The sequence below is a fragment of the Chiroxiphia lanceolata genome, chromosome 6, assembly GCF_009829145.1.
Source record: "Chiroxiphia lanceolata isolate bChiLan1 chromosome 6, bChiLan1.pri, whole genome shotgun sequence".
Taxonomy (NCBI): Eukaryota; Metazoa; Chordata; class Aves; order Passeriformes; family Pipridae; genus Chiroxiphia; species Chiroxiphia lanceolata.
This window is the reverse complement of record NC_045642.1, coordinates 49,726,149-49,870,327: the sequence shown is the minus strand read 5'-3', so window position 1 is coordinate 49,870,327 and position 144,179 is coordinate 49,726,149. Positions and strand designations below refer to the sequence as shown.

Sequence of the window (144,179 nt, the reverse complement as noted above, 5' to 3'; positions counted from 1 at the left end):
GGAGAATTTCATCCCCTGGGATGCCTTTCTAAGGTTTCTGCTGCAGCTAAGGACTTCTGCCACCCACTGCTTTTACCCACTGCCTATCTGCTTAAACACATGCACAGATGCACACACTGTTGTTCTTAATACTTGGTTATTGTGTTCAGACCCACCAGCTAAATCAATCTTCCTTCTGACCATAACTGCCAACTCCCTTCTTAGGTCTAACTCAGAAGTATCCATACTAAAGCCCTAATCTCTTCAGGAAGAAAAAGAAAACCTGCTTAGCAATAACTGCACTTTTCTGGAAGAATGTTGCATGTAAACGTTCACTTTCCACTCTCAGTTTCTTTCATCTTTATAACACCTGAATTTGGGATCCCTATCTGAGAAGAACTGAGAGCATATGGCATACTTGGCTGTATATAAACTCATGATACATACAGGACACTGCCAAGACAAAAGTCTCAAGAAATTCTAGGATTGTTGCATGGGGACACTACTGGTAGCTGCTTCTTTTACTGTTGCTAACTGATCATCTGTAAGTAGCTTCCCACTTTGTGTAACTCTACATAACACTTCTACAGCAATAATAATTACCTGCATTTGGACCCAGAGTCCTTCACTCCATGATCACCTTTTCCTAAAGACATTTCTATTCGCAATGTGCAATGGTGTGCTGACTAGTCAAAACACGGGAGATCTGGATAGCTGATCTGCAAATATTAAAGAACAGAGAGAAAATAAGAAAGAACAGAGGGAGCCCTCATTGGCGTCACAACATGCTGGAACAAACACATGGAAATTCCTGACAGAGTTCAAGGTGAAAAAGTTGACTTTGTAGTATCCTTAATTCTTGTAAATAGTAGTAGGATGTCACGGTTAACAATTATTTCTTATATCTTGAGCTTCTGGTAGGGAATGGAATCTGGATGAACAAACGACACCTAGAGGGGGAAGAGCGTTTTGTAACAGACAACCTTGTGACCCCAAGCTAGTGCAGTGTGACCATCCTGGGAAGACTGGAAGTGAGTTCAAGAATTAGGAAACTCATCAAGGAAACAAATTCTTCTCTTAGACAGAACCAGAAAATTAGATCCTCCCAACAAATTCGAGTGCAGGTTTCCAGAAGGCTTTCTGGGGAAATCCTGAGGACCAGGGACCTAAGAAGCTACAGAGGGATGTGAAGGGATTGTTGATTTCCTTATTCCAAATGCTTGTTATTAATCATTTCAGTTAACAACACTTCAGAGGCAATGAAGAACATCTCTGCCCATTGCCATTCTGAACATCAACTCAGTTCTTTTGATTCTGAAACCCTTTTGGTCCACTGCCCTCGTTTTAAGAGGAGGGTGGAAAAAAAAGGAAAAAGGAAAAAAATAAAAAAGAAAAGGACATGTTGTGCTCAGCCTTTCCCTGCAATGCCTGTGCTACTAAAATTGGATTTGTACATTTCCTTTCAGTGGAAAAGATCCACCAGTCACTGCTCATCACTTTCCCTCATCTTCCTCCCTGCTGCTGCGTGGGCTGACAGGCAGAGCAGCAGAGGGAATAGGGGTGTGTAGCAGCCACTGCCGGTGTCTATCCACTGACATGCTCTAAACATGCTATTGTCTGCAACTACATCTTTGCCCCTCCTGGTTTGCTTTATGCACAGGAAAAAATACAATGGCTGAATAGCATTATCAATAGACATCCACTCTGCTCTCTGTACTGATCATGGTAAGTGCCTGGCCACTTTTCATTTTCTTTGGCTATTGAGTTGCCAGGTAAGAAGTCACAAGGGGTCCAATAATGTTCCTACTACCAGGGCAAGGCAGCACTGCACGAACTACAATTTCACTGGTCCTTCCCTTTCTCTTTGCTCACAACCCACCAACTGCAGCTGGTCCTTACCAGGGACGAGTTGGAAGCTGTAACAAAGTGTTATGTTGCATGTCTAAGGGCAAAAGAGGATATAAATGATGTGCTTTAGACACCAGCAGATTCCACACTACAGTTCATCATCTTATGGACTATCTCTGGTTTCCTGTTGGTTTTCTTCCACTTCTATTTTACTGGAAATTTTCCTTCTTGATCCTAACCAGAAACACAGCCTTCTTCCTGACCTGTTTTTTTCCAAATGTGAATTCAATTTATTGAGAAAATAACTGCACATTTCACATTGCTGGATCACCCTCCTCTGCTTAAAATACCTGAGTCCAAAAGACACAGGACCTCCTCTGACTGATTAAGGTGACTGATTTCCACCTCAGACCTGGGACCAGCTGCTCTCTCACAACCATCAGTATTGTTCCTCTTAAACACACCTGAACAAAGAAGAAAAAAACCTCCAAAACCTAAACAGATTTTGTAAGAGCAACACTATTATTAATATTTCATAGCAATTGATTACTAGAATTTTCCATGCATCAGTTGTGTCATCTATTCCTTGTAATTTTGTGGCATTCAGGAGTTTCAGTTACCAGAAGTAGGACTCAGCTGCTGCTGAAGTGAGTGTGTGTGGGATGGGAGCATTTCCCCTTGGAGGCAGGTTGGTGCCTGTACATAGTCCTCCACATCCTTCCCAAATTCCCACTGATCTCACCCCCGGATCTGCTCCTGAGTGAATGAAGCACCATGCTAGAGCAGATCTAACAACCAGTTTCAATTTTGCCCTTTGGATGAGAAACATTGTCAGAAAACCACAGTTCCTTTTCTAAGTAAATGAGCTGAAAGTTTCTCCAAGCGATCAGCATGTTTTGTTTGACCCCAGCTGAAAAGCAGTGCACTACTGAGCTAGAGGAAGTACTGTAAGAGTCAAACAACATTTTAAAGAAGCTTTTAAAATACTGTTCCAGTTCAGAAACTGTCAAAATTAAATGCTTTAGTTTTTCATCTAAAAAGTATTTGGGGAGAAACTATTCAGCAGATTCAGCAAAAGCGTCAGAAGTTGCTCTGGGCAACCTGACACAACATGCTTGAATGAAGATGAGTTTTGACAGGAATATTTCATCCTGTCAAAGGCTGTGCCCTCTTTGCCATGCAGCTGACCTTCCCCTAAGCAGAAAGTCCCTCGGTATTTGTGACAAAAGAAACACAGGCAATATCTACATAATTGGCTGTTCCTCGGGAATGATTATCTGTCCCTCATCTGGTTAATGTTTTTGATACAGTGTGCATTTATAACACTGTTCAATAGCTGAAGAAATATGAAGAACAGGACAGACTCAAAGAAATCTGTTTCTCTGACCTTCTCCATGTACATTGGAAATAATTGACTAGAGCAGGAATATGTAGCTCCAACAAATGGCCAGATTTAGAAACAGCTACTGAACAGCTTCCATAAACTGAAACCTTGGGAGGTCCAAAAGACCAAGTTGTTCCTTTTAGCTTGTCATCTCCTATCCCCTCCATGGCCACCGTCTCCCAAAATCTGGGTGAATTTCTGAAGGTAGGAAGCTTAAAGTCAAAATAAGACCACACAAGTCCTCTTGTTATAAGCAAAACAAGACTAACAATGAAACTTGGCATTAAAATGCGTTTTTAGTGAATAAGAGGTATTTCAGGCCATTCATCTTCACCCAAAGACATAAGGTAACTCTTATCTGCTAATATCAGTACACTATTTGGCCAGATTGTGTTGGATATGTCTGTATATGCCCAGGTTACTCATGGTGATGGTCAAGAAAAGTTGTGTCTGTTTGCTACATGTCCATGATCACCATCATGTAAATAGTAGCAAACAAAGTATAATCAATGTCAGCTAAAAACTGAGCTAAATCAATGCCGAATTTGCACAACTGTCTGTTTACATATTAGGAAATACAGAAGTTGGTGTGGCCCTGACAAATGTGTCTCAAGACCACCTATGCAGATATGTTTAAATCTGCTTTTGGGAAGGCACCTTATTTTTACATTGAAAAAAAATGCTGGATGTTGCTTGTCTCAAGTATATGAATATCTCTGGTTGAAAGTGAGACTGAGGCCACAGAGTTGAGTTTTTTCCATCTATACAACTTAGAGTCAAAAATTAGGAGTTGTGCTGGGAAGCCAAAAGTCATGGGTTGCACAGGCAGTTGAGAACATGGCAGAGGAATATACAGATGGCAGGAAGAGCTGAATAGAAATGTAAGAAGCATTTTCCCCCAAGCCTACAGGAAGGTAACCAACCAACAGCAAAAATCTTTAATAAAGGGATGTGAAATCCTTCTTACCCACAACAGGACCAGAACAAATACAGGAAAGCCCTAGTATCTGTACAACAGGGAGAAAAAGGCATCAAGAGCAGCTCTTCAGAAAAGAACTTAGGGGTACTGGTAGATTAAAAGCTGGACATGCCCTGGCAATGTGCACTTGCAGAAAGCAAATTGTATCCTGGGCTGCAGCAAAAGCAGCAAGGCCAGTGGGTTAAGGAAGGGGACTCTGCCCCTCTACTCTGCACTGATGAGACCCCCCCCTGGAGTGCTGCATCCACCTCTGGAATCCTCAGCACAGGAAAGACATGGACCTGTTGGAGTAAGTTCAGAGGAGATGAAGATCATCAGAGGGGTGGAGCAACTCTCCTGTGAAGACAGGCTTAGGGAATTGAGGTTAGTTCAGCCTGGAGGAGAGAAGGCTCCAGGGAGACCTTATTGAAGCCTTTCCATACTTGAAGGGGGCTTATAAGAAAGATGGGAACAAACTTTTGGTATGTTGCAATAGGACAAGGGGTAATGGTTTTAAAGAAAAGAGGGTAAATTTAGACTAGATATGAGGAAGAAATTCTTTACAATGAGGGTGGTGAAACACTAGAACAGGTTGCCCAGAAAGCTGGTAGATGTCCCATCTCTGGAAATATTCATGTGTCTGAATGGGGCTCTGAACAACCTGATCTTTTGCAGGAGGATTGGACTAGATGTCTCTTAAAGGTCCATTCCAAACTGAAATATGCTGTGATACTATGGAAGCAACATCATGTTAGTAGCAAACCCACTCCCTGTCTTGGCCTCCCTGACTCACAGCAAATTGTGAGCCCAAAAACTCTAGTGTCTGTGAGGCTATTTGGCATCACAGGATCCTACACTGCTACCATCCCTTCTGTTCAGTAGCTTGGGTATGGTTGATCGTCACAAAGACACAGACCAGCCTGACAATGCACATTTTGTGAGTCAAATCACAATATTTTCTGAAATATTTTCTTCTTCGCAATCAGTACTTCCACTGTTTTTGCAGTCTTAGTGTTGGGTAAGAGATTTTCCAGGATGAGCTGAACACAAAAAGGCTTTTTCTTTAATTTACCAGAGAACTGAGGAAAAGGAGATAAGAAAAAGCTCATGTCATCTCATTAAGATGCTAAATTGTTCATAAAATTAAATATGGGAAATGTCAAGTTCACAGATAAGTGACTGCAGCTACTACAGAGGTGAAAGATGTTTATGAAACAGATGCTTTCTGTAGTCACCTTTGACATTCCACCAAAACTGACCAGCAGATCAGTAACTACAAAAAGCAGAAAGCATTTGAGAAAATCACTTACGAAGCCAAAGGTTTTGATCCCATAGGCAAAGTGATAATTCTTGTCAACAACATTTTACTCATTGCAGGAAGCGCAATACAAGAATAGTATGTGCAGTCCTGCCACATCTCACTCAGCGATGTCATCCATCTCTCCCAGTCACCTCTGTGATGCCAGAGAGGTCCTAGGGGCACAGTGTGATGCTACCCCCACTCAGCAGCAAGTGCCATGAGCAAGGGCTGCAGCCCTGGAACACCTGGGAGGAAAGAACCATCTTCAGTGAGCTTGTTACTCTTAACCCAGCACTTAGGTAAAGCCATAAGAGTGCTGAGAGCTCTCTAAACCACAAAGTGTGGTGTGAAATACACTCCAGAGGCATCAGCCTGTGGCTTTTTGGAGAGATGCATCATGCAGTGTTTAGCTGCAACATAGTGCATACTGATAAGTGTTTATGAACATTTGAGTGCAGTCACTCTGTCTCTGAGACCTGTGGATCTAGGGTGCATTTGTAAGAAAGCATACAGAAATTCTGATGTCTTGGCCAATTTTGTTCTGTCATTTGCGGCAAGAATAGTGATAAAGGTACTTCTAAAAGATATTAATTTGCAAGCATACAAGTGTAATTATGGTGGGTATGGGGTTCTGAACTCTATTGATGCTAAAAATACCAGTAATCCACCTAAAAGATTTGTAAAAGACTAAAAGAGTGTCATATTTCTGATGCTACCCGTAGTCTCGATTCAAAAAATTTTTCATTTGCCTAAATAGGCTTGAAGCAGGAAAATTCTTCCCAATGAAGAGTATCTGGAGTTCCAGTGGCTGATCATCTATTTAAAAACAATTTAGTGCAAAAAGTGTTGTAAGTAACTTGCAAAGACATAATTATACTGTTTTAAAATTTTTGAGGTTTTTGATTGAATATTTATTAAAGAGAGCAAGGTCGTTTCACTGTCAGATACTTTCACAACCAGACCCAGCAGAGGATTACTAGCTATGTTGCATACATGTGATAGAATTAAAATTATATTGTTATATGTTGTAGGTATATTTGTATACAGTATTTAACATCTGCTACAAATAACTACAGAGCAGATGGGTGATTATGTAGTCTGTGTAAAATGATACCGGTTTAAACATGTCACAAGTACAAAGAAGTGAAACTTAACTTGTGCCAAAATCTTCACTCAGTTACCCTAATAATGTGTACGAGTCCCAGATATTGCACCGAGTCAGTCTCCTGAGCAATACAAACAGTAACTTTTAGTGGTCGTGAATAAAGACTTTGTTGATGTGGATGCAAAGTATTCTATAATATTTAAAACAGTAAAGTCACTTAAATGCTTTAATCTTTATTAGAGGTTTCTTTTCCTGAACAGTGGCAAATGCTTGTGTAGCCCAAGATTGTCCAGTTGACATGAGTGAATGGACCTGTTCAGGAAAATGAATGGGAACAAAGTATTCATCAAAACAGCCCATGCTTATTGGGAATTACTCAGAAGTGAAACTGTGCTGTTCCAAGCAGGTGAGCAATGCCTGGACATACCTCTGTATACACCTTCAGGAAGGGTCTGCCTACCCATGAGACATTTCATCAGCTCAGACCCAAGCAATTCCTTCTTGTTTTGATGAAAAGTACGTTAATGCATCATTCCTAGCTAAGAACCTTCACATGCTCCAGGGACAAGAGCAACCTCTCTGTGTCTGGATGTGTCACCACTGGCTCTCACCCCAGCTCTCAGCTCAACTCAACAAGACAATTCCTGCTCTGCTATGCCTACACAATCCACAGCACTGTCTCATGGGTTGCTTGAATTAGACCAAAGACAGAGAGCTGTCTGTCAGAATGAGATTTATTTTATTTTCCTTTTTTTTAATTAAGGATGAGAGTGAACCACTATGCTTATGTTATCCATCTGTGGGGATACTGATGTGTGTGACAGGCCTGGCAATGTGCTTGGGCCTTCCTATGGTGCATGATGTTTTCACTATCTTTACACAGCACAGATGGGAGATATTTTCCAGTGCCAAGAGTGCAAGAACAGTCCTGTTTGCTCAGTGTAAAGCGTCAATGATTTTTTTTATTCAGGGGACAATGTTCTTAAAAATATTGTGTTGGACTGGACAGTTGGACTGGATTTACATTTACAGCTTCCCCCAGCTCCCCCCCCCCCCCCCCAGTTGCAGGTACCCCTTAGCTCCTCTGAGCATCCCAGATCCCTCTCAGGTCCAACAAAGGGTCAGAGAAGACTGTGTTTCGAAGTGAAAAATAAGCCAACATTAAAAAAGCGCAACAAACTAACCAATCAAACAAACAAAAAAAATTTTTTCAGAGCATTGGAAAAGGATAAAAAAAATTTTCTTGAAACAAAAGAGAGAGAGAGAAGAAGAGTTAGGCAATTATAAGCTGCTCAGCCCAACTCCAGTTCTTGGGAAAACACTGGAAATATTAGGAAAGCATCTAAAGATGATAAATAGCAAGAAAAAAAGAAAGATGACAAAATGAAAATGGTTTTGTCAAAAACAAACCACATCAGACCAACCTAATCCCCTCCAATGGCAGAGTGACAAGGCTTGTCATTAGGAAATAGTTGAGCTAAAGTACAGCTTAGCTAAGCAATAGCAAGATTATATTTAGGGTCAGTAAGACATTATTATCTTACATGACATATTCTTACATAAGGTACAGAAATGCACTACAATATTAGTGCAAGATTGGAAACAATTTTCAAAGGTTTTAGTGATCCAGCCTCAAGGAAAAATTGGGCTTTCTCAGGGGTGTGCTCTGGGTGTAGGCTGATTCAACATTTTCATTATCACTGGTATAAAACACCAGGTATGACAGTGGGGGGAGGCAGAGTGGAGCCCAGGGGCAGGATACAGCAGCTGGGTACAGGATTATGGAGGATCCAGTTTTTTCTCTGGAAATGTAATGTCAAATCAGTGTCAGCAGGGCAGGACCCCAGCAGTCCCAAAAGCACAGCACAACCACCTTCATCCTGGCATTTTCTAACAGTAGAAGTTTGCAGTTAATATGTCCTGCTGAGGTGCCTGGCATGTGACAGCCCATCCAAAAGTCCCAGACTTTATCACCTGCAGTATCCCACACTACCAGCTTCTGAGGTGTGCATAATAATTGCTACAGATGGTGGATGGACAGACAATGAAATTCTATGGAAGACAAGACAATGCAAATGCTGGAGCAATCAGCCTAACATACAGGAGATGGTAGACTTATGGTGTTTAAAATCAAGCTAAATAATGAGCTAGTTTTCAGTCTGCTGGGTCTTTCTGTAAGTGGCCAGTCTTCAATTTCCTAGCTATTTCAGAGAGATCTAAAGGCATCTGGGCAAAGGTGATGTGCTTTTTAAGGAGGTATTTGAAAGAAGAAAATGTTTCCACAGGGCATGTGCAGAAGTTGGTACCCCCTTGAGCAGCTTCCAAGGTTCAAATCTTTTATGGACCATATTTCTCACAGCTCAGGGCAAGAGGCGTGCAGACATTTTAAACCTGCAGCAGCCTAGGGCTTTTCTTCAGTGAAAAAAACCAACTATTATCAAAAAAAGATCTAACATTGAGAATGTTCAGATGACACAATTTTAGAGCATAGAAACAACAGGTTCAGTGAATCTTCCTCTTCCCCACAGTTCTCCAGAGGGAACAACTACAAACAAACACAGAGAGGAAGGCAATTTGACCACATAAAAGGTAAAGAACTATCAACATGTGTTCTCAGACCCAATCACATATATTGTTTATTCATGGCTCAAGAAAGAAGAGCATAAGTCTACTCAGATAATAATAAATGTATATGTGCAAAATCAAACATGCATTTGAACATTTTCCCAACTCTCTTCTTCTGTGCTAAAGGATTTTGTCACCAGAGACAGCTCTCCCAATGGCTATCAAAAGCTTCCTCTTTGGAGATGCTTCTTGCACACTAAGGAAGCAAATGGATTTAAAACAGAACCTCTTGAACATCCCACTAAGGACACATCCTAAAACTTACCATCTTAATGGACATATGTGAAGGAAAATGGCAGTATCAAATGTTTCTTGGGTAGCAGCTTATTTCTAATTTTTAAATAGCCCACTTAAGTTTGGCTGTCCCAAAGTTCACCAGTTTCCTTCTCTCCACCACATAGGCTATTAGAAAGTGTATCATTAACTGGCCTGAATTACAGGCATGTCTAGAGAAATCAAGGCAGCTATGTGGATCCTGCTGAGATCCAGTCAGTGCTGGAAACTTTTGAAGTCTCTGAGGAGAAAAGCAGAGTCCTGTGCAGTGTTGCAAGTCTGAGCATAGGCAGTATCACAGAGGAGTGTGTGCCACATGCCATGGCTGTGGCACGCTGGGAGCGTGGCAGATGGTCCACCAGATTTGTATGTCCCCCGTGTGCATAACTGTGTGCTGTGCTCTGGCAGAGCCTGTGTCTGGGCAGCCAGGATGGAGGCTGTCTGCTTGCCCTGTGCTGGCGTGCTGGGGCATACCAGGGGACAAGGGAGATGACACCTTCCTGAGGGGCTGAGTGCTCCAGGGAAAAGCCTCTGTACTCATGTGGTGAGAAGCAGAGGGGAGTCTCTTTGCAGGGTGAAATGCAAACCTGCAGTGCAAGTGGAGACAGGGACTCCTGAGAGCATGGTTTCACAGTAATTTTTATTATAAAAGGAGAATAATTTACTTTGGAATGCACCCCAATCCCACCACCTGGTCACAGCAGCACCAACCTGGAATCTAGCTCAGGTTGGTAAGGGCCATGTCCAGCCAGGTTTTGGAGGTCTACAAGGATGGCAATTTCACAGACTCACATGGTGATGTGCCCTTGTATTTCACCTCTCTGTGAATATCACTTTCCTTATATCTCTTTTATGTTTATCATGCTGCAGCTTTCATCCTCTGCCTTACTCACTACCATTGCACACCTCTGGCTCCATCTTCTCTCTAACATAGCCCATTATGTAGGTGAGAACAGCAAGTACAGCCTCTCCCTTTGCCTTCTTTTCTCCAGGCTGAAAAAAACCTGCTCCTCCAGCCTCTCCCCATTTGTCCTGGGCTTCAGCTCCCAGAGGCCATCAACCATCTTGAAGAGACAGCAAGGATGTAGAAGGATGAGATATGTCTGGCAGCAGCGTCCTGCACTTTGGTCAGGTTAAAACAATTGTGAAACCACAGCCTGAGAAAAGAAAGAAGCAGACTCCAAGCCAAATTCTGGAAGTGGTAGAAAGTAACAGTCTCCTCAGGACCCAGAGAGTCTATACTGTATTGCAAGAAGAGGTTGATGCTAGACTGGAAAAAAGGGAAGGGACTCACTGTCTCAAAGGACCATACTGTGTGTGTGTTCCCTAATTGGAGGTGTAATTAACATCTGAGCAAGACACTCCCCCTTGGAGTGAGCCCAGACCTACTGTGGAGGCTGGCAGGGGGCGAGCACGAAAAACAAAGAAGCAACTTAAAAGTGAAGGTCTGCTGTATGGTCACTTGGAAGGACTGGAGCAGCCCCTTGACACAGTTGTACCTGATCTGTATTGGCACTTGTTCCAGCAGGTCACTGCTGAATTGTTCCATCTAACCTTTTCTTTCGAAGCATGGTGAGAAACAGAGCTCCACAAATTAAACATGGCCTGGCAGTGCAGAGAAAGATACAGCTTTCATCAGCTCCATGCTGACATTTATATTCAGCACTATTGTAAGAGGGACTCTGTGCTCTCTGTACTCCAGAGGGCATTATCAGAACAGACACAATTCACTGTTTTAAAAAGGCTTTTAGAAAAATTAGCTAAATATTTTAAAAATACAAAAATGTTTCTGTACTAGAAAAGCAAGTATACAGTTCTTCTAATTTAAATAATTAATTCTTTTTGGACTACGGCTAGCCTGTTTCCAAGGGAATTCATGCTGGATGACTCTTGTTAATGTTGCCAATTTACTAAAAAATTAAATAGTATTATTAAGATCTTTTAATAATAATAATATTTTAAAAACTACAAAGTAACTTGGGGTTCAAAGTAATAAAACATCTACTGTTTCAGACCAAGAGGACCAAAGGGAAGGATTCCTGTCTTTCAGAATATCAGAGCACTGCCTACATAAGCCCACTGCCTGCACAAAAAGAGAGCTGTGAGTTCATATGCAACATATTCTAATTTCAAATATTGAAACAGTGTCTCAGCAAATTTCAAGATGGCTTACATGATTGAATGAAACTGCTGTATATATGAGGAAAAAGAAATCAGTTTTCACATTGCATATAACACTGGAGATTGATACAGATTAGATTTTGGTTTTACTTCATTTTCCCTCTTGCACTCCCACGAAAACACCAGCAGGTGAAGGGCACTTTCAATTGCAAGATCAAATTGCTCTTAAATGAAGTCATGTTAAGTCGATTGTTTTTTCTTCACTTTTCTCAGTAACTTTATTCATAGCTGCACTTTTTTTCTTTAATTGTGTTCTCATTTGTCTCTTGGTGCAAGTATTATTCATCTTCAGTCTGAATATGTTCTAGGTAAGTCTGTGTAACCCCAGAGGCTGTTTTCATTTGTTAGTTTACAGAGAAACAGGCTGCATGTGCCCAGCTGCTGGTGTTTCAGCCTGTAAACAATTCAAACACGTTTCATAGCAGTCTGGACCAAAACTCGTATTGAACTGCTCTGCTCACCTTTATGCAGGTGAAAGAGGAGAAACAGAGGAGAAGCCAGGAAGGAAAGGATTGGCAGCAGCTTCAACAGCCCAATATGCACAGAACCTTCTATGTTGAACCTACTAGTAGTTTTGCATGTGCAGTCATAATGCCTACCTTTATTCCTAACCCATAGGAAAATCCTACCAAAACATTTATCCCATTATTATAAAGCTTTTCTTTCTGAAAGACTCTTCCTTGAAAGTGTAGTACAAGAAAAGACATTTTCACTACACTGAGGTGCTGGAGCATGTCCAGAGAAGGGAAACAAAACTGGTGAAGGGTCTGGAGCACAAATCTTATGAGGAGCAGCTGAAGGAGCTGGGGGTGTTTAGCCTGGAGAAAATGAGATTCAGAGGGGACGTTATCACTCTACAACTACGTGAAAGAAGATTGTAACAAGGTGAGGCTTCTTCTCCCAAGTAACAAGTGGTAGGAAAAGAGGAAACAGCCTCAAGTTGCTGAGGTAACCAGGAGAGGTTTAGTTTGGGTATTAGGAAAAATTTCCTCATTGAAAGGATTATCGAGCACTGGAACAGGCTGCAGTTATCTAACAGACATGTAGATCTGGCACTTAAGGACATGGTTTAGTGGTGGACTAGGCAGTGCTGGGTTAATGGTTGGACTTAGAGATCTTAGATGTATTTTCCAACCTAAATGATTCTATGATCCTACTAAGTATAGCACCTTTTCTCCTTGAATTGCCTATCTCTCAAGGGAACGCTCCTCCTTGGTGGAAGGCATTCACCAGGGCACTGACCTGTGAGTTTTTCCAGTCCATACCCACATTAGCACAACCCCTGTGGTTGCCCCTCCGTGGGTGCTGCAGGAGCACCCTTACAGGGGGATCATGTAAAACACAGGTGGTCTGACCACATGGGTCCAGCTCTGTGTGAAAGCATGCTCTGGTGCACTGGCCTGCCACTTCCTTGCCTGTCCTTTGGCAGTGTCTGTGCCTTGTGCCAGCTCACACTTGTGGAGCACAACACAGCAGTTTGTCCTTCAACCAATTGCTACATGAGGTAAAGAGTGACCCCAGTCTGGCTGAGGTGGGCTGGGTACCATGGGCTCCTGAATGCCCATCTCTGCCTTCATGCTGCCATCCCTGCAGTAACCCCTAGCCACTACAAACATCAGTTTGTATTTTAATATAACTATTAGAGATGTCCCCAGAAATTGGCCCTTATTAATGGCAGTGTAGATAATTAAGAAATAGTGTATCATTTTAAACAAATATGCCAAAGAAAAGCAATTAAAAGTCTGGTGTAGAGGAAGTAAAATATTTCTGAGCAAAATACTAACTTGAGATCTGGCTGCAACATTCATCCAGCTTTCTTTTCCTTAGGCTCCTGTCTAGTATTATATATATGTTTAATTTTACTCACTTCAGTACTTCTACTATATGAACTCATGCAGTTTACAGAAGTTAATGATGCATGTGAAGTATTTGGTAGAGTGAGTAGTATCTGGATTCCCAGCAGGAGGATGTGTAGAAATGCAGGACGACTCTCATGACTGTTCAAAGCAAAGGCAGGGTTTGGCCATGCATATACAGCAAAAATCAGGTGCCTGCCCCCAAAAATTGTCTTCACTGTTTACTCTGCACCATTCCTAAAGTAGTAACACTTGTCTGCCCTGGTTAATGTTTTCTAGAGAACGCTTTGCTTTCATAATGCTATTTAACAGTATAAATAAGAGAGGGAGCTGTGGGATAGTCCTGGTGAAGACAGCAGAATCCTTTGAAGCTGCTGTAAGTAGTGATTTTTTGCTTCCTATAGAGACTTCAGAAGTGTCTCCTCTTGTTGCAGGCAGTTGATTTTAAATCTTTTCATCTTAAATTGAAATCTGTCCTAGATAAAGAGGCTTTTATTGGGTCAACTGGATATAAAGGACATAGGCATCACAACTGAGGCAATGAGTTGCCTACACTTTGTCAGGTGGCTGACAGAAGGAGTAAAAATCTAAAAACCAGAGCAGGGTATCTAGTTGCCTTGCAGGACAGCAAGGTGATCTCTGGACTCAAGAAATCCTAAAAGTGGGACTTTCCCTGATGTACCCCCTGCTAGAAGAAATAGGCTCTGCTACAATAAAAGCCTGAGGATGGGTGATTAGAGCTTTTTTTTTTTTTTAATGTATTAGTGATTCTTTTTAAGTAATTCTGCTGATTTTTGTATTGAAGGTCTACAAGAAATACCTTGCTTAGGGAGTGGTATATCTATTATCTGCTTCCCTTTCAGACGAGACATTATTGCACTAATCATCAGATTACAGGACTGTTGAGAGGGAAGGAGAGAAAACGGTGAATTTCACGTGCTCAGGGGAGTGAAGATCACAGTGAGGTCAACACGCTCAATGAACCAGAGAATGGGCTGTGGTCAGGTGTACACTGGAAAGTAGAAACTGGGAACATGGTCTGATCTGTTCTTGCAGAGAGAAGAAAATCTCTGCTGTCTCACCTGACTTCCCTAACCACTGCACTCATTCTTTTTTATCTACTTTTTCATCCTCTGGCCTCAGTAATGCTTCATCTCTGAGTGTGTGCAGTAACTCAGGTTCAACAGTAAATACACATGGTGGCCTGGTAGAACAGTGAGAGCTCATGTTCACCTGTTTCCAGGTAAAAGGAGGCCTAGAAGTGGGTGATGCCACTCTCTGGATGAGCTCCACAATGCTAAACTGGCTTACAGAAGATAGAAGAAACAGAAAACAGCTCTGTGAATAGTCACATACATTTCTAGAGGATAATGTAAACTTGGCTTCCAAGTTTCTGCTGTGAAAGGAATTACTTTTAATTCCTTTAAATAAATACAGTGGTTAGCTTCTGTGAAGAATCCAATGCCCTTGGCTTGTGTTTTCAACCTTTTAGGGGCCTCAGGCATAGAGGCATCAAAACTCTGAATGACAAGAGAAGTAAATGTCTAGATGATCAGTCTGGAAAAGGCCCTGATCACGTCCAGGTGCATATAATGAAGTATGCAGAGAGCTTTCTGGCCAGCCAGGAAAACAGATGAGTTTGTTGTGCTGTTTGAGTAGCTAGTCCTACAGCAGGATCCTGAGGTCATGTTCTCACACACAAATATGGCTAGTCAAGTCTTTCTTTTGTGGTTTTTTTTTTGTATGCTTGGGTGATTTTTTTTATATGTTTCTGAGTAGCTGATATTAGTTCAGCAGACCCCACTGATGGTGGTAGTGGTGGTGCTGTGTCTTGATATGCCTGGTGCTCCCATAGTGCAGCTTTCAGGAAACAAATTTCTCAGATTTCCTCATTCAGAAACAATTAGGAGGGTAGCAGCACCATCTGGCGAGCAAACAGCTTTTCTATTTCATGCCTGCATATGTCTTTGAGTAATGCAAGTTTTCATGTTGACTGAAATGAGATTATCAGGAGTATGGGAGAAGTATGGGATGAATATTCATCTACTGGAATATTACGTGGGACTCTAAAGGCAGAAAGTTGCCTTCAAAATTGTCTCTCCAAATCATAGAGATAAAATCAGCCCCCAAACGGATAAATTAGCTATATCCACAAAGAAGCAAGTTCTGTCAGTCAGAAAACTCAGTCCAGCTCACTTCCAGGTTTTCTGGTGGAATTATTCTAGGGTAGCTTCAGCTAATCCCAGTGTTCTCCATTTTCTTGCTGAGTTGCATGGTAGGGAAGATCCTGTGAGAGGGAAGAGGTAATATACTCAGCAAGTGTTATCACCAAGTCTACTACAGATAAATTGCTGAAAACACTGTCCTCCTAGCGTTGGCATGCGCTTGTGTCATAATCTGGTTCGATTGAAAGCTCTTTTTTAAGCAAGATATTCTTGAATACCACAAATGTATTGTTATTTTAACACACACAAAGAGAAGAGGCAGAGGTAAATGTGTTTTTTCCAGGTTATTCAACAAGTCAGTGTAGATTTGGATTTCGAATTGAAGTGCTTTTCACTTCTACTGCCATGTTGATGGACTAACTGTTTTTTCTGGAGATTATATGAGTGAAGGTCTTAAAATAGGGAGCTTTCTGCAAACTTAGCTCCTTCAGGAAATTTCTTAAGAGCTTTATAGCTCGTGTTCTCAGTTCTTTGCATTTTAATAAATCATTAGCAAGTATGCTTCGTAGGAAAATCCCTCAATCATTAAGGCCACGTGAGAATCTGCAGCTTCTGTTTTATGCTGAAAGGGTCTCTGTTGTCAGTTTGTCACTGGTTGATCACTTGTTAACCTAGAAGCCACAATAATATCATATTAAATACTAAGTATCGAGTATGAAGTATTGAGTATGAAGTTACAATCCCCAATGATATTATGAAGGCTTAGATGATGGAAATTTTATTATAAAAGTACCTTTATGTTTCAAAGAAGGGACTAATGGAGTGGGCCATTTGTATCTTCAAGGCTTAAACAACAAAAAAAGACCTCTACAAACTGCAGCTGCCAAGTCTCTTGTAATCTTATGCTTTTAAAACCAAACATTATCAAGATTTTTGTGAGGGCTGACTCATGATTCTTGACTGTTTGTGATTGGCCAGTACTGAGTAACAGATGGATGATTCAGATTCAGATTGTATTTAATTATCTGTGAATTCAGAGCTGTAATAAAAGGAAATTAATTCCATGAAAGTACATAAACTAACCACAAAATGTGAACATGTCATAACTACATAGAGAAAAAATATCAGGATAGGGAAAATACCCTTCAGAAAATGGTAACCAATTTTTTAGAGAACCCTTACAGCAAACCCATGCTATATCCACTAGCCACAGTTTTGAGGTCAAGTCAGTTAAATACCCTGTCTACTCTGCATTCCAAATAAACAGAAATTGGCATTTTTAGGTGTACATAGAAAAGCCCATCTATCTGCTATATTTTGTAATAAATATTGAATGTGATGAGATAGGGAACAGGTAGAAACTTATGTTTAAAATAAAATGTTTCAATTTTTGGTATTCATGTTATTCTTCATAAATTATGACTGCAGCTGAGTAAATAGTTCATAGTAAATAATTTAACCAGAGACAAGTTCTGAACCAGCCTGCTGGATATGTGGAAATAGATTAAGCTTGGCTCTGATGCTTTTGTCTGGGAGCTGATTTCTTTTCAAAGTCTGACTAATATATTGGCTCACTGATAGCGGTTTTAAATATTCAGAACTGGACCTCTTATGCTGAGTTACAAGTAACTGGATATATTGAGAAGTATCATTTCAATGTCAAAGTCAGGGGAGACCAAACTATAATTTAAAACTACCTTGTACAGTAATTGAAAATGAAGTTACCAAGAACCCTTATAGTTCTTACACTTGTCAGTAGCACTGTAGGTGTTATTGCAAATAGGCCTGTTTTTTAGAATTACTTATAACAAACATGTAAATGTTTGAATATTTGATTATAGCTTGAAAATGTTTTGTTATTCTTATAAGTCTAACTGTAAGTGGATATTCAACTACAAATATAATTTTCTCCCTCTGATGTTATAGATAAAGCTAGACTGTAAGCATAGCACTTTCTGACAACAGAAAGTCTCTCAAGTTGAATCATGCCAGAGATGAAAGGTGCTATTGCTGTAATATATCTCTCCTTGCACAATTTTAGCAAATATGGCTCATTATCTCCCCAAATCCTTTGCAACGTTTTCACCATTTCTTTGCCCTACATTCCTACTCTGAAATGAGGTCTGTTGGGACAATCATATTCCTATTTCCAAAGTTCCTTTGTAAGAGCTTATACAGTGCAGGGTATCAGCTCTGCAATGAAATGTAGCTATGACAGCCAAGTGTAACACATTGATAAACATATTACCCTTCTACCAGTAGAGCATCTGATAAAAATAAGGCCTTGTTCTTTGTTAATGATATTGACTGCTTCTGGTGAGCTGAAAATGAACCCACTCAAATGATTTTGTTGGTCTATGAAAAGACAGCACTTTGTTTCAGGTTCTTATTTAAAGCATTACATTATTTCTATTCTGGAAAAAAACCCAAACACCTGTTCCTTAGAGAGGTAGGGGTTTATATTTGGTTGCTACTGAAGAACAGCAACTACTAATTTGTCCTTTCTTGAAATAGGGTGCATTATCAATCCGACCAAAATTTTATTTAAAGATATCCTTCCTGCCTGTTTGCTCAAATGCTGTTTGTATGTAGCTACTAATTGCTACTCACTTGCATGAATTTCCTCTTTCTCCTTTTACTCATAGAACATCCAGACTTCTTCTGTGATGAGCTTTCCAGAAATTATTTAGACCATTAGTGTCAAAAGCACAGTGGTACTGCAGTCTTCTAGTGATTATCCATGGTGTGTTTTCTGGTGGGATATGCTCCATTCTTCAGCCTGCTGAGGGTGCTGTGTATTCAACTGATCCATGCTGAATTTTGCCTTTGCAGGTATTTAGGGTGAGGGTGGCAGAAAGAGTTGGCAGAGACTTGCCCAGAGGCCTGGGAAAATAATAAAAAAAAAAATCTGGCAAGAATTGGAGAACATGGAAACTGAGGACAAAAGAAAGAGATACAATTTTTTATTCAGTGGTAATGACAGAATAACTATTTCTACCTAATTAATTTACTTACCTTAGAAATATCTTCTCCTTTTTTTTCATAGGATTTTAATACAAGAAGATGAAGAACTCATTCTACCTAAGTTTACTACTGGCTGGGTTTCATGCTGTTGCCTATAGTCAGCTCCCACCCAGTCACCACAATGGACATGATCCAAACGATCCTGAACACCACATGCATCATGGAGGTGAAGCAATTGCTTGCCTCAAACTTGTGCCAAATAATGCTGACTTTGCATTCCAGTTTTTTAAAGAGGTTACACTGGAGGCACCTAATAAGAACATTTTCTTCTCTCCTGTAAGCATCTCCAGTGCCTTTGCAATGCTGGCCCTAGGGGCTAAATCAGCCACTCAGACCCAGATCCTGGAAGGACTTGCCTTTAACCTTACAGAGATTCAGGAGAAAGAGATACATGAAGGCTTCCACAACCTAATTCATATGCTGAGCCATCCTGAGGGTGGGGTCCAGCTCAACATGGGGAATGCCATCTTTGTAACAGAGAAGCTGAAACCTCTAAAAAAGTTTTTAGATGATGCCAAAGCTCTGTATCAGCTGGAGGCTTTTACCACTGACTTTAACAATCCCTCGGAAGCTGAAAAGCAGATCAATGATTATATAGAGAGGAAGACACACGGCAAAATTACTAATTTGGTCAAGGACATGGATCCACAGACTGTAATGCTTCTGGCTAGCTTTGTTTTCTTTAAAGGTAAGCACTCCAGGGTTCGCATTCACATGATTCATTCTTACCAACAGCCCTAATGTCAGCTGCCTCATTTCAAAGCTGGTCTGGGGAGAATTTCAAATGATCTTTGCTGGGCCAGAAGATCCCCTCATGGCATAGTGGAGGCGGTGGAGAGGTGGCAGGATCCTGCTTGGCATGGGGAGGGAGCTGTGGGCCACACAGGCTTGGTTGTCTTTGTGACAGCTCCAGGACCTCTGCTCCGAGCCACAGCTGCCCGTGTGTTCAGCTTGAGCGCGTGTTCCTGGGTTTAACCCTAACTCCTATTGCCCTATTTCTTCTAATTTTCAGTAAAGGCACTGAGAGTCATACATGACCTGATCTTTTTAATACCTCTTTTTAAAAGTATGCATGATTCAATGGCCTAATTTACTACCTACTCCTTTTTTTCCCCTGTCAGAGTCCTTTATATATACACTAATATTTATATATGGAAAAAGCTGGTAATGAATAGGGAAGAACATTTTAAGGAATAAAGTGGAAACACTGTGCATTTCTAATGTGGGTTAGATGATGTGCTCTTAAGCCTGATATAACACATCTACAAATTGAGGCTTATTGTTAAAGTCGATAGAAATTAAATGCATGCAGTATATGAGTACATAGATTATGTTTACAGAAAGACCACTTAGATCACCTGAACAGAAAAGCAGTGGTAGACACAAAGAAAATGCCTAATTATTTCATTACTGGCACCTGAAACATAAAGTGAAACTGGAATCCAATGCACTCTTTTGACCAGGTAAAAAGATTCTTGCCTTACTGTGATATACATTTTAAAGTGTTATGTTTGAAACTTCTGCATTTAACACATGGAGGAATAGGTGAATATTATTATGAGCTATATAAAATTTAATCTATGATGGGATAGAACATGGGATATTCAGTTAAATTCTCCTTCTTTGTATCAGGCAACTGGGAAAAGCCTTTTAAACCAGAGCATACCGAAGAAAGGGAGTTCTTTGTGGATGCTGAAACTACTGTGAAAGTCCCTATGATGTACCAAACGGGCAGATTTGACTTCTATTTTGATGAGGAGCTGTCATGCACTGTGGTACGGCTGCATTATAATGGGAGTGCTACTGCATTTCTGGTTCTGCCAGCAAAAGGGAAAATGAAGCAGTTAGAGCAAACTCTGGACAAGGAAACCATCCAGAAATGGTCAGATCATCTCTTCCAGAGGTAATCTCCTGCCAGTCAGCTGCAGTGGCACCTATATTTATAGTATTTTACTCTTTTGGGAATGCAAAGACTATGAACTTGGTGATTCTGGGAAGCGAGTGGGTTATTTTTGGCTTGTGTGCCCTACCTGTAAAAATCTTGCAGCTGGTTTGTATTTAACTATTCTTTTGTTGATGCTTGAGTGATTTGCTGCTCTCTTAACCAGACTATCCTGATGGGCTTCCAGGAGTTCCGAATAGCAAGCCTAGATTGGTGTTTCTAAAATACTCCATCAAGTCAGTGGAATGGTGGCAATTTTAAGGCAAATCTTCTATACCAAGATTTCAACTAATGTGTTTTACCTCTCATATATCACTGATACACCATGATTCAGACCCATGTCTAAACCTCAAATGAACCATAACTTTTACAGTTCATACTATTGCATCCATACATAATACATCCTACACAAACATCTTCCTTACAGAAACCCTTGCATCACTCAGCAGCTGTTAGAACGGGCAAGTGATTAATTGTGAATGTCCCGATTTTCTGGCATTTTGTTTTGAAACTATAAAAATCTAATGAGGTTCAGTTAGCTTCAACCATTGACACTAACATCAGCTAACATGTTTTACAACCTTGTTTGTCTGGGAGAGAAGAGATCTTAGCAACAGCAGATGAGTAATATCAGGTTAATACATGCTTAATTTACCAAGCTCTGCCCTGATTCACAACTAATAAGGCTGTGCAGTTCACACCCATGTATCTCAGTGCATCATCATAGAAATACCAGCACAGTTAGTAAAAACATAATGGGTAGCAAATTGGATATAAGCTAATAATGTGATACCTCAAATATCAAAAATAAAAATGTGTCATTCTCAGCTGCAATACCAGGATAATCCTTCTCTAAATTAATTTGTGGTGCACGTTCATTCGAGATAAACACAGGAATAAGTTCTGCATGGGAGAAACTGTGAAAACCAAACGGCAATTTCCGTTCTACTGTTGAGGCCAGTGCTAGAGGTCCCATCCTCTTCTAATGCACTGGGCAGTATCACACAAAGGCTACAGCAGTGCAGTTTGGATCCTGTCTATTTTGCTATTCAACACAAGCTGCCTCTGGGCAAGACAGCAAAAGACTTGAACTACCTAAAGGGTAATCACTGCTGCAGGTGACTTGGATGCTCTGAGCATCCCTGAACAGTCCGTGAAAAGAAATCCAGCAGAAAGCATACTAAGCAGGAGCTGTCTACAAACAGCTCACAGTCAAAGACAAACTTGATCATGGCCAGTCCACAGGAGGACATGACCATGTCCAATTAGAGGACATGGCATCCAAAAATGCAGACAGCAGGGCCAAGACCTTTCCTGAGCCATGCTGAATGCCACAGTTATGCCAAAAATACTTCTTTGCTTTGAAGTGCTGGGGTTTGCCACACTTCTCCCCAAGCAGACTTTGTCAGGACTTAACTTCAGCTCTCCGCCTTCTTGGGCGACATGAGCTATCACCTCAGCCCTCATCTTCTCTGCCTGTAAAGCAGGGGCCTTGTTACTGTCCTACTTAGCAGAGTGCTCTCCGATTTCCTAAAGCAAAATACCAGATAAATACTATTATGATTACTATTATTATTATGATTAAGAATGATAGTGCTTCTATCAGCATGAAAAGCAACAGCAATTGAATTAGTGCCCACTGTACATTCAGGGTCCAAATCCCTGGGGTTTGACACTCATGGGAATTGCACAGCTTTCTCACCATCATTTATATTGGTGAAAAATCCTTCTCACCACCCACTATGTTTCTCTTCTACCTAACAGCTTTATGGATCTCTACTTCCCCAAATTTTCTATTTCTGGGAGCTATGAAATAAGTAACACCCTTAGGAAGATGGGAATTGTGGATGTGTTCACCAACCAGGCAGATCTCTCTGGCATCACTGGCACCCCAGAGCTGAAGGTTTCCAAAGTAAGTCTGTGGCTGTTGGCCCTCTCCCTTTCTTTCACAAACACGGAGGAAACCCCCTCAGTGACAGCATCCTGAAACACCAGCTAAATACAGCTCCCAGCTTCCCAACTTGCCTGCAACAGGGCTCACTTAGGCCTCAGCCCACAAGCTTACAAGAGGAGTTTGGTCCCTGGTGACACTGGAGGTCAGATTAGATTGCTGCATGTCTGTTTTTTCGAAGACTGGTATTGGCCAAGATTTTTTGGACAGTAACTAAAACTTGAGAGGAATATCAACCCCTGGCTCCTTGACGGGAACCACTAATGCTTCCAGGCACACCACAGCCTGTCCTCCCCACCTTGGAGACTCAGTTTTGGAGGTGCAGACAAACACTAACAGGTGGAGCCTCCATCCTTCATCCAATCTTTTGGACTTTTTTTTTTAGGGGATTTATGTTGCTCCATCCTGGTCCTCATTAAAGCAGCCATGACTACAACAATACAGCTCTTCTGCCTCTACTCACTCCTCAGTAGATGTCTCAAAGTAGGGCTGCTTTAAAAGGAGGCTGATTCATCCTTCAGGTGGCTGTTGACTGCCCAGAATGACTGTATTTTCTTTTTTCCTAGGTTGTTCATGAGGCTTCTCTGGATGTTGATGAGAGAGGTACTGAGGCAGCAGCAGCAACTGCTGCTGAAATAATGACAGTGTCTCTTCCTCCTACCATTGAATTCAACCATCCCTTCCTCATGCTGATTTTTGACAGAGATACAAACAGTACACTCTTCATAGGAAAAATAGTTAACCCAACTATCACTAGCTGAAGTGAAATATGACTTTTGTTTGCTATTACCAATTAAAGATGTGAAAATGCATGACATGATTCATTTCCATTTGTACCAGAGTGTATATTGTTCTTTTTCAGCAACAGTTTTCATTTTTATGCCATCGTCAAAAACTATTGGTACTGACCATGACAATTGCTGAAGAAGAAGGAAGGAAAATGTTTTAAATTCAGCTAGTAAATAATGCCTTTTTTACTTCACTGAAGGTCAAGGAAAGACCCAAGATTTGCCAGCATTCAGAGAGAAACATACATATTTCAATGGAAGACTCCTGCTTAGTATGTGATTGTCAGCCAGAATAGCAGACAAAATTATAAACATTTTTGCAAATAAAGCAGAAGTGGCTGTAATTTACCACATGTAAGCAAACAAGAGATGGGAATAGTTGGATCAATATTACAGGATCACAGGAAAAGGAAGCTTCTAATGGAGACAGCACTGGGAATGTGAAAAGCTGCTTTCACCAAAAATTCTGCTTTCTGCCCCAGAACTATTTTATCATTCTTAGTATTAATCTAGTAACAAATCTTCCTGAGTTTCTTGAAGCTCAAAGCAGAACAGGAGGATCAAATTCTGCTCTTGAACCTAAAGATTTTCAACCATGTATTGCCAATTTGACAGACTTAGATGGAGTAGCTTGCTTTTCATACATGTATCCATCAGTGGTGAGAAGGAGGATGTAGATGAATGGGAAAGTGAGGTATTTGGATGGCAATTACCCAAGCTGAGTTTTGTGGAAAACCTATAATGGGGCTCTAAAAAATGGTAGATGTTTCAAATACTGTCCTTTTACAGCCAAAAAAGTAGGTAGGGAGCACTCAATAAGCACATCACCTGACTCATGGAGCGGTGACAGGCACCTAGGTAGATCACAGGGCAGCTTGAAGGCTGGCTGGTAACCATTTTCAATGGGCCTACCTTGGCAGCAGGTACCAGAAAGAGTACAATTGCCCCTTCTTTACCTAAAGTTGTGGAGTTTGGAAAGAGATGAAATGGTGTCCTGGCATTGGGAATGGCACTGGGAGCAGTCAAATGGCTTGGGAAGCTAACATAGCCAAAGCAAGGACTTGTGTGCCCTCTGTGAAATTAAGAGCAAGTGTGATTTTATTAGTCTGCTGCAAAGCACTGTCTCCCCTATTGCAATCAAAAGGAAAGCCCCCTTTCTGCTCTTGTTCCTCGTAAATACCCCCTGTTAACTCTCATACACAGTGCTTGATGGTGTTTTTTGGCTAAACAGACAGTACATTTCTGGTGCCTTCTGGAACTCTCCTCCATTTGTTTGGGTGGCTTTGTGGCCCAATGCCCAAAAGCGGCAAATAACAAGGCACCCTACCTGTGGAGGATTCTTGTCTCCCTGACATATAACTGCAGGGTACAGCCTCAATGGGATCAGTCTCAGCTGTTATCACAGCTACTGTTAACTGCTGTTAAGGAATGGGCATTCAGCAAAGCAACAGTGAAACCTTCAGGGAGGAGAGAGCTCAGAGGTGAGATCTTCAACTATGTATTGAATTCCCTAGAGTTGAAAAACTGACATAATTGATTTTAGTAGAGCGATTCTCAGTTTACATCAAGAGATGATGAAGGAACAGAGGCTGCAAATGCACCTGTACAAGACTAAATATTGCTCTCTCCCTTGTAAACCACTTTGCAGTGGATGAAGACATAAACACAGAAATACAGCATAGTAGGAGGAAAGTTGTCCCCATGTGGTTCTGGGAGAGATGTGAAGACAAAGAGAATCTCTCACATCAGCTAAATCAGCTTTTGCAGGCTGTTAATCCATAACTCTGGAAGGGGATTCCTTCCTTTCCTACCCTTAGTACCTGTGCTCTCACAGACATGTGCCCCCTTCAGAAGCAGGATGCAGGAATTCTGTTTTCCTCACATATTCCAGGAAAAAGAGCCCACAGGGTAGTAGGAGGGACATACAGGAGCAGACAGGCTGCTGCAAAGAACCAGCACTCCACAGATTGTGCTTCTGCTCTCACTGCATCTCCTGTATGATTTGTGTTTGTGAAATGTGTTGGGGAGGATACAGGGACAGTGAGTGGTGTGGTATTATGTGCGCCAGCCATGGGAGAACAGAGTGGTGGTGATGAGGGGAGTCTACCATTCCCACAGGGGATTTCCTGTCAATGTCAAGATCAGTGTCCAGGAGCCGTCTGCCAGACTTGTTTCATCAGGCAATAGCTCCTGGTGTACTGACATCATGCTGTGATTTTCCACTGTAGGATTTGCCAGAGACAGTGTTAAGAAGAGGCAGGCGCCACACTTAGCACAAAAGAGCAGCAGACAGCTTGCTCCCTGCCTACATCCATGCTGTGCTGTGCTGTTTGTTATGTGGCCCATTCTCATCTCTCCCCCCCATCCACCAAGTCCTACTCTCCTAATCCTGCTCTTGTTGCTGCAAGTAACAAAAGAGGTTTTCCCTATTACACTCACTCTTCTCGTTTCCTCTCTGCACCAGCTCTTTTTCACAGCCTCCCACTCTCCCTCCCGCAGACTAACATTTTATGCCTCCCACCTGATGGCACCATTTGTTCACGCAGGAGGTGAACGCTGCCGGCTCAGCTGTGGCGCCTTCTCCACCGGCAAGTCCTCCTCTTTTTCCCTAAAAATGGGAGGCGTGAGGCAATGGGGCTCCCTGCCTTCAACAAACCACCTTGAGCAGAGCCAGAAAGGCTGGGCAGAAAGACAGGGCTTCAGGTCACTGTGCTATTGCTATTTGGTGCGATGGGCAATTGGGGATACAAATAAGCCAGAGATGCATCTTGGGAGCAATTAACTACCAGGTTCATTAGCCATTGACACAGCTGACACAACTACAGAGTGTGAGGATGGAACTTACAGCTGTGCTGGTAGTGATCCCAGGTTTGGGTAACCTGTTTGTCTCCTGGCCAGATGCCAAGCTCTGTTTCACTGATTGCACTAGGGCCATTAATGCCATTGGCTGTAGCCCAGCAGCCTCCAAGTCCTCCAAGTACCACATCCCAAGACTGCAACAGCCTCCTGGGCTCACACACTGTTTGTGGAAGGAGGCATTTTGGGGTTTTGTTCTTTTCTCACCATTATCCAAGGCTGTACCTGGAGGAGGAGAACCGAAAGTCTCCCCATTTCCCACCCCGCATCCCTTAGCCCCCCTACAAAGATGAGTCAGTGAAGAAACTCACACTTCAGGCAGGTGTGATCTGATAGCTCTTGCTTAGCAGGAAGAAAGACATGGGTCAGTGTAATCTCTAACTTTGCAAATGCAGCAGTCTTGTTGTTGCTTATAGCACAGTGACCTGCTTTGCGTCAAACTAACAGCACAGGCCTTGGGTCTCTGCACTTTTCAGGCTTTGCTTGAACCTGTCCTCACCTGCCTGGAGTTTTGTTTTAGCTTCTTTGTCTGTAACAGTAATTATCCAGCAATCAGGTGCTATTATCTAATTTGCTTAAATTTTTCCATACCTTCATATGATTGTATGGTATAACATTTACATATCAATACACATACAGATGTATCTGTTAACCAGGAGATATTAAGAACACGTAATTGTTCTTCATTGAATGGTGTATGGCCATAGAATGAAAAGTGAAGGAGTACAGACATGGTGGGATGATAGCAGGGGACTGAAGAATACAGGCGCAGGATGACACCGAACGCCTTAGAGCTATAACATCTCACCAGTGCTCGGTTACTGGTCATCAAAGGATTGCAGACTTGGGAGCTGAGTGAAACCAGTTTAGGGCATAACTAGGAGAATGGAGATCGAGAACACAGTGTATATGTAAAACACAGCACAGGTAGTAAGTTCAGGTGCACTGTGAACCTGTGAACAAATGAAGGAAAAGCAATGGGAAGAGCATGCGAGCAAATGTGTAACAATGATCCCAAACAGACCCCAGAGCACAGAGATTGCATCCACCACCCTTGCACTCCTCCCAGTAAGGATGCAGTATGTGGCCATCAACCTGAGGAAGGAGTGGGGCAGAGAAAGGGTGAGCCTAAAACAAGGGAACGGGGAAGGTACTAAAGAGTTTGTTTGTATAAATTTTAGCTATGCATAATCTGAACAGTAAGTCTTAGTATTGTGATCAGGCTATTGATTCTTGGGTAAAACTGTTAAGGTTTTAAATACATTACTGAAAAATTCTCATCTTTGCATACAAGGCATGTTTTTCCATCATAACAAGATTTTCAGTGTATGGTGGGTATCCAAGCCACCTACTTGGATGCAAAATAATTGTTATTATCAGTGAGTCCCCTATACACCTTGATAGAGCCAAAGGACCAAACAGCCCTATGTTTTTCTTGCTTCCTATACGCAATATGAAAATACCTCATAGAGTGCAAGATAACACAGCACTCTGGCTACAGGAGGATGTTCCCAGAGGTTACTGAGAAGGAAAGGGGGGCAGAAACTCATGAAATATATGAGACTCACATGTAGCCACATGCTGGGTCCAGAAAGGAAATGGTAAAGCTTCCCTGGATGTCAGCTTTTGAGGTATTTGGAGCAGAAATATATCATGGGTATACTCTAAAAGCAGGTTTTTAGCACAAGATCAGCTTGACAGGGTGATACCAGAGGTCCCTTCTCCCAGTGCCTGGTTGATGGGGGCACAGGAAGAACTGATGTTTTGGAAAGAAAACAACCCCCTCAAAACACCCTTTTGTAGTCAATCAGTGAGCTCTGCCAGCTACCAAGTGGCTAAAACCTTGTGGACCAATGTGGGAGAAAAGGCAAAAATTGGTGCAATGGAAGAAGAGGAATTAGAGGCAAGGAGACAGCCCTAAGTGGCAGTCAGATCCCCATCCTCCCCCAAAGACCTCGATGCCCTCCTGTCAAGCCTGCTGGTGTGTGTTGTACCACAGGACATTCAGCTCTTCCTCACAGCTGGGCAGCAAGACCATGAGGAAGGCTGGCACAGGGCCAGCCACATCCAGGAGAGGCAAGATCTGGAGACTTTGAGTGCAAAGGGGCACCCTCAGGCAGGAGGGACCCTCAGACCCAGGGACCATCCACGTGCCTACTCTGGGGCTAACAGGCTCCCTTCTGCTCTGTTGCCACAGACAGAATTCCACACCACTTTGTTAGTCCAGAAACTGAAGAAGGCAGTACAATGGGCATTATGACTCCTTTTTCTGTGCCTCCTTATCTTATCTGATATACTGATACTCTGTTATTCAGTCACTAGATGTTTAGCAACTTGATCAAAAGCACTTTTTTACACCCCCCCCCCATAGCTATAAGAAATAAGATTTCATCATTATTTATTCTGTCTTATCTTCAATAGCTGAGACAGTCAGCTACTGATTAGTGGAAGGCACCAGCATGCCTTTACTCACTGACAAAGGAGAGCAGCTCACTGAGAGGAGATAAAATCACAGCTAAAAACATTTGTAGGTTGCTTTCTTCATGGTTACATGGAAAGTCTATTTTAAAACAAATCTTCCCAGCTGTAAATGACTGTTTGTCCTGTGACAGTTGCTGTGGCAAAACCACTGTGTGCTCATTCACGTGTGTCAGAGCACCCAGCCTCTGACCAGAACTGCCACTGAAACATTCGGTGGTGTTGGTGCTGGGACACTGACAACAGCCAGCATTTTTAAGGACAACTTGTTGCAGGCCAGGTGTGAATGTCATGTGTGGGTTATTCGTTGCAGGAGACCAGCATGAGAATCTGGTTGTATACGTGATCACTCTCCAGCCAATCTAAGTATAATCTGAAGCATTTGTATTACAGCTTGATCTAGTTCTATCCGTTATTTTATATCCCTGGGTTTGCTGTGGTTTTTTTACACAGAGAAGCTTTTTGCCTGTTAAATGGTGCAGCTGAGAGATTATCAGACTACCTGATATGTTGAAATAGCTGGCTTCAAAGCACGGGAAATAACTGTTTAACTAATGTAACATGTCTCGCCACAGGTAAAAGTCTAGTGTGACTTAATACTTGTATAGCATCCAAAACTTTAACGAAAGCTTTAACAATACACACCTAAGGGATTTATTTCTCAATATTCTCAAAATATATCCTGAGTTCCTCATATAGTAGTGGGAAAATGACACATTTTTGGATATGCTTTACAGTGGAAATGAGCTCAGCATGCTGGGCAGCAGGAGTGATGCCATCCCATGTAGCCCACTGGCACCAGTCAGGGAAAACTGGCTGACTGAGCAGTCTTCCCAAACAGGCAGTTCTTGTATGCATTTTTCTTTGTCAAGGTGGCATCCTTTGGTCGCAGAAGAAAAACTTTCAAATGATTCCAGACTTTAGTAAAATATAAAAGCAAGGTTCAAGAATGAAAGATTGTGTCTAAGCTGTGGCTGCAGAAAAGCTCAGCCTCCATGGTTAGCACAGGAGGTCAGCCCACTCTGCTTCTGCCAATGGCCACCAGGACTGGCAGTGCTGGGGCCGAGCCTGGCCACATGTGAGGCCACTTGGGCTGAGAAAATAGGGATATTCCTCCAGTGAGGGCTGAATATAACGAGAGTTCAGCTGGAAGGAGCCACGGGGTTGCAGCTCTCAGCCTCACTGCCAAATGGTGAGCCACTGACCGTGATGCAAAAGTTCCATTGTCATCCACTTGGTGTCCCTGAGTGTGCTGTCCTTCTCCGGGTAGCACAGATGGGGACTGCAGGGAAAAGAAGAGACTTCCATGAAGCTGAAAGTCTGAAGTCGGGAGTATAAGTGGGTTTGCTGCCATATTTGTAGGCACGATCTCCCCTGCAAAAAATATACCAACTTCCAAATGTCCCCTTTAACCTGATATGAGCAAAACACACAATTTTTAGAATATGACAACTGATATAACCACAGACACTTGAAGACAGCCAGTGCATTTTCTTTCAGCTCCGCTCTGCCTACCATGTATATAATTTTGTAACCAATAGAGGTTACATTGACCCACACAGCATCTATGTTCACGGCTCTTGAAGTGCTTCAAGAGGAGGTGATTCTCACAGCCCATGCACAAAACCATACATCAAGGTAGCACGAAATCTTGACATTTTTGAGATTACTGGGAGACTGTGATAACAGGACTTAATAATATGCATTTCTCCTTAGCTCAAATGCATCACTGTTGAGACTGCAAAAGGAACACTGGATTTTAAGACTCTGCTCCCTCCTGTCTGTTTCCCCACACCATTGGGCAGTGCGGGTGCTGCTTGACATGCCAGCAGGGCTCCCTAAGTGGGCTGTATTCCACCAAGGCATGCTGTCTTCTCAGATTCCTTCCCGAAATCTGCTCTCAGGGTGACTGCAATTTGCCAGCATTCCTGAGCAAACCTTGGCTAATGTGCAAAGGTGCACAGCCCAGGTCCTTCCAGCTCTGCATCGGTTCACTTAATGTCCTGGCACTTAGCTATGCTCAGATTCATTGTATTTCTGTCCTACAGATGCATTCACACACAGATACACTTGCACACACTGACTCATCTTTGTCATATGGTTTGGGGACACAGAAGTGTTAACCCCTGCTAGTATAATTAAACCAAATTACTCTAAAGGAGATTGTGGACAAAACACTTTCAATGAACAGAAGAGATTCTATGAGAAAATGCTTTGCTAGCTTATACCTTTGTTTTCCACTCTCTCAGGGCAAATTTAAGATAACGCTCATGTTTGCATTGCAGTGAGCATGCTGACTTTGCATACTTCTTCCACCCTCACTCCCTATTGCTTGATGTTAAACTAGGAGATAAAACTCTGGGCAAAGACTCCATTACACAGCTCATTTTTCTTTTCAGCCAAACTGAAAAATAGATGAGGCATTTGCATTTCATGCATGCTTATGATCAAACTTCCAGCCTGGCTTCAGCTTCTGTTTTTGCAACCTCATCTGTTAGAGCTCGTTTGCTTGCAGGCTTTCAGTATCATGCTGTGGACTCTCCTCAACACTTGCATCTATCATATCTACTTGAACTAGACATACTGTAACCAACATAAACTGCAGCATGTGCATAATTAATTACTAAAACGGTCCTTGCCTGAGCAAGGACAGTTAAACCTCAGCCTGCTCAGTGAAGTAACACAGTTATGTCATTATACAACTGCTATACAGAGACTGTTTGTGCCACTTCCCCTGAGCAGCATGAGCTGTTATGGGCACAGCTGTGCTGATTCAATTGCTCCTACAGGGAATCTCTCACTGGCTCAGCTCTCAGTGAGAACTCAAAACCTATCACACTGTGGCATGTCTGGGTATGCCTAGAGTAAGAGCAGCTCTGTAAGTCAGCTAAGTATGGGAGTCACACAGCCACAGAAGGGCAAAAGACCTATTCTTGTCATGCTAGTTAGCATGACTCACAGTGGAAGCTGTGAGTTTTGCAAGGCTTCACATGTTGAATTTTGGTCAAAAAGGCAGAAACAGCTTTATCAATTCCAAAAATTATATTCAATGATGTGCTGAATAATTCCACCTTCCATTACACTATATGCAGAAAAAAACAAGGTTCTGCTATGATCTAAAGGATTGGTTTAAAAGAATATAGTTCTAGATTGAAAGTTTTCTGTACAGAAACTTTTGTTCTTGCATAAGAAATCCTTTTTTGTCACCTGTTGAAGAGTTTAAGAGTTAGAGCTCAACCAAGAAGTCACTCATACTGGAATGAAAGTCCACACAAGGATTTAAGGTAGTAACACTTTCCCATCGCTGTTCCACTGCATCATTTCTTCATGCAAACATCCTTATATAAGTTAAATTTTACTGATATAACAGTAAAACACATCAACACTGAAAAGACTGCTCGTTTTCCTCTCTTCATTGTTACAATGGTCTGTATCTTACAGGTTTCTTTCTTCAGATGAAAAACATCAGTTCTCTGTTTTTCATATTCTCTTTAGCATGCTTGATCTTCTGTAGCCCATTGTGTTATACATCACTGGGAAGAGCACTTTGATTTGGTACACAATAGCAGTAGGCTGAGCATCTGAGCACATTGCCACACCTGATCCACATTATGCATATACAAGTCTAAGAAGGAGTTGAAACCTGATACCTGGAGCATGTTAAAAGCAATGGTGTTTGCCAGTCCAACCTATATGGAGTACAGGCAAGGTGGATTATCAGTGGGTCTGACCCTCCACAAGTATCAAAATAGGTCCAATGACTGTGTTCTTCCTATAGAATGGTAACATCTTTGAGTCCGAAGTTAGATCTTCCAATGCATATTACGGATACGTTGTGCCTAAGCTATAACTATGATCAAGCTGAAGATATGGGTTTGAGTGGCAAGTGTATGAACCATGATGTTAAAGGCTAAAATCTTTTTTCAAGCAGTTTCTTGATACAGAGTCCTCAATTTTGTGCTATTACTGCACTGTGTGTTCACAAGAGCACTTGTTTGCCTGTTGGTCAGACAGAGCAAAGTCTTGCTAAATATAGCTACTAGCTCAATAAAATGTAGTTGAAATATCATATTCACCCTACGCTTATTTTCTACTAAACAGAAATGTTGGCTGACAAGAAGTCTGACCACAGGAACTGGCTGTCCTTTAGGAGGACTGTGACTGGAACTTGAAGACACCACTGCTCACTGAAGAAGAATGGGTAGTGGCTTTTAATTTCAACCTCCTGTCAATGCAAATGCTTCCATGCTCATTACAATGCCAAAAAGAAAAATGAATACCTCCATCAAAAGCAAATTACATGATGCAGAAATCTCACATTCATTCTATAATCACATGCTGGCCAAGGTTACTATCATTTACTATAGAGTGACTTCAGTAGGATCCAAAAATTGTTTCATTATACAGGGAGCAAAATAGGTGCTTTCAATCAAAAATGACTGAGAAGGAACAAATGAAGATGGTAGATCAGGCCTTCTGGGAGGTAAGAAGGATGTCTTGGATGTGTTCAGTCACTTATTCTGATCTGGCCAGAGCCCCAGGAAGTGTCTGAAGTAAGACTGCTCCCACAGTGGAGACACCACTCTCCTTAAAGTAATATATAACACAGTGTATTATAGGCTTTTAAATACTTCAGTTTGGCACAAAATCCTGACTGTAGGAGGCTGGGAATCTTTCCAAGAAAAGGCACAGAGAAAAGTACTGATACTGTGCTTATGGCTGTAGCACAGAAAAGCAAGACTAACCTACAGCTGAATCTCCACAGGGACTCTCATGGTGAAGGTGCTTTGAGCTGACCCATGGTACCTATCCTCTGGGAACACAGCTTTCCACTCTGAGTGTTCCAGGGTCCAAAGAGACTGCATTTCCCACATGGGAAAATGCTGTTGCCAGCCAAGGAAGAGATCTCAAATGGCCAATTACATTTCATGGATTGATGGAATCTTGGGCCAGGTTTTGAGTGCCTCCAAGGTTACTTTTTCTGAGCTCTGTTCAGTAAAGTCTCAGCTTTCTGCAGCCTTGACTGCCATCCTTCTCTTCTCTTCTTCCAGCTGTCCTACCACCCTATAGGAATGGATACTTATATAAAAACTGCTTGTCATGAACATACCTCACTACTCTTTGTTATCCAGAAGTTAATATTAAGGTTTCATTTACCTTCCACACATTGATGGGCCTAACTTAGAAGCGAAAAGATAAATATTGCTCTTTTTTTGTATATATGAATAGTTATCTGGCCTACAGATTCAGTGAAACCTGGGTTCCATAGCTTCTCTGGTGTGCATTACATGATGTCTAGCAAAGACAAGCTCATCACCACATCCCACAGTGCAGGCTGTAAAAGTATCTGTCCTGGATCAGATCATTCAGCTTCATGAATTTGGCATGCTTCAGACATTTATCATTTTGTCCCAGCAGATGCAAAAGCAGAATACTTTCAAAATATATAAAATGGAATTGAGAGAAGGTGAGAGAGAGAATGAGACAGAGAAAATATAACCCTAATTTTTCTCAAAAAATTCAAGCTGAAAATTCACTGACTCCAAGTTGCAAAGTTGGATGGCACTTTAACCAGAAAAATCAGGAACTGAGAAAAGCAACCAAATCCTGTAGTTGTCTAAAGGAAATCTTTCAAAAGAGCTATAAACTTAGCACCTGGTTTCCATCAAGAGTGAAAGAGGTTCATGCATTTGCTCTATTTCCCAAATAATTTTTATAATATAAATTATATTCTCACTAGCAATGTAAGTGCATCCTTAAGAAGTCTCATTTCAAAGATGTGTAAGGTTGCTAAGTGGTATTAGCACCTAAATCAAGGAAATGAAAAATTCACACCTCACATCTGGCACTGCTCACATATTAAATGCAATATTCTTATGAAACATAAAGAAAGCCATATTTGAGTCCCTACACAGCTCACAGACAGGGGGTGCTGTCCACTTAACTGGTGCTGTCCACTTAACTGTTTCACTGTCTAAGTAATTTTCCTTATGGGAAAGAACCAATGGAAATATTGGCTACAAATTTTCAACTTATAGTGGGTTTTTGGTATAATGTCTTTTTCTTGAAAATTAATATTATATGTACAATCGAGTTACAGACACAAGTATGTCAATGTCTCTGGCCTTACATTTGAGACTGATTGTTATGGATGCCATTTATTATCCTTTGAACTCAAATTCACAAGGACTGTGTTGTTGCCATATAACAGCTTCATATGTTATTTGAAGACAACATGAATGTGATCTTAAAGATTTGTTTATCTGCACTTGCTTCTCCACTTTATTTTTGCTCCTTTCAGGTAAACACAGATATTGTCTTTGAAAACCTCAAGAAGGGCATGGTAACAAGAAATGGGTAGAAACACACAGACACTGACTTACCTCATAGAAGAAAAAGTAGTGTAAAGTGCTGAAGCAGTTTAAACAAAGACATCAAGTCCTATATGAAAACTAATGCCTGCTTCAATACTCCATGTAAGCGCAGCCAGTAGATAACACACTTTCTTGAGGAAAAAAAGTGGCTTTTGAATACCCACCACATGCAGCCTCGCACAGGAAGAACACGCTCAGTGCCAGACCTGTATGGATACCTCTGTTCAAATGGCAGAACCCCAAAGAAACACAAGTACCCAACCCCACAATGCAGAGCTCTTGGGCAGCCTCTCTGTGGGCAATGTGGGTAGCACTAACTTGCACCCATTTGGTACTTAGTAACCCTCAGCACATTTCCTAAGTGCCCAAAGGCACTTTTTGCTTGTCTGTTACAGAGGCCAAAGTGCAGACATTCCTTCATTACATCAGGTAATTGCTTCAGGCCAGACAGCCAAAGACTGCAAGTCTCAGGAATACAACTTGATTATCACAGCAGTAAGGAGACGAATGTACAGTGCATGTAAACATAGAATTTGGATAAGAAATTGTGGGAAAATAGATCATATTTCAAGTTCAGGTCATCAGAAGTCACTGACTGTAAAATTTTCCACCATTTTGAAGGTGTAATAATAAGGGGGTTTCCCCCTTAGATATACTAACCTCTTAGACACTTTGTAACTCCTGCCTTTCAAGTTGAATTTTTTCCAGGAATTTAAAATAAAAATGCACTTGCCTTTTACATCTACTGGAGAAACTCTGACGTGACTTCCCAAGAAAACAGAAATATCTTCCAGTGCCATTTTTTTAAGTTTGTGTCTCCTGCCTGCTTAAGTCCTGTCTCATGACACAAACTTAGTAAGGCACAGAGAAGGACAGCCGTCCAAACATGCAAAATTATCCTTCTTCCCATCTGAGAACTAAAGGTTCTGATGACACCTGCTGGCTCCATGAGGACTCAGCAAACACCAGCCGGTCCCTGCTGCACCACTTCAGTTCTTCTGTGTAAAATGCAGGATAAATAAATTATTGCAAATGAAAATTTTCCATTACTGTAAGTCAGAAAGTCACAGGGAAACAAGGCTGGGACATTTAAAAGGTCATTTATTTCCCCTGGAATAAAGCAGGGGTCCATGTTACTTTCATCAAACCTCATGGAGGATTGTTTCACCTCTTACTGAAAATTGCTAGTAGTTCTCTGGGCAAACTGTTACCCTGTTTCATCATTTTTGCACTTCCTATAAAAGATTCCATAGTAAGATGTCTTATTAAAAGACAATTATAGTTTTATTTGACAGTTAAACAGTGCCTGACTATGAAGTTGAAAATAAAATGGAGATACTTCAGCCTTGTGTTATGAAATACTACAGCTTTACTGCTTTGTCCATCTTGTACAGTAATGCACCCATCCCACCTCAGGTAAGATAAAGGAATATGTACCTTCCAAAGATGCTATAGGAATCCTGTCACATGAATGGTGGCATAGGTCTAGTTCTCTACAGAAGGGCCAAGCTTATAAACAGAGTAGGCCTGGAGCCACAAGGCATTTCAATTATATTGTGTGTTATTTGAGTGGGAGAAGCAGCAACCTTGATGAATCAGCTTGTTGACAAACTAAGTATGTTCAGGAGACCGTAAAAAGAGCTGTTTTATAACTGTTGGACCATGTTAGTTTATGTGTTATGAGTAATTTCACAGTGAGACTTCAGAACAAATACAGATCCCTGAAAATCATCCCTGTCTATCTCCTGAACTACTTGTGGTATACTGGTATTTTGTTTAGTCTAAAAAACATGGAAGATGTTAGATCACATTCAGCCAAAATATTTTCCTAAATTGACACTTTTTACCTTTGCTTCTCTCATCAGACTCCAGCTTGGACAGTGTTTCTGACTGATTTCAACTAGCTCCATCAAGACAGGTGTAAATATCCCGTGTCTGCCCTTGAGAAAGCAAATGGGTAGCCACTAGCTGGGGACAGAAATTTGCAGGGCCTTGAGTGAAACGTATCTGTTTGGTTACTACCTTGTTTGAGCAAGGCAAGAAACTCAGTTCCAAAAAATCTCTTACCAGGAACCTGGTACAGACACAATTAATTAAACCACCTGTCTCCTTCCTGGAACCTGCTCTCAGTAGTGCAATCATGCCCAACATATCTCATAGCCCACTTTGAATCTCAGCTGTGGCCGAGTTACAGACTGCTAAAATGGGTCATGGCATGTGGAAGAGAGGTATTACTTAAGCAAGCACTATTGCTGTTCCAAGGAGATTGTAACTGGGATGAAATCATGGTTAGCACAGGGAATCTAAGCCACAAAAACCCAAATATTAGGATGACTAGTTGCTTCATGGTCAGGGAAGGTTTCCTAAAATAGATTGAGGAAAGTAAGTAAAAGGAAAAGCAGCCACTGAAGCAGAGATGTTGCCAGCCCCACAGGAAAAACTACAAAAGGATGAAAGACTTATAACAGAAACCCTCTGAATATTTGGAACAAGCAGCTCAATCTGCCTCTGCAATATCTACTCCCAGGTACTCAAGAGTCACAGGGCTTTGTCAAACAGATTGGTGAGAACCCGGACTACATAATTACTGCCAAATTTTTCAGAGTTGCATATGCATCCACAAACAGTTGTTTATTAGAGAACAGACGGTCTTTAGCTCAACTGCTGACCTATCAGTTGCCTATTGCCCAGCCTCAGCACTGTGCTGGCACAAGCTCCCAGCAGAGACACAACTGGGCAGCAGTACACACATATTGGCCTTGATTGTTCTGATCTCAGAGGTGGTTTTGTCCTGAACTGTGGAAAAGTGCAATTTTGCCAGAGGGACACACTGGCAATCCTCTCCCAGCAACTCACTCTGCGAATATGTATAGTTTGGCAGAGTGTTACCCATATGCTGTGTGGCGTTTCACTGCTCAGAAAACTCTGTAGAAATCAAAGGGCAACTGACAATATAAATAGTAGCTGGTGGGAGGAATACGTTACTCCTGATAGTGTATGGAGAAAAACTAGCATGGGCTTTGTGAGTAACTAGAAAGGAAAATTCCCTCAGTTCTCTGTACACAGCCAATGTGTCTTTCCTCCAGGTAAAAGAGGACTGATATGGGTTTTGTGGTCCAGAAAAGATCTAACTGAGGGATTCACAGACTTTAAGATTTCTTCAAACCCTTCTTTTCAGTACCATCTATAAACAAGACTTAATCTTTTGAATATTAAACATCAATATTGCGCATCTTAACTCATTCCAGCAGTGACCACACACGTCAGAGTCCTGGTGCAAGGAGGAAGAGGCTTGGTCGCTATTGTCATTGCAAATAACTGCTAATTTTGCTGAGCACAAAAACTGGCTTCTGTGCACATAAGGTTTTCCTCGTATTTTCTTCTTGGGCCACAATCACAGTACCACCACTGTGTCTCATCTGCACATGAGACACAGATTCAGAGGCACATCACAGTAATGCAGCTTTGGTCAACCATATCAGATGCAAATTTCTTCCATGCAATGAGAAGACATTGGAATTTCAAATCCAACTGAACTAAACACAAATAAATATAGGCTAGGAGGTAGGGAAAAAAAAGTCCAGTCACCTGGACAGAGAACCAAAGTTCTGAAGTCACTGGGGCATTGACAGTGGAGCTTCTTATGCTTAGGGAATAGACTGCCTGATGTTAGAGCAGGGCCTTTGCTTAGTAACCCCATCTTATGTTCCCATGTTCTTTAATACAATGCCTACACTGGGGCCCTATTATGACCAGGATTGTTTCTAAAAGGAAGAATACTTTAAACCAATTTAAACTAAGGAAGAACACAAGCAGCTAGAGCCTGTGACCCCTCTTTCAAACTTCTTAAGAGCATAAAACCCACAACTGCCCTCCAGTAGTGTGAGGATACAAACCTGGTTAGACCATGGAGGGCCTGCATTCAGGTCTTAAGCCCTTCCTAATCAAATTTTGCACTTCAAAAGCAAAAACTGTTTTCCCCTTTATAGAAGCAATACTCATCAGCAACAAACAAAAGCCTTTTTGCATTGAGTCCTGGATGCCAAAGTCCATGATGGACTTTCTAAAATGTCCAATACTTCCACTTACACTGCATGTAGTATTTTTTTTTAGTTCAGCCAAAAATTAGAGAATAGACCCCTTATCTCACATTTTAGGGCCAAATTCTTTTTCTTTTACAATCCAAATCAAAATGAAGTGTTCTGTTTCATTTGGGAATATTTTCAAAAGTAATTTAGGAGCATGAGGGGAAGATAAGGAGTTCCATGTATATGTTCTATTTGGAATTAGGCCACTGATCAAAACAGTGAAGACTTTAGATCATGCTCATGTATAAGGGCAGATGACCTTCTGGAAGAATTATGGTGAAGATATCAGAGTTTGTTTCGCGTAAGAAAGCTTTCCTGCCTAGGAGAGGCATCTTTCCCCAGAGAGAGTTTCAGATGTTTTCTCCTCCTGCATTCCAGCGAAACGCTCCCTGGCATGAGAAAAAGATAAGTCCACAGACATGTCGAAGGCTTCCCACAGAGGGGGGCACAGAAATTATAAGAGCTCTGAGAAGAACAGGGGGTGTGTCTTTCTCATGCCCACTGTTTGGAACACTGTTAGGATAATCTTCTTTTAAGTCTAGTGTTCTTGACTTTGGAAATAAATTTACCTACAATCCTTCCACTGCCTGGAATTTCAGGGATAACTGTGTGTTACCTTACTTCACACCATGCTACAGAAACTGCTGAATAAACTGCTGAATAAACTGCCCTAAAGAATGTGTCTAACCCAAATAATAATGTTGAACAGCCAAAATCAGCCTGTCAAACCTGTCCAAGCAAGACCAACTGAAAATTCAAAAAGTTTATCCATACCTCCCATAGCTCTGTATAACTTTTGCGGGAATACCAGCTTCCTCCACTTTGTATTTTATAAGAGAAACATCCCTCAGTGCTTATCAGCTGGTTAATGCTGGCATACTGATATGTCACCAAATAGCTGGCATGCTCTTGAAAGAGGGAGTGGAGCCCTGGCCTCTCCTCCAAAAGCACGGCCAAATGGAAGGGCAAGGGAGCTGGTAACACCCCTACAAATGTTCTGTACCTTCTCCCTCCCTCCCAATCTCCCTCCCTTGTGCTTCCCCTGCCTCAGTGAATTGTGACATAGCCTTTTATGTAAGGAGGTATTTAAAGCAGGATTGGATACTGCTTCCACCACTGAGTAGCTCAGAGCCTGCCTGTAACATAATTCTCATGGACAACTGGATCTGTGGGGCCACATCCTGACAGGGTGACGAAGGGCTAGATGCAAAGAGTTTCTTGTTTTCTTGTTTCTTGTGAAAGATAGAATATATTTACTGGAATATAACCCTCCCTCATTATGCCATTTATGGGAAACAAAATTCAGTGTTTATAAAGCAGTTAATTTATAACAGACAAAACCAGATTATCACTCTTTGGAAGGGCAAATATTTGTTCAAAATCTTCTACATGGGACAGACAACTTCTTCTCATTTTTAAACACAGCTGATTGAGAAAAGTAACAGAGGAGCTACCTAATAGGTAAGACAAGATTTATATGAAGCATTTAGATTGTAAAGGGAACGATTATTATATTTTTCATACATATCTATATATATGCAATTTTACATATTTACCAGTGAGCCTCTAGATGTGCAGTGCAGTTTTAAATGCTCTAATGTCTTCAGAAGAAAAAGGCATTTGCACAAGTAACTTCTTTAATACTGATACTACTAGAAATAAGTATTTCTTAAAATGGAAATAATGTTCACTTTGTTCTAACACAGTTTATTAATGAACTGTCTATGCATAAAGTGAGTTACCTAAAATTAGTAATAAGCTTTACTTGGGTCTAAAAATATGAGTCTATAATCTTCAAAAATTCCACCTTATTGTTCCCAGAACTGTTTTTTCCTAGTTCTAGAGGACATGCTTTATTTCTAACTGTTAGTAGAGGTGAATGATACAGCTGCTGTAATGTTAACTTTAAATTTTTGCAGTCTCAGATTTGCAGGGAATATTTAGTGCAACTGCAAAGTTCTTATTCCTGTGATGTTCATTACATCCAAATAAGTAGCATTTGTTTATGTTACTATTTGTGTATGCTGTTATCAATCTTTTGAGTGTTGAATGGTCTGGGATGTGCCTGTAAAGAAGAGCTTCCACATTTGCCCTATCCTTTCAGTCTGAAACCTATTTGTGTTGGGATGGCAGAGCCCTCTGAAGGCAGCTCATCACTTTCCCCATTCAGTCCCTTTACATCTCATGGGGGAGCTGGTGGCCCACTTGAACCAAGTACTGTCCCTACCTCTCAGAGAGAGATGCAACAGTGACATCTGCCAAACACAAATCTGCCAGATGTTGCACCAGAATTGCACTATGCCTAGAAAAGATGAGGAAGTGCTGGCACTCTGCAATGCCTAATGAGCAGTTAGGCCTGATGCTCTTTTAGAGGGATGGACTGCGGCAGAAAACCCTTTCTCTGTGACTGAATGTGATCAAAAGCAATATTGTCCAATCCCTGCTTCTGTGCTAGAGCTGACTCGGCAGTGTCCAAAGATCCTTCTTTGAAGTAGGGATGACTCCCAGAGGAAAGAACCTCCTTCTTTGCTGCCAGGGCAGGCACAGCATTGCAGCAGGAACAAGACCTCTGTGTCTGTGTTACTTCCCACAGAAATGGGTCACTACATAAGCAGCAGAAATGCCCAGCAGTTACTGCAATAGCTCTGAACTGCACTGCTTGCAGTCCATCAGTGGACAGTGAGTATCCCAACTGTCCAGAAATCACATGCACCATTTGAACAGCAAGGCAGGAGCTGAAGTCAAGTCATTCTCTTCTCTATTCCAATCCTGCAAAATCCAGACACTGAGAACCTCATTGAAAATAAACCAGGAGTTAACGGGAAAGAAAAATAAAGAAAAAATATTCACTAAATATTCACTGCATATTTTACTCTGTTCTCTGTCTGCCATGTTATGCCTCAAGAGGAGGCATAACATTCAGGATTTCACTGCCTCCCCATTAAGTCATGACAGCCCATCTGTGTTGCACCAAGTACAGAACGTGACCTATTATCTCAAAAGAAAATAGCACACCACCTGACTGCCAAAAGTACCCTGTGACTTGGCACCTGAATATCTCAGTACTCACATCAACATACCTTTTCAGGACTAACTCCCACAGCCTAAATTAGCCAACTGTGAAATTCAGCTGAATTCTGAATAAATTGAATAAAAGCAGTTTTCCCATATGCCAAATCACAAATTATACAATGACCGTAATTTGCTGTACAGATCCTTAACTTAAAAGGAGTAGTTTACAGTGCCATGTGATTCTAGACTATTGAATCACTTACTACTTTAAAGATGGACTATATAATCCATCTTTTCATCTCACTTATCTCTCTGCATGCCCCTGCTATACAAAAGGAATCTGTGCAGGCTTGGTAATCTTGGACATCCTGCTTAATTTACAATCAGAAAATGCATCTCCAAAGACTGCAGCCATTCAAAATTTTTCCACAAGGTGCAATTCCACACTGCTGTATGGGAAAGAATTCATATATTGCTTTAATGGAAAGATGGATGATAATCATATTTGCATTTCATGCTTGGAAAGTGCATTTCATGTGCAAATTTACACCATTAATGTCTGATGCTAAAGTTTTCCTGAGGTCTCCTCTAACATGTGTCCAGTTTTCTCCGAATGTTTCGTTGGTCAGATGAGAGACCCTGTAGTAACTTTTCTCAGAAATCAAAACTGGTGTAAAACACTGTATTTTTAAGCATAGAACAACTGCTTCATCCTTCTGCTATTTGACATTGAAACATGCTATTTTCAAGGAGGAAACAGCACCAATGGACCTATTTCAGCATTTGCTGGACAGAGAAGTAGAAAAGAGCAGGGAATCCTATGGCATGTGATCAGGAGAACAATCTGAATGGAGTGATAAATAAACTAAAGTAGGAGGAAAAGTGAAATGAAATTATGAAGGCCAAGCATATTGTTTCCACCACATGCTGCCTAGAATTCTTGTGCTTACAGATGACATCAATTTCCCAGGACGAAAGCTGCAACACAGCTTTTCAGTTTTCATCTTTCATTTTCCATTTTTCATCTTTGAGCTGTATATTGTGCTTGAAATCTGGGTTTCATTTTGTAAAGAAAATACAAGTGAGCAATGGAAAATCAGTGAACTACTCCTGACATGAATCACCAATACCAGAAGATCATGATATCTTTTCTGGATTAATTTAATTATGTTTGAAACTCCACTCTTTCACTGATCCAAATTTGACTTATCAGACAGGAACGAGATCTTAGATTTAGAATATATACCCTGAACAGGCAGAAAGACCATTTCATTACATCTATGACCTTTTGCCTTGTGAAGAGAAGAACAAACTAGAAAGTCATTGTGTTGCCTTTCTTTTATTCTAGAGAAAAAAAAGAGCTCATTACTGGATGTCAACATGAAAAACGGAATTTACCTACTCCTCTTAAGTGAAATATGTGTTGAATTCATCAAGGCTGGCATCAAACCTAACATTTCAAAGGAGGAAAAAGACAATAATTTCTTCGAAAGAAGTAAAAATGTCAGTATTTCCGAAGAGTGGTATCCTCACAAAAATATCTCTAAGCCATCTGAAGACCAAGGTCTTGAAGACTTCTCTCTTTACAACCTCACTGAAAAGACTGCAAATTTTGGATTTAACCTCTACAGAAAAATTGCAATGACACACGATAACAATGTGATCATCTCTCCCCTTTCTGTATCAGCTCTCATGACTGTTTATATGCTGGCAGCCAAAGGGGAAACATACAGACAAATAGTAAAAGGTCTAAACCTCCATGCTTTGAAGGACAGCATGGATCGCCAACATTTACCGGCTTTGTTTAAACAACTGACGGATAAACTCACAATGAATCAAGAACTTCTCCTCATGCAAGGTACTCTTTCTTTTATCCAAAAGGACTTCAGACTCAAGGAGTCTTTCCTGAATTTATCTAAGCAGTACTTTGATATGGAATTCCTGAGAGTGGACTTTGAAAACTTTACTCAGGCAAAACTTCTCATAAATCAAAACATTTACAAGAGGACCAAAGGAAAAATCCCAGATCTGTTTGAAGAGCTTGACCGCCATAATAAATTGCTACTTGTGGACTACATTGTCTTTAAAGGTAATAGCTGGTTTTATATTGGAAAATTATTATTTACTAGAAGAATCAAAACTCTAACTTCAGCTACATTAAGAGGAGCTTAAATTAATTCAGATGTCCTGTTTCTCTGTGTCTCTATCTAGATATACTTCCTTTCTTTAGGCTTATTTAATAGGAAATGATTTTTTTATGATAGGGAACCACAATTCTTCTATGCTTTCTTCCATACAAAAGTCTCAAAGTGAAAAAAAACCCTTACCTCAGTACATCCCCAAATGATCTCTATGACTCAAAAGCATGTTTAATTTTCATTCATCCACCAAAATGAAAAAGCCTTGATCACAATACTCTTGAATGCTGGATATTGGGCATAAAATTATGGACTAATTTTACATAGTACACAAAAATTGAAACAAAAATAATTTTTCTATTTCCATCAAGAATCCCTTTCCCCAGAGGAACCCAGCTACCCCATTATATTACCTACGAGGGGAGGGAAAGAAATAGCTGTGATGGGCACAACCATTCTGTGGAGAGGTCAGTGCATCACTGAATCCCCATCCAAAGGACTGTATAATTAAATTACATACAGGATATTGAACAGCTGGTAGAGAATTTCAGAGAAGGTTACATGTCAACAAAGGTCAGATGCTCACCAGGCATTTAATAAACAAAGAGAGTATCAATTCTGAACCTGAGTGGAAACTAACCAACCTTAGAAAAATATTTCCCTTCTTTCTGTGCAAATGAAGAAGTTTGTGGATTACTTCCTTTTCCTTCTTCTGATGTAAAAAAATTCTATTAATAATTTAATGTACTGAAATTGTCATCCACTTTTCCCAGATACGACTGACAGCCACTTCAACTAGATACAGAAAATATCCTATAGTTTTTTTAAGCTTTTCTGAACATTTTTCTCAACAAATCTAAATGCAAATAATGATTTAATTTCTTCCTTTCCTCAGGCAAGTGGGTCTATCCATTTAATTCCAAATTCACAGAAATGGAGACTTTCCACATAAATAAATACAGAAGTGTAAAGGTACCCATGATGTTCAAGTCAGATAAAATTAATTCAACTTTTGATGAGAACTTAAAATGCACTGTGATAAAGATACCTTACAGAGGGAATGCCCACATGCTGATTGTTATCCCAGAAAAAGAGGGAGACTACATTTCACTTGAAGACCATTTGTCTACAGAGGTTGTGGAATCCTGGCTTGGAAACATGAAAATCAGGTACTGCTTTGACACCCATGGGCCCTAATGTCTTTGATGCCTATTGCAGCAAAGCAACAAAGCTCAACAAAGGTTAGCTGGTCTTCCTAAGCCTTTTCACATGTTAGCATCTCTGTAGCATTAGGTATCTACAGAGCAGAGGTTCTTTAATGGCCTGTCCACGGCCCAAGTGTCACATGAAAGTTTCTACTCTGGGGGGACAAATCTTTGACTCATCTCAGAAGCGTCTGTCTTTCTGAGGGCATAGTCAATGTAGTCTTTCCATATTCTTCCTTGGGTATTCTCTCTCCTTAAATATAGCACTGACAGGCAAAGTCCACAATAAATCTAAACATGCAGCACATTTATTCTTACCAGGGGAAATTCAGAGTGACTGATAAATTTGAATATGAAAATGTAAACCCAAATTATTCCTGTGGAATGTAATTCTTGAAGCAACAATTATTTTCACTAGCCAACAAATAAGTATGTCATCCTGGTACCAGGGCACTTTTAAGTGCCACTGGAGGTATTTTATATAGAGAAGGAAATGATTTCTTGGATCACTGGCAGTTAACAGGTCAGAGACGATTTTCTGCCAACCTAAATGCCAGCAGAGACTCTTCAGTGTCTGTCCCTTCTTTCTCTGTATAAAGCTTAATTCCTGAGTAGTGTGCATTTCAGCAGCCAAGTGTTCTACTGCATAGTCCAAGTTTGCACTGATTTTTTTTTTAACAGAACACTGGATATTTCAGTTCCAAAGTTCAAACTCCAGCAAAAATACAAGATGAAAAAACTGCTTCATGCTCTTGGAATTAAAAATCTCTTTACACGTACAGCAGATCTTAGTCATCTCACAGATCAAGAATATGCAGCAGTTTCACAGGTAAGCCTTCCAAAATTCTTGCTATTTGGATTGTAGTAGTAGATAAATGGCCCAGCCAAGAGACTGTCATACACATTTATAGGGACACTAATACCAAAGCACCTCATCTGCAATCTACACACCTTATTCAGTATGGATCTCACTTCAAGTATGAGGTGTATAGAAGTAAGGGACAGTTATATCTCACACATGCTCAACACCTCCCAAAGCTAATCCATCACAGGAGAAGAGCTCTGCCTCAAGAGGAATATGGTTGACAGAGAAGGAGCACAACTGCACAAAAACTGTGAACAAGAAAGACATTGTAAATTACAGTCAAATGGTAAAAGCCAGAGCACAGAAGGAAACCCAGAGGGAACTCATCATACACAGTCCAGAAACAGGTATAATTCTCAAAAAATAAAGAACTTTAGAAAGTTCAAATAATAAAATCTCAAAAAGGTAACAGTGAGAAAGAGAAATCAAAGCAGTCCTGCCTATTCTTCTGCATACCATGGAAAATTAAAACCAGAATCTCACAGCAAAGTACTGGCACAACACAGTTGTACTCCAACCAAATGGATGTTCCACTTCATATGCTGGAACTTTAAAAGATCTTTAAACAGGCAAATGCAAGAACAGTGAATGGCCAAAAAGACAGGAACAGAGCCCCAAGGAAAAAAAGGAGGAGGAGCTACTTAGTACCACAACTTAAGGGAGAGCAAAGATGAATTTCAATAGATTGTTAGAAAACAGAGGCAGAATGAGAAGCAGAAGAAATGGAAGACAGATGACTTGACAACCACATCAATATCAAGAAAGATCAGGTCTGTGTGACAAGAGATGCCTTATGAAAAAGAAACAGCTAGTCTATAGAAAAGACAACTTGCTGATGACAGAAAATTAAAAGGCATGATCAAAGAAAGGAGATAAAAGACATACTACACAGAGAAACCTATACCTTCAGAATGGAGTGTGTGGAACAAGATGAAATGCAATTAATGCTAAATACAAATTACATTAGACTAGAAGTAACAAAATTTCTGAAACAAGATGAATTTATAAACAGTTGAGGAAAACAAGACCCAAATGATACTAATCTGACACAGGATTTGAAAACATAGCTTTATAAACTTATGTAAGGTGAAGACTCTGGCTCCATCTTCTTTGCATCCTTCCTTGAGGTATTTGTATCCTATGAGAAAGAAGTATCCAGGTGCTGCTCTTACAAGTCTCCCTACACCAAATCCTTACAGAAGCCTTTGGGATTGGCCAGTTAATAGGGTGGTATAATAAACACCTCTATATAAGTTTGAAAAACTATAATGCCCGACCTACAGGTTTTCAAAATTGTGCTGGCTTAACAAAGCAACCTTTCTGGGAAAATGTAACATCCTAAGAATAAATACTTAATGGATGAAAATTGCAGTGATTTTCAGTTTGTTATAAACTATTTCACTGTTGGGAAATACAATGGCAATCTGCAGCACTTTTCCACCCTTCCTCATGATCATATAACTTTCGTACCGATTCTCAGCAGTTAACTCTATTGTGTTATGAAAAAATCACACTTTAAGAGTAGCTGCTAACTGGTATTAGAAGCAATATGTGCATCAGCTGCAAAGTGCCAAAGGAGCATCCTGTCCCTGTGAATCATGAAAGCCAAATTCATTATTTAAGAATGTTTAGCAGAGAGCTCAACACTGGTGAAGTCCTTTATCTGTCTCATATAAGTAATTCCTCGAATTAGGAGTATGGGAGTTGGAAATCCACTAGCTGGCCAGGCAGTTCACCAAACATAGAGGAAGCACTCAAAAGTATATGCAGGCTGAAAGAACAAAAGGGAAAAGGATCAGATTCTGCCAGGCTGCGATTTCAGTGGGAAGGTCCTCAAACCAAGTCAGGACTGTATCTCATTGCTCCACATATTTAATCTGCGCTACCAAACGAACAAATTAGAAATATACAGGGAAAAAAAGCCAAGGTTGATCCATTTCCCTAAGCTCTCACAAAATCAGCTGTGGATGACATACCCAGCCAGTGTTTGTGACTGCTGAAAACACTTCCTATTTTTGAGAAACTCTCCCTTGCACAGTTAGGTGTCAAAGAGGAGCACTATACAAATGCAATGGTTGCTTCATGCTACCAGCTGCAAGAACAAAAACCCCAATCTCTTAAGTGATGTCTATGCTCAGAAGCGTGGAAAAGCACAATGACTCCTGAACTCACATCCACAATGTGAGTATTATGGGCATGGTGGCTGCACTAATATCTTTGCTGCTGAAGTAGACAGCGCATGAGTCTACCAGTCTAGCAGAGTTAGATTGCGCTGACCCACTCACATTTTTAATCCTTAACAGAAGCCTACTTCAACTGAATGCCTCACTTGGAAAAATATTCTTCATGTTAATATTTATTTCTGTCACATATTTTATTTCTACCTTGTACTTCAGGTTGTCCAAAAGGCAGTAATTGAAGTGGATGAAGAAGGAACTGAGGCCGCAGCAGCCAGTGGGTCAGAAATAATTGCGTTCACGGTGCCTCCTGTCATCAAAGTGGACCGACCATTCCTTTTTATGATTTTTGAAGAAACTTTTAAAACATTACTGTTCATTGGCAGGGTGGTTGATCCAACAAAAATGTGAATAAAGGTAACAGTGTCTATTCTTTGGTACGTAAGAGGCATTAATTTATCTTATTAATTTCTATTAGAATAAAAAGACACTGAAATATGAAATGCGAAAACCTGTTTTGTCTCTCCAGCTAGCAGCAGGTCATCCTAGTAATTATTAATGCAAAGTAACAAGCTAAATTCACTAAGGCTCAAAGTGGCAAAAATGTGACTTCTAAAATCTGTCTGAAATTTAAAAAAAAAAACAACAAAAAAACCCCACAGAACTGAACTGAAAAAATAGTATTTTAGTGATGTCTGAATAAAAACCCCAGATTCATATGCCAAAATATTCCCAAACGCTGCAGTTTCCTCAATGTTATCCTCTGTTGCAGAGACTTAAGAGCCTAGTGACTTCAATGTTAGCATACTTTTGCCACTTACAAAACAAGAAGCGGTATCAAGCCCTAAAACAGAATTTATAGCCTCTCTCTAGAGATCTTTATAACTGAAGAAATTGCACTGAGTCTATCATGAAGTCTACTACATTGTCTGTGAGTGTGACCTCTTAAAGTGTTTATGCAGAGTATCAAATCACCTCATTCTCTCAGAGTACATGATGTGCCTGCTTTGAAAATATTCCCAGTATTAAAAACAAAACAATTCAGAAAAATAACAGGTATTCTGAATGTGGAAAATCTGGCATGTACTATTTCATAACACCAAGCTGGGCCTCTCCTAAAACCAGAATTTCTGCCTTTAATATCTAGATACCAGGGTGAGCTATGTAACAGGACTTTATGACTGAACTATGACCGACTTGGGATGACTCTAGGATGAATAGATTTATTCCAATTTTATGGAGGTATGTTTTTTTCCTACCAGAGTCCAAAATATGTTGCTAAAATGTTACAGAAAAATATTTCCATGATCTAAACACAATTCCCTTTATTCAAGTACAGCAGTGATTTCAACAGAACTGCAAAATCTTAACATTCAGTAAATTTTAATTAGCAGAGTCCTATATATAAAGTATGGAACAACACAAAAATGTACTTCTAGCTTCATATAACTAACAGATCTAAGCCTTATTCTGCTTGCTCATATAACCTTCACAAAATAGGTGCCAAAAAGGGAGCAGAAGAGTGTTCAAAATCATTTGGCACGGAGCTTCAAAGACGTCTATTAGTAAACACGCACAGACAGATGCATCCATGAGAGAAGATACAAAACATAAATTAGAGGATAAAGATGGCAAATCTCAAAAAATCACCTCAGTTACCATTAGATGTCTGGGGTAAGACATTCACAAAAGGACTTAGGAGGCAGGCTCTGGCATCTGACTGGACTACAAAGGTACATCTAACCTAACTCCACAAGGCAGTATGAATGTACCCAGAAGGAGAATCACTCCTTCCTGCTGCTGGTGGATATGAGAACCAACCAGTTACACTGTACAGTTGACCTTCAGCTGTTATTCTGGATCTACAGGTGATCAGCAGGTAAAAACAATGCTTTGAAGGGTTCAAAAGCATTGGTGCCGTTTAACAGAACTAACCTAGAAGGACTGCTTGGATGAAGGTCTATATTGTGAAGGACTGATGAAAGTATGCACAAGACACCAAAGGTATTCCACAAGGAAGATGCCTAGTCCAAAAAACGTCTAAATAGAGCATTTAAATAGCAAGAATTTATTACATAATAGGGTCATTGAGTGGAGCATGTGTTATCAGTATTAAATAAATTAATCAGTTAAAAATTACAAACAAATGACAGCCAATATGAAACAAAAAGACAGACTGTATACAGAACTCATTACATGCTTTTAAGGGGAAAAAGAGCTTAGATTCATTTCTGAACTTACTGGTTGGTTTGCATTGCTCTAGTAAAGGCATTGAAAGGGCAAACACAGTTTTGTGTCCTGTTCTGCAACTGGCTACTGCTGGTCTCAGTTTGGTCCCTAGCAAAAGTCAGACTATGAACAGATTGAGTAGTCTCCTGTGGCCCACGGGTGAGCAGCTGTAGCTGGCACAATGAGTTAGGTGTCCATGGGGAGCTGGGAGTATCTGTTTTCATCACTGAGACAAAAGCAGAACCCAGGAGAAGCTGGTACAGGTCATCTGTGTATCTATATCCATACTGAACACTAAACATCATAATACTTGAAGAAGCTTTTAAAGAAATCTGTCATTTACAAGATCCTACACCAGGCTGCAGAACAAACTGAAAATTTGAGTGTTTCCACAGAACCTAAACAATGTCTGTGACTTAAGTCAGAATACAGGTAAATCCAACCATGGCGCAAGAAGCTTAAGAATTCAGAGACTGAAATACTGCCAAATCCAAAGGCACATTTTCTACTTCACACAAGACAGCATACATCCAGCATTATTACCATTTTAAATAAATACCCTCTATGGGTAAATGCTTTTATTTATTTTAATTATAAAAGATGCCCTGAGAACTTTTTTTCAAGAACATGCATGTACAGCATTGTCCTAGGTTTTATTTTGAGTAAATCATCATTCATGTTTTTACATTATAAAAAGTGACCACACGCGCATATGCATACACAGATCAGATCATCTTTATCATACACCAATGAATTTTAAAAACCACATATTTCTGACATCAGTATAGTAATGCTGCTTCCATTCTGGAATAGAGAAGCTGACAATAGCTTCATAGGCTCTCTCTCAAGTATTGGCATAAATAGCACTTTTAAAATAGGATTGCATGTTTTTCCACAGAGAAATTTTGATAGAAACATTAGCATTAGTACAAACAAATGCAGATGACATCACTGAACCATGACAGCTTGCAATTACAGCTGATTAAAAACTGGATTCATTACTATAAATTATTCAAGTGAAAATACAATCTGAAATACTAAAAATCAAAACAAGTATTTATACAACAAAACTTATGAAATAAAACTTTTTTTTTTTACATCATCTGGAGACATTTGCTTTTAGATTGCTTTGAAACTTATACAGAATTTTTATGAACTGAGTATTCGGAAAAGCATTAATTCCAAATTCACAGTACAATGCTTCTAAGGTTTATGGTTTTTTTCGTAGACTGATCAATGGTTCTGGACTTTGGTCTTAAATCAGATTCTTTAAAATGTGGGATTATTTTTTCATATTCATAACAATTCTTTCTATTACTTGCATAAAACATGGGTGCTAAGAGTTGCTAAAATTGTAGATAAGCCAATTAAATAATGGGTATGTGCATTCTAAATCTAAGAATTTGAACTACAAAGGCATAATAGAAGAAAACAAAACCTTCTCTTTAGCTACAGCAGTAAAGAGTACATAGCTGAAGTTATATTCCATATCATTTCACAATTCTGCAACCATTACATTGTTTATCAGAACATATTTTACAGCTTGGAATTTTATTTAAAAGATTTATTTAGGAGTTTTAACATCGCAGGATGTATTTTATTCATTCCAGGCATTAGAAAGTCCCATCAGAATGTTGCTTCCACCAGTTTCTGGTTCCCTTTTTTTTCTGTCAGATGATCTAGGAGTTTGATTTTCTGTTTTTTCTTCATACAAAAGAAGAAACATACATCATTTGTTGTTGCTATATTATTAAATAACATAACAAACTTATTGTGTGCAACATTTTAACATAATTATTAGCTACTGTGCTTTAAAAATTACTAGTTGCTCTACTGCACCCACTAAAAAAGCCAAATGGACACATTCTGAGGGCATTCTTCACAACAAGGGTGAAGTTCTCCATTAAGTTGTCTACAGAAGGTCCTGCAGAGATCTGTCAGAGTGAGATGGCTAAGCTATTACAAGCAGTCTGCTCATGGCTACAAAAAGTGCCAGAGGTCTCCAGCCCAACCCACGATAAAATCTGAGGAAAGTGAAGATGGGGATGAGCAAGAAACTTAGAGCTCATTACTGTGTGATTTCTAGGTCATCTGTTGACCACAATGTCATATGGGTAGTTTCTGGATTTTTCATGCCTTAATTTTTTAATCTTTAAATGTACTGTTTTTCAGCTTCACAGAGTCATGGCTATGTCAATTAAAAACTGTTTGTATTGGTCAGAAATATTTCAAACAACGGGGCTTAATTTTTAGAACTCTGTGGAAATATTAATTTGCATCAATATTTTACAGTATCATTTACATATAACACAATATATTGTTCTGTTTCGCCCTTTTAAAACTGCTGAATATTTAAAAACTGCATATATTGTATGATAATACATCAGTGTCAGGATATCTACCAGTTTCATCATAAAATGTGATGCAAAACATATGCCATTCCCACTGGACCTCAGAACTCCTAGCATCTTAAACATCAGCACGAAAACATGATTAGAAGGTGTAAGTAACCAGCTCAAAGTGTTGGAGATCAGTGGCAGAACTATTTTATTTTGTGCTCAACTTCCTAAGCAATTATATGACTGGATGAAAGACAGTATACAACATACTTACACATATAATTGCTATAATATGGTCATGCACCAAATTGGATGTCTAAAGGTTCAGCTGTGGACATCTTATAAAACACTGATGTCCGTTTATTATTAAAAAATTAATTTCTATGCAACAATAAACTACTCCCACTTTTTAGAGGATGGAAAACCTGTACCACTCATTCTTGAAGAAAGTTTAACTGAAAGGGAAATAAGATCAGGCAATATCTGTATGTCTATAGGCAAGATGCAAGATTCTTAAGTGCTGTCTATAAGGTGGATATTTTTATTGATTAATCTATAAAGTTTCTAAATAGTTTTAAAAAACTGGGTATTGAAATCAGTCATGTTACAGCAATGTAAACTCAAGCAAAACAGATTATATCTATCCTAAGTTGAAAACATTCAAAAGAATATAATAAAGCTACACAGCACAATGATACAAGATTGGACTACTTGACAGAACGCAGTGTTCATGAACCACGTCAATGTCTGCACTAGGATGATTCATGATCTAACTGGCAACTCTTCAAGCTAAAGTCTTTAGAAAAGCACGTCTGCTCTGCAAAGTGATTGAAATAAGATCACTTGTGGGACAAAATACTCCACCAGTGCTCCTTGTGATTTTTTCCTATTCCATAAGGTACTTAAAGCAGATATTGATCTCTTTTGGGATTCCACCATTAAGTTACACAGGTGCATCTGTAGCATAATTCTTGCATTTTCTATTGCTTTAGGATTACCTAAGGTCTAGCAAATTACAACAATGCTAAAGGTCACTTTCTTGTCTTGTGAGCACTGGAACATGATTTACTGACTTTTTTTTCTTGCATCTACATTATTTTCACATATGTGAAATGAAACAAACCACATGTTTGAATCCATGAGTATGGTAAGTGAAGAACTCAGTTCTCCATCAAAGTCACTTTGAGTTTTGAAAAATTCCTGGAGCATCATCATATATGAAATCAGAAATTCTTCATCCCTGCAAACTGCACTGTATTGTCAAAAGTGAACATTTGCCAAGATTCAGTAGAGCAATTTTATAGAAAATATTATGCTTAAGCAATTAGACAATATGTTGTCCAAACATATATCACTTTGAACAAAGAATCATTCATTATATCTGTTTATATTTTAATTATTAAACAACATGTTACAGCCCACATAACACACCTAATTACTTAGAAAAAGCAACATATTAGAAGTTATCTTATTCAAGTTGCAGAGCCAGCAAACTGAAAGCTAGGACTTGCCAGAATTAAAATGAGATGGTCAGTGCAAAGTTTAACCAGCACATATGTAAATTTACATGACAATATAGTCTAACTATATACTCAATTATTGTTTTCTCACAAGTTTTCTGCCTTAGTGAGTCCACTGAAGGTGACACTCATTTATGAGCACCTATTCCATTGCACTTCTCATTCTACAATTTTCAAATTCTCCTCTCAGAATCATTTCTGTCAACTGCTTATATATTTGGATATCAATTTTTTCCATCCTTCAACTTAGAAAATAATGTTTCCTTGAAATCGGCATGTTTGGGTTTATTTATTTTAATATGTGTATATTTGGCACCAGGACTGACTTTCTGAATAAAAGAAAGATAAAAGGTACACTCAAACATATCTGTGATTAATGAGGTTATGCAAATGAATGCATTTACAGCCCAACATTCCTTCATCTGTATCTCTTAATTCCTCCATATAGAGCTGCTCCACTTTCTTATGAAAATAATTAAGTATTGGGCCAGATTACAAAAGAGAAAATTAATCTACAGCACAGCAGACATTATATCAACTTGAGAAATGTGTCTGCCCTCAAGAACACAGAACATAAAAACTCTTACTCAGAACTAAATGTATGCCATCCTAAGCCTCCTCTTCTTTCTCCAAAAATGTTTTTCTTCCCCTAGTATATCCTATTGGCTTCTGACACCATGCAGTTTAGGGACTTCCTGAACCAGAGAAAGCATCCAGATCATTGCGTTTGATGAGATACAAACTTTTAAATACTCTGCTGTTAAGGTATTCATGTGGAAATGGTAGGTTGAGACTTGAAGCTGGGTGAGTCTCTTACATTTCACTCTCCTGCCAGAAGACAAAGGTGCAAACTGCTCTGTGTGAGCCTTTTTCTGTCCCTTTGTATTCAAGCAAAAGGTATCAGTTTTATTTTAAGTGACAGACATAAAAACCTTAGAAATATGGAAAAGTTTTATGTTATGTAAAAAAATGCCTAACTAACCTTTGCATCTAACTGCTTTGTGAATATTAATCCATTTATTTTCCCCAAATCCTTGTGAGACATGAGTAATTGAAATTCCTACGATGATTGCTAAAAAAAAAGATCACATTTGAACTTATTTTCTCATTTTAAAGCAAGGGAACAGAGGTATATAGTGAAAGAAAATGGGGTTTTGAGCACACCTAATTTTTGAAACTACGTAGCACTCTATGACATTTTACATTCTCAAGATACATGTCCCATTTACTTTATAGATATCTGAAAATGTCAGCATGTCTACTAATCTAACAGTTAAGTCTGAAACGATGCACTTTGAAATAAGTGACCACCTAATGATCACCTATAAAAAGTCTGAAGTACTGCAGGTATTATTAAGGAGAAGGCATTAGACACTGGCACAGACAGAGACAGAGTGCACTGTGATTTGGCACCTTAAGGACAAATTACTGTGAAACCACTTAACACAAACAGTCCATCTTCATTCACTACTTACCTTCCAACCTTTTCTACCAAGAAAATGCAATTTTAAAAACAATAGGTCACTACACAAGCTTGACTTCATTCCAGAAAAAAATTATCTTGTACAGTGAAGATGGTAAAACTCCAGCAGAAAAATTCAAGTATACAAGTAGATAAATGAATGCTGTTCAGAGAATTTCTTTTCATGTTTGTTCAACTTTTGAATGCTTTATTTTATAATTTATGAATTCTAATAACTTAAAATTGTGAGGAAAGTTGGGGGGACGTTTTTTGGTTTGTTTTTTAAAGGAATCTGAAAATACTGAAATGGAAAAATATATTCATACTGATACTTAACTCACCAGAAAAGACCATTCAAGAGATAACACTATTTTTTCCTCTTTATATCTGGCAAATCAGTGTAAGGTGTTTCCTCTTTCCTACCTTGGCTACTTCTACACAGATCTACTTTTCTAAACAGCCTTGCTTTCTTGCTACATCTGGCTCATTTCCCTTCTCCATTCTGCCTTGGCTATAAATGAAAACCTCTGCTAGCAAAGAAAAGTCTCAGTTTGAGCACCCAAAATTACAGCTAGTCCAATGGCAGTAATTCAGACCTAAAAGTTATAGTGTAAAAGAAATCTGCAGGGAATTTCCTGCCAGTAAGATAATGGAGATTTGAGTATGTGTCACAGTGATTTTCTAAGACTTACAGTTTTATCATAGGAGCAAACAAATACATTCTTGATTTTGTTCTTGCAAAATGTTGAACAGTTTAGGCTGATGTTTAAAGAGAACCAGCCTAAGGCAGATGCTTAGCACTGAATTTTTGATTTATCTAAATGGCTAAGGCAAGGCAAAGAAGGCATTAATAACAAGTAACAGTACCAGTTCATTGTAAGTCTCAAGATTCATCATTAAATTGTTACATAATGATACATAAACTATATAAGCACATAAAAAGAAGGACCATGAAAAATTAAGTAGTCTAAAAATACTTATATTCTATTTCTCCATTTACAGGCAGCTAAATCACTGTGACTGTAATTATTATATATCAAAGGCACTAACCTTCACTTTGTCCCATTCTACCCTCCCCATAATCTAGCAGCTGAATGCAAACATGTGCAAGAGAAAACAATGTGAAAGACTAATTAGAAGGTAACGCCATCTTAGAAACACTTATAATTGCGTACATCACATTTCTACACTGCTATTTTAGTGTTTCAAAATCTGTGTGCAGCAGTATCATAAATACAGGCTGAATTTTACATGGCTCCTTTGAATTCCCTTTGAAAATGTTCCCCATAAGTTTGGTTTAACCTCTCGTCAACCACTTACATGCTCATCCTTCGGGACTGACTCTCCTTATTTCCATTGTTCTTTTGGTCAGCTGAGTTAAATAAGTTGCGAGAAGAAGAACTAGAAAGGAAGGCAGCATTCCCACTACTGCCAGTAGAATGAGTCCGGAATGAATCATCTGAAATAAAGAGCTGCAGCTTAGATAAAGAATTTTGGCTGAAAAAAATACACACAGAGTAAACAGAATGAGCTGTTTTTCCGGTGGCAATAGTGGCATATTTCCTCTGGCACTAATCCAAAATTTTAAGGGAATGGTTTCAACTTAACATTTCTTCAAGTACTTTTATGATAAAAACAATAAATAATGAGAATACACATTTTTAAAGAAAATATTAATACATTTAATGTATGAAAATAGCAGGATTTATTTGGGCAATCTTTAGCTGTTTAAAATGTAGCTATTTAATATAATTTAATTGCCCAGTGGCCATCAGTAGTGAACGGAAAGAAAGGTTCCTCTAGGAAGTCATTCATTTCAGTCTTATCTTTAATCATCCAAACTCTTCAACATCTAGTGGAAAGAACTGCAAACAGCAATTTCTCTTTCTTAATTCAGTAAAAGTTATACATAATACTCCTTTTCCTTATGTAAAAAAGGTGGGAGAAAACTGCAAATACAACCTTTTTATGGTATCCAAAATTCCAACTGGGTCATGACAAACTCATTTTATTTTTACTACTTTTAAATGCAACTTTAAGCAAATTTTTAAGAAAAAAAAGAAGAGCCTGAAAAACAGACTAACTACACTAGCACTTAAATGTTCAAGTGTATTGGATATCTATACACTGCTGTCTTTAGTAGAATGACATCTTACAACATGACTGTTTAATGGGGCCGACATATTCAACATCCACACAAAAAACTAAAGTAAAATATAACATAATAACCTACTTACCACTAAAGGATAACATACAACTCTTTCCCATTCCTGATACTGAAGATGTATATCCTGTAGCAGAACTTTTACTTAAAAAGCAAACAAAACAAAACCAAATTGCTTATTTCAGAAAGTGCTCCTCTCGCTTGTATCATACTGCTGTTTAATAATCTTGGAGGTTATTACTGAGTTTGTATGGAAAAATTACATGAGAAAGTTATGCTGAAATCTCTTCAATAATGTACAAAATTAGGTTTAGCAGTTCATATCAAAAATTATTTTTAATACATGAGAGAAGGTGACATATACTAACTTAAAAGGAATTCACAAAACTTTTTAGGCTTCAGCATGCCTTAGATGGTATTTCTTCCCTCAGTCAATCAATTAAAGAGAAAGGTGAAAATTTAGATCACAATTCAGTGAGCACATCATTACTTGCATAGATTCATGTGCATATAATTTCATAACAGCTCTCTATTAGTACACAGTTGCCTATGAGGTAAGCAATGAAGATAATAAAGATACTTAGGACACTTGTCTATGTTGCTGTATTTTGGATGAAGTGCTTGAGTACTGAAAGACTGGCTTCGAACCAACTTGGATTTTTTTTCTTCTTTGCCTAAAATTATAAAGAGCAAACATTTTTTAATATCAGTATCATTGCATTTCCTCAATAATTAAGAACACTTTTAAATATAGTTTTCTGTCAACCCATGGTAGCTGAAGAAATGGATTTAAATACTTTAATAATGAAAAAAACCAAACCTTGGGTCACTATTTATATACTAAAGAATGAAAAAAGAACCTAAAAACCACAGAAAACACATTCACTTCTAGGAGTGGAATGTTTTCCTTTGTATAGCAAATGAAACTTTGGTCCACAGTTGTCAACAGCAGCTTTGGGTTTAATCTGCTGATATGAGATCAAAGCATTCTAGGAGAGTTTTTAAAACAGTTCTTACCTAGTGATGTACCAGAAGAGCTTCCAGGAACAGAGAGATTGATACTTTTTGCCAACACTGATGATGCTTTACTGTCTCTACCTATGAAAAAAAAAGTCCGGTATAATTGCTTCTCTCTTAAAACTTAGATTTACATAAAAGAGAGGACATAACATATCACAGTCCTGGGGCAAACAGTAATAAATATCTAACCCAGGGTTACTGACACTTATGAAATACCACAGAGGAGTACTTACATTACATGTCAAAATGAAAAATAACAGAGAATTTAAATTGTAATGTATTTTACTAATAAAGCAAAAATAATATATATATTATTATATCATTATATTATATTATTATATTATTATATTATTATATTATTATATTATTATATTATTATATATAATATATAATGATGCTAGTTTTCATAAATAACTTTAGAAATATATAGAAGCAAATTTTATTGCCACTTTCCTAAACTCTATTTACGGTGTAAAGCGTCTCTTTTCTGTTCCTTTCTCTACTACCTTCATAGAACAGTAAGGCATGCACAAACAATATATACACAAATAAATAAACTTACGCTTCTTTTCAAACATTTTATCATTAATATTTGTAGACCTTCCTTCAGTTTGCTGCTTCTCTTTTTCTAATTGTTCCTAAAAAAATGAATAATTTTCTTAAATATTACTCAGGAAAAAGTAAATAAATTGTGTTTCAACGAGGGATTGCTTCCAAATCACCCAGATAACGGTTCATTTTTACTCTCTCCTACTAGTAATACAATCCCTAGTGAATATCCAGAGAACCAATTAAACAATACAGAAAGAAATCAGGCTACATAGCTCATAAAAATCACACTCTGAAAAATGCTCAGAGTTGAAGTTCAAATCTATAACTTATTATTAAAATAATACCTGGCCTTTGGGGTTTTTTATATTTAAAAAGATACAGAAATTTTCAGCTGGCAATGTAAAAATTTTCTGTTACACAAATACTCTGAAAACAGAACTGGCAATATTTTTAATTAAATGAAATACAATTCAATGAAAATGTTTTTCTCAAACGCAAAACAAAATCAGCTCTGTAAAATTGTTCACGGTCATGGAATTTATTTGCCTTTCTGTAACATTAGGTAGCCTTAAAGTATCTTCTATTTGGTGAACAGATATCACTCCAACTTCAAAAAATTATATAATACTAGTTTATTTTCTGTACCATCTTCATGAATAAAAACTGTTAAGTGAACCATATTTGTTCTACTCTATTTTTTTTCATGCCACTCTAATTACTACCCAAGTTAAAAAAAAAGGAAGAGGTAATTAATTACAGTCAAGGTTTCTGGAATATAGTTTCTACAAAGTCTACTAAAATTAAGGAAACTTATTAACATATTCAGTGTTAAAGCTTTAGCAGTCAGATATATTTAAGTGGGCTGAATGGCTCTTCATCTGTTCGGGACTGCAACATGTCCCAATTTCCTGTGTACACCTCAGGTTCCCCAAAGCATGCCTGTCACAAACAATGCCTGAAGCCTTTGTGATACAGAAGGTTTTCCCCTATCAATGGACTATATCACAGGAATTCTAAAGTGTAGCTGTAGAAACAGTGTAAAAATCAATGTTATCATACAATACACAGTAACACAGAGCACACCAGAGGCTATTTTCCACTGCCCCAAATGCCTTCACTATAAAAGCATTCATTGTATCCACTTGAAGACTGTTAAAGCTAAGTTCAAGACTTTGAATGTGTGTATGCAGGTCCTGAGAACAAAGTTGAACTGCTTGCTCGTGATAATGGGAGGTGGCAGGAAGGACATAAATCAGGTGTATTTACTCATACTGAGTAAATCAGCTGCCCAAGAGAAGACCTGTAGGACCTACTGAAACCAAAGTGGACCACAAATGTAGGAAACAATTAAATTGTCTGGACAGTCTTGAATCTGTTCTGGTTCTCTACAGAGAAGTTCATTTATTACAAGTCAAAGGAACCGTGTTAAGGAAATTCAGGATCTTCTAAATCCTATCAGCTTCTTAGCTTCTCCCACCTCGGGCTGGACAGGAGGCAGCAGAACAGAGGACACAGAGGACTGCAGTAATCTAATCTTGGCTCTGTGAAAATGCAGTACGTGATGAAGATGTAAGCTATGTGGTGACGTGCCTACTGCAGCTTTTGCTTTTCTTCTTTTTCTGGCTAACAACAAAGCCTGTAACAGACAGAGCCTCCTTCAGCCTCCTTGGGACAAAAGAAGTTATGACAATAATTTCCTTGCCTAGGGAAGCTGTATGTGAATTCTGAGGTGTTCCAGTAATCAGTTTATTATGTTATGTGTGGTATTTTTCAGGAAACTCTAGTTTGCCTTTCTAATTGATACAGAAGAATTTAGCCAGTAAAGAAAAGGATGTTAGAAAAGGATGTTATTTGTTACTTCGAAGGACTTAACCTTATTGTAAAGTGTAAAATGAAACCACACACAGATTATGAAAGTAACAGGTCTCTCCTTAATATCTATTTCCCCTACCTTAAAATTATTGTTGCATTAATATTTCGCTACAATCTGTTAAAACAATGACAGTGTACTGATAAAATATGCCATTTCCAAAAGGAGATGCTCTTGTCTCTCTTTTTCTTGATCCAATAAATCATATTCGTAAAATCTTTTCTGAAACTTCAAAATAAAATCAATAAAAATAAAAAATCACTACATGAAAATGGAAATTTAAAGTAGTCAGTAAGTATTAAAGTTAGTAAATACTTACAGCATCTACAGAGATCTCCATTCTGTCCAATTCTAACACTGTCTATAAAGAAAATTAAAACATTATTTATTATTACTCAAGAGCATGCCATGCTTTTAAGGAAAAAACTGTCTTTTCTTCTTAAATACTTGAAGCCTATGCTTTTATTTTTGTGCTACAATGCAGTTAAAAACTCTCAGAGCCCTGCTGAGACTCAAAATGAATAAAATCATAGAATATCTATATGGAACTCAAAATACACTCAAGCACTGAAACAAGAATGGTTAGAGCACAAGCTTAGGAACCTCGACTGAAAAAGAACAACTCAGGAATCTGTGAGTAACTCAAAAGGCACCATGCAGGTGTTCATCCAACCTCTGTTGCAGATTGGCCCTGTAAGGAAGCCACCTACTTTAGCTATTTCACTCCATGGTTTCTAAATTTGAATGTATGGGCATTCCTTAAAGATGCACTTTTTTTGAATATTCACATTACAAAGACATTTGTAACGTTTCAAAATTCTGCAGTGCTTTATCTGTATATTGTATAATACAGATTAACAAGATATCACTATCTCAAAGACCCGATCAGTTTTACTAGGATCAACATTTAATCCTGTCTCTAGTCATCTGCTATTTTTTCATAAATGGTCATTGAGCCAAAATCCTGAATCTCAGTTACTAGAAAATAACTGCAATATAAGTAACCAAGGAAACATCAATGCTACTAAATTTCACAGAAGGCACTATACTACATCTTCTTTTTAATTGTTCAAAATTTCATCATAGACAGTAAAATTTTTTAATCTCCTGTTCTTACGTTAAGAAAATCAACAAAGAGCATAACTTTAGTCATCCTAACTTTTAATGATTACTCTAAAGACAAAACGCTGCTGAAAAAGAAAAATGCTTACTCGTTTCACAATGGTCAAGACATCTTTGTCTTTCTCTTGACACAAAAGTTTCCTTATACATAATTCCAACTGCTGAAGTAAATGTTTATCAGTGGGAATCTTCAGAGTAGATTTAACTTTTGGCAACAAATAGCATAGCTTCATTCTACCAAAAAAAAAAAAAAAGGCAAATATTCTTTTTAATGCTGATGTTTAATAAACATTATCGATTTCTCAATGTATTGCATGCTAACACTTGACACAAAATAATTAAGGCAATAGCTCTTATTTTTCAGAAGTGATTGTTGCTTATGTGATGTTTCCAGACATACTGTAACATTTTCAAAAACTTCGCCATAGACCAGGACTACAGTCCTCTATCTTGAAGTCCATAAACATGTCTTTGGTTTGGTTTTTTTTTTAATCTGGAAAAATAAGCAGACCTCTGGATTTCCTAAATGTTCTACACACCTAACTTAATCCCAAACCCTAAGGCTTTTGATAAGTCCCCAAACACTCAGACTGACCTGCTTCTGTGGTTTTCTAACACAATTCCCATATTCCCTACACCTTTAATGCTGATCATCCTGAAGGCTCTTTACTTTTTTACTCAAGTCCCATTATTTAAACAACTCATAAAACCTCTAACAATATTTCTTAATATATTATTTAAAACTTTTTTTCCTGTACACTGCTACATATTCTTCATACCTCACATTTGCCACTGGATCGTGTGTAAGTTCAAGCACAGGTAGAAAGAAGTATTTACAGAAGAATGATTTTGAAAACAGTTCCATAATGAATTCACAAGTATCTAAAAAACGAAGTCTGTTCCAGTAACTTTTTCCTTGGCCCAGTTCTGAAAAATAAAAATCCACAGATATTATCTATCAAGTTTTCAATGTCAGATAGAAAACATTTCACAGGTTGACCTTTGACTCGAAGATAACAAACATGCACATCAAAAGGCATAACTTCTCAGCCTATCTCAACTCTTTCTTTTAGTGAAAAACTAACATTCTGAATTCGATGACCATTTCTGTCAGTGAGCACTTGAAAAAGCAAAAATAGCAACTGAACTAGCTACTGTGTTGAACAAAGACCTGTATGCCTTTCAAACCATGTCACAGATATATCAAAAATACTACTAGCATTAAGGAATGCTAACGGTAACTGTTAAAACTTCTAACCTATCTTTAAAATACATAGCATACACCAAAAAGTCAACTTAAGGTGACTAATTGATTAATACATTAATTTCTGAGATTTATTCAGCACTTCTTATGCTGAAGCCTCTAGACAATTTTATTTCTACAGAGGAATTCTTTGTATATTACTGCACCTACAGCTTAGCAATTTTGGGTACAAGAAGTAGGGTTGGAGGGATCTTAGCATATTATCAATTTCCTACACTGCCTCTTTCCCAATCCCTTTACATTAGCTTCAGATATAGTCCTCACATATGCACAGTACATTTTGCCTGGTGATAGTATGAGCAATTGAATGTCTTCCAAGTGTAATCCCTCCAATGATGGAAGGAAATTACACTGAAAAAATATAGCTCTAAATAGACTTGCAGTCAAAACTAACTTGCATCTCCAAGTAATCAAGGAAAAATTATCTTACGTTCAATCAGTTTCTGAATAACCTCATGTCTCTGTTCTTGTTTGCGATTGTAACGCAAATAAATGCAGAGAGTTCGAGCAGCTGCTTTTTGGACTGGCAGGACATTCTTGAAAGAAATAAAGGGAACAAAATTACACATATCTGAAAGAATATGACTAAAAACATATAAAAATTCTAGAAGTAAAAAAAAAGCTAAAAAGTAGCCTAACTTTATAGATTTTTAAATAATTCTCATAATGTCAGGGGAATAAGGAAGTTTGGCCAATTCACTTCTTTATTCCTTCTGCCCAAGTTGTATATTCAACTATTTCATAAGCAACTTAAAGTATTCCATGTTTACATGGCACCTTCTGTATTGCAGGTGTCAGAAAATAAAACAATAGTTTTATTCCTGAATTAACTCAGTAAAATTTCAGACTAGTAGCTCTAAATGACCATTTATTTTAGGAATACAGTGTTCTTTCATAAAGAACAAACTCAATGTAAAGAAATTTATGGAATCAGGATAAAGAAGGCATATCTCAGAGGAAAAAGTCTGCATTTAACTAGAAACAAACTGATAATGAGCACAACGAAAGGAAAAAAGGCTTGGGTAGGAGGCAAACCATGACAAACTGTCAATCCAAATTTTGCTCCTCAGATGGCAGGAAGTTTTCAGAGCAAATTCAGACTTTATTAAAAAAAAACACAGCTTGATAAACCATACACAACGAAAAACAGTACTTTAAGATCAACATAAAGTACTACACATAGCAAATATCCGGTGGTCGTTGCTCTAACTAGCATAAACAAAAAACAATGAGAACGTGACAGGTGGGCTCACATTTGTCAAAATGATTGTCAACATTCTGTGAAGAAAACGGTAATAAATCTGATCACTTGATATGATATGAGGGAGACATGCATATTTTTGTAGTAACTTCTCATGAGTTCTCCATTTTAAAGAAGTCGCTGCTCTCTGTTCTGCTGTTGTTAATGCAGGAATCAAGTCAGGAATGGAGAGTAACTAGAAACAGAAATACAAACATTAATTTTACATTGTCTAGCTTTGTGTCGTGTTACTATGCTTAAAAAGCACATCACAACAACATAAGAAGGGAAGAGATTTTAAGGGGTCAATTAATTCTTCTGCTCAGACAGGATCAACTGTGACCATTTCCAGTAGATACTAGTCTAACTTGTTCTTAAAAAAAAGTAATGAAATTTAATGAAGGTTTAAGCAGCAAATTCCACTTTACTAGTCCAAAAGCTATTGCAGTACTTAACACATTTTCATCTCCAATCCCTTCTCCTGACAAAGTAAAACTAAACACTGTTCTCTTTGAAATACCCTTTTACAGATATGAAGACCCCTACACCAATTATCCTCAGTCTTCTCTTTCTCAAACCAAATTAAACCCATTTTTCTTCTATCCTCTTAATCTTTGAAGTTATTGTTTCACTTCCCTAGTTAATTTTAATAGGAATTATACACCTTTTCTCAGTAGGAGGCAAATAATTTATAGTAGCAAAGCTAATTTCTCTTTAGCACTAAGAAAAATGCAATAGACTGCCACACTTGACATTGCATTTGCTATATGTTAGATACATCTACAGCTGTAAACATCTGACAAATTCAAATCTTAAACTACACTCCCAACTTCTGTTCATACAGAACAAGAAAATAAATTTATTCAGTTCTTGTACTGTTGCAATATCTGAATTTATCCATATGTTTAGGAAGTATGCTCAAAACAGTATCTTGAAGCAAGAAATTATCTTTTCCATCTAACAGGTGAGGAGCCACGGAATAAACCATCATCCAGAGCCACATGCGATTAAATTAGCAAATTTGGGAGCTGAATACAGATCTCTTAAATCCTAATTCAATGCCTTTGCTCCACGAAATAGATTTGCTTCTAGCAGAAGCTGTGTCTGAAAATGGTAACCATGGGCAGTTGACACATCAATATAAAAAGGATTTGAAATTCAGTATTAGCTATCACTCCTTTAGCATGAAACCAAGTTTTGTTTTCACTTAACTGTGGTTAATTAGAAAAAAGAGCATGGATAAATTCTTCATTTTTATATTGAGTCTAATCTTTCAAAACCCTCTTTTTATTGTACAGTTTATAAAGTCACCAATCAAAAAAAAAAAAAAACACCAACAGAAACTTCTTATTTCTCCAAAGCAGAAACTAATCATGAAAGTCTTTTAATACCAAATGTGTCCAAACTTTGCTACTACCTTCATATAGAAAGGAAATTTTAAAAAAACACCATGAGAATACCCACCTTGCTTTCTGATCCATTGTTTTCTCCTCTGTTAGCCATTAGTTCAAGGATTTCAGGAAGGTGACCTACTAGGGCATCTAACACCTATTTAAAGAAAGGCTGCATGAAAGAGGTCTGTAAATTAACCCGAATCCATTTTTAATTCTCACCACCATATCCCTGCTGACATCTCTTATGTTATTGCTCTCTCATGTTGAGGAAAAAAAAAAAAGAGAAGCACTGGAGTTGCGTTGATGAGGACTGAGATTTAAAACCGGTATTTTAATATAGTAAATAATATAAGTACTACAGGTCTCAGTTTTGGTTTATGTGATCAGATAATGTTTTCTAAACTATCCACAGCATACAGTATTTTAAAATGAAGATTAATCCTTGACAAAGATCTATATTTCAGCAGCAAAGAGCCTCAACAAACAAAACCATGCTTTTTTATGTTTGTCAGCTGTATCTTAAAAGCCATTTTTCCTGTGTTAAGAAAAAATGCAGTTGATAGAAAAAATAGAATACATAGCTTGCATTAATAGACTAACCCTCCTTTCAAATGTTGTGAGACTTGGAACTCGACTAGAAAAGTATGTAACTAAACATTCTTTGCAACAATTCATAATGGATATAAGATAAAGTTCAAAATATTTGTTATTATTCATATAATAAACATTCAGGGATCAAAACAAGGAATTTTTCAAAATCACCAGCTGCTTCTAAGTCTCAACTTTCAGGTGTTCAACTTGAGAAATATTCTAATATGGGTCAGAATTTCGTAAATTGTAAGTAGATGTTCTATCAACACTTTTAATTTCCTTGAAAAAATCTAACAAAAGGTACTGAAAGAAAAAGGAGCACCTGAATACAGAACTCATTTTTCCATGCCACATGCAAAGATCCTCATAGAAAACAAAAAAGATCAAGTACTGGAGTAACTGGTAGAAGAGGAGATGGTGCTTTTTTTCTCAAATGTAAATATTTTTCTTTTTTCAATCTAAAAAATTTCACTATGTTGGCTGCAATATAGCTAAGTGATTCATTTATGCAAGTTGCCTGGGACCAAAACTCTTTCTATAAATCTTGATCTTTGAACCACACACAACTTTCTTCATGTCCTTTTCTGTTGGAGAATGGAAATAAAACAAAGCAAAAACCTTGAATGCTATCACCTATTATTATAATATAGTATATTATAATATACTATATTATAATATAGCATCAAAACCAAAACTTTCCAGAGTTTGCAAGGTAATAAATAATACAGCAATTAAAACTATTTGGAATTAATATTTTAAAAGCTAATAAATTCAGTGTGGGTCCACTAAATTCAAACACCTCCCTATTTTCCTCCTTTTTATTCACAGAAGGCTGTCATCTTTATACAGCATCTGTGAAACAAAAGTAAAAGTTGTTGATCATTTCAAACTGTTACTCTACTGTCTTACAGCAGAGTTATTAAACATGAAGATAATCTGCCTCAATGTAACAAGGAAAAGGAAGTTCCAATAAAAATGTATTACCTCCAGTGACTCATCCTGTAATAGTGTAACCAGTTCTTTATGTATTGTATACACATCAGAATTTAAAAGCTTAGCAACCTAAAAAATGACAGTAAGATAGCAAGGTGAAATATTCTTTAGTTTCATGGCACAACAACACATATTTACTTTGCAGCAAGCATGAAGAAGGGATGTAGAAAAATTTGTTTAATATCAGTCTCCTAAAGTTGTGTGCTTTCCCACTGATCACATTAAAAATACACTTATACAAAGAATATGAGTCAAGAAACAGGTCTATTATCTAACCATGAAACATGCTTTTAGAATTAACTCTATTTCACATTTACCAGAAATGTTTAAGGTTGGACTGCAAGGCTAGAAAAATTCCTTATGGAATATTCAAATGTTGTACGTCATGCACCTCAGGAGAGTTAACAGTCAACCTGCCATATAATTTACAAAAGATAAAATGTAAAAATTGGCTTAGCCTGGATTTAGGTTTCCTCAACCTTTCCTTCCGAAGTTTTTACTCCTTACGTCTTTGGAGTTTTTGACTGTGACTCACAAGTCTCATGTAAATTTCTAAAAAACACTAACAGTCCATCTCCACACTGTTAAAAAGGTTTTATAGCAAACATGAGACAAACTTGAGAAATGAGATTTTTTGCCGTAAGGAATATTTAGATGATGTTTTTTAATTTTTTTTATTTACATAAGCCAAGTGAAAATAAAAGCTTACTTCCAATCAAGATGAAGCTTTAAGGAAATGGCTACAGTGACTATATTTTTTTTTTTAAAATAACCCACCTAGCAGTGAATGCCATAAACTACTCATTTTTGGCTGTCACGTGGTTGCCTAGTTATGCTGTTAAAATTAAATCAACGAGAACTAAATGTACATTCAGACCACAGTATAATTTTGCAGGTTTTTTTAAATGAGCTAAAATACTTTGCTTATATTCAGGCAGTACTTTAATAGTGTTATACATCTAACACAAAATATTATGTAGAATTAGATGTTAATTTTACAATTGCAACAATTATGTTGGATTATCATTCATTAAAAGAAGGCATCAACGGGTAACGAGAACTGGAAATCCACCCATTCTTACAATGGTGGAAATAAAGCCATTTGTGTCTCTACTAGTTTCTTAAATGTTTTCTGTAAACTGCTTGATTTACCAACTTCCCCAGCAACAAAAAGGGATAAAAGCCAAGCTCAAGGACTGAAACACAAGGATTCTCAGTACAAGACTTTGAAAACCTTGAAGATTTCCCTGTATGGGTTTCTATATTCAGGCGATAGTATCTTAATTTCTCAAATTCACTCCATATAGCTAATATCACCTATGCATTTGTACATTTTTTAACTTTTATGAAAATAACTGAGTAGAATTTACATAAACTAAATGGAATTATAAGAGCATATATGCAAAAATTTCCAAGTAGTTTCATATTAAATTGAGCATTTAACTTAAATATCCCTCACAGAAAACCAGCATACACCAGTAAACTGTAAGCTTAAAGAAGAAAACAAAATAAAATAAAACCACCGAAGTAGTAACAAAGAACCACTGTGGACTTACTTCAAAGAAGCTTATGGCCATAGTGTATCTGACAGGAACTTCAGGGTCATGACAAAGGCAGAAGAATATAGAATATAGTTCTAAATGGAAGTTCTTTGGATCCACAAAAACAATCATGGCCTGTGGAAAGATAATGTCCTTTATTAACTATACAGCTGAAGGACTACATTACCAGAGATTATCAGAGAGAAAACAGGTTGTTATTTTAAGTAGTAAGTGTGGAGTTTTTGATGGCCTTGTTAAAACACAGGCATCAGACAAAATCTGGAGTTGAAAACTAAACTGAATTTATATTATCTTCCAGACATGCTGCAGGCTTTTTTTCTTACAACATAGACTAAAACCATGAGATATAAACCCTTAGTTTTATAAATATTGTTAATGTTTCTGTACACTAGTGAAAGCTGCAACTGGTTACTTCAAAAACACAGAACATTTTAGCAAGCAACAAAGCAAGAATCTGAATTTCAACATGACTGTGTGTGTATATACCTTGGTTTTGCTCAAATAAGCACAGACTGCTTGTCTTTAAAAGGTGGAATAAAAATAGCTGTCTACTGGCTCTCGGCGCAAGCATATTTTATTTGAATACAAATGCAGAATGTCAAAACACAAAACAGATTTACAGAAACATGACTGGTATATTTAAAGACATCACATAAAATTGAAAACACTTCCTGTACTCAGGCAGGAACATGACTAAAACATGAATCTAACCATTCAGATTCAATCTTCAACTCCCTGGAAAGACAAGACACACAGTGAACGCAAAAGTGTAGCTTTGGGTGGTTTGAAACTGGGGACTGTTTCACAGCCATTTTCTTGAAGCCTTTGTGCTCAGAGCTTGGAGAAAATGTGTAGGAAACAACAAGAAAAAGTAACCTCTTAGAACAGCATTTGTTCAGTCAAAACTTGCCAATAACTTTCTGAGGCATTGCAAAGAGTAATCTTTCCAGGTAACTCTTTTGGACAACCTTATTAACTTGAACTGTGCAGGAGAGAGCTAGAGTCTAGCTAACAATCAACAATTCAAGAATAACTTCTCTATCACTCATGCAGTCCTTTTTAGTAAACTATATGCATAACACAAATTATTTACCCTTAACTTAATGTTACTTACCGGGAAATTGTAAGCACAGTTCTTCCTCACTGAAATATATTTCTTTTCCTGTTCCAGAGTTTGAAGTTGTAGTTGATTATCACTGTGTCCGTTCTCCTGCTGTAAACCCAGTGTGGAAAGTTTCTTATAAAATTCCAAAAACCGTAAGTGCTGTTCAGGAGTAAAAATGCCTCAAAAAAACAAAACAAAATGAAACAAAACAAAACAAAACAACAAACTTTCCTCATTACAAATGCTATTAATAATGTCCCCAAAACAAATCTCATTTAAAAATCTATCAAATATGTCAATTTTATCCCTTTTCCCGCCACCTGGAGCCTAGCAGAGTATGATCAGTACATAAAGTACTCAGATCAAACTGGAATGCAACTATCAAGAAAAATGAAAAAATTACAAGTGCATTAGTAACAAGAGACTAATCAAGGACAGGCTCAATTTTCTGCTCAAGAGACAGAAGAAAGCTATCAGTGATTGGTACCAAGAAGGCTGAAATGCTTAAAGCTTTTATTTTCTTTCTGAAATTCCACTAGTATCATCAATCTCTGTACAATTAATAACTGTGACAAAGATTCACGCTTTAAGTAGAGAAGGAACAGATCAGTGAATCCTTAAACATGAGAGATTTTCAAAATGTGCAGAGTCAGATGGGCTTCCTTCCAGCATTCACAAGTATTTAAGTACAGGCTGCTGAAAACTTAAAATACGTCAAGTAACAGAACGGAAAAGGGCTGAAGTAGTACTGACATTTAATAGCTGGAGAGGAGAAGAACAAGCAATATCATTACAGATAAGTAGGTTACTTTCACTTTTTTGAAAAAATAGAAAACACACACAAAAAATTTTGAAAAATCTACTTCTAAATACCAAAAAGAAAACAAAAAACCAGCAGTAGCCAACATGGCAAAAGAAAAATTTGTCAAACTGATTCAGTTTCCTTCTAGTATGGGCTAACAGCACCTGTGAAACAAAAAAGGCAGCAAAGATCATGTTTTTCACAAGCAAAATAAGGGAATGGGAAGAAAAGATTAAGAACTACAAAGGCGTCCCAAAACTGCTTGGAAAAACAACTAAGAGAAAGTTACCCATAGATCACTGACAATATAGGCAACTGTATAAAGGTCTACCTAGTTCTGGTAATATTCAGCATTTCCATTTATTTTTTGGATGTTGGGCAAGAGACTTTGCTTATTCTGTATCTTGATTACAGTAACCAAGGACCGAGACCGCTTATTCTTCAGAACACAGAGTTTAAAAAGATCTTCAGAAACTGGACATAGGGCCTTACATAATTTCATTAGGACAGCAGGCCTGATCTGCATTGCCTGCATAGGGCCAGGAAAGAGAAAGACTAACTAGTTGTTAGATTTATTAAAAAAACAAAAAAGGCAGTTTTTCATACTGAAAAATGTAAACAGCAATGCATCTTGCAAGACACATGAAGTAACCCTTTCACTTTGTTCAGCTGTCCTAAGGCATAACACTTCAAGAAAAACACAAACTTGCCAGACAGAGTTCAGAGGTGAAGAGAGATAGCAACTAACGTCATTTAACCTAGAGAAAAGAAGACTGGAAAGACATGATAAATACAGGATGAACTGTCCTAACTCTCTGTTTCTGGAAATAACAGTTTGACACTGTGGAACAGCCATTTCAAGTAATTTGTAGTGAACCAAGTCACTTTTGATCATGAAGGATCATTTCAAACACTGTAAGAAAGATCAAAGGTTTTAAAGAGTCTGGGGGAAATTATAATGCAAACCTATGATTCTCTGCTGTCCCCCCACATGTAAAATACGGTGGGCAGAATCATCAAGGAAAGATCTGCTGTGCTCAAGTGAAAATCTGAGCACAAATTATGGGCACAAAAATTACGGGTGCAGATTTAGCCTCAGTTGCAGCTGGGAAATCCACATCCCATTAGGTCTCCTTTCTCCTCTGAAGTTCCTTATGGGTCACAATCTGTACTGTGTCTTTAAAACGAGATCAAGTGCACACACAAAATTAACATCATATGGTTTTTAAATGTCTCTATTTTCAAAAATTCAGTCATCCAAATCATAAGCTTCAGAATACCCAAATAAATCAGTCAAACGAGTAAACACAAACCACCATGTTTCCATCTCTGATCATATGTAAAGAAAACAAAAACAACAATGAACAAAAAGCAAATGATCACCCAAAGAGGAAATTTCCGAAATCCGGTATTTATGCAACATATGATGTCAAACTTTTACTTCCATATTTCCTTTACTAACTGCCATTTCACTGGATACACTCAAATCTGGATATTTTTCAAGGGGTTTAAATTCTCCAATATTCCCCCATTTTCAAGGTTTTTTAAAAACAAATTAAATCATACCATATAATCCATTACACAGTTTCCCTAAATGGAAAGATAAAGAAACTAGGATAGATTCATCTGCTTTGAAGGATTTTTCACAGAATGATTTCACTAATGGGAGAACAGTTTGACTCCTGTCATCTGAAAAATAAAAGAAATTTTCGGAGTTATCCATTTGTCAGCACTTATAAAAGAGGACAGAGACTGAACTTATGTAATTAGTTAAGAAATTTATGCATTTTCACTTCTTTAAATAAAATAATTGTATTAAAATGTTCAATTTTTAAAGGGATTAGAATTTTCTAATGATATATCAATAACAAAATTCATCAAATAATTATGGCTGAACAAAGTAGAAGAAATATTTTGATACTGTGGGAAAGAAACCCTGGGATATAATTTTGGGTCATCTACTTTCAAAAATGTTCATTTTCTAGTTCAGCCATGAAAGCAAAAACCACACAACCCGAATTTCTAGAAACACATTCCTTAAAAACCTGTAAATAACCCCTGATTGCTTTCTCTAAGCTTTTTACAATAGCTTAGAGCAGTAGTTACAGCAATCGGGGGTGAGCGAGGAGGAGTGAAGACTGAGAAGTGTGAAGAGAAGCACAAACTTGACAGCATCAACCCAGAGGCTCAATTATTTGAAAATAAGCCTACTATCATACTTACTGATATAAACACTAACTGCAGAAAGTCCATTTATGGTATTCTCCCCAAAACTATCTTATTTTTTCTTTATCTACTACTTCATATGGCTTAAAATGCAACAATGTGTTGTAGTAATTCATACCAACTTCCCATACAGTAAATATTTTTTGAGCTAACATTTTGAATTATGTATTGATAGTATTAAATTAATTAAATTAATTAAATACAAGCAACCTAATATTCCTGTAATTTATGCAGTAATTTTACTCATTCCATTTAGCCACATTACATTAGAAACTTGGAATACGATAATTGATTTTATTAACAACTAGTTCACCTCCCTTAAAATTTTCTATGTATAAAGCACTGCAAGAGATGAAATATAAGGAAATATAAAGGATAAAACAATAAAAAAATCAAATTAGAAATGTCTGAAGAACACAGACAGAACAATACAACTATAAGATGCACTAAGCACTAAGAACTTGGCTAGTGAGCCTAAATTAAATTCTTACCTGCATCAAACATATCAAGCAGATTCACTAATGTCTCAAAAGCTGCGAGGCGGACACTGCTGCCCTCATCTCTTGCCAGTTCTACTAATTCAGGAAGCACCACAGTTTTTGTTAGTTCTGTCCTGCAACGTGAGGGAAGCAGTCAAAAGAAAACTTACAGTAAAATAATATTCTACAGCAAAACAGAATTCTTTCTTGAAATACTCATTTAGCTATTTTTCTGAGAGTCAAGAAGAAAAAACTGACAAAGCTCTAAGGAAAAGAAAATTATATAAAAACCTCCAGCCAACCTCAGGACTTTTTTCTTTGCCAGTCAAAGAAACCTGCAAATCTAACATGCAAAACTTTATCACTAAAAAAGCATTCAAATTAGCTCAAAATAAATAAGAGAAAATGTAGTCTGAAAAAAAATCAAAGGAGTACAGCTACTTTACTAAGAAAACTCTCCTGATCAAATATGCTCAATATGATGGTCCAAAGCCAAAAATTACTAAGTATGAGCCATGTTGGACAGAAGTGTCTGGAAATCTTATGCTTCAAAGATGAGAAAGGATTCTGCTTGCCTTTTTTTGCCTTGGTAATTACTGGTATTGCCTCTGTGTGTGATAGTCCTGTGAACTGGAATCAGTGAAGTGGCAGTAGATTGTTGTATTAGGGAGTGTCTTAGAAATCAAAATTTAATCAGGGAGGAGAAGTGAAATACTCTTGACACAGAAAAATTTGTTCCTGGTATTAAGAAGATGAAAAGAGATTTGTTTCTTTGCTTCTGTAAAAGCTACTAAGCAGCATAATTTTCCATGTCCCAGTGCATAACTGATTCTTGGCTGCTCTAAGAGACTACAAAAATTTTTTCTAGTATAGCCCTACTATCAAGAACTAGGAAGACATATCCACTGTTTTCACTGGGTTTTTTTCTGTCATGCTCATTTTTTTATTTATGGTAGTCAAGTTCCAGTGTTTGACTTTGTCTGCATTTAAGAAGGCCACCTTGTCCCGCTCTCACAGATGAGCTCTTGGTCTGCTTGTCAATTAGTGAAAGGACTTGAAGCGCCACACCTCAAGAATGGGACCTCAGCAACTTCTAATAGCAAGGGATCTGGCTCTCAACATTTGTACTGCCCAAGACATAAAACTACAGGGAAACACTGATAAAGTTACGCTGCACGAGCATTAACCAAGATGACAAAAACGAAACTACATATGACACTTTGAGTATGTAGAGTTTAGACCGTCATTTCGATCTTTCAATCACAGTTTTTAATACTGAACTGATTACAACCTCCAGGATGCTGAAATAAAAATGCCCAAAATATCCCTTCCAATCCGACTAAAGAAGTAACAGCTGTCCCTTTTGTAAATCAACAGGAACAATAACACTTTCAAATGTTTATAATCATCACCCAAGTGATTTGCACCTTACAGAGTTTACTACTATTACAAGCAAATCAAGCGGTAGCTTAACAGTATTCTTCAAAACAAATGATTAAATGTTCAAATAAAATTACAATAAAATGATATATCATTTAGTGGTAATATCACTAACTAGTAAAAATAATTAGGATTGTTGTCACATTATACCTTCAACATTTACCTAAACAACACTAATTTCTGTTTAGTTAATTGTCTTTATTTACCTACTACTTATTCATCCTCAACAGGAAACACTGAAATAGCTTTCATACTGAAAATACTGAATGTTCACAATTTCTTCTGAGACTAAAGCATCTAAAGCACTGAGACTGGATCAGACAAAAACCTCAGAGAGAAAACAGTCTATACAAATAGACTATACAAATTCTCTTTTGATACAGAAGAGAATAAGTACAAAAACAAATGAGCAACTTTACTGAGATGAGTCTATACAAACTGATGGTAAAAATAAAAGCTGGTGAGGAAAGAATGAAATTAAAATACACAGGATCGACCACTAATTGATAACAAAGTATTTACCCCTATCAAACCTAACCCTCTAAGATGAGGTAAATTAGCAGTAATACTGTCCTTTGCCACTGCTTAACACTATCTTGTTTTAAAAATTTCATCTCTCGCATAAAATAAATGAAATTTAGTTGACTGTAAAGACACTAAACAAATTTAAGAAAATTTTGGTTCCAATATGGCCACTTATTAGTATAAGATATAGCCACCTTGTTACAAACGAAAACAACTTTTTTGCTTCTTCTTTAACATGGCTTAGTATTTGTTGAACTTAAACTGCATTTGGAGAAGGACTGAGGAAAATAACACAAATTTAGTTATTATTAATATTATTAATAATAACATTTAGTCATTATTTTAACACCTGACTGTACACAAACCTATCTTAAATGTAAAATAAAACTGCTGAAAGCAAAGTCACACAGATGAGTACAAACTGTTAGTGCTTCTTAAAGGCTACCACCAAAATAATTTTCTTAGCTGTCAAGAGTATTCTCTAACTATATGCATATCCTGGATAAAAGGTACTTTACTGAGAATAACATACTCCTACTGTTTCAAAAAAATAAACTGCCATATTATGCATCATAAATAATTTTCAAAGCCAAATTCATATGCTTCTCAGGTCTTGGCTAAAGCAGAGGTTAACTGAGAAAGTTAGAGGAACCTGTGGAAACGGAGACAGCATCTCAAAAAAGACACCAAAAAAATCTCATGGGATTGAGGAAGAACAAATGAGAAAAGAGGAACAAAGGTGACTGACAGAGACAAAAATATACAGCCTAAGAATGGTCATGGCAGAAAAGGGTAGTACAACATCCTAAATCAAAACCCAGAAATAGGGGGAAGAAGGGGAAGAAATTTTTTAAAAATTGCAAACATGTTTCTGTGGATTTTTGGTGGTATCAAAAATCCTCAAACTATTATGACAGGTAGAACCATCTTGCCCTTCGAAACTCAGTAGTTACGGAATAAAAACACCAGCCTACTCCCTGAAAATAAACAGAACCCTCTCTTTCTGTCATCTTTAATCTCCCATTAAACAGAATTTTGTGATACATAAAGACACATGAGACCCATGCATACAGTAAAAAGAAATGCAAGTTCAAATTATTCAGTAATTCAGTTTAGTAAAATGCATGTTAAATTCCTTATTTTATAAATATCAACAATATTGACAAATATTATCTTTCTTTTCTGTAATCACAAGTTCTTTTATATTCAAAGCCATTCAATATGGCAAATGTCAGAATGATTTAACATGCTAACCTACATTTTGATACAAAAGAGAATAAGTACAAAAACAAATGAGCAACTTTACTGAGATGAGTCATAACATCCTCTGAACTTCTGCAGGACAAGGACCTTGCAGAAGAGATGCCTAAAGCATATATATAAGATTATTTTGTATACAATAAAACCAAGTTTTTCTAGGAATCTAGAAATTACTAACCTGCATGACAGGTTAGTAAAAGTCAAAATTAAGCACATGACAGCAAAGCTTAGTTCTTGCTGTGAATTCCCTATAACTGAGTAAACTAAAACAGTCTGAATATACACTTTTCCAGTAGTCCATGGCTGAGAAGTAAATCACATTGCTTCGGGAATTTCTGTTTTTTTTGGTGGGTTTTTTTGGTGTTTTTTTCTTTAATAACTCAGAATCTAAGTCACACTGTAATTCTCCATCAAAAAAAACATCATTCCACAGCTACAGAAAGGCATCCTTCTCGCAAACACCTGTACTAACAGACTGAAGTACATACTTGCCATATCTTTCAAATTACATTTCAGTTTCATCCTCATCCTTGAACTTTCTCATACATTTACAATTTTAAGAAACAGAGGGACACTAAAGGTCTAATCTAGGCCTGCTGTCTAACACAGGGTAGGGAACCTTCTTGATAACTTCTTCAAGTCTGTGCAAGAAGTTACTGCTTTTTTTACTCCCTGACACAGTAACAGGTGTACAGATCTCTAATTTTTAAATATTTTTTCACTCAGAGACCAATCCTGTGTGGGTAGTTAACATGTTCATTATTACCATAACATGTTCTTTATCAAAATAAAAGTTCCAGACTTTTTCCATTTCTATATGTGAATACTGAAGGACTTTAATCTTAGAGTAAAAGTTGATACTGAACTGAAATTTGCTCACAAAACCAATTTAGCATCTTTTCTCAAAAAACTGCAGAGTAATTATTAGAAACTGCTAATACTTGCCATAATCCTCTTCCATTTTTAAATAAGCCAAATATCATCAATGGATAACTGAGATGATTTCAAGAAGCTATAGATGAAGTCATTATTTACAAAAAACTGTCAGTTTTATGGTTCAGCAATTTTACTATAAAAGAGAAAGCAAAATCTAAAAGTGGAAAACAGCCAACTGCCAACATCCAATTCCTAAGAACACATCTGTACACTCCAAATTCATTACTGAGTATGCATGAATTCAGCAATTTTAAAAGGAGATTTAGGTTACCATTAAATATTTTAGAGAAAGATTTTGCATTTAGACTCAGTTTGGCAAATTGTACTCACCCTATTCCTCGAGCTATATGTTCCAGTTGACGACAAATGCAAGTTCTAACTTCATATTCCACATCCTGGCACAGTGATTTCACCAATGGAAGAACCTCTCTTTTAATACTAAAAATGCGAACATCTTTTATTAATATACAGAACAAGAATGTGTAAAATCTACTCAGCAGTACTCAAATTTTACTCATACATTACTTGTAATGGTAATTTTTAAAAACCTAATTTATCACACATGGTAAATAATTTTTCTGAGAATTTGCAATTATAAAAGAATACTGTACATTGGACACAAATATATGCTATAAAGAAACAGGAAAAGGACTATTTACTGTCATTATAATTTTCTCATATTTCATCTACTACTTTTTTTAAACTACAAAAATAGTAGGTAGGCTTAGAGATGCCGTCCTCATTTAATAACCATCTTCAGTATAATTTTGAACAGCCACTGAAAGAATATAAGCAATTACATAAATGGAAGTGCAAATCCCAATTAAATGTCTGTAATACCTCATCTTTGGTATGCAGGTATCACCAAAGAGGTAATAGAGAAGAAAGGAGAAAAAGACTTTAAGATTAAAAGCTCAAGTACCGCAATGCCTTCATGCAACCAGATCAAGTATTCATGTGAAATCAATGGCAGATATAAAATAACAATTTTGATTTCTATTTAAGTAAAAACACATACTACAACTTGGTAGTATCAGCCATTGTGTTTCCTCTCATTGCCCAAGATGCTGTCATGAGTATTCTTAAAATACCTCTGTATAAATTCTTATGTTGTTGCGAAACTCAAGAGAAATAATAGTCACAGACAAGCAAATCTTCAAGCCAGCCTGCACAGCCTCCACTCATTCCAGTGAAAATTAATTCACTTCTTACAAAAAAATTTGGCCTCAAGTTTCAAAAACTACAAATTCTTGGAAGTCTGGCATTTTAGAATACTCTGAAGTAAGGTCTACTTAAAAAAAAAACAACAAAAACATTTGTAATTAGCTGTTGGAACTCTGGAACAGAGGGTAGAAAAACTAATGTTATATGATAAGGTCAGGACTTTCTCAATACTCTATAAAATAACCTGGGATTAACATGAAATACAAATAAAAAGCTTTTAATTTCAGTATAAATTTTACAAGGAAAAATTGTGCTATTCTGAAGAAGAATGTGAAGACATGCTTATATATTGTCTACTCCTGAGGACAGGTATGTCTCCTGGGCCTGTACCAAGTTCCCTCCTGCAAGGGGAACAAGAGTGTGTCACAAATCTTAGTCTGCCACACTGTAAACCTGGGGACTGACATCTCTTTTCAGCCCTCTGAACTGCGCTCAGAGCTCTCTACCAGATGAACTATATGTTCCAGAAAATTTTCAGCCATCTTCTTAACATGTAGCTGCAGTGCAGAAAAGGAGCTATTATCTGTTCACTGAAATGAGGGGTTTCCTACTTCTGAATAGCAAGGAATCATATAAAAGAAACAAAAGAAAGTATGATTATTACAGCTACTACTTAATACTCCTATATTCTCGCATAAGATTCCAAGCTATCTGCAAAGTCACTTATTTTCATGAGAATGTAACTTCAAACAAATAAATGTGACTGCTATTCTGCAGAATTCTACAAATTTGGAATAAAAAGATTTTGAAGACTTTGGTAACACTGTCAAAAACCGCTACTCTAGTATGCTCATTAACATTTGCATGTCCAATAAGTGTAGTGCAAACAGCAAATGAAAATGTAGATAGCTTCCTTTTGGCTGCTTCTAGTTCTTTTTTAACGAACAAAAAAAACATAATCTAAAGAAATGTAGTCCTAAATGTCTTGTCATATCATCCTACTGTTCTTCTTTTCTGCTATGCTTAATTCTTACATTTTGGGGCAGATCACAATCATTATTAGAGCGGAATTCCCCAACTAGATACAGTTTCTGTGCATTTAGTAGCCCTCAGTGGATTTATTCTGTAATTCAAAATCACATGTGGCCAACCGCCTGGATGGGAAACACATTTGGTGAAATGGCCCTACTACCAGAAGCCTGGATAAACTGTCCAAGGAATTTACCATATCAACTACCATACCATACCAATTGCTTTGGGCAGGTAAGTTATTCAGATTTACTTTCATCGTTACTTCCCTTTTCACCACCACAGACACTGAACCTGAGGGCTGCACAATATCTGGGAACAACAGCGGTTCCTGAATATATCTCCATATAAGTGGGATAAGAAAAAAAAAATCTACATGTTAAATTTGGTTAGATAATAAAAAAGTGAGGAATGGAATTCTTTTGTTTATGACAAGAAACTCCCAGGTAACGAAGTTGTGTTTTGTCCCTGTAAATTGCAGAGAAATCCACTCTTAGGCTTATTTTTTAGCAAGAAAAATTATATGAAAGAATGGCATGAAAAGCATATCCATTCAAACCTGTGGGAGAACATACAAACTGAAGTTATGAATTGATGAACATAAGCATAGCTGAATATGCTAGTTACATATTGAACATTTTTTATCAATAATTAATATCCATATAAAGGGATCTATAAAAAGAAAGCATTTAATTTTTGCAACAAGTCTACTTTTCTTGTAGTAATTTTTGTCCATCAACAAAGAAATACTGGTTTATACAATGGAATGAAAATATATTTTCTGTTTACTTACATATGGGCTTCAAATTTGTTAGCTACTTTTCCCATGATTTTACAGCTAACTAAACGGGACTGAAGTGTTTGAGCAAGCTGTGCTTTAGAAACAAGTGGATTCAGGATCTATATGAAAAAAAAAAGAAACATGAACAGAAGAATTTTAAGCATTAAATAAAGTATTCCTCTTCTTAAAAAAAAATATAGGAAAACATATCCCAGATGTCATTAACCTTTTCATGGAATTAATCAATACTAACAGCAATGATGCCCATGTACATTAATAGTCTACTGGAAACCTGTATTCAATATTCAGTGCTACTATAGAATATTAAACCCCTCTACTGGCACAAATAGCATTTTATGGTTCAAATCACAGCCACAGATCCTCTATAACAGCACATTCCTCTCTTACATTCCTGTTCCACAACCATTACCATTTTGCCAGGTATAGAACTGCCACAAATCTTACAGAAGTGAATAAAACTTGCAGGGAAATACAATCTTGCAATCTTAATCTTTTTTGTTAGCATAAGTGAGAGATTATTGTTACCTCATGTCTAACAGTTTCTTTTGGTAAAGCTTCTATTACAGCAAGAAGAGTTTCTAACCATGCATTGCTGACACCTGTTCCAAAGAAATGGTTATAAGTTATATAATCCATGTTATATTGTACATACAACAAAACAGATATCAGTTTTACAAAATTTGTTCTAACTTCTCACACACATCTCTTCAAGGAGCTATGTGTTTAAGAGCCACTAAATTAACACCCAAGACTTCAAACTAAGAAGTAGGATAAGTGAGAAGCAAATTCGGTCCCCATTTCTTGTACCTTTTCAGTTCCTGTATAAAATTAATAATGCTCCTGTTTGTTTTGTAAAGCTAATTCCCCTCATTTAGAAGCATATTCTTTCCTTACGCCCACTAAAACTTTCTAGTTTTACAAAAGGCCTCTTTTTTCCTTTGTATTCCAAAAATAGTGTCAAAGAAATTAAGAAAAACGGATCAACACAAAAGAAATGTCAAGCATCCTCCCTCCAATTTTCAGCCACAAAATTTTGGTACTTCAAGAGAAGCTCCAACCCAGTAACAACTTTTGGATTTAGTCCTTCAGTCAAAGTGGGGGGTTTTTTTGCTTCAATCAGAATTACATTTAAATATTATTATGGAAGTGGTCTTTTCATTCATGCAAGTCTAAATACAAAGTCACAGTTATTGCACTCACTGCTTTACCCAGTATTGTATGGTCACTAAGGAAACAAAACATGCAGAAGTCATCAGTCATCAGAGTAGCTGTACAGCTCTGACCTGCATCTCTGTGTTCCAGGTTCTGGAGAATGATGTGTAGGAAGGAGTGGGAGTATGTATGAATGGACACCGATTCCTCTTGCAGAACAGTCAAAAATGAAACAGCAGCTGTTAACTGCATTTCCACTCCTGCAACATGCAGAACCTCCTGTATAATTACAAATTATATCAATATAAAGCATGAGGCAGAAATGTATTGAAAGAACAACCAAATTCTTGCATTTACTTTTAGAATTAAAATGCAACAAGCTGGGTAAACTACAAAATTCTCCGTAAAATTATTTTTTCTGTAAACAGCAATTTCTTGCAGATTTTCTTATATTATAGCACGGATATTTTAAGGAAAAAAGTTAATTATAATATTTTTTGTGACTTCCAGTTTCATCAGTGTGCATTCGTGGATTTTTCTGCTTTACAGAATGAGGGGTGAATACAGATCAGCCAACAATTGCATTTCTGCTGTTTATGCACATGAATTAAAAAGAAGTAATTCATTAATTCAGTGAGAGATACTAAAATAGCAGAAGGCAACCTAAATTTCATCCCTTGACAAATAACATGGAATGCAAATTAAAAACTACATATATATAGTCCTAAGAATAAGGCAAGATGGACTGGAATATTTATCTAGCTAACTCAGCATTTAGTACTTAAAAGCTTTAACATACAAGAATATAATTAATTAGACTGTCTTTAAAATCATCAATTCAAAACTTAAACAAAGATAATAAGGGGATGAAATATTACTAATTTTTTTTAATTCAACAAAAAGACAATTTGTATTTTAAATTTTAGATTTATGCACAGAACTTCCATGATGCAATCTATGACACATTTTAAGTAGTAGTAATTGTAAATAGCTATCAACTACGTGAACATTCCATTTGTTTACTTCTCTAAATGTATCTATTTCATGAGAAAATAAAAAGTTCATTATTCTACCACTAAAGTATTACACTCATTTTACAAGTCACTCCAAACTCTGTAAGAGTTTAAAGTCCATACTTCTTATATAACATATTATATATGTGGTTTTGTTTCTTTTTTAAAGTGCTTGAGATGAACAGTGCTTTCTCAGATCACTTGCCAAAAATCAAAAATAATCTGGTCTTTTAATTTAAAATAAAAATAAGCCCAGATCAGATTAAGAAAATATTCATTATGCACCTAAGTGTATGGTTGCTTATGGATTGGAGAGGTACATTGTTTGCTGGGTTAAAAACTGGCTGGATGGCTGGGTCCCAAGAGTGGTGGTGAATGGAGTTAGATCCAGCTTGCAGAAAGTCACAAGTGGTGTTCCTCAGTCAGTTTACAGATCACACCAAATTAGGTGGGAGTGTTGATCTGCTGGAGGGTGGGAAGGCTCTGCAGAGGGATCTGGACAGGATGGACTGATGGCCAAGGCCAATTATATGAGTTTCAACAAGGTGGTGCTGGGTCCTGCATTTGGGTCACAACAACCCCACACAGCAGTAAAGGTTGAGGCAGAGTGTCTGGGAAGTGGCTTCCTTCACTGAAAGGGTGGTCAGACATTGGAACAGGCCGCCAGGGAAGTGGTGGAGTCACCATTCCTGGAAGTATTCAGAAGGCATGTAGATATGGAACTTGGGGACATGGTTCAACAGTGAACATGGTGGTACCGGGTTCACAGTTGGACACAGCTGGACTCGATGATCGTAGGACTTTTCCAACTTTAATGATTCTATGATTCTAGGTACTACATAACAGAGGAAACTTTCCGAGAAAAGGGTTTGTAAAGAACATCTGAGAAATTTTTAGTAGATTCAGTAAAAAACAAGAAGTTTTCATTCCACAAGCGTCAACCAGTTTGTATGTGCAAATGTGCAATTATTAGTCTATCTGATTTCAAGGAGAACCATTACTTATCTCTCAAGATCTGTCTCAGTTTACGGCCATTTTTATTTCTAAAAGGATTCCCTGTGTCCTTACTCCCCCAAATGAAAAAAAGAAACAGCACTGAGCTGCTTACCAAAGTGTGATAAAATATTTGCATTCAATAGCCATGGAGACTGCCCTCTTATTTCCACAGCCTATCTCTGTCCTTGTTCCTCCATTGGTATTACATCCACAGGCAAGAAAGAATAAGGACACCTACCAATTTTGTATTTTGAATATTTTTAGGATCAGAATATCTGTCCATACTGTTCTGGGATTCTGGCTTACACTTGTTCAAATAAACATCCCCAAGATAATCAAAAGCACTATCTACACACAGTAGATGCTAACAGAGATCAGAAAATAATGGAGCAGTGCCAGGTTAAAAGTCGGACTTGATGAACTTAAAGGCTGTTTCCAACCCAAATGATTCTATGACTCTTTGAATTCGGTTTTACGTACGTATTTGCTTTGTACGCAATACAAACGGGGTTACTTACCAACAAACAAAGTTTCCAAATAGACTCCTCCACAGATCCACACAACTCTGGATAGTCATGTGTGAGAACACATTCTCTGGATGTGCCTCCTCATGGACCTCGGGAGACATTGAAATGTAAATTTCTAGATTGCTTACATACCTGTCTGCATTGATGTTCGCACTCAGAACTGCATTTGAAAATGTATGGGTCTCCTCTTTCCATTTTCACTTAAGCTGGATAACTTAAATTTAACTAATATAAATGTATTTATTTAGAAGGTAATGTATTTTTCTACACATGAATACTTCACAGATTTTCACTGCAGGAAAAAAGCTTTTCCTATCTTATTCAGTGTATTTAATGGAATTTAAGAGTATTAGCATGTTCTTGACTATTCTAATGTCCACAAGTTAAACTCAGGCATCAAAACTTGCAAAACTTAGAAAGCCTGGTTTATTCCTTTAATTGAAAAAAAAGAAAATTCACCTCTAGTTTAAATGCACATTTTGTCCTGCAACAACAGAATTCTCTTGAAAGAATGCTGCAAGCAGGAACACAGTCAAACCATTTTAGTAATTGTGCTGATATGACAGAAATTTTCCTTTAAGACTAAAAGACACAGAAATAATGGAAATTACAGAAACTCAAGGATACAATGAGAACGGACCTTAAGACCAATGTTAGGTATAAAGAAGGATGAAAATCACCCCACCTCTTCCTAAACTATAAAATCTATTATGGAAAAAGAAAAGCTTTCAAGAGGAGACTGACAGATTAGGAAAATAAGTAACTGTGAAAATAAGTTTGAAATTAATCAGACAACACTAAATAAAGCTTGATGTATACACTACAACAAGAACAGCCTAGTTTGCTGCATTTCGAAAAATCTCTTTTAGTCAGATTAGTCAGATACACCTGCAATCTCCCTCCACCACTTTTGGTTGCAGAGCCCAAGGATGGAAAACAGGGAAAATACTATTAACATCATTTGAAAAGAGCCATCTGGTGTAGGAAGAGAAATGTTGATAAGAATGTCTAAGCTTTCCCTAAATCTGCATTTCAATGACTTCCAAAGTTCATGAGGAGGTGCATGCAGAAATCCAGAGTGGGGTCCTCTATACAAAAGAACCCATACAAGGATGCCACTTCATTTTAAGTGCAGAACTTAAGAAAAATATTTCATAATCTCATTCCTACATTAACATCTAAATTATATACAGTGTATTTGTTTTATTAGCATACCCAAAATACTGACACCTAATTCAATCATCACTTATGTCATATTTATTGACATACTGATTTTGCTCATCTCAGATCTAAAACAATTATGTTAAATATATAAAGTGTCTTTGATATAATTGTAATTAGATTTTACATATACACATTTCTATATTTACAGAAGTAACCATATTTATCAATTTCTCATGAATGAAATACAAATTTGTAATGTATCCAGCTGGAACATTCCTTGCATTTATTTTTCCTTTCTCTACATTACTCCCAGCTCTAATAAAAACAGTATTTATTTTTGCTTTGAGTTTCTGCAAGTATCCTGAATAAGTACATTGGTTTCCTTATGCAGCTATACTTTCAAATAAATAGCCCTCTGAAACTACTACACAATTCATTTTTCATGTGCCAATACGAATTCACAAATGATTTTTCCCTGTCTTAAGAAGTGGAACCAAGTGCAGTAATTTAAATCAGCTTATTTCCCTGCAATGCCAGATTACATTTGCAAGACTCTAATCGCAGTTGAGTTCAATTATGCCTTTACAGACTATTAAAGTTTCCATTTAATAGTCAGGAAAATTCCTCCAATAAAAATAAGGATAAGAAAAAAAATACATCAAGTTAATGGTGCCAAATACTGTTTTGCAGTTAAAAGTGCAATGCACATGGCTGCAGAACTGTACTTCTATTGCAGATTAAATAAATATTAGATAACAGAACACCATTGAAAAACTGGCTTTATAAAAGCCACAGAAAGAAACTTAACTCATATCAGAAAGTTTCAATTTATAAAGTCTAAACCTGAAAGGAGAGCTCAGATTTAGACTGACCTCATTACATTTTACTCTTTTACCCCTGCCTGGAGCCCATTAACTTAGTTTTCATTTAATTCATCATCTAGGAAGGCATCCAGTTTGGGTTTAAATGACACTGTAAGATGAAAACCACACTACTTTTCTCAGTAATTTGCTCAAAGATTGATTGCATTTATTATTAAAGTTGTCTGCTTCATTTCTAATATTCCTAATGCTTCTTTCTCACGTACTATTTTCAGTTGAATGTTCTTTAATGTTATACAGGAAGATACTTCACAAAGTCATTAAGTCCTACCTGATCTAAGATCACACTGAGATCCAACTCCCACTATACAAATATTTTCCAGGCCCTCGGCCCTGTTCATGTTAATGATAACACTTTTAAATTTTTCCTCCATCCCTATTCAAAAAAAAAATTAAACTAGAATCAAAAACCACATTCCCATATTAGACTTTTTATTGAAGACAGGCCAAAACCAGCACTTCTCTATGCCCTGAAAAATAAGGGTAAAAAATCCCTAGTGTTTCTTATTTCTCCTTCATTTCAAGATGAATTCTGGTCTCAAAGTAGAAACACTGGGGCAAAAATGGATTCAATATGTTAAACATAAAAAAACCAAATCAACTTTTCTTGAAGTCAGTTAGGTTGCTTTAGGAAAGATTGCGTTACCTATGCCAGAATAATGTGGGAGTAACTGCACATACTTCATGTAAGTTGAAGGGTTTCCAATTACTTTGCAACTTCAAGTCATTCTTCTTAAAGCATTTTTAAACACATATACATTTAAACAATTAATCTGCCTCTTATAGCACAGAATATAACTAAAACCACTTCAATGTTTTGTAAACAATCTGCTAGTCTATACTAATCCTCAGTTCTGAGGAGAGCTATTTCTTGACCATTTGCTGAATTTAAATAATCAGACAAAAAATTGACTAGTTCCCCTTAAGAAATAAGAGTCTCCCTGGGATCACAGAAGTTTCAGGAGATAATATGAAGTTTAGAGATGATGTCTGGTATTCACAGAATGGTTGAGGCTGGAAGGGCGCTCTGGAGGTCATTCTGTCTGATCCCCCTGCTTGAGGAGGGCCACCTAGAGCTAGGACATGCCCAGGCTGCTTTTGAATACCTCCAAGGAGGGAGACAGTAACATCTCTGGGCAACTTGTGCCAGTGCTCGGTCACCCTCATAGTGAAAAAGTGTTTCCTGATGTTCAGAAGGAACCTCCTATGTTTCTGTTTGTGCCCACTGCCTCTGGTCCTGTCACTGGGTACCACTGCAAGGAGTCTGGCTTTTTCATTTATTTGCATATGTTGATAAGATCCTCTTCAAGCCTTTCTTCTGCAGGGGCCTTCTGAACAGTCTCAGCCCTCTCTTGCTATGAGGAGCCCAGAACTGGGTAAGTGCTATAGATGGAGTAGAGTAGGACGTGGAGTAGAGGGGAGGGATCAGGGGAGGGATCACCTTTGAACTCTTCACAGTGTCCTGACTAACATAGCCCAGGATGCTCTGCGGGGAGCCCTGCTCTGCAGGGGAGCACTGCTGGCTCATGTTCAACTTGGTGACCACGCTGTGCTCTTCCGCAAAGCAGCTTTCCAGCTCGGTGATCCCCAGCACATACTGGTGCACAGAACTTCATGGAGTACATCTACCACATAGAACCTAAGTCCTCCCTGCAGCAGGGCTTGCATTTAAATACCCTACAGAAGAATATTTGCTAAGTAATCATGGCAAGGACTACAAAAATATTTGTTCCTCATCAATTCATAACAAGTTTTTCACAAATACTGAATTGTCCCTGGAGCAGCCTCTTCCTTAACATTAGGAGACAAAGGGAGGATTCAGTTTAAGACCAATTCCACAGACAGTAAGAAATATACCAAGTAATTTTTCATAATATGACTCTTTTTAATTATTTTATTAATACAATGTTATGGTACCTGCCTTAAAAAAAAAAAAAAAAAGCTGAGAGATACACATCCATACAGCTTTTCAACAAAAGCAGTGATTTTTTGAAAACTTCAGCAAAGAAAATAATGAAACATAATGACAATTTAGTGAAACAAACAAATATAATTTTTGCATGGGCCCACTGTTATTTAGTAAACATCTCCTCAGTATATAGAAAACTGTATAACAGAAGCATATGAGACAGCCATCTCACTTTTCTTACTAATATATGCTTTCTTATACCTGGCAATGAGAATTTGATACAGATACAGCAAGAAAACTCACATCAGCTACTACAGAAAATTTCTTCTCAACTCTAAAGTTCTTGAGATAGAAAGGACAACGCAGCAAGGAGACTTTCTTAAAATAACTCTACATTTCATTTCAATGTATTTTAGATTACCAAACTATTATTTAGCTTCAGTCAGTAACTAGTTAAATTCTTCCCATCTCAAGTGATCTAAATATTCTTGTTAAGCATTAATTGCTTCCAAGAAGAAAATAACACTCCTATTGGCAAACTGTGTTAAAAAGGGAGAGATTTAAAATTATATGGGAAAAAAAACCACTGAATTCGAAAAGTGTCCTGGTAAAATCATGACTGAATCACCCTACTGAAAGTGTCAAATGTATCTCTGAAAATACACAGGGAACAAGGAAATTGAATCTGTCCACAAAATTACTAACATAACCCAATGCTTTGAAAATATTGAAATAACTGCTAGTAAACGCAATGCTCCTTTAGCTGACAATTTGTATAAATTAGAACTGCGTTTATATCAAAGTGATCAATTGCACAAGACCAGATTAAGAGACTGTTCTAAATCAAAACTTTGATTTAATCACATAAAAACTGCCAATGGTACTGGTAGAAGACCAATCCAATGAAAAAAAAAAACAAAAACAACTCAGATATTTGCTGTGTACCAAAATAAACTTTGAGATATTTTGATAGCCAAAACAAATGTATTTTTCCACCCAGCTGGTAGCCTTTAAAATCACTGAAAACCACTCTAACAGGCAGGCTAACATTATCAAAGTCATAATTCCTACTGCAGCCTCATATAGAGTTATTAAGCTTTGCATTTGTATTTGTGATGCAGTTTGTTCTTATTTGGCTGAAGCTGCTCCTTAAACCACACCTTAAATGAACTTCTACATTTCTTCTAGCCAAGGGCTCATATCTGAGGCAGAGCAGAAATACAAGAGAGATATGCATGTTCCTTAAAATCACAGAATCATAGAATGGTTTGGGTCGGAAGGGTCATCTAGTCCACCCCCGCAGCAATGACCAGGGACACCTTCCACCAGACCGGGTTGCTCAGAGTCCCATCCAGTCTGACCTTGAGCACTTCCAGGGATGGGGCATCCACAACTTCTCTGGGCAACCTGTTCCAGTGTTTCACCATTCTCATGGCAAAAAATTTCTTCCTTATATCTAGTCTGAATCTATCCTTTAGTTATACCCATTACCCTCAATAGGCTAAACAGTTTCTTCTCATCTTTCCTATAAGCCTGTTTTAAGTATTGAAAGGTCACAATAAGGTCTACCCAGAGCCTTCTCTTCTCCAGACTGAACAACCCAAGTATCCTTTATACAAACATATCTGTATATAAAATTACTGTATAACATTACATGGTCAGCATGCATTTACCACAACTAACTAAAAATGTGGGGAGGGCAGCATGTGACATTTCACAGACAGCTAAAAGCAAACTATACTCTTCTGGACAGCAGCATGAAAATCTTAATGTTTAGATGGAAGGAGATCAAGAAGGTCAAAATGAACCATTATGACCAGATGGTCCTCAAAAAGAATTCTCAAAAAGCTGTCAAAATACTGTTAAACCTTTAGAACACATAAATAGTATTAATTCTGGGGTTTTTCCCAGTTGTAACATTTTTTAAAAAAATATAATACCTGTTAATACTTCACAAATTCAATGAATTAATGTGGAAGACCTACTGGACATACCACTCCTGAAGAGTGAGTTGCAATAAAAGTGGGATTTTTTTCTGGCTTTGTTAAAATACTTATACTTGCAGAAAAAGACGCATTCCAACCTCATTTCACAAAACTTACTCTGATTTTTGGTAAAACCCGACGAAGTGTTTCAGCAGGATTCTGTCGCATCAGGACTGGAAGATTTGCCACCACACTGGTTCCCTGGATGTCCTGACCAGAACTTACAAAAACAAACACACACAATATATTACTCTGTATCATGATTACAAACTCACAGCTTTCATTTAAAAAAAAAAACCAAAACCAAAAAAACAACAAGAACAAACCTACCCTACCCTGGTTTTTCATGTAAGTAAAGAGAGGATTTTTTTTTTTCAAAATACATTGCAGAAGACAGCATTAAAAAACAGCAACCATAAAAGCTGTTATATATAGTTCCTTACATGGAATGTTTTAATTTTAGTATAGCTTTGAAGAAAAACATAAAACTTTCAAAAGATCTTTTCAAACTCAATGATCAAGGCAGTGGTTTCATGGAAGTTTTTGTATTATAACAATAAAAGGGATAAACCATAGGTAGGGGACAAATAGAAGATATACATGAAAGCTACACATGATGTACAACATTTTAACAGAAATCTATAATTTTTTTCCCTTTTTGTAGGGAAAACAGTCAGATATAATCAGATGCATACTGACAATTGTGATTAAAGCATGTAAAAACTTGGTTAGATTACAGATCTTCCACCTTTCTCCCCATCCTGTCTCTCTCAATGGTATCTCACAACTGAAAAAGGAAAAGAAAAAAAAGCAGGATAGGAAGGAAATGGTAGGCAACAACGGAGAAAAAGCATGAGATGAAAATAAAGATTACTCAAGTGGATAAACTTCTAGAACAGAATCAGAAACAGAAAGGGTCTGGATGCCAAAATTAAAAATAAAACTAAACATCAACACATCCATTTCCTTTTTTTTTTCCCTTAGTGAAAGATATGACCTCTGGAAGGGACTAGATACATAAATAGTCACAAGACAGGAGATTTACACAACCATCTTCCAGTTTTGTTCTGTCTCTGAAGTATATTAGAGAACTCACAGTTAAGGTGTAAAGCCTTTCTGCAGCTTTTAGAGCTGAAAAGATCTTTACACATTCCATTAATGCTCTACATCATCCTCAACATTCATTTCTTTCAGAAGCTCAAATGAAATTACAGGTACAGTCAAGCAGGCCAATTTAGACCTATTTTGTTGAATATATATAAATATTCTTTTAAAAATAAGGATATATTTGTATAATAAGCCAGAAACAAAAGTAAAATCTTTGGTTAAAATCTACAGAGACTAAAATACTCCAACCAAAATACTGTAATATCTTTCTAGAAAGATTTTTTTTCTTTGCACTCTATAATTTCAAACTGCAATTAGGTATCATCAATATTAACTTAATTGTATCTAGCAAACTTCAATTTCAATGTAAACATTTTTGAAAGAAAGTATTCTTTACTATCCTTGCAAAGATAATTTTCCACATTAGAAGGCAGTACATTCTAGAAGATTAAGTAGAGGCCTGATGGCAGGAATTCAGGAATTCAAATCCTCTTTGCAAGGTGGAGAGTCACACCTCCCCCCAGTTCACTTATGTTTTAGGTTTCCGTTCTGCACACAGGTGTAATTACCTAACTCACCAATTACAAACTATCACTCTGTATATGGGCACTAATATAGGAAAACCTCTGCCCCAACAAAACCTTTACCCTCCAGAAAGAGCAAATCTTGCTATGGCAGATATGTCTCTTTTTTTTTTCTTTCTATTTTTGTACAGAATAACACAAAGTGTCTGTAATCTCACAGTATGTGACTAAAGCATATATGATGGAATTAACTTCATCTTAGATTGGGCATGTCTGCCTCTAAGATAAACTTCCTTTATAATCAATCAATGGAGAGAAGTAAGACTCAATAAAAAGCAATTTATCTCAGCCTAAATAGATGAGATGGACAGTGCCCCTGCAGTGCCTGTTGCCCTTTATCACTTGACACAAAAAGTAGCTCTCGTGTGTATAGCAGTGCTGTAAGTAAATGTTGGCTCCTACCCACAGACACATTACAAGCCTTAGTCCTACAGGTGCTCAGGTTTATGCTCAGATTCACCATTGCAAGTAGTTCCACTGATTTCTCACATAGTAATGTATTAGAATCATACAATATCTCACATTGGAAAAGACCCATAGGGATCAATTCCAGCCCCTGCACCTCACAGGACTACCTAAAAGTAAATAATATGACCAAACGTACCGTCAAGACTCTTCAACTCTGACAGGCTTAGTGCTGTGACCACTCCTTCACCCTGAGGAGCCTGTTCCAGTGACTGACCACCCTCTCAGCGAAGAACCTTTTCCTATGTCTAAACTGAACTCGAAGGAACATCTTTACAAATGCTCGTGTGATTACATCAGCTAACATAACAAATTTGGGACAAAATAAAACATTCCTACTTCCCAGAGCAATCAAGAATCACATAATATTCTGAGATGAAAGGGATCCACAAGGATCAGGTCCAACTCTTAAGCGAATGGCTCATACGTGGACCAAACCTGGAACCTTGATATTATTAACATCATGTTCTAACCAACTGAACTAATCTAGAGTCAAATCCACTAAAAACTTAGTAATGGTAATAACTGTTCTATAAAAATGCTACACATCATTAATGCGAGGAACCAGTATTTTTGCCTTTCCTTTCTTTTGGATCATATACACCTCAAGTATTAGATAGATAAGAATGCAAATAAGGATAAGAAGACTTATCCTAAATCTAAGATGGGTAACAAGTGAGCAGAAAGTTGTGAGCACTGTACTGAGGTTTATCACACATTGCTGTCATCGAGGCTGCGACATTCTGACCCACTGAGCAAAATCTGGAAATCATTCCAAGAGCAGACACTTCACCTTTATTGTGCCTATACATTTACAACAATAAAGAGCAAACAAAAATTATAGCTGGGTATGGAGCTCAACACAGATGGAAAAAAAATTACACTGAAATTCACAATATCAGAATGTAGTAACAAAAATATTAATTAAAAAACCTGGCTGAAAACAAGACAAATTTCAGATACATCATTTCAAGGGGAAGAGAAAAAGGCTTGACAAAGCATAAAAACAATCACCATTTCCTGTATTTTTGAATATGGGTTATCTTTTCTCTCGGTATTTATCTTACTTTAGGAATACACAAAATTGCTAATCCAACACTGTAGTTTTTTAATACAGTGCCTATTCCAAGAGAAAATATATCAGTATTTTTTCCGTGGTTTAATCCTCTGTTAAGACTACCTACTTAGGTAAAATTAAGCTGATGTGATTTTCTTAAAAAGCATTAGGAACCAATTTTCTGGTTAGTAACTACATACACCCCACTATATGTTTAACTGTTGTTGGTAAACGCTGACAAGTTTTGATAGGGCAAAGCTACACCAAAGCCCTTTTTAATGCCATTCAAAACCAGCAAGAATGGATGAGAGTTTAGATTTTTCAGACTGATTTTAATATTAGTATCCCCGTAATCTTTATTGGTAAACATGTATGAGCACGCTCAATAAAAAACTTCTCCCAGTAAGGTCTAAACTCAGTGAAAGGGCAGTATTCTGTCAACTCCTGAAAATGAACTTAAGTTAATGATTAATAACTGATATACTTACAACTTGAAATATTTTTGCATTATTCAAAATCATTTTATTAACTAATTCAAAGCCATGAATTTTGAAGTCTTTCATGTTCATGGAAAATTTCTCTTGAGTATCACATGCTAATTCCAATGAAGCTTTAAAGCTGAACTGAGAAATCCGGAGCACCCAGAGTGGGAAAAGGGTCACAGAGGGGATGAGGCCCACAACTTCTTATGATAAAACTTGAAAGGAATACATACCTTTGTGTAATCATGCAAAAAGTTCAAGGTAACTTGAAGGAGCTATTTAACTGAAAATTTTATTCATTTTGTATCAAGATGGAAGAAATCCTAACTGCTAAAAAATGCAACCAAAATGCTGCCTTTATTCATCAAAATGTAAAGAAAAGGGAAGTATTTCCCTTTAAACCAGAAATTCTTAGTACCTGGCTTGCTGCCAATTAAGAATATGAAGCAGGAGGCATTTCAACACCTACACAGTCTGTAACTTTCCAACTGCAGAAGATTTTTTTTCTATTTCTACCAGAAGAGCTGCACCATAGATTTGCTTTAAACACTGAAGACTTTAGAATGATAGTGAATTATTGCTAAATGCTCAGATGTAGACATTTTGTATTAATAAACAAGTTAAAATAAATGCTAAATCTTCAGTCACAGTAAGCTCAATATAATGAAGCACTAACTATAGAAGAACACAGCAGAGCCCTATACTTAGAAGCAATTTAGCTCAACCTCTTTTGTGCTAGCAAAATCCACATACCTAATATCATTTAAATATAAAACCCGAAGACTCATCTTCTGAGTTCATCCTACAGGAGAGCTCAGTGACTTTCCAGTGCTGGGAATCCTCAAGCAGGGAGGAAAGTTCTCGTGCCTGAACACTTCCATTCTCATACTTACTGCCTCTGCAACACCAGCTGCTCGCTGCTGGGCAGCAGTACCAGAGCTGGTCTAACTGCAAGACCCACTGAAGAGCACTCCTTGAACACTTCTCAAGCACAAGCACAGCACTAACCCTCTCCCACTAGCCCCTGCATTTGGTTTTACCTATTTCTTCTACCTTCATAAAATGAAGTCGACATGATATTTGGGACTGCCTTGAGACTGAAGCAAATCCTCCTAGAAACCATTGACAAACATACGAAGGACAAAAAAACCCCTGGGAGTAGTCAGCCTGCATTTGAGAAGGGGAAATCATGCCTGACCAGCTAACTTTACAGTCTTCTACAACATGATGACTGGCTGAGATCATGGAATTTAACTTATTTTAGCAAGGGTTTTGACATTGTCTCCCATTATATCCCCATAAACAAACTGATAAAGTACAACCTAGAGAAATGGAAAGTGATGTGGACCAAAAACTGAATGAACTATTGAGCCTAATGGCTTGTGGTGAGTTGCAAGGAAGCCAGCCACAGGTGGTTTACGTCATGGGTCTACTGGGGGTAATAGTTTAATGTTTTCATTAATGACCTGGATGATGGGACAGAGTGCAGTTAATATGCAGATGACACAAAACCAGAAGGAGCAGTTGACAGACCAGATGACTGTGCTGATTCAACAAGCTGGAGAAACAAAACAGGGATATCACACAGTTCAACAGCAGAAAATGCAAGTTCTGTAGCCATGGAGGAATACCCCTGTGCACCAGTAGAGGCTGGGGGCCAGCCAACTGGAAAGTAGCTTGGCAGGAAAGGACTTGGAGGTCCCAGTGCACACAAAGCTGACCAGGAGCCAACAATGTGTTCTTGCAGCAAAGGTAGCTGACAGCATCCTGAGCTACACGTAAAAGAGCATCACCAGCAGCTCAAGGGAGGCGATTCTCCTTCTCTATTCAACACAAGAATCTCGTAGACAGGCGGCACTGAGTCCACTGAAGGGCCACTAAAATTAAAGGATTACAGTATCTAATATCTGAGCAGAAACTCAGACAACAGGGATTTTTAATTTTGAGAAGAAAAAGCTCAGGGGCCTTATTTAATATGCATAAAATCTGATGTGAGACAGTAAAGAAGGCAGAGGTGGATTCTTCCCATTGGTGCCCAGTGACAGTAAAAGAAGCAGTGGAAAAAATTCAATATACAGGAAGTTCCACTTAAACCTTAAAAAAAAAAAAGTTCTTCTATGTCTGTGTTCAAATATTGGAATAAGTTGCCCACACAGGTGGTACAGTCTCCATCCACAGGATTCAAAATCCTGAGTTCAGGACAAGACTGAATGTATTGCTCTAATTGACACTACTTTGAGTAGGGAGGTAAACTACATGATCTCCAGAGATCCCTTCCCACAGCAACTATACTATGATAACATTCAAGATAGGTGTTTCCAATTTCGCAAACTTTCATCAAGCTCAAGGAAGACATTAAGATTTCTTAGACTAATTTTTAAAGCATTTTTCAAAACAGATCCTACAAAATAACAACAAAGAAAATTTTAAAAGTCCCTGGGTACTCAATTAGAAACATTTGTATTTGGAAATGGATGGAGGGACTACAGCTCCTTCTACAGCATGAAGAAAGATTAGTCACTGAATGTTCCCCAAGACAATATTACCACAAAGGAGTTTGAAAAAAAGAAGCTAGATTTCCATCTCTCACTCCTTTATTCACACAAGCCTGAAAAATTCAATGACAGGTGCAGAATACAGTATTGTGAAGAAGACTGAGGTACAATGTTTACCCAAGCTCTAACTAAAGCCCAGTTTGTGAACAGACTTTTCTTTAACACTGTTAAAGCAAAAATGACTTGTTAAATAGCCATTGGTGAATCAACAACTCAAGTCCATGCTTTGTGTAACTTAGTTTTACAAACCTAGAAGTTCTGATGGATGGCTGCAGGAGATTACAGTGTTAGTACTCCATAAATGTCATTATTTTCAGTGCAAGATTCTAAAATGTTCTCTGTTTGTCTAAATCTACATTTGTTGAAAACAGAAATAAAAATTTACCAACTTCAATGAGTGAGGGCTTAGAATTGTAAGATTAAAAAAAATGAATAAAGTATTCAGTAACTAACTGGGTATCAGGAAAACAAAATTCACGAAGAACACTGAAACTTGAAAAAGGGTGTCTGGAGGCTGTGGGAATCCTTGGAGACATTCATAACTCACATGGACAATGTCTTGAGCAACCTGATCTAACACCAAATTACATCAGACTTGGAAGTTGGTCCTGCTTTAAGCAGGGCTTTGGACCAAATGCCCTTCCACGGGGTCCTCTGACACCTAAACTATCCTGTGACTGGGATTCATAAATCCTAGACTTAATTTCCTATTTGTATAAAAGCTCAGTATCTAACAGGATTTACCCTATTCAGAATGATTCCACTTCAATTTTTCTTCCAGGATTTCTGTTCTCATGCACAATCTACTGTTGCCAAGGCAAACTAGAAATCCAGATAAGTATTTCTGTCAATAGCATAAAAGTGCGTGGCCCATAAGACTTCCTTTGAGAATCTCCTTTAGTTTATTGTGAAGATTTTTACATTGCAATCTTTCCTATGCAGGTGGGTAGACACAGAATTAAAATTTATTACACTGCTTTCTAGGTACTGCTCTTGCTAAGTAAAAATTAACACTTTTACAAGGTACTTTTTCTTAATTTTTGTCTTTGATTGGATAGTATAGGGCTTCTAGTAAGAAAAAGAGGGAAATCTAGAAAGTAGAAAAATGTCTTGAAATCACAAATATTGATGTGTCAATTTAAGACCAGTTTTAATTTTATTTTAAGGTTAATACTCCTTTGATAAAATACAATCTGGTATTTTCTGTAGAAGTACAATCCTTTGTTTACACTGGTGTAAAGCTGTAACTTTCCTTTTATTTCATGTTATGTATGTTTACTTTTCAATTACACTTCTTCAAACATAAACTATGTAACAGGAGTGTCTGAACATCTATTTGACATTTATTGTAGTAAGGATATCATAAACAGAGCCAGTCCCATGGAAAGAGCTGTCATTTTGTTAAAATAACTTCCTTTAAGAGCCTCAGTTGGACAAAGACAGAGAATTGTGAGTTGTACAATTATTAACATAGTCTTGAATCTATATATTACAAACGAGATTTTACAGACCAGAAGTGCTGTACAAAATTGTTTGTACAGTATGGTTATCCTCCACCATGTTGCTAATTCAAACAAAAAGTATCCAGAATCAAAATGATCTTTTATCTGAAAATTTGCCCTAGTACTTGAAACTGCAAACACACAATATTTGGGATATATTTTTAAAATCAGGTATCTCATGTAGCAAATTGCTTATATTTCTGGCATTGTACAGCAACTGCTAAAAAAAAGAGGCTTCCTTCTCAAAAAAAAGCTAATGCAAGAATTTAAAAAACATTATTAATTTACATACACACACACATAGATCTATGTATCATATTAACTATTTTATGTAACTAATGTTATGTATTAAAATACAATAGTGCGGCTCCTAAACTGTAAATGCTGCACTTTCTTCTTTGTCAGAAAACCTTTTGAAGATCACAGTTAGCTGGGCACCACTGGTATCAACCTAAAAACTAATTTAGATTTTCCTAGAAGCCAGTGGCCTTTTTCTGTATGTACTAATACACTATAACATTTATGTATACAAGACTTTACATATATGAAATTTATGGAAATTCTGGAATAGGGATATAAACGCGTCTAAGTCCAAAACTGTGATGGGGCCAAAGAAGCATCAGGCAGCCATCTTTTAACTCTTCCCTCCTTCCCTCTCTTCCTTTGTTACCTGTCTAGCCAGAGCAAATAAAGAGAAGAAACTTTATTTTTAGGCTTCCGTAACTCTGCTGAAAACAAGACAGAATAAAATTAATTTGAAAATGTAATACCATATTAATATAAATTTTCAAGAAGTTAGAAGTCCTAATAATATCACAGACTTAACATCTCTTTGCAATTGACACTGTAACCCTTTTCTAGTAAAATCCAATTTTCAAAATCCATTTCTCATTTTGGTCTTCTACTTAAGATATGTATGCCCGTGGTCATTTTACAGCACATCTGAATAAAGTTTACATGGTCTATACACTAAAAAAAGAAGAAACTAATCTGATTTTAGTATACATCTGAACATGCACCACTACACATGAAACTTCTAGTGCAATAAAATAAGAATCAAACCCCCAGATTAAGCTGCACAGTAGTTTTGTATTCACAGTAACCTTGTTTATCAGGATCAGTTTGGTCAACTGAAGTCTCTTATTTCTGTTTGCTTGCTGAACATCTGTCAAAGAGAGAAAGGAGAATGTCTAATTCATATAGATACTCCTTTCTGTTCCTGAGCCAAAACAAATGTGATGTAATAACACAGTAATTTCATTCTTCCTAATATCATCAGTTTCTGTGAGTTTATACACTAATTATTATGAGTAAACATTAAGTTTTTCTCCCTTGAATTTTAAAAAAAGTTTCAAGAACATAAAAAGGGCCTTCAAGGAAGACATTTTTCATCAACACATCAACATTAAAATCTCCTAGAAGATAAGTGTTTCCTCTTCCTTAGAGGACTTATAACACATATCGCATTTTATGTGGTCTCTGGGTAGAATTCTTGACATTTTTATCTTGAGTCTGAATTCTAAAAGTAAAATCAAGATCAACTTTTGACTCCAAGACCAAGATAATGCTATTTCCCATCCCTAGGCGATACAGCAAAAATGAGCTAGGAGCTGGTATTATTTTTCGTCCTGCCAGTCCTCATTCACTGACCCAGAATTTACAGTTTTCACTTTTAACACGATTTGTCATTACGGAGATGCATTACATGATAGGAGTCTTCTGAAAAAGTACGAGACCTGTAGTTTTTCTACACTGAAAGTGGAAAAAAAAAATCACAGATGCTAACCAAATTTTAGAAGGGTAAATTACTTCTGTTGACCTAAATTTTTCTAATAGTTTAATTTAGACGCAGGATCTCTTTTCATTCTTCACTCTTATTTCTTCTACCGGTGTACTTCGCACGCACCTGTGGCATCAGAGAGATGAAAACTTTAAAAGACCTAACAGGTAGTAAAATATACTTGGAGTCTTCTTCAGCTTGGGGGTCTTATGAGCGAGGGGCATTATAAACAACAGATCCACTTTATTACTCTCTGTTCATCTTTCTATCATGCCTCTCATCCTTTCTGACCATAACATATTCCATCTTGTATCAATCCCATATCTTTTTCATAGCAATTCTAATAGTTGTGGAAGCTGACAAGAATTTCTCAAAAATATTTAAAAGTTCTTGATTCAGAAAGCTGTAGCTGTATATTTCAACCTCTCCTTTAGTATAAAGACTCACAGGTCTACAACAATTGTCTATTTTTTTGTAACAGAAAAGCTACCACTAACAGAAGCTACCGGTTTCCTTCACTTCAACCCTTGCTATGAGTCTCCTCATTTAAAAACAAATTATGCTATACTAATTCCATTGGGAATTCCTCTGCACACCACTAAGAAAAGCACATTAAAGATCAGGAAAGCAACTGATACTGGTCTTTCTGCCTATATCTGTTTGGCTTCATAAAAAAGACTTTTCTGTATAAACAAGAACTTGTTTTATTTTGAAGACGTGAAATAATCATAACCTTCTAAGAATTAAAGTACAAGTAGAATTTTTTACCTGTCTTTCAAAAAATTCAAACTTTAAAAATAGGGTTATAAATTCCGTAACAAAAAATCTAACTTGCTGCATCAAACAGTAAAACACAGACAAATGGTAAATAAAACATACTTCATAAACGAGTTGACCAGCCCTTTTCAAAATCACACACTCTGGATCAAAAGAAAATGCAAATGTAAAAGACCCATACAGACATAACTCTGAGTACAGAATGAAAGTACAGTGTATGAGTACAGTGAATGAATGAAAAGCCACAAGGAAAATAAATATAAAAAGGGTAAAGAGACTGAACCCAAGGGTTTAAAGCTCTTGATTCATATTTTCAAGCAGTATTGTACATCTGCTTCAAACTGATGCAGTTACATGCATCAGCATTACAATGTCAAAAAGGTAACTCTAGTGCTGCTTTCTCATCCATTAGAAGCAACCATCAATCAAAGGCAGCTTTCTGAGGTAAACGTGTAAGTAACTAAAAAATTGCTTCAATTTCAAGCTGTTGCTGATTCATGTTCTATCAAACAAAAAAGTGTTTTATTTGATTCATGTTCACTTTGGGAATCAGGATGAAACTCAGCTACTTAATTAAAATGAAAAGAAAGAGTCAGAGTCATGTTTCTCAAAAATACATGAGAGTTGTTCCATATACCTTGGAGTGGACAGACAATCAAACCAGATAATACAATTAACATAATAAACAAATTGAAATGATGACACAAGTCTTTCAAATTTCCATCTCTCGGGCAGAATAATTTCAAACAGTAGATAAAAATGAGCATTACATATACAGATAACTAATCTGTATTTGCATTCCTGTTAAAATCATTATGAGCATACCATCAGAATCCTCCTGACTACCTGTGCTCGTTTTGGCTGGTTAGAATTAATTTTCTTCAGCGAGCAGTATGGGACTTTGCTTTGGACTTGTGCTGAACACAGGGTTGGTAATACAGATATGTTTTTGTCATTGCTGAGCAGGGCTTGCACAGAGCCAAGGTTCTTTCTGCTTTTCATACTGCCACGTGGGCAAGGCAGTTGGGGCTGCATGGGAGGTTGGGAGGAGACACAGCCAGGACAGCTGACCAAAACTGACCAAAGGGACATTCCATACCATATAATATCATGTTCACTGGGAGCAAAAAGAAGGAAGGAGGGCACATTTGGAGTGATGGCATTTGTCTTGCCAAGCAACCGTTATGCATGATGGGGCCCTGTTCTGGAAATGTCTGAATACCTGCCTGTCCATGAGAAGCCATGAATGAATCCCCTGTTTTTCTTTGCTTGTGTCTGTGGTTTTTGCTTTCCCTATTAAACTGTCTTTACCTCAGCCCACAAGTTTTCTGCCTTTACCCTTCCTATTCTCTCCCAGATCCCACTGGTAGGGGAATGAACAAGCTGCTGCATAGGGCTTAGTTGCTTGTTGAGGTTAAACCATGACACTACTCAATTATGTTTAATAATTATAATCCTAATAACATTCCCTACCTTCAAAATCACTACAATAATCTTAAATAGTCTTTTGTTAGACTATTTTTTCCTCGCATACTCATATTTTAACTTACTTCTAATGGTACAATTATCCTAAAAAGAGTTTGACGTTCTGCAGTGGAAAGAATAAATAAAAGCATTTACCAGTAATTCCACCCACATTTACTAAAATTAGTACAGAATCATCTCTGGAAGAAAAGAATATCTCTTTCCTTTGAATGCATGTCAAATGTGCTCATGCATAGATCCTTCATAGTATATACTCAGTGTTAACCACCAGAATATCTGGCTTATCTATTTACTATGTTAGTATCAATATCATTCTGGGGAAGAAAAAGTTACATGGAAAAAGGCAACAATTGATGCAATACCATTTGCACACCATTTTCCCCTCCTCCTCCTCCCTATGGTTTGTAACTGAAGAAGAATATCATTAACTGAAAGGTGTGAGACAGTAAATTTTTAGTATAAACCCACAGTGGAATATTAACACAACATATTATTTTCACGACCAATACTTTTATTAGGTATCGGATGAGGCATTCATGCAAATGGATATCTACTGGCAGAATTCACCTTAAACACAGCATGCAGGGCTCAAAATACTGATGTTATTCTATTGCATAAAGAACTCCAAAGTTCTATACAAATACCATAGGTCAAGACAGTCTTCACAGATGTCATACGAACCATCTCAACTGGTATCCAATGTGTAGTGCCCTGAAGATGATAAACTTAAGGCAAACCCTCAGTCATAGAGATGAGGGCAAAGAAAAGGAAAATAAGATGGAAGGGAAGAAATTGCATTTGGGGAAAAATGTATGGTGGACTTAAAAAGTGGGAGCAAAAGAATGAAAAAAATAAACCCTAATCCTCGCATCCTTCACCAAAAAGCAGGTAAAGTGAGTCACGAACATCTCAAATGACCTAGTAAGGTACTAAAATCTACTTAGAATCTTTTTCAACTCATGGGTCTTACAGGTGTGGGGTATTACACACAATAGATCCAAAAGCTGCCACGTTCCAATTGCTCATTTAAAAAGACCAAAAACACTTTCTTCATTTAATCAGGAAGTAAGATGAGGCACTTGAAAAGTATTTATGAATACCTTCGTAATTGGCACTAACTATGTAAGACAGAAAGATCTGGATATTAATTTTATTGGTTTATATACTCGCTAACAAATAATTTTCAACAGGTGGGATGTTTAAGTGATTAAAGCACAAGTGTATTTATCTGTCCTTAGAGTTGATTTTTCCATGTAAGTAGGTACCTAATAATTACAAACTCATGGCTCAAGTATTTTCTGTGTGTATAATACAAGAAGCATGCAAGGTTCAAAAGAAGTTACAAGTAACCACATGGTGACAAAAATAAAAGGAAATAGACATACTCTTGGGTTAAAACCTGTAGTAAAGAAGCATGTTCATTTTAAATGGTCATTCTTTTCTCCATTGATTTAATGGGTAGCACTTGATGCAGCTGTGAAAACCAAAAATAAACTTGAATCTCGCCCTGAAGACTATAATCTAACTTCTAGCTCCCAAAATGGCAGAGAAATAGGTATCCTAATTCTGAGCTTTGAAATGAAATTACATAAAAGAGATTAACTGTTTATAACAGAAGAATTTTGGTGCAAGCAGCAATGAGGCAGTGACTCATGTTTTGCTATTTAATATGGACATAAATCCTCCCCCTCAAAAAGCTCAGTTACAATTTCAGCAGTGAAAATGGCATCTTTTCTGTTTCTCCCTTTAAAGACAGCATTTTTATCTCAAAGCCTGCCCAACAATGTAAATAATATTACCATGTAAATAAGCATATTAAAGCAGACGCCTTTCACATTTCTCTTTTACATATGTTTATTCTGTCAGAGACAATACAATCAATTTCCATTTACAACACAAACACAGTTATCATGTTTAAAGCATTTTCTTCCTGTCCCTAGTCCAGCCTTTTCGGTATACTCTTGGTAACAGGAGTTACTAAGCAATTTCACTAGGGAGGAGAAAAGAAAAGAAGAATACATACTACTTTGGAAAGTCAGACCACAAGCTGCTCTAGCTGCACTTCTCATGCAGCACAGATGAACAGTAAACTATCCCATTTTGTAAACATAAACCACAGCAAGCAAAATGGAATGGTATTATTGACTTCAACACTGCTGCTGCTGTGCAGCTCTGTTAATATCAGTTGCATTATCAAATGCTTTGATCCACCTTGAATCCAACTTTCCTGCTCTCCCTGTTAAAGAGAAATGTTTTGGAGTAACACAAGAAGCTTTGAATAACTTTTATTGAATCATAGCATAAACTGGTGGCTCCACTGCTTAATGTTCTTTGTTGTTCAACAACAGTCACAGGGGTGGAGGTTGGGGAGAGGGGGAGAAGCTAACTGATAGCTACCCAAATTAATTCACTGTTTTTACTTCAAGAAATGCAGACTTCTTACTAGAACCATAATTGACAATTTGGACACAAAGCTACTCCCATAAGCCAAAAAAACAAGGCCTCCAAGATCTTCCATTTATACCATTCCTCATGCTCCCAGACTGTCAAAAAAACCCCTGTGGGAACTTCTGTAATTTTATTCAAAGTTACAGGGCATTGCCATTTAAAAGAAATAAAAACAAATTATCATTCTGATTTAAGAGATACTGGGGAAAGAAAAAAAAATCAAATAGAAGATTCAATTTTAAAAACCTAGGAGAAAAATGCCTTAGGAAAAACTATCTGTATTGATCTATTTGCAAAGCCAGAAGTATTCTCTTAAAGTGGATGATTATTAAAAAACAGATAAGGACAAGAAGAATGCACAAATTAAGTTCTGTCCCCATTAGAAAGGCATGGAAGACTATGCTCTTCGAGGCTTCAGTCTTTCTTCATCACTATTCATTTTTCTGACTTATTATTCTGGTCATCTATATTTATATAATCTTACAAAAAATGTAAGTTTAAAAAAAAAATGTTTGAAGTCCTACAAACACCTTCCTGGCTGCTTGAAGTAGATTAAGTCAATAAAACAAAGCCCTAGTTACTATACTCAACTTGGATTCATACACACTCAAAATGATGCAATTCCATTCATGCCAGTTCATCTACCCCTGCTTACACACTGCCTGAATCCTTCTTATGCTATAGTAAATTTAAGAACAGTGGAAGAACATGAAAGTAGGCATTATAGAGAAACACTGGGGCTAAAATCACACTGTAAATGAAGTGATTATAATTTTGGAATTAAGCAAAGTACTAAGAAGTACTGTTTATCTGCAGTCTGTTAGAAAGGGGTAGTTCCTAAATCCCATTAGTACGTAAGGGGTAGATGGGCAAGACATTTCCAACAATAGTTAATGAGTTCAATAAAGTATAGCAATTCCCCTTGGTCCTGCTCTGAATTGATACAACCGACAAGGAATGACTCAGCTAATCTGTACATGAGAGTTGTACAAATTCTCAGAACCCACAGTCACGTAACACGGACTAAAGAAAAGTGCTGCTAAAACAACTGCTACCAAGATACGGAGACATATATCCAGAGCCTGGTATTCTTATTCCTTAACATTAACCCCTTGTAGGGTAATGTTTTGCAAAAAGAAACATTTATTTGAATGCAAAAGAAGCTAAATTGAAGAATTTAAATAAGAATACCTGCATCAAGAGTCCATTCGAATAATCACATGAGTATGAAACATATGGTATGTTTTCCTACTTTTATAAAAGTATCAGGCAGAGGCAATAAACCATGTCTCAGACAGATGCATCCAGGAAATCTAGCAGAAGTTTCCAACTGGGTCTTTGTCTCTTACCTCATTCTGTTTAATTACTACTTATAAAGCACAAAGACATTTTTCTTCCATATATAGGGGTGTTCATCAGATAGGCTATAGGGAATTAGCATTCAATGAGAAAGACTCCGTCTTGTCAAAAAGCTTCTCCATGAGAGCAGCAAGGGTATTCACAGAGAGAGGAGCAACTTCAAAAACTGCAGTGAATGTGATAGCCATGTAAAACTAACTTTAAGAGACTGAGGCACAAGAGTTAGAGAACCCTTATTTTCAAAGTCTGCAAAGGATACTGTTACTCTTCAGACTGGAAAGGCCCATACACAACCTGATCTAGGACAGCAAATATACATCGGGGGAAGGAGGAGAATCAAGATGTAAGAATGCCAGTGACATGTTCATTCTCAAAAGGTGGGTTTCAAGAACAACTCAATTACATACAATTCCTGTCACTGCACTTATGTTTCACTGGTCTACCTTTAAAAATCTTTCCTTGAGGACATAACTGTCTTTGACTTCTGGTCTCAGTTTTGGAATCTGAACGACCTTCTTTTTCAAGTACAGAGACCTATAATTGTGCAGAATTTAAACAATTGGTTCTTAGTTGTAATACAGGTTTTGCCAGATTATATCAATAAAAATCCTTACTACAGAAACTTCAATTTCCTTTTCAGTTTGTCTTCAAGAGCCAAAGAGAACCTCTTTTATAGAAAAACTGCCCCTAAAAGATTAAATAAGGTGCCCCTAACAAAGTTGGAGAATTTATCAATGAATAATGGAGACCTCCTTGAGTTGCTTAGTCTCCAGAACTGTCTACATTTCCAATCTCTTTCCCCAGCGTAAAAATTTCTGTTTAAATAATTAAATAATCCTATTTTTTTTCCTGTGACAATACGCTTTGGGTTCCAAGGCTTGACAAAATCCAGGGTAACTCAGTGTTGGCATTTAGAGTACCAGCTGGTAAAAAAAGGACAGAAATACTAATATTACTAAAGTCAACTCTAAAAATAGCTAAATGAACAGTTCTACAAGTTTACCCCAGAGAACAGGATTAATTTTAATCTCAACAAAGCTATTTCTTGTCTCATTCCAAATTATTTTGTCATAGCATGTCTTCTGAGGCACAGATACAAGCCTGCAGTCCTAGATTCTGAAGTCCTTAAATCACAATCAGAATTTCACCTCAGGAAAGCATTTTCTCTTCACATAAAGTTTACAAAGTGCTGCAATATGATCTGATACAGCACAGGGCTGGATAAACACATCATGTGGTAGGTTAGCAACTAGTTCACGGGTCAAGCACGGAGGGTAACAGTGAATGGGGAAACATCAGACTGGTGACCTGTCACTAGTGGGGTTCCACAGGGCTCCATCTTAAGCCCCATGCTCTTCAACATCTTCATAAATTACTTCAATGCAGGACTGGAAGGGACACTAAGCAAGTTTGCAGTTGACACAAAACTCAGAGGAGCTGTTGACCCCCTCGAAAGCAGGGAGGCCCTGCAGAGAGACCTCAACAAATTACAGGACTGGGTAATCATCAAACATTTGAAGTTCAACAAGAGGAACTGCCAGATTCTGCACCTGACATGGGGCAACCCTGGATATATGGACAGACTGGGGAATGAGATGCTGGAAAGCAGTGCCATGGAAAGGAGTCCAGCTTGATGGCAAGCTGAATGTGAGTCAGCAGTGCCTTGGCAGCCAGGAGGGCCAACAGTGTCCGGGGTGGCAACCATGTCCTGTCCAAAGCATCGCCAGCTGGTCAAGGGAGGGAATTGTCCCGCTCTGCTCTACACTGGGGCAGCTTCACCTTGAATATTGTGTGCAGTTTTGGGCACCACAATGTAAGAGAGATATTAAGCCATCAGAGAGCATCCAAAGGAGGGCGAAGTTGTATATTACAAAAACGTTCTTCACCCAGAGGGTGGTTGGGCACTGGAACAGGCTCTCCAGGGAAAGTGGTCACAACACAAAGCCCGACAGAGTTCAAGAAGCGTTTGGATGATACTCTTGGGCATATGGTGTGACTCCTGGGAATGGGTGCAGAGTTAGGAGTTGGACTCAATGATCCTTGTGGGTCCCTTCCAACTCAGCATATTCTATGATTCTGTGATAATGGAGTGTTATCTGCTCTGCCTTGTGGAGATTCAGAAGAGCGTTTAAATAGATCTGAATGCAAAAGTATGTGGTTTATCAGCACTCAGAATCATTCTTCTGAAGAGTCTCACAGTATTCAGATTTTTGGGACATGATACCGTACTGCTTTTAGGGAAAGAATAGCCAGACCAGTACTAACTGCAGTTTCTCCTTTTTGTCAGCAACAAATGGAGTCAGAGTGCAAGGCCATGGAAGCATCACACCATGACACATGAAGGACTTCCCATGCAAGCATCACACCATGACACGTGAAGGACTTCCCATGCCTACAACAGAGTTCTCAAAACACCAGAATGAATTTGCAAGAAAAACATGTTCGGTGCATAAAGAATTGTTTGGATAGTTGCATCCAGAGGTGGTTGGCTCAGGTGATGAGTGGTGTCCTCCAGAGGTCTGGGACCAGTACAGGTACCAGGGTTTTTTAGTATCTGTATTAATGACACAGGCAAAGGGATTCAGGGCACCCTGAGCAAATCTGCTGACAACACCAAGCTGAGTGTTGCTGGAACCTCACGGGATTTAACAAGACCAAGTGCAAAGTGCTACACCTGGGTCAGGGCAACTCCTGGTATCAATCCAGACTGGGGGATGAACAGATCGAGAGTAGCCCTGCTGAGAAGGACTTGGGGGTGCTGGTGGATGAGAGGCTGGACATCAGTGTGCACAGCCCAGAAAGTCAACCATAACCTGGGCTGATTCAAAAGCAGCGTGGTCAGCAGGTCGAGGTGACTCTGCTCCTCTACTCCACTCTGGTAAGACTTCACCTGGAGTACTGCGTCCAGCTCTGGGTTCCTCCACAGAGAAAGGACATTTAACCTGCTGGAGCAAGAACAGATGAGGGCCACAAAGACAATTTGAAGAATGGAGCATCTCTCCTATGAGGAAAGGCTGAGAAAATCAGAATTGTTCAGCCTGGAGAAGAGAAGGCTCCAGGGATAGCTTATAGCAGCCTTCCAGTACCTAACAGGGTCCTACAGGAAAGCTGAAGAGGGACTTTTTTACAAGGGCACATAGTGATAGGAAAAGGAGAAATGACTTCAAAATGAAAAAGAGTACGTTTAGATTGGATATTAAGAAGAAATTCTTTACTGTGAGGGTGCTAAGGCACTGGAAGGGGGTGCCCAGAGAAGTTGTGGACGCCCCATCCCTGGAAGTGTTCACAGCCAGGTTGGATGAGGCCTTGAGCAAACTGGTCTAGTGGAAGGTGTCCCTGCCCATGGCAGAGGGTCTGGAATAAGATGATCTTTTATCCCTTCTAACCCAAACCATTCTGTGATTCTACGAAAATCGGCTAGACTGTTTCAGTCACCTGCATACAACAGTCATTATTTTACAGGGCATCATAGTGTGAAAGCGTACTCAGACTTGCCATAAATGGACAGCTTGGCCTACTGTTTGAGGAGTCTGTACCTTTGATGTATTCTATCACAAAATATCACATTTTCCCAGCTACACCTTCATGGAGTTTCCACTGGATGCATTTCCAGGTCCTGACATAAACTAGTGCAATACTATCATCTCTTGCCAAATCAGGCAAAGGATAAAAGCATAAATTAGTAATACTGAGCAAGCATGGGGATAAAAGCTCATTATAAGTACAAAATGTTCTTACAGACACTTGTAACTTTCTAAGGAAAGTGATATAAAGGAGAATTATTATACTTATACATTAATTATATGCCATCTCAAAATGAACCATACAGCTGTTATTTATTAAATGCCAGTGCTCATCTAAACAAAAACAGAAGAAAGTCAGTCTCCTGCTAAGCAACATGCTATTTCTGTATGGGATCAGTCACGTAGAAAGAAAGAAACATGGGAAATACTTAGCTGGATATTCCTGTGTAGAACATTTCTAGGAGAGGATGATAAGATTTTCCCAGGGCAACAGTACAATTTTTAGAAGTTAAGAAAACCCACAGATTTTCCAACTGTCTTTAATATCTAAAAACACATCCCCACAGCTACCTAGTTTCTCCTAATTATGTCATGCGTAAAGATGCTCTGAAACACAACTGACATCTCCAGAGAAGAATTTGACATTGCATAAGGAAGAGCTACTGAACTCACATATCAAAGCTATCACGCAGACTTCCAGAACCTGATCTCCTTTTACAACAAGCTGAACCACTTAGTGGTGGTGTAGGCTATGGATGTTGTCTACCTGGACTTCAACAAAGCCTTTGACACTGTTTCTCACATCATTCTCCCAGAGAAGCTGGCAGTGCATGGCTTGGACAGGTGCACTCTTCACCAGGTTAAAAACTGGCTGGATGGCCAGGCCCAGAAAGTGGTGGTCAGTGGTGCTACATTCAGTCACAAGTGGGGCTCCCCAGGCTCAGGAGACAGTCCTGTTTAATATCTTTATCACCAATCTGGATGATGGGATCAAGTGCACCCTCAGTCAGTTTGCAGACACCATCAGGCTGGTTGAGAGTGTTGATCTGCTGGAGAGTAGGAAGGCTCTGCAGAGGCATCTAAACAGACTGGATTGATGGGCTGAGGCCAATTGTATTAGGTTCAAAAAAGTGAAGTGCCAGGTCCCGCACTGTGGTCACAACAGCCCCAGGCAGCACTACAGGCTTGGGGCCAAGTGGCTGGAAAGCTGCTTGGCGGAGAAGGACCTGGGGGTGTTCATGGACAGCAGCTGAACATGAGCCAGCAGTGTGTCCAAGTGGCCAAGAAGGCCAATGGCATCCTGGCCTGTATCAGCAAAGTGTAGCTAGCAGGACCAGGGCAGTGATCATCCCCATGTACTCGGCACTGGTGAGGCCACACCTCTAATCTTGTGTCCAGTTCTGGGCCCCTCACTACAAGAAAGACATTGAGGTGCTGGAGCATGTCCATAGAAGGGCAACAGAGCTGGTGAAGGTGTGGAGCACAAGTCTTGTGAGAAGCAGCTGAAGGAACTGGGGACGTTCAGTCTGGAGAAAAGGGCGCTCAGGGGGAACCTCATCACTCTCTACAACCACTTGAAAGGAGGCTGTAGCCAGGTGGGGGTTGGCCTCTTCTCCCAGGCAACAAGACAAGAGGCAAAGGCCTCAAGCTGTGCCAGGGGAGGTTCAGGTTGGACATCAGAAAGAATTTCTTCACTGAAAGGATGGTTAAGGCTACCCAGGGAAGTGGTGGAGTTGCCATCCCTGGAAGCGTTTAAAAACCAACTGGACATGGCACTTAGTGCTATGGTTTAGTTGACATGGTAGTGTTCACTTAAAGGTTGGACCCAATGATCTTGGAGGTCTCGTCCAACTTTAACGATTCTTAAAGTCCATTTAATGTCAAAGAGCTCATTAAATACACTACAGCTGATACTCTGGTCATTTCAACCAGTACTTGACTTCACAAATTCAAAGTATACATTCAAAATTAGAGTAATCAGAACTAAATCTGGTTTGCTATTGATGGGAGAGCCATCTATCAGCTGTGACTTCTCTGCTCATGCTCCCCCTTATGGTAGCATGAGCAGTTGCTTGTATTTTGTACCACATTTTGTTGGGAAGCAAGCGTCTGAAAAATGTTAGAATTAGCATCAATTCCCTAATCTGACCGAGACCGTGGCTACAACAACACTAGTGCCGGCACACAGAACTTATCAGGAACATGCAGTCACATAAGGAAAGGAGAAGAGAGTTCCTCTCTGATAGAGGAAGAGCGTCATTAAGTTTGACTGTGAAACTAGACACCAGGAAACCGTAGCTTCATAAATACCATAAGCCAGCCAAATTAAGTGCTAAGTCTCAAAGACATTTCACCCACTCATGAGCATTGTTCCTATGCTGCTATCCAATTCCTTTGTGCTGGCACTGGTCTTTTTTGAAGTGCACAGAGTCCTGGATCACACAATCAATCTGTTTTAAAACTAACGATCACTTTCAGGGTTTGCCTCAGATAAATTCCCCAATGCGCTGTGCAGGCACAAGTGCAAACATAGCACAATCACTAGAAAAGGGAGAGGAGTGGCATTGCCATCTTCCTGCACTGACTGGAGCTTGAGAAAGAAAACTGAAATGTAGATTTTTCTCCCTCCTCTCTTCTTTTTTTTCTTTTTTTTCTTTTTTTTTGAGGTTTCTCAAAGCACTATTTTAACTCCGCTCTGTATATTCACAGCTGGTTCCTCAGCTGCAGTTTCAACTCAGCAAATATGATTAACAGAAGTATTTGCACAAATCTAAATTTAAATAAAAGTATGTGACTTTACAACACTTTAGGAGTCTATGGGTACACCTTTCACTTTAGGGTGAAAGAATCAATTTCGTATACATTAACTTACTTGTGTAACACAGTCAATGTCAAGCAAATAGTTTATTTGTCCAACTAAGTGAATCAGAACTAAACTTTTATAAAATTTAGGTTGCAATTTACAAAATAAAAGATGAAGAAAAGAAGACTGAAGAAATACTTTTTACATTAATATTTACAGCTTGGCAGTATAGACGGAAGAATTATTTTCCAATATAGCTGGATCTTCCAGTACACCATGTATGCATCAGGACCAGAAGCTGTATAATCAGAATAGAGTAGCCATTTTTCACGATTATATAATACAAAAAAACCTACACAATGTAGACAATCAGCTTCTAAAGCTACATTTAAATGAAAGCTTTCATTTAAAATTAAAGGCTAGTTGCCTTCACCTTCAGAGAAATTTTCCAAAACTAACATGCTGACTATAAACTAGACAAAAAAAAACCACAAAACTTTTAAACAGTAGTGGGTTTGACATTCACAATTAACTACACATAATGTATTAAATGATGTTTGGAATTTGAGAATACTCTAGCTAATCAAGCATGGCTACAATAAAGTACAACTTTTTTATTGTTGTTGGGTTTTTTTTTTAAGTTGTGCTAAGTTTAGAGGCATAGAACACTTTCCAGTCTAGATAGAGTATCTATTGTGTCTTCAAAAACCATTTTGGAGAGGCACCGTGTTGTTTTCTACACCAACAGATAGGATCTCTCCAAACCCAAAGTACACTATGTTCCCAAAAGGCTGAATAATTCAATCTTCCACCTTGATAACTCATTATCACCCTGTTATTTTGAGTATGACAGACATGTCAAGGTCTAGAAGCTTTAACACTAAGCAGGCACAAATAAAAAAAGAAAAAAAGTAGCTGACTACAAACTAATACAACACAACAATGTAAAAGCCCTAGGGAAATCTACCAGGAAAGCCCTCAGAAAACAAACCACACTGCAGTGCACATGCCAGTAAGCATCCTTGTATCCAAAACCAGATTCGCATCAGGCAAAGAATACATAACTTTGGCCGTATACCCTAAAACAATGAGCTACAGTTAGACAAATTAATATAAGTAATAACATGAATCAAACATCAGAAAACATGGAAATTAAGACTACAGCCAAAAGTTCACAGCAGGAATAAAAATTACTGTCCCTGAGTTGTTTATTGCCACTGTCCTGATAGAGGTCACGATGCCTTGAGGTGGAATGCAAACTATTCAATTGTTTCAGTGTAGTCTGGCATCCTGTCTTAATCTGCTGATGGTTTTATGATAAGCCATCAATCTTGACACTGACATGGCTGAGGTGCACAGTTATTCTGCTGTCCTTCTTGTTCTGTTGGGCCAGCAGTGTGCAAAACACCGGCACAATACAACCCTTTGGTGATTCCTGTTAGACCCTCCAGCCAAACACACAAGCTGAAGCTCTAAAACATAGATATTAGACACTCCAATGCCTCTCCCTCTTTAGGTACCTAAATCCATTTGATTTCAATGGAAGTTCATAAACATCCCTGACAATTGGGTCTAAGGAAGCCTAGTTCCTCAACAAGAATTAAGGTTAATTGAGTTAAAAAAGATGACAGTCCAATTTGTTACCACATTTTTATTTAATTAGGATTTGCTCAGTCTAACTGCAGAATGTCACCTAATTAAAACTGAGTACTCCGGGCATCAGTGATCTAAAGCAGAAGTTCACTCTGTCACAATAAAGTGACTTTAACCACCAGGAGAGCTACTACGTCCTCTCCTTTTGCTTGTTTCTGTATCCCCATGATGCAGCAAATCAAGGAGTTGATTTAGCTGAAAATTAATGTCACTAAAAATGATCAGCCTTAGCTAGATCATCTTATCAATCTACTTCATTGCACAGTTATCTGAAAAACAGTACTAGCAGAAAAGGGAAGACTGAAAGCAAAGTCATCCACTACAAATAATTATGAGAGAGAGAGAGAGAGAAACTTTTTAGGATTATCAAAATTACTATTATCACTTTAGAATGTGAAACCAAACTGTGATAGGTAGCAATAAAAAACAATTAAAATGAAATCATGTTCTATGAAAGTGAGATCTTAAACAGGATTATTGTGTCCAGGTACTTACCATGAGCTAAAAACATTCAGAGGTATATAATTATGTCATATTTAAGAGAAGACAATGAACAGAAATTTACAAAATCTGTGACCACACATCATGTCTAGACACAGACAAGACACTGTGGAAATACAAAATAATCATTAGATGGTTACAAATAAATACCAGATGAGTAAAACAATTAACTTCGCAATATAAGAAGCAAAAGACCATGCCCCAAGCTCCACGGTATTACTGGCAAATGAGAAGTGAAGAACACAAGAAGTCAAAAAAGAAGAATGAACTGATGAAACAGTGACAGCTGGGAAATCTCTGTCTTCCCGTATACACAGCAAAGCAAGAATCAGTCACTAGGAAAAAAAGAAAACTATTCTCTCTAACTCAGATGTCAACCCATTTTTTAGACTACAATAGTAAAAGACTGCAGGAGTAGAACTCTAGAAAAAAACAAGTACCTAGTAAACACAGAACAACTCTGCATATAAGGAAAACAGAGTATTCGATTTCAGGGATGGGTAGGAGAAGCTGGGGGCAGCTTTTAAAGTGAAAGGATGTGAAAACAGAAGAAAGTGGTTGAGGTTTTTCGTTCAGAATGAAAGCTATTAAAGTATGTGGATTCTTCCTGAACTTCAACAGAAAAACATCAGTAAACACTAGGTTTGCTATAGCATACAAAGGTTTCATTCAGTTTAGTTAGCCCTAATGCACTGTACAAGCAACACTAAATATATTCTCAGTAAATCTAACATCTTCAATGCGGTTAGAGCACGCTGCTAATAACAACAAGGTTGTGGGTTTGATCTCTGTATGGGCCATTCACATTAGAGCTCGACTGGATGATTCTTGTGGGTCGCTTCCAACTCAGAATATTCTGTGATTCTGACTCAACTTGCAGATTAGGCTTCCATAAGTGACAATATAAATGACACTGTGACGCAAGTAGTATTTTGATATTATTTGTAGATATTTAAAGGTAAGAGATTTACTTTCTAACATTGTTCTTGAATATTTTTAATGTATATGAAGATAACATTATCCTTTTCAAATGTGCTATAACACAGCCATCATTAACAATTCCTTTCAATCTCATCAAGGTTATTTTTATAGTTGGATTTTCAGAAAAGGCAGTGGCTTTTTGGATAATATCAAGGAGCATCCCACATAAGGGACAACCTGAAGGCCAGCAAATAATGCATCTGCTGGAGAAAACAAGACACAAAAAGACCAGACTGACATTACTGTCAAACAGCAACAGGCAGGGATATTCCATTACAATATATTAAAAAATTCCTGACAAACCAAAAGTACATACCTCTGTACATTATGTAAAAGATACTATCTGTGTTACAGACAGCTTTTCAACTGTTTGTTTTTACTCCCCTAAGTACCAGGAAGGTAATATACTATTGAACAGCAAAAGCTTCCCCTCGATTATTATATTAACATACCTGGAAAGCAACTGATTGCCTTACAAAAAGCCTATCAAGCAGAGCTGAAGCTACCTTTCAGCAATGAGAACAATGCAGAGGCAAAAATGAAAGCTTCATCAAAAGAAAAAGAATGTTATGTCCCCAGAACAGCTGCTCAAGAAGAGAGAAAGCAAATAAAGATGTCAGGAGAAGGTCAAGGCCAGACTGAATAGCAATTGGCAAAAGGAAAGATATGAAGTGGAACATTTATCATTTAACAAGGCAATGAGCTAGTTAACACAGATTGCTGGAAACATGATCTTTAATTGGGAAAAGAGCAAAGAAATTTGCTGCCACACGGGGAAAGAAAAAGAAGTCAGCTACGCTGATTGTTGTGAGGTAAAAACCAAAATTGATATGCATACTTTCAATGATATGCACAACATACAAACTGTTTTCTCCGAATTTACCTAGTCAACAGACTGCTTTGATTACAGAAATGCACAGCAAGTTTTAAAATCTTCTATTTAGTAAATTTCAGCATTAAAATATATATATATATATGTAAACAAAACACAATACCAAAAGTAGTATCAGTGGACAAAAATGCTTACCTAAAAATAACGCCATGCACCCCAAAACTCTAAACACTGAGCACAGGCATAGATCAGAAAAGCACTTAACACAGCAGAATAAGCAAACTGAGAGGTAGCTGCAGCTGGTTCTTCAATTACTAGGTATTGTTTAAAAATGCATATTCAACTCAAAATCCCTCAGAACATTTGTACTTTCAAAGATGAGTTGCACAGTAATTGAAAGACCTGTATTTTAAACTACCAAAATTTAAGTTCTTCAAGTAGCTGCAAATCAATACCTTCAACAAGAAGAAGGAGGTAAAATGAAAAACCAGAATAGTGAGAAGTATTAACACAGTATCTTCTACAGTAATTCCTAAGGACTATAAAACTAATCTCTCAAGTTTTCTCTTCTGAAAGTCCAAACATATACAGGATGCTAGAACAGCTCTGCTTTCAGCCCGTGGTAACTGCCCACGAGTGAAAATTCACTTTGAGGGAATAAGAACTTCCTGAATGATTGGTGTTTTTAACGTTAATATTCATGGAATCTTGCAAAATCAACTGCAGGGAAAAACATGATTAAGTACAACTCTGTGCTGGTGAAGGCCATATTAAAAGCAATGTTTATACGCGTACACAGGCACCCTACTCCAGGGTGGCTTTTTAAAATTACAGTACCTATTTTTATCTTGCCTATATGTTCAACACAGTGGAAGGTAAAAAAAACTACTGAAAGACAAAAAAAAAAAAAAAGTTGTATGCAAACATGATGGTCAGCAATGTTTCAGAGCAATATTTTAGGAAATACCTGAGTAGATAAACAGCCCTTTCAATATCACTGAGTTCTTCATCAACTGTCAATCTTTCTATTTCTTCTGGTGTCTGTCAAGTGTGAAATAGAGATTATGAGTTTCCAATGCCTTATTATTTCACTATTTTGATCTTCTTAAAACAAGTCCTTCCTCCCCACATATCCAGGGACAGTTTCATGAGTTACCTGAATTTATCCATGAAATCTCTAGCCAACATTTCAAATTCAATCAAATAAATCTTTCACCAGGAAAAGATGCAATGTTAGAGCAGTACAATTCCATGTCAGGCATTATCACTATTAAAGTAAAAGCAAATCACATATAAATTAATCTAAAGACCTAAGTTAGTCTAATTTTTCCCCAGCTTAATATTCTTATACTGGAAATATTAAGTCCCTGCTTTGTAGTATTCAAGACTGTTTATTCCAAAAATAACTGAAAATAATGTTTAGGTATCCTGGTGTCGTAAAAAAAAATAAATAGACTGTCTACTCACTTAGCTATACATAAATAAAACAAACACAATTTTAAACGGATTTTAAAGCATCCTTCTTTTCGAGGTATATACCTTCAGGCTCCTGCGTACTGGCCTCTCTATAATAGTTAGTTCCTGCAGGTCTTCTATGTATCCGAACAGATTGCTCTGACTAAAATCCATTTTGGAGAAGGTTAGCGGACGCATGTAACACCTAAAGCCTTCGGCAGCCGACGCTGTCCCCGAGCCTCACATCGCCCTGCGGGCGGCGGGACCGAACGCTCCGGGCGCTCCCGCCGCCGGCACAGCCCGGGCTCGGCGCACTCACTGCGGCAGCGCCCGCCGCGCCGCCCGCCTCCGCCCAGCCTCCTGCAGGGAAACTTTCTCCGCTCGGCCCGGGCGGGCAGCGAGCGGGGCCGGCACCCGCAGCCCCGGGAGCGCCGGTGCAGCTGCTGGTGCCTCGGCGGGCGGGAGTTTCGAGCCAAGTTTCCCCTGGTCGCGAGCCGCGCCTGCCCGCTGCGGGGGCCAGGGAGCGCGCTGCCCCCGGCCGGCAGAGGGTACGGCGGAGCCCCCGGCGCAGCACCCGGGACTGCGGGGCTCGCTCCGCACCGGCAGGGCACGGCGCAGCAGGGCACGGCAGGACGCGGTAGCGGAGCAGCCCCGCCGCGGCGCCCGGGTGCCGCCTCTCCCCCCCGCCCCGGGAGGAGGGACGGTTGCTGCGGTGCAGTGACGCTCCCCGCCCCCGTCCCGCGGCGCGGCCCCGTGGGCTCCCTCCCCGGCGTCGCGGGGGTGAGCGCCACGGACCCCAGCCGGGGCAGCCCCAGCACCGGCTCGCCGGTCGCCGGGGCAACGCGGCACTGCCGCGGCCTCCGCGGGGCAGAACAGCGCCCGAGCGCGGCACCGTCGGAACACGCGGGGGGCGCCGCCCCCTCAGAGCCGGTACCGCGCCTGGGGTGCCCCAGCAGCCGCAGCCCAGCCTGCCCCGCCGGGCTCCCCCGCCTGCTGCTGGGAGCTTCTTGTCCACAGCTCTGGCTTCTGTTGGCTTCCCCTCCCACAGCTGCAGCCTCCTTGAAGCTCCTCGTCCGCTGCTGCGGCCTCCTCGGTGGGGCGCGGCATCCCCTCAGCCGGGCGGTGTCCCCCTCCAGTGGTGCTGGGACCCCGCTCCAGTGTCCTGCCCCGCTCTCATAGAACTACACAGGACAAACCTCTAGATGAGCTGATTTTAAAGAAAAGTCCAAATATATGCTTTTATATTAATCTTAAAGAAAAAAGAAAAAATCTTTTACATCCACAGCAGTAAATTATGAATCTACACCGAAGACATCACTTGCACTCTTCATAAATTCTTATTCTTCACCTTTTACATTCCAGACCCAGGTTATACACCACTCACACTTACCGCAGTGCAGATTTCCATATGGATCGTCTTCCTGATACATGCAGTTATGCCTTGGATGCTGTAGGATTTACCATGCTCATTCACAAACTTAGAGTACACTGGGGGTACAAGGGAGAGTATTTTTTTCAGAATAAAGGTACACCATTTTTACCCCTGATTCACAGACAAATAAGCATGGAAAATGTAATCTTTTTAAAAAACTTGGTAGGACAGCTCCTGTTGGGGTGGGTCAGTGATGCAAAATTCATGCAGGACAAGAATCATTACACACAGTTGGACTCAGCATTTACTAGCTAAGTTATTCACCAGGCCTCTAGACAGTGGTATTTGCAATAATTATATAGAACACAACTAAGCAAATCACACTCACGGAGGAGTTAAAATCCCTGTAAATATTTCACAAGGGCTTGAGTGGGTACAATGTTTTACTATTATTGTGAAATGCCCACATGACCCAATAAGTTTTGTTAATAAAGTATAAAAGTAATTCCAGAAATTGTAAGAATTAAAATTGTAAGAAGTATGTAGTATATTGCCCAGAATTTTAGCAACTTTTATTCCGTGATTGGTAAGTACCTCAGCTTATATCTAGCAAAAAATAAACATGGTCCCCTGTCTGTTATTTCTCTGTCTACCAATTAGGACAAATCCTGTGCTCAGTTAAACAAGTAAAACAGTAAAAAATTAGAGCATCTCCATTAATTGCAAATGTACAACAAAAAATCTAATCCAAAATATATATAAATAATCAAAGTGTTACGTAATAGAAAACTAAAACCATTTGGAGTTTTCAAGGCATGACAATGAATTAAAATGAGAACAGTATTTTGAACATCTCCTTTGCATTATCTTTTTAACTAGGGAACATCATCAGACAGCAAATACAATAGTTATGACTGAACTTAAGTTCTCTCAGAGTAGTTAAGTAACTATTTCCACGAGGGGAAATAAAAAAAGAATTTTATACAATGTTCTTTTCTCAAACTCAGACCTTATGTGTGCCTTGAATTAGGAACTCAATGCAGTTTTCAAACCAGGAATTTCATAACTCAGTTTTAAAAACTGAAGAACATGGAGTTTAGATATACAACTAGGCTGATTTATGATGTTATATGTTACATAAATTTTGTAAGCCACTAAGGAAGAGAGTTTCTTATAAACAATTTAAACAGCTCTTTTAAAAAGCTGTCCTGTCCTTCTAACTCAGTCCAGGAAACACTGTGCGGGCGTGACTCCCATTAGTTTTAAAATCAGTAGATATATCAGAGACCTACAAATATCCTGGAAATGTTAAAAGCAGAATAAAAATAAGAATTTTTTTCCTGTAAATTGAATACCAGACCAAAGATCACAGGAGGAATTAGATTAAATATAAACAAATCTCCTTTTGACCCACATATTTGACAGAAAAAAAAATTCTTGCATATTTTTTTCCAAAACCACATATATATAAATTAATCCCCTCTGATAGTAAATCTGCAGGCAAGTAGTCTCTCACTCTCATCTATGGTTAAAGTTATGTATGACTCCCCTTCTAACTGCTGCTGCTTCCAGCTCCTTCCCTTTTCACTCCTCTCTTCTCTCAAATGAAGCTCTACTCTCAGCTTCATTCTAACCTTGTCATAGCTAATGTAGTAGAATGAAGAGCTATTTCATGCTGCTTTTGTGAAATCCAGAGTGAATTGGAACCTTCACTTTAACACAGGAGCTGTGTAAGGTTGCAAAGCTAATACCGGGCTGATTTCAAATAATTCTTCCTTAATGGAGGCAACTGCAGAGAACCCGGAAAAATACCACCCATTCTGAGTGGGAGAAGAGAGAGGGTGTTATTCAGGCCTTCTGAAGCAATGAACTCTAAATGCAATACAGGTGAAGACCAAAAAAAAAAAACAAAAAAAAAACCACCACAAAATAGGTGGAAGGACTTTGTACCTAAAGAATTCTTCAGGTACACTGGCTCAAGCTAAGTATTCTTGGGGGAAGGGATTTGTCATGTTGGACATGGCCATTTTCCTTTGCTACCCAGCAGTTAGGTGTCTGCCTTCTGGAAACTGCTCTGAAATCAGCTGAAATATGAAGTAACTGGTTTGGGGGATACAGAAGAACATGACAAGAAATGCTTTCAGGCAAAATGTGTGCATTCCCAATTAAAAGCCAGAATTTCTTATGCAATGGCGAAACTAAAAAAGGAGGAAAAAATCAGCAAAATATTTTTTAATTATGTTGGGAGGGGAAAAAGGCAATATGTTTTGGGTCAACTTGAAAGAAATGCTTTCTCTTGCGATTTTGTTTTGTTCGTTTTAATTTAGACAACTGAAGAATTACCATAAACATCAAAATTAAATGAAACATTTCATTCTTCATTTCCCATTTTCTTTCATTTAATACTCCACAGAAAAATAAATACTATTTCATAACTGTACACTGTGAAGATTATGCACTGTGTAATCACAGTTCTGCTCAGGACTCAGCATCTGAACTGTGCAGAAGTTCAGTTCAGTGTGTTCACCACCACTGAGAGACAGCTAGAGCTGTAACAACTGTTGCTCACCATTTCCAAATGAGCAGCCTCTGACTGGAACTGTTTTTTACAGTTCACCAAACCCTTAAAAAATGCAGTTTTAATGTTCCATCTAATGCTTTAGCCTCACCAAACAAGATTTTTTTTTTATTCCCTCTGTACTCCAGGTGAGAATGTCTCCATGAACAGTGGTTCTTCAGAAAAACTCTATGTTAAGGCAAACCTGTAAGAAGATTAATATAAAAGAAACATGCACAAAAATATTAGTCTACTTTGGAACAATGCCTGGAATGTACCATACACAAATTTCAGCAGCAAAAAATATTATTTAGCATATTTTCTAAATTGTTGCTAAGAAACTGTTGCTTCATTTTACTACTGTCATTTGCAGAAAAGTTTTGATTGTTCTTTTGCTGCTTGGGTCATCTCATTGTAATAGCTATGTAATTAAATGGGCTATAAAAGAAAAAGCACTGGATTGTATTCAATGTGCTTTCATCATCTGTAGCCTGGTCTCCCATATTCTCTCCTGTAACTTAGTTCCCTCCAATAAGCTCTAAAAACCCAAAAAGATCATATAGATAACACAGAAAAGATCCTTAAATTTGTTTTTATGTAACATATAAAATCTGTAAGACTGCAATCACTGTGTTCTCCCTGTCTTTCTGTAAGAACTAGTAATGTTCTCCTACAGTGTCTAATCTACTACCCTCTATCCAGAAGTAGTTAATAGCACATGCACAGAGACTAACAACAGAGCAAATAGAAAGTGCCATTTTTCTTCATATCTTCCAGCTATTTGTAGGATTTTTCACCCTGTAGTAGGATCTAATAACAAACTACAAAGTTTAAGTGAATGATTTTCTTTTGTAGAAACAGAAAACTTTTTTCCCCACATTTATTAGTTTTTCCAAATATCCAGATAAAGCAGAATTTATTTGCATTTTAGAAATAAGAACAATAATGGCAAAAATCTCAGTGCCATCAGTCTTTCAGTAGGGATGTCTATACCACATTCTACCAGCACCCTGACCCAGAGGATGAAGAGAGTGTACCAAGACATACCAGCCTGCTGCAAAAGCAAAGACTGGCACTGTTATATTCATAATAAAGAGGAAGCCGATGAGTCCAGTTCCTTGCTATGACAACCATGAACAATCTGTCATACTCATGTCAAACATTATATTAAAACTAACAACTTTTTGCCTTCAAGTATTCTATACTCATCGGTTGCCGTAGAAACTTAAGATTTCTTACCTAAAATTACTGTTGGCCAGTTTAGTGAGTTTCTTCTTGTGCTAGTGTTGTCCTTTCCTTTAAATTATTCTCCCTTTCCTGGTATTTAAAGTCAGCAGTCATATCTGCTGTAATCATGGGTTAAAAAAGCTAAGCTCAGCATTTAGTCTTCATTCCTAAAACAGGCTCTTCATTCCTCTGATCACCCTAGCAGTCCCCCTGGTATCTGCTGCAGTTTGACTTCACCTCTCTTGAATTCAGGTGGTTGAAAATAAAAGTTTCAGGGAAGTAATGCCTCTTGTGAAGAATGAATGTTTGTACAGGAATTAGTTTACCAAATATACTACAGCTGCAGCTCAGAGTTATCTTGTGGTCAATAATTCTGTCATCCACAGTGATCTAAAACTAATTAACTCCCATCTTAATGGTATAAATTCTATTCGCTTTAGCCGAATGGTGCTGTACTTTGTATAAGTATATTCATCCAATTATTCTGGTCTTCAAGGTCCTTTCAATCTGCCTTGATATCATAATTCCCCTCTGTATTAATAACTGGGTCATCAGCAAATTTAATATTGTATCACAGTTATTCGTTAAATAAGATTAGTCCACAAGACTTTAAGAAACTCCTTGAGTAAACTTGATATAACTGATAACCTATCAATGTACACACCAATGTGTTCCCCCAAAATGAAACATGTATTGCTCTTCCTCTTTAGCAAACTCCTTTCACCTCAAAGTTCTATACTATTCCTTGTTATTAATAATTTCCCATATTAAAAATATTTTGAGGTTGTCCAGATAGATTAGATGATCTTTATTTTTCTGGCACTATGTCTTAAGATATTATCAGTCATATTCCAGAACTTCTGAATATGAAAACACAGGCCTTGATCCCAAGAACCAAGACTTTACCTTGGCACTTCAGGACAGGACAACAAGCCTCATCTGGCCTCATGCCAGAAAAGACAGAGGAGCAAATTCTACAGCCCTCAAAACACAGGAGGCATCAAGTCCCCCACTGGCCAGCAGCTGCATGTTTATCATGCGCACAATGTACCATGAGTATTAATATAAATCACAGTATGGTGATATTCTTTCATTAGCAGTAATGGCTATTAAAATCAGTAATTAACCAGATACTGACATTCCTGCAAGAGGCCAAGAAAACAAAAGAAAGGGAAGAAAAGAGAGAAGCCAAAGAATTTTATTAGTATGTGAAAACCTACATCAGTTGCTCACATGCAGATTCAATTGTTCCTGGTGCTGAATTCAGCTACACAAACGTATTGGTCAGAGCAATCTCTGACTCGACCTACCTTAGAAGAAGTCTTCTATATTTTATAAAAAACCAAAATATTGATTGAGAAAACATAATATCTAATATTGCACACTAGAGACCAAACCACAATCTCTGGACTACTGATCTGCAGGACCATAGTTTACAGCTGGGAAGAACAGGATCTGCTGTCGAGTAAAGTTCTGTAATGAAGATATCAAACCCTTCAAGTTCTCTTTGGCTCTCAGACATACTGGCTTAAATAACTTCGAAATTATTGATAAAATAATAAAATATGTATGTACTGACATGAGTTATGCAAGACAAATGACATGACTCGTTAACTTATTAATACAGGTTATTCTCTTCAATTCACGATTTCCTGGTATTTCAATAACTGTTGATCTAAAAAAGTCCTAGGGGGGTAAAGTAAAGCAGGCCTCTGTTTCATTTGTCACTGGTATTTTTACTAAGAAGTCATTCGGCACTGTAGATAATGGAACTGTATTTACCAGGAGTCTATCAGCTGACTCTCTGTTAGGACACAAAGGTGCACTTCTTATTGACAGAACCCTGTCACAACATAACAAAGCTGCATCTCTTTCAGGTGACAAAGGCTCAGAGAGATTAATGTCACTCTAATACTAAGCAAATGTTTAGTTCCCTTGGTTATTCCATTTCAAAGCAACTCAAATAATCAATGCCTCTTGTACAACCAGTTCACACCATGGCAATCAGAAAAGGTACCATGTCTGTTTAGGTAAGATCATTCTGAATCTCCAGGCTCATTACAAATAGGCGTGTCCCTGCTTTCAAATTAAGATTTAGAGCCTGTAATTTCAATCCCTTAGTCTATAAATAGTACGTAGAGCTCAATACTGATCAAGCAGAAAAAACAGCTGCTAATGCAATTGAATTCTTACTGAAAAAAAAAAAATCAGAATAACTCCTATGTCCTGTGAAAATATGTCCACAATTACATTAAAAAGCATAATTCAGCAAGTCATTTCCATGTTATATCTTTCTTTTAGGACAAAACTGGGAACTCTGAAACCACATAAGGACATATGATTAACACAACATACAGCATAAGGACATAAGATTAACAGCTAAAAACTCTCCTGTCCACAATTTTTTTCTTACTCTTTATTCAGGAACAACATTAAGTCAGCCACACCAGAATTTCAGCGTAATCTGTTTCTTTTGCTTCTGCAAATTTGCCTTTGCTAATATCCAGTAAAATAAAAAGAGGGAAAATGGAAAAATTGTAAACAAGCAGAACTGTCACTCGCAAATTTGAATCTAATAACCTGGAAGATACTTTTAACGAAGGAATGCATAAAGACTGCTGAGACCCCTCATTAAAGCTGTTGATGAAGACACAGCACCAGCTCAGGGGGTGCTGTCAGTGAGACAGCACCTTTGGGCATCACTGTCTCCAGTTCAGTACTAAATAAATAGGGTTTGCTGGTCGTAGAGTTAAAGGTACTGTATAAAGCCCTGCTCCCTGAATCGACTTCCTGACAGTCACTGATTTAAACTCATTTCGTAGAGAACACGAGGACCAAGCATCAAATGCTCTTTAGCCTTGCTCACAGGAGGATATGAATTGGAAGCAACTGCTCATGTTGTGCATTGCCAGAGCATTAATACTGATTATCAGGAAGTGAAACTGTCCTTGAAAACATTTAATATGCTTATTTCTTCCCTTGGCCTTAAAATAGTAATAAAGAAAAAACCGAAAGAAACAAAGAACTCTTTTGTTTTCCCATTTTTTCACAGGACCTGGAAGCACCTGTAAATACCAAAGAGAAGAAATAATTGTAGTTGTAGTTGCACTTTAATCTAGTGTCCTGGTCCCTTATCACCTTGAAACCTCCCGTTTTTAACCCTCTCCTCCCCCATGTCTCACAGCAAGAGGCTGTTCTTAGCATCAGCCACCCTTTTAGCAGAAACAAAAATGCCATTATCATAGCGTATAATTCATGACATCGTCTTCCTACAGCAAGATCAAGCTGCAGAGGGTATGTGAGAGGAAGAAAAACCCCTGCTGTGACCTCGCTGCCGTGCTTGCTCCTCCTGCCGCCACTTCAACTCTTCCCCAAGTCGCATCGCTTTACCCGCAGCACTCTTAAACAGGAGCACACTGGCACGAAAGCAAGCACGAATAGCAAGGGTTTTACTGAATGACTAATACGATATGATACCCAGCGAACGAGTTGGCAACATCCAACCGCAGCCGCTGATTTTAAGAGCTGCAATTTAAGAGACCCTTCATGCGCGCGCGGCGGCCCCCCCTCACCCGCCCACCGCCACTTCCCACCTCCCACGGGCACGCGCCGGCGGGCGCCGCGCAGTGACCTCACGCGGCACCGGTGGAGTGACGTCACGCAGCAATGGCGGCGCCCCGAGCACACGCGGCGGGCGGCGGCCGTGGCGGCGGCACAGCCCGCAGAGCTCGCGGCCGCGCTCTCTCCGTCCCTCTTTGCCCTGGGCCTCCTGAGCTCGGTAAGCACAGGTGCCGGGAGCTCCCGCGTGGGCCGGCGGAGGACGTGCCGGGCCCTGCCGCCGCTCCGGCGGGTAGTACCCGGAGTGGGCAGCGGCGGAAGCGCTTCGGGCCTGCGGGGATTTATCCGGCGGTTCTCTCTTTGTCCCCAGAGGTGTGCCAGGCAGTAGGCCTGGCCTGCTGCTGTGTTTGGTTATATATGGTTAAATAAATTAACCCGTAGTTATATTATATGTATATATAGTATATAACTATAATATATATAAAAACATACGTATATGTGTAGCTATACAGACTAGTATATATATATCTATATATATAGAATCGCAGAATCAACTGGGTTGGAAAAGACCTCCGAGATCATCAAGTCCAACCTGGATCCAACCCCACTGTGGTTACTAGACCATGGCACTAAGTGCCACATCCAGTGTCATCTTAAAAACCTCCAGGGATGGTGAATCCACCATCTCCCTGGGCAGCCCATTCCAATGTCTGATTACTCTCTTTGTAAAAAATTTCTTCCTAATATCCAACCTAAACCTCCCCTGGCGCAGTTTAAGACCATGCCCTCTTGTTCTATCGCTGGTTGCCTGGGAGAAGAGACCAACCCTCACCTGGCTACAACCTCCTTTCAGGGAGTTGGAGGGAGTGATGAGGTCTCCCTTGAGCCTCCTCTTCTCCAGGCTGAACAACCCCAGCTCCCTCAGCCTCTCCTCACAGGACTTGTGCTCGAGTCCCTTCACCAGCCTGGTTGCTCTTCTCTGGACCTGCTCCAGCACCTCAATATCCTTCCTGAACTGAGGGGCCCAGAATTGGACACAGTACTTCAGGTGTGGTCTAATATAGGATAGTATAGGCCATATAGGGTAATAGATATATGTCTAATAGTTATATATATTAGCCTCTATAGAGAGATATATATACAGGCTAATATATATGTCATAGTTACATATATTAGTCTTTGTATATATATCTATACAGGCTAATATATGTATGTTATAGTGATATATATTAGCCTGTAGTTATATTGACATTATTAATATTTGAGTTACTAATGTCTAAATTATATTTTTAATATTTTAAAGAAGAAAGTAAAATAATTATGCCATGGATTTTTTGTTTGTTTGAATATCATCAAGTTAGTCTTCATTCCTTTTTTTTTTCTCTCTCTCTCTTTCTTTTTCAGGTAAAAAAAAGAAGGCTAGGAAAGGAGGGAGATTTAGATCTTCCTTTAGAGGGAAGCAAAAAGGCATTGAAGTAATAGGAAAATGGAAAACTGTGGAAATTGACCCCAATCTATTTGCTGAGGAGGAGTTTCGAGATATAGTATGCTTGGAGGAACTTACAGAGTACAAGCTGGTAAGTTCTTCCAAAGTGGGAAGAGTAAAAGAGAGGAAGAGACAGGCTGAGAGTGCATCAGAAGAAGGCGGCAATGAGGAGGTGGAAGAACCTGTTGTCCCTCCCAAAAAGAAAAAGAAAAACAAAGATTCAAGAAGCCAAACAGATAAAGGCAGTGCTCCTGATGCAGCAGAAGTTGATGTGCTGGTTGATAAAGAGGAAAAGTGTAGTGAGATAATCAAAGAAGCAAATTGTAAAGACTATGGACATGCGACTGAGAGCACATCAAGCAGAAAAGACACTCCAAAGAAAAAGAAAAAGAAGGCAGCTGAAAACAAGGCTTCTCAAGCACAGGAAGCTCTTCCACCAATAACTTCTTCTAAAAAAGGGAAAAACTGGACAACAGAAGTTCTGTCTGCCTCAACTGATCAAAAAGCTGATGTGTCTGCATGGAAAGACCTGTTTGTACCTGAACCAGTGTTGCAGGCCTTGAGCTACCTGGGGTTTAGTGCTCCAACTCCTATTCAAGCCTTAGCTTTGCCTTCTGCCATCCGGGATAATATGGATGTTCTTGGTGCTGCAGAAACAGGTACAAATCTGTTAAACTGCTTGTGTGTTGTGAGCATCCCATCTCTTCTTTAAAAGCAGCCCATGGTTACAAGTTTTTACATGTAGAAGCAGCAGCATTTATACATGAGAGAAGAGCTTCCATCTTCTGCAAATCCAACATATTAGTAAAGTTTTAAACATATGAGTAAATTTTTAAAACTTTGTAACTTAGAAACATGGGGATGTTCCATCTTTTCAAAGTACAGCCTACGCAGCTTTGAAATCTCAATCAATTTTTATGCTTTTGACAGAAGTCTTTTTTTTCTCAAATATTTCTTGCTTTGGGAACAGTAGGGTGATACTCTGCAAAAGGCAGAATTAATGAAACAAGCAGGGTCATTTTTCCAGCAGCCAAACTTGTGCCCCTGGCAAGGCAAAGTGGAGAACTGGATTCCTCTGGAGATGATTCAGTGCTAGCATGGAGCAGTAAATAAACACTGGGTACAATGTTAAGCATGAATATGGCCCAGGCCATATTTGTTACAGCCTCTTTTTTACTTATTGCTGTGAAGTCTCAGAACATTATGTTCCTTCTTTTTTGCTACTTATACCTTTGAAGTTTTGTCTTCTTTAGCACTGCAACATTTTTTCCCCTAAAAAACATAAAGATAGGAAGCACAATTGGAAGCTGCCTTGGTTTAAAGGCTTCCTTTGCACTCTTTTCATCTGTTCCAGTTGCCTTATCTCAGTGCTTGTCTGTAAAGTCATTTACTGCTCTCAAGCAAGAGGGTATACTAACTAATAAGATATGCAGTCATTTGCATTTTTATTTTAATTAGAAGCTAGGTTGGTGCTATTAACTTTAATAAGATTAGAAATCCCTGCAGGGAGTGTTTTTGAAAATGGAACTGAAAATTTAAGTGGTGTTTATGTGCTGGAAAAAAGTTCCATTTTGCAGTGCTGGTAAGCAAATCCCTCTCTAGCTGCGGAATGGAAAGCATGGTTGGTGGCAGGCTGTGTTGTTGCTTTATAATTTTGCATAACCTTTAGGTAGGAGGACTGTGTTTTGCTCATTTATTCTTTCGTGAGAGAAATCCAGGTTCTCTCCAGAGAGCCCAGTGGATCACTGGTGTTCCTGTAGCAACTTGAGATATATGGACAACTGTCTGTTAGGAGGTGCTGCAGCTGGGAAAGGTTGAAACTCTCCAGCTGTTTTTTCTGCATCCTACAGCATCACTTAGCATTGAGCCTGAGGGAGGAATGTGATAAGTTAAAGAACTATTAATCTTCCTTTTTTGGTAGCAACATTGGGAAGAACATCAAGATTTTGACATGGCAGTAGATCTGTGTGGAGATCAGGTGGAGGGAATGGCAAGGCTTCTTGTTTTTGCAGTGGGTCTAACCCTTTCTGTTCATTGATATGAAGAACTACTGAAGTTTTTGGTTAGGGAACCAAGTTTTATCTCTGTAAGATTATACAATCTGAAACCATTTAAAAAAGTGTGAATTGGCTTGAGCTGTAGTACCAAGATATACTTTTCTCCTGGTTTTGCAGACCTGTCTGGTATGTGGTCTGTGTGTTATGAAGGTAACGTGTCCTGTGAGGTGATAATTTGTTAAATTTGTGGATGAATCTATTGCCTGCAGAATAGTGCTGATTATCACAGCAATAATCTGTCTGGGTGCAGTACTGACGTTTGCACCAGCCAAATTGCATTACATTTAATTCAAGATCAGCAGTGTTCTTCACCTTAAAAACAGATGTTCTGGTAATATACAATCTTACTGTATAAGTGTAAGCATATAAGTATGTAAGTTTATAATCTGTAAGTACAGATTATAAACAATTTCTGCTTCAAGTGCAGACAGAAGTCATAAAAGACATCCTAGACATGCGGAAAGGTGAGGAAGTGCATACGAGGAGACTTTGCAGCAGCATTGATCAGGATAATGACATTGGGCTTATCTGTTTATTAACTAATATTAAGGTTCTCCCCTAAATAGGAAAAATTCTGTATTGCTGAATTTGGCAAACCTTTATGGTTTGTGACATAAATGTGATGTGGACATGAATTTAGATTTCCAGAGGACTGCTTCCCAGCAGTGGCCTATTACAGGAATGGTGTAATAGTGTCTTGTACTCTGGATGCTGCATTCATGATCAATGAACTGATACATCTGAGATCCTTAACTGGGGTTGATGTGCTACCAGGCTCTTCCTGACATCTTTAATACTGACAGATCGTTCAGAGGGGAATACGTGGCAGGGATGTAACTGGCAGTTTGGTGCCAAGAACCCCTGAAATTAAAGCTAGGAGCATTTTTGACAACTGCCTTCTCTCCAAAGTGGATTTCTGTTTTAAAACAGATTTCTTTGTTCTGATTATAAAAATGGTGCTAGATCAGGAAGTTAGGCAGTGGAGTATTTCAAAATACAGTTTCTTAGAAAGTTGTAAATACAGGACTATAAACTGAAGATAGAAGCAAATCCTTCAAGTACATTCCAGCTTGTCCTTGGCCTCATTTGCTATTCCTTTATTTGGAGAGTGTTGATCAGAACTTTCAATTAGGACATGGTATTCTCCTTACGGGCATACAGTTCTTTAAAAATATCTTGACTGCAACTGCAGCTTTTAAAAAACACTTCCAGAACAAATAAGTCTGCCTGACCTGCTAGAGATTGGAAAAATACCTGTTCCCCAGGAAATATGATATTGGTGACCTCAAGGAGATGTATAAGGGGAACAGGAGAAAAGATGTTATTTCTGCAAGTTTCTGGTGTTCTAAAGATCATGAATTTGTGTCTGCTACAGTGGTATGTTTTAAGAACAGTGTGCAATTGGCTGTTGCTTTTCTCATCTTTTCAAATAAATGACTTGTCGGTCTGTGTTATTATTCTTGTTTGTTTTTTTAGGAAGCGGCAAAACGCTTGCATTTGCAATTCCAATGATTCACTCTGTGCTGCAGTGGCAAAAATCAAATAACTCAACAACCACATATGACAGTGTTTCTAAAGAGCCCCATCAGCATCATGATGAAACAAGATGGGAAAATGAGGATGAAGCAGAAAAAGTAACCCATCAGCAGGTTGAAGATAGCGGAGATGAAGATGATGCATCTTCCACAGCAGGCTGTGTGAAGGTTCTGGAAAATGTTGAATTTGATTCAGGTGACAAGACACAAACTGTTGGCTCCCATAAAAAGAGACCTCTTTTAGGACTGGTCCTCACTCCTACAAGAGAATTAGCTGTACAAGTAAAGCACCACATTGATGCAGTTGCAAAGTTTACAGGTATGTAGGTCCTGCAGGCCATGTCCCAGATTACACTGCATTTGGATCTTGGCATTGGTGTTGAACCAGAATACGTGCCACACTTTCTTCCATAAAATCATGAAGTTTCTGTGGCTTTTGAAGGGTTAGGGTTTGTAGTCACTGATGTGTGAGAAATGCGTGAAGATTCTTCGGTGAGATGCCTGTGGAAGTAAACAGTTAATGTGAGATATTTTGCTTTAAAATGTGTCTTCCTTCAAATAGCTATTGACTTGTGCTCTCACAACACAGAATGAGTACTAGATACCTGGCCACAGCTAACTAGTTTTGGATAATGTAGGCTATATATAAAAAATAATTCCATTTTATATAAAATTTTAAATATATATAATAATTTCAATTTTTGACAGGTCTATTAATCTTTTTATATAGTGTATATACTTAGGGGGGTGTGTGTATAAATATATAATTTTGATGGATCAAAAAAAAAGACCATAAATTTTTAGGGTAGATCACATTGCTGGATTGTCTGACTTGCCTCCTGCAGCAGTCAAGCCATAGAGTATTACTGAGTAATATGCCTGATGAAAGCAATTCCATCCTGTTCCTTTCTCTTCCAAACCAGAAGTCAGTACATCTATTGCATGAATGAGTGAGGACATGGAACTGTTGAGGAGGGAGAGAACTGGAAAAGAACTCACCACTTCTTCAACACCAGTAATTATTTATTGAAGAGGATATGTAGTGCATTGCACTACTTTTAAGCATACTTCCTTTAGTGCCTGTAGATCCTGCTGTGTTCATCAGTCTGCAAGCTGATTACAAGGCTTATTATAACTGCTAGCCTGAAACAATTGATTTATGTCATACAGTTCTGACAGGAGCAGAGCTATTTACGTGTAAAAATCTGCTGCCCAAGTGATACGTAGTTGCAGCAGCAGGAGAGAAAATGTTTTAATGTGGGCTTGCTTTATTGCCTCAAACACACTTTGAAAAAAAATCCATACTTGGAAGCATGGTGTTCTACAAGTAGTAGGGAAGAGAGATCAGTGGTAGCTTGGATACTGGAAGGGTCTTGCACAGTAGCATTGAGTTCATCATGAGCCAGTGTATTCTTTGAAGAAGGAGGGTGAAATAAGCCATGTGTAGCCAGCTTCCAAAACTAAACTCCTTTCACTACCTCAGCAAAGTACTTAAAGCTAACTCAAGGTCTGTGCTACTATGCAAGAATCATTAATTGGCCAAGAGCATTATTAGTAGGATTATTCCATAGCAAATGAGCAGTCATTTAGCAAGACAAACATTTCTCAGTCTTATTCTACGAAGTGGCCTCCTGGTTATTCATAGCAGGAATAAGCTTGTTCATGCAGATATAATTGACAAAACATGAGACTCTGAAGTATGGGTAAACAAAGCTAACAGCTATGGATGTGTTTCTTTGTGCTATTAGAAGACAGGTGTCCTAAAGAGAAAGACTACTTTATTTTTGACATCTAACTATAATGAGGATTTTTCTGTAAAATTGAGCACGTTGCTGTATGTTCAATGTTACATTAAACCCCTGAAGTTTCCTGACCAAAATGCTTATTGAAAGTTGCAGTATAAACTGTTTAAAATCATTGAGTGGATCTACATAAAAACATTGACTGATAAATTAGTGGAATAAAACCTATTATATGTTCTAGGCATTAAGACTGCAATTCTAGTTGGAGGCATGGCTGCACAGAAGCAAGAACGTGTACTGAATCGAAAGCCAGAAATTGTAATTGCAACCCCAGGCCGTCTGTGGGACTTAGTTAAAGAGAGACACCCACATCTTTCAAATCTTCGTCAACTCAGGTAAATGTACCTTTTAGAATAACTGCTGGATACTGAACTAGTCATCCTTGCACCCTGATTGTGTTTACTAACTGATTAATTTAGGCTACATAAGATCACTTATTTTTTTTGTCTCATAGTGTTTTATTGAAATGCACAGTGGTTACTTTGATGGAGGAAAATGTCAATTAAAGACAGCAGTAAAAGCCTGTTTTTTCAAAAAGAAGTGCAGAAGGCTACTGTAGCTGCCCCAGCATACCCAGTGTTCCTGTTGGTTTTATATGCAGAACATCCCTTATGTGTTTAGCAGGAAAAGTTCTTTTTAAGTGTATCAGGTTTGTATTTATCTGCACGAATATATTTTTACTGTGTGTTTTCTGCTTGACAGGTGCCTTGTGATTGATGAAGCAGACCGAATGGTTGAGAAAGGTCACTTCTTAGAGCTGTCTCAGTTGCTGGAAGTCTTAAATGATTCACAGTATAACCCTCATCGACAGACTTTTGTTTTTTCTGCCACGTTGACTTTAGTCCATCAGACTCCTACAAGAGTTTTACAAAAAAAGAATGCTAAAAAGATGGACAAGAAGACCAAACTAGAATTGTTAATGGAAAAAATAGGAATAAAGGGCAAACCCAAAGTAATAGACTTAACAAGGAAGGAGGCTACTGTTGAGACTCTGACAGAAACCAGAATCCACTGTAATACAAACGAGAAGGACTATTATCTATATTACTTTCTTCTCCAGTATCCAGGAAGAACCATGGTCTTTGCAAACAGCATAGACTGTATAAAACGCCTCAGTTCTCTCCTCACAATCTTAAATTGTGATCCTCTTCCGTTACACGCCAACATGCACCAAAAGCAAAGGCTGAAAAACCTGGAGAGGTTTGCTGAGCGAGAGAGGTAGGTTGATTTTTAACTTCCTAGTAGAGAAAAAAAATCACGTAAAAGGTAGTGGGAAGGGGAAGCAGCTCTGTTAGAGTTGGAGTAAGCTGAGGAGTTTAGCTGGGGATGTGAGTACCCATAAGTTCATGAGCCCAAGTTATTAACAATGAAGGATGAGGTTTCACAGAATAGTTGAGGTGATGAACTGGAACAAGTTCAATGGAAGGCCACCAAGGTGTTCAAGAAGCACTGGCTCTGCAAGAGGAGAAGCTGAAGGCAGAGAGTTTGTATCACCCGGGAAAAATACTTTGTAGGGGCCTAATTACAGCCCTCTGATATCTTAAAAGAAGGTTGTCAAGCAGATGGAGCCAGGCTCTTCAGAGTGGTGCATGGTAGGAGGATGAGGGGTAATGGGTGTAAGTTAAAACAAGAGGTTCGGTCTACCTGGGAAAAAGGGCTTTTTCTCTGTGTAGACACTTGAACATTGGAACAGTCTGCTTGTTCTTGGAGTTTTTTGAGGCTCACTTGGATAAAGCCCTGAGCAACCTGGTCCGGCCTTACAGCTCGTCCTGCTTTGAGGAGGAGGTTGGACTAGAGATGTCCTGAGGTCCTCTGGAGCCTGAGTTATCCTGTGGTCTGGCAGCTCCCTGCTGCTAACTGAGCTGTCACTTGCCCTATTTTCAGACATAGGCTTTCATGACCATCCTGCACACCTCTCTGCCTATGTCTTGGCTCTGCAGCTCATTTGATCCTCTGTAAGTCATTGATCTCACTAAGCCATTAGAAAACTAACCATTTTTTGCCATGTTACGATTTTGTGGGTTTAGTTAGATGAATTAGCTTTCAGGGGGTCAAGGTATCCTGGAGCAATGTAAGAGAAGGGGCAGTTGTGCCTTTCAGCAGTGGTGGTCAGCCAGGGTTTACCCAGGCAGACCAGTCCTGCCATTTTAAGAAACATTGTTTCCTGCTGGTTTTGGAACAGCCTTTGAGAGGAGGGTGGTGGTCTCAGTACTTCCATAATCCAGAAACCTCACAGTTTAGTCCTGCTGTAAACTGCTGCATGCTGTCTGGGAATTTGTACCTTGTTAATAGATTCAAGCAGGGAGAACACAGGTTGAATTGCTGTGATGGATCTGCAGTATCCCTTGGCAAATGTTGTATTGATAGCATTGGCCAAGGTGGGATGGATCGCTTTCAGAAACTGCATATTTTCAAGGCAAGAAAGAAATCTGAGGCCATCTCTCATGGTGTTCTGCAGATTGCAAGCCATGGAATTTTCTCTTGTTATTTTTATTTTGAACCTTGTAGCAATAGAATATGCAGTCCGATGCCATAAAATCATAATAAATTTCCGTTACCTAAAAGTAACTCGTTTCAGGTGCTGGGAGATGTTTTTAAAACAAATTGTTCCATATCCTAAGGAGAATTTTGTCTCTGTAGTAGACTATTTATATAGAAGAACAACATCTTTGAGTAGTTCATTGTATCTAGGGGTAAGGAGAAATACTAATTGTCAGAACAGAATCCTCTCCTTATATTTCTGGCTTTTAATTTACTGAGAGAGCTTATTTGAGTGCAAATTGGTAGAAGATATTTTAGCCCCAAAAAGCTGCTATTTAAATATATAATGTTATTAATGTAATTTTTCTCAACTGGTAAAACTTTTAATAACATGTCTGTACTACTGAAGGATCGGCTGTGTTGTTAATGGTATGGTCATATCAACTAAAGATATTTTTAAACCAACCCTGGGCAGTGCACTGAGAAGAGCATCAAAGGGGAACATATCCCCCTTCTTCTTTAGATAGCAATTAGTTCTAATGTTCTTGTGAACCGACAGAGAAGAAAAGCATAGGAAAACAGGATCCAGCAAGGTAGTGAATTTCTATATTGGAAATAGAATAGACTTGCTGAGGGTAACATTTGCATTTTTTAGTTTTATTTTAAGAATTGTTTCAAGACTGCCTCTGATGTAATAGTGGGTATCGTTGCTGTAAGGAAAAGCAGAATGTGTAGTTCCAGCAGATGATATAGTATAAATCTGTTTCTTAAACTGCTGTGGTAAGATTCTGTATTGCTGTTTTTTATGTTCCTCAGCAGATGATTTACTCTTCAATTTTATGTTCATTAAATTTTGTCACTTTCTCAGCTGTGTCCTCCTGACAACAGATGTTGCAGCTCGTGGTCTTGATATTCCCAATGTGCAGCATGTCATCCACTACCAGGTTAAGTATTTTTAATGGTTTTACTTTTACTGTTTTAGTTTTGAAATAAGATCTTCATGATCCAAATCCTGAAGACTATAAAGCTATAATTCTTGATTCCATGTATAGTATAGTCCCAAGTATAGATATTTAATCATTTAACTGTCTTAGTGCTTTGTACTTAAAGATCTCATTGCTGCAGTGACTGACTGCAGTAGTTAGCACTTCATCAATGTGCGATTATATCAGAAATGGCATAACAGATATTATCCTCCTTGGTTTTTGCTTCACTTTGATATCCAGAGGTGTCAAATGACTCACCCATATAACTCATTTCTGAGGACACATAAGATGTTTTGCTGCTTTGCAAGTGAAATGACAGAGGGTCAGAAGTTTGGAGAAATTCACAAAAGATTATGCAAGGAAGAATGCTGGATCAGAGAACAAAAAGTGTGTCAAGACATCATCTTTTACATTACTTTTTTCTGTTACCTGCAATGTACTATGTGTGTATAAAATGCAATATTCTTTGGCAACCTCTTGTCCAAAGCATGACAGGCTGCTGGTAGCTTTCCCTGGCAGCTTCATGGCTTCTCTGAACACTTGCAGGTCCCTCGTACTTCTGAGCTGTACGTTCACAGAAGCGGTCGAACAGCCCGAGCTGCCAATGAAGGCCTCAGCCTATTGCTGATTGGCCCTGACGACTTGATCAATTTTCGGAAAATTTATAAAACATTGGGGAAGAGTGAAGAACTGCCCTTTTTCCCGGTTGATACCAAGTGCATGACTTCTATCAAGGTAAAGAAACAACAGTCTTTTTGGAGCCTGAGTAGTTGCTTGCTTGCTTATATTACGTATGTTACTGATATGATACTGCCTATCGTGTTCTTTCCAGATTTCAGGTGAAATTTACTTTTGAGGACCTGGATTTGAAAAGGAAATTAGTCACACTTTATATTTTTTTAAGCAGTATTTATGATTTCTCCATTATAACTGGCCCAAGAAATGTGTTTTGAACATAAACATCACTTATGTTTTTCTTGTATGGTGTTACGTAGAGTTTCTCCTGACTAGATTTCCAAAAACAGTATAGGGAAACGAGTGTGTTTTGTGGCTGGGGAGCTGGGATGGCTTTGCTAAGTACATTGTTTAAAGCCTCTTTTGTTAGGAACAGATTGGAGAACAGTAGCAGGTCCAGGGGTGTTCAGTGGTCTTCACCTGCCTCTACTCAGTTGAAGTAGTGAGTTGTCTGCTTTTCTTAGAGTTCCTATACTGTGAGGCCACAGCTGCCACTGAACCCTGTCAAACTGGGTATGTTCTCTTTTCTGGGTTATTGGCCATTTTAAGGAGATAGACAATGGTTAGAGTTTACAAAACAATGTGTTTTAGAAAGCATCTAGTCACTGCAGATTTTCTACTTCTTGAATAAGAGACCATTTCATGTCTCAGCATTCTCTTAATGTTTTGAGTGATATCAGCTATGTAGGAATGGGACATACTTAAATACTGGATTTGAAAGGAATTTAGGGTTGGAATGTCTGAATGTTGCACACTCATTTAGAACAAGGGAGAATGCAAGCAGTCAGATAATGCAACAGCTATCTTCCTTATAGTATTCTGATTCAGGCTTATCCAATTGGCTTGGACAGAGCCCAGGGTTTACCCCAGTGGCAACAGCACTATCCTCGCCTTGGGAGTAATGTCAGCAAGTTTCAAAGCCCAGACTTGCTTCAGGTAGGGTATTTAGCATGAATCTTTCAGGAGATGCAGCTTTCTGAAAGAGAAAGAAAATCAATAAATGCTTCTACAGACTTGTTTTTATCCTCTTGGTAGTAATGAAGAGAATCTGATTTCCTTCCCCCCCATCTCCTCTGCTGCCCCCTTACACCCACTAAATATTTCTGGCTACTGAAAGAAATCTGTTGTTTTTTAAGAGTGTTTCTTCAGAGGTTCTTTCTGTGTTTCTTGCTGAGTATTCTTGGCTCTTATCATGCTCTGTGAATTAATGAGCAAACAAATATTGTTTCCACACTTTAATTTTCCTGCTACCATCTCATGATTTTCTCTCCTATCTGTAATAGGACTCCTCTTCCCAGAAGAGATGTCTTTGTAATTGTAGTTGCAGGACTTCAGCCTCAGTCCCTTCGAACAGTCAGGTCTCCTTTACACTTAGACCTGGGCTTAATCACAAAGTCATTGTAGTTGGGACTAATAGTGCTGCTGGTTCTATATGTCTGTCCCTTTTGCACACTCCTTCCCTGTTTCTGTATGCCTTCGTCCAGGCTCAGAAAAAGTCTGAAGGGGTTTCACACTTGGAAGGAATAGACTTGTTGAACCAGGACAGAGGATAGACCTAAAGAGGACTTAAATTTTGCAAAGATGGAAAAACTATTTAAAATTTCTTGTAGTGATCTTAGAACTGACTGATTTAGTAGTATACGGCACATTTAATTTCTTCTCTCTCTGCATCTTAACTGTTGTGGCAGTTCTGACTGGTGCTGTTACTGTGTAGCACCAGACTATTCAGTTTCCCGCACAGGGTTTGTTTTGTACAATTGCAGGCACATTCCAAACAGCAGAACTTGCTGCTGGTTGATTATTGTTAGTGTAGAGTTTCTTTCCACAGTGAATTAGTTATTTTTTTTTGGCCCAACTGGAAGGCTGCAGGTCAGGTTAGATTTGCTGGACATCTTTGTTCCACCTGTGTGCAACTGGGAAGGACAGGGCATTCTGTCCTGTGCCTAAACAAGATCCAGGTGTATTCCTTAAAACATGAGTTGTTCCATCCATATGGCCTGCAGGAGTTAGTGAAGGTAGTGGCTGCCCCTTACTGCTGAGTCTAGTAACTCTGAGATCTGTACTACGTAAATATGTAAGTTGGAAATTATGGGTATTTGAATCATGATTTGTTCTTGATGTCTCTCAAGTGTTTGTAATGATTTGTTTATAGAATGTTAGCATTCAGGTATGTTTAGTAGTTGAGATGTTTTAGAAGCCAGATTCTATCATGGATCTGAAGAAGTAAAACACTAGCAAATTATGACGTCTTTGTTATGCGGGGCATCTCCTGGAACATGGGTAGGGAACTAGAGTGTCTCTGTACCCCAGTTGCATTGTAATGCATGCTCTCAAACACTAATTCTGCTAAAGTACCACACATTTAAACCTGATCATAATGTCTAAATGTATTTTTGTTGCAGGAGCGGATGAATTTGGCAAGGCAGATTGAGAAGGCAGAATTTTTCAACAGTCGGGCAAAGCAACACAACTCCTGGCTCCATCAAGCTGCAGAGGCTCTTGAGATGGATCTTGATGATAACATGTTGATGGGCAAGTAGAAATGTTTGTCTATGGGTGTGCTCAGTTGTTCCTACAGTGCTGGTGTCTGGAAGAAGCCTCACCATGGCAGAGAAACTTCAAATTGTGCAGAGCAGAAGGGGAAGGAAAGGAGTGTCATTAGTATGTGGTGTTACTGGTGTTTTCAGGATGATTGTGCAGCAGTAGTGCTGAAGCTGAGGGAGTGAGGTGTGACAGTTATGGCAAGTCACAGACAAGTCTACATGTCATAGGACAAAAACTGTTTAGCTTCTGGGAAGTATTTCAGAGTGATCTAAACAGTCCATTATGTCCTGATTGAGTCTTGTCCTCCCTGTGTCAAAGAAAAAGCTGTTTCCTCGCTTCTGCTTGTCTCTCCCTGTAGTCAGGCATCAGGACAGGAGCCTGACAGCTCTGTGTGGGAACAGCTAGGACATGCTAGGAAACACCAAATATTATGTGAGCCCCATGTAGGTTGAGTTGTGTGGGCAAAATGGCCAATACATATATTCAAGTTGCTGAGGTTTTTGGTGGTGTGTTAGAAGTAAATAATTTCTTATATTTTATAAATTAAATGTTTTGCAGGCTGTGCCTGAATGTGTAGGGCTGTTGCAATTGCGGGTGCCTGTTAGCTCAATGCCATGAAGTTTTACAATATTTAGATGCACTGTAAAGTGCCACATTGTGTTTATATTTTAGGAACTGAAGGTATGATTTCCTACCAGTTCTTTGAAGGCAGGCTGAATAGAGGTGCTGCAGAGTTCTCTTCAGATGAATCTGTCTCTAACCTGTTAGCTACTAAATATGCAGATGCCTTAATTTTGAAATATGTTTAGATTTATTTATTTATTTATTTATTTTATTCATGGCTGGACTAGCTGGTTCTCAACCACTTTGCAAGCAAACGCTAATCGTCTCTGTCTAAATTGTTCAGGAGTGCTTTCAGATAATTAGCACTCTGCTGTCTTGTTTTGACATAATCTGAGTATGCTGTGCTTTGTAATGAGTTTCAAAACAGCACATCCAGTCCAAGTAAGTTGGGGCTCTCAAGTGAAACATTTTGTAATTGCCATCCAGAAACTTGCCAGCTTCATGCTGTACTCAGTCTCTGATTCTTCTGTAGCTTGTTGGAGACCAATTAAAATCTCAGTCATTCCTCCCATAAATGAAATGCCTCTTACACAGTTACAAAGGCTTTAGTAGTGCCCTTTCAATTTTACCTTACAGCAACTTTGATATCGTTTTTCTCTCCAGTTCAGGCCTCTGACCCTATTAACTGTCTCAAATCTTTTCTATGCCCTTCTTTATCCTGTCTTATTAAATCTGAGAACCTCATTGCTTTTTATGTATAAAGAGGAAAGGACTTCCTGGTTTACAGGTGCTGAAATGAGGCGTGCGTAAAGTAACAAAGTACACAGAAGAAGCTCCTGCCTGAGCTAGAAGCCCTGGATGAATGCATACCTCATCTTCTGGGGGCCCCTTCCCTTTGTTCCTCAGTTTGTTCAGGGTTGAGAACCAGCTGAATGATTTAGCAGAATGATACCTGGGCTATGGTTACTCAGTAGTCGGGATTCTTCTTGATCTCGTTATCCTGTGGACAGCCTGGGTGATCTGAAAGTGACACAGATGACTGGAAGACTGTGTGGGAGTTGAGTGACCTTGTTAGAGAGAGAAAGCTGAGATTAGCATCTGCGCTTCTTACTACAAAGGTCTGCAATGCAAGTTGTTCTCTTGTTGTAACGTTCTGTATCTTTGATTTCTGCCCCAAGGAAGAAAAGCTAATGAGCAAGAAGAAAACCAGAAGCAAAAGATGCTGAAGGGGATGAAAAAACAACTGAAACATATGTTGTCCCAGCCACTCTTTAAAGTCCTTATGAAAACCAAGTACCCAACACAGTCTGGAAGACTACTCCTGCCTCAGACATCAGTGGGCATTTCAGCTCTGAGCACCGTGTCCAAAAAGCAAGCCAAGAAGAAGAAATCAATAAAATTAGATAACTGAGCAAGATCACTCAGTGTGACAGAAGCAAGAACTATCCTCATCAAGGCTGTCAGTACTTATGGAGGAACTCAGCTAGAAAACAGATAGTATAAGGCTGTTGCCTGTGTATTGCTTGTGCAGACACAAACCAAAATGTTGGTTTAAAGGGCTCAGTTAACACCGGGTTAGTTACTGTTGAATCTTGTCTTGGATTCTTGTTTTTCTATGTTCTTATTTTTTCCTAATTCTCTATATTAATAGAAGTTAATTATTTTTCACATAGTTCTGATAATTACTCCATTTTGTGAGATGGGTAAAAGTTAGTGGGTAGAATTCACTGTGGGCATAGTCTAATGATAAAACTTGATTTGAATTTTAATGTCTTTAAAGGACAGGGGAAGGTCAGCTGTATATAGTGCGAGTACAATCTGAGCTGATGGTGATGGGAGGTTTGGCTTTTTCTGCAGCCAGCTCAGTGAGAAAGGCAGCAAATAGAGGTAGTGTTACCAGCAGGTCTACAATTCTGCTTATGGAAATGTCTCCCAATTTTCTTTCTCCTCTGATAATATTTCTCTGTTCTGTTCTCCACTGGGTTTAATTCTCTTAGTTCTATGTTAATTTATGTGTTCAAATATGCAAAAAATGTAAAGAGGGCAACAGGCCAGGACAGACTTTGGAAGATGTGTAGATTTTTGAGGAATAAGCGTTGCTACTCAGCGTTTTCTTAATATTTGGAGTTAAGCCTGTATTTGAAAACATGTTAGAACCACGATCTTTGCTTTAATAGAAAAGATTATGTTATGAAATGTCACTTTTGAAGATTGCTTCCTGATAATTATGCTTTTAAATCATTTTAACCTGACCCAGGCAAGTATTTTTTAAAATTATTTTTAAAAATATGTCAGAAGAATATATTGTGAATTTTTGTTAAATTGTATCTGCTGTAAAACCCTAAGTCTGTGTCTGTTTTCAGTCACTTGAGATTTCTAAATCCCTCATAGCTGATCCTGTCTGCACTTAGCAGGCAAGGAGAGGGGAAAAGCACCCAAAAGGTAAGACAGTGGAATCTGTATTGGTGAGAGGACAAGTAACCTTCACCTGCCAGCTCTGGATAAGGCTGAGTTTTTATGTCTTAGACAGTATGGAACCAGTGTTACTGTCATTATAGGAAGCACCAATTTACTCAACTACTTAAAGAAATTTGTCTGTGGAGTTGAGTGCCCCCTCCAGCCACTTGCTGGTTACA

General features: G+C 38.2%; 4 protein-coding genes across 15 annotated transcripts; 3 read left to right on the top strand and 1 right to left on the bottom strand.

Moving 5' to 3' along the window:
* The first annotated feature begins 13,778 nt into the window (after window positions 1-13,778).
* Window positions 13,779-23,411, top strand: LOC116788562 (alpha-1-antiproteinase 2-like). Of its 5 annotated transcripts, none has more exons than XM_032691514.1 (6): window positions 13,825-13,885; window positions 14,373-14,474; window positions 18,721-19,386; window positions 20,331-20,601; window positions 22,405-22,552; window positions 23,158-23,411. In XM_032691514.1, the coding sequence occupies exons 3-6, from the start codon at window positions 18,738-18,740 to the stop codon at window positions 23,350-23,352; spliced, it is 1,263 nt and encodes a 420-aa protein (XP_032547405.1). In that variant the 5' UTR covers window positions 13,825-13,885; window positions 14,373-14,474; window positions 18,721-18,737; the 3' UTR covers window positions 23,353-23,411. The 5 variants fall into 5 exon arrangements, with proteins under 5 accessions (XP_032547406.1, XP_032547405.1, XP_032547408.1 ...); XM_032691517.1 differs by having other exon boundaries at window positions 13,843-13,885; window positions 14,373-14,453; XM_032691515.1 differs by lacking the exon at window positions 14,373-14,474 and having other exon boundaries at window positions 13,779-13,885.
* A 16,919-nt stretch (window positions 23,412-40,330) lies between these two features.
* On the top strand, window positions 40,331-49,075 carry SERPINA10 (serpin family A member 10). The gene is made up of 5 exons (XM_032692207.1): window positions 40,331-40,636; window positions 43,536-44,276; window positions 45,221-45,494; window positions 46,212-46,359; window positions 48,792-49,075. Exons 2-5 carry the CDS (start codon window positions 43,568-43,570, stop codon window positions 48,981-48,983), a joined length of 1,323 nt encoding a protein of 440 aa, XP_032548098.1. The 5' UTR covers window positions 40,331-40,636; window positions 43,536-43,567; the 3' UTR covers window positions 48,984-49,075.
* A 2,299-nt stretch (window positions 49,076-51,374) lies between these two features.
* Window positions 51,375-119,446, bottom strand: PPP4R4 (protein phosphatase 4 regulatory subunit 4). Of its 8 annotated transcripts, none has more exons than XM_032691010.1 (25): window positions 118,724-119,440; window positions 118,152-118,225; window positions 91,407-91,509; window positions 82,946-83,093; window positions 82,188-82,261; window positions 81,654-81,760; window positions 78,998-79,105; window positions 74,519-74,640; window positions 73,368-73,490; window positions 71,009-71,178; window positions 69,889-70,008; window positions 68,324-68,401; window positions 66,819-66,902; window positions 65,368-65,550; window positions 64,545-64,650; window positions 63,630-63,777; window positions 62,940-63,084; window positions 62,048-62,089; window positions 61,882-61,956; window positions 59,869-59,944; window positions 59,304-59,384; window positions 58,867-58,960; window positions 58,360-58,430; window positions 57,443-57,619; window positions 51,375-52,505 (listed from the first exon to the last, which is right to left on the bottom strand). In XM_032691010.1, the coding sequence occupies exons 1-24, from the start codon at window positions 118,835-118,837 to the stop codon at window positions 57,447-57,449; spliced, it is 2,619 nt and encodes an 872-aa protein (XP_032546901.1). In that variant the 5' UTR covers window positions 118,838-119,440; the 3' UTR covers window positions 51,375-52,505; window positions 57,443-57,446. The 8 variants fall into 8 exon arrangements, with proteins under 8 accessions (XP_032546901.1, XP_032546904.1, XP_032546903.1 ...); XM_032691013.1 differs by having other exon boundaries at window positions 57,443-57,581; window positions 118,724-119,439; XM_032691012.1 differs by lacking the exon at window positions 51,375-52,505 and adding an exon at window positions 53,204-53,269 and having other exon boundaries at window positions 118,724-119,441.
* Window positions 119,447-127,461: 8,015 nt separating this feature from the next.
* Window positions 127,462-143,684, top strand: DDX24 (DEAD-box helicase 24). Its single transcript, XM_032691288.1, has 9 exons — window positions 127,462-127,573; window positions 128,758-129,498; window positions 132,373-132,750; window positions 134,415-134,568; window positions 134,936-135,451; window positions 137,583-137,658; window positions 138,247-138,435; window positions 140,838-140,967; window positions 142,722-143,684. The coding sequence occupies exons 1-9, from the start codon at window positions 127,462-127,464 to the stop codon at window positions 142,952-142,954; spliced, it is 2,529 nt and encodes an 842-aa protein (XP_032547179.1). The 3' UTR covers window positions 142,955-143,684.
* Window positions 143,685-144,179: the final 495 nt, after the last annotated feature.

Bases quoted from the DNA above. Each gene is read 5' to 3' on its own strand.
- LOC116788562 (XM_032691515.1), top strand. From the start codon at position 18,738: ATGAAGAACTCATTCTACCTAAGTTTACTACTGGCTGGGTTTCATGCT. The intron at 20,602-22,404 runs GTAATCTCCTGC...TCTACCTAACAG, and splicing joins TCAGATCATCTCTTCCAGAG to CTTTATGGATCTCTACTTCC. The intron at 22,553-23,157 runs GTAAGTCTGTGG...CTTTTTTCCTAG, and splicing joins CAGAGCTGAAGGTTTCCAAA to GTTGTTCATGAGGCTTCTCT.
- DDX24 (XM_032691288.1), top strand. From the start codon at position 127,462: ATGGCGGCGCCCCGAGCACACGCGGCGGGCGGCGGCCGTGGCGGCGGC. The intron at 134,569-134,935 runs GTAAATGTACCT...TCTGCTTGACAG, and splicing joins TCAAATCTTCGTCAACTCAG to GTGCCTTGTGATTGATGAAG. The intron at 137,659-138,246 runs GTTAAGTATTTT...GAACACTTGCAG, and splicing joins AGCATGTCATCCACTACCAG to GTCCCTCGTACTTCTGAGCT.
- SERPINA10 (XM_032692207.1), top strand. From the start codon at position 43,568: ATGAAAAACGGAATTTACCTACTCCTCTTAAGTGAAATATGTGTTGAA. The intron at 45,495-46,211 runs GTACTGCTTTGA...TTTTTTTAACAG, and splicing joins CTTGGAAACATGAAAATCAG to AACACTGGATATTTCAGTTC. The intron at 46,360-48,791 runs GTAAGCCTTCCA...CTTGTACTTCAG, and splicing joins AATATGCAGCAGTTTCACAG to GTTGTCCAAAAGGCAGTAAT.
- PPP4R4 (XM_032691009.1), bottom strand. From the start codon at position 118,837: ATGCGTCCGCTAACCTTCTCCAAAATGGATTTTAGTCAGAGCAATCTG. The intron at 74,641-78,997 runs GTGAGTACAATT...CTCACGTTGCAG, and splicing joins CATATAGCTCGAGGAATAGG to GACAGAACTAACAAAAACTG. The intron at 71,179-73,367 runs GTATGATTTAAT...TGTTTTTTTGAG, and splicing joins ACTGTGTAATGGATTATATG to GCATTTTTACTCCTGAACAG.